This window comes from Epinephelus moara, chromosome 2 (assembly GCF_006386435.1).
Source record: "Epinephelus moara isolate mb chromosome 2, YSFRI_EMoa_1.0, whole genome shotgun sequence".
NCBI classification, from domain to species: Eukaryota; Metazoa; Chordata; class Actinopteri; order Perciformes; family Serranidae; genus Epinephelus; species Epinephelus moara.
Window position 1 is genome coordinate 21,836,655 of NC_065507.1, and position 131,618 is coordinate 21,968,272.

At 41.5% G+C, this 131,618-nt stretch overlaps 7 protein-coding genes across 13 annotated transcripts in view; 2 read left to right on the forward strand and 5 right to left on the reverse strand.

The window, feature by feature from the left end:
* Nucleotides 1-8,121: 8,121 nt before the first annotated feature.
* rhoub (ras homolog family member Ub) lies at nt 8,122-16,575 on the reverse strand. Its single transcript, XM_050062125.1, has 3 exons — nt 16,149-16,575; nt 14,140-14,198; nt 8,122-10,249 (listed from the first exon to the last, which is right to left on the reverse strand). The coding sequence occupies exons 1-3, from the start codon at nt 16,363-16,365 to the stop codon at nt 9,794-9,796; spliced, it is 732 nt and encodes a 243-aa protein (XP_049918082.1). The 5' UTR covers nt 16,366-16,575; the 3' UTR covers nt 8,122-9,793.
* Nucleotides 16,576-19,425: 2,850 nt separating this feature from the next.
* Nucleotides 19,426-34,381, reverse strand: rtn2a (reticulon 2a). 4 transcript variants are annotated; one of them, XM_050062042.1, is made up of 10 exons: nt 34,252-34,381; nt 32,769-32,822; nt 31,723-32,286; nt 30,276-30,479; nt 25,058-25,265; nt 23,675-23,813; nt 21,446-21,515; nt 21,302-21,348; nt 21,155-21,213; nt 19,426-20,221 (listed from the first exon to the last, which is right to left on the reverse strand). In XM_050062042.1, exons 1-10 carry the CDS (start codon nt 34,280-34,282, stop codon nt 20,146-20,148), a joined length of 1,452 nt encoding a protein of 483 aa, XP_049917999.1. In that variant the 5' UTR covers nt 34,283-34,381; the 3' UTR covers nt 19,426-20,145. The 4 variants fall into 4 exon arrangements, with proteins under 4 accessions (XP_049917999.1, XP_049917990.1, XP_049918005.1 ...); XM_050062033.1 differs by having other exon boundaries at nt 30,276-30,482; XM_050062048.1 differs by lacking the exons at nt 30,276-30,479; nt 31,723-32,286; nt 32,769-32,822; nt 34,252-34,381 and adding an exon at nt 28,456-28,557.
* A 4,081-nt stretch (nt 34,382-38,462) lies between these two features.
* Nucleotides 38,463-44,790, forward strand: ppm1na (protein phosphatase, Mg2+/Mn2+ dependent, 1Na (putative)). The gene is made up of 6 exons (XM_050062079.1): nt 38,463-39,150; nt 40,542-41,113; nt 43,524-43,641; nt 43,744-43,858; nt 43,960-44,023; nt 44,563-44,790. The coding sequence occupies exons 1-6, from the start codon at nt 38,745-38,747 to the stop codon at nt 44,593-44,595; spliced, it is 1,308 nt and encodes a 435-aa protein (XP_049918036.1). The 5' UTR covers nt 38,463-38,744; the 3' UTR covers nt 44,596-44,790.
* Nucleotides 44,791-46,928: 2,138 nt separating this feature from the next.
* si:dkey-202g17.3 (4F2 cell-surface antigen heavy chain) lies at nt 46,929-53,527 on the forward strand. Of its 2 annotated transcripts, none has more exons than XM_050062023.1 (10): nt 46,929-47,062; nt 49,461-49,827; nt 50,919-51,083; nt 51,157-51,251; nt 51,348-51,425; nt 51,509-51,564; nt 51,657-51,849; nt 51,926-52,033; nt 52,118-52,180; nt 52,804-53,527. In XM_050062023.1, exons 2-10 carry the CDS (start codon nt 49,470-49,472, stop codon nt 53,194-53,196), a joined length of 1,509 nt encoding a protein of 502 aa, XP_049917980.1. In that variant the 5' UTR covers nt 46,929-47,062; nt 49,461-49,469; the 3' UTR covers nt 53,197-53,527. The 2 variants fall into 2 exon arrangements, with proteins under 2 accessions (XP_049917980.1, XP_049917970.1); XM_050062013.1 differs by lacking the exon at nt 46,929-47,062 and adding an exon at nt 49,191-49,321.
* Nucleotides 53,528-56,454: 2,927 nt separating this feature from the next.
* ptgir (prostaglandin I2 receptor) lies at nt 56,455-89,205 on the reverse strand. Of its 3 annotated transcripts, none has more exons than XM_050062102.1 (3): nt 89,024-89,205; nt 87,831-88,870; nt 56,455-59,028 (listed from the first exon to the last, which is right to left on the reverse strand). In XM_050062102.1, exons 2-3 carry the CDS (start codon nt 88,683-88,685, stop codon nt 58,741-58,743), a joined length of 1,143 nt encoding a protein of 380 aa, XP_049918059.1. In that variant the 5' UTR covers nt 88,686-88,870; nt 89,024-89,205; the 3' UTR covers nt 56,455-58,740. The 3 variants fall into 3 exon arrangements, with proteins under 3 accessions (XP_049918059.1, XP_049918050.1, XP_049918068.1); XM_050062093.1 differs by having other exon boundaries at nt 87,831-88,874; XM_050062111.1 differs by lacking the exon at nt 56,455-59,028 and adding an exon at nt 70,118-70,302 and having other exon boundaries at nt 87,831-88,874.
* A 19,223-nt stretch (nt 89,206-108,428) lies between these two features.
* On the reverse strand, nt 108,429-117,245 carry calm3a (calmodulin 3a (phosphorylase kinase, delta)). Its single transcript, XM_050062162.1, has 6 exons — nt 116,868-117,245; nt 113,026-113,056; nt 112,441-112,584; nt 112,047-112,153; nt 111,803-111,938; nt 108,429-110,126 (listed from the first exon to the last, which is right to left on the reverse strand). The coding sequence occupies exons 1-6, from the start codon at nt 116,868-116,870 to the stop codon at nt 110,098-110,100; spliced, it is 450 nt and encodes a 149-aa protein (XP_049918119.1). The 5' UTR covers nt 116,871-117,245; the 3' UTR covers nt 108,429-110,097.
* An 8,371-nt stretch (nt 117,246-125,616) lies between these two features.
* si:ch211-261a10.5 (potassium channel subfamily K member 13) overlaps nt 125,617-131,618 on the reverse strand; it is an 8,218-nt gene continuing 2,216 nt past the window's right edge. Inside the window, exons 2-3 of the mRNA XM_050062422.1 lie at nt 126,740-127,274; nt 125,617-125,620 (exon numbers count right to left, since the gene is read on the reverse strand). Of these exons, the coding sequence (XP_049918379.1) occupies nt 125,617-125,620; nt 126,740-127,274 (539 nt within the window). The remainder of the gene's footprint in view (nt 125,621-126,739; nt 127,275-131,618) is intronic.

Sequence of the window (131,618 nt, forward strand, 5' to 3'; positions counted from 1 at the left end):
TAACACACATTTAGAGGTCTGTATTGTAAAAGAGCATACGGGACAGCATAAAGAAAGTCCCTAAAGCCAAAGCTAAGGGTGGGAAAATTGGGGACTTCCAAAACTCAAAACGAAAGTGATACACCATTAAAACCAGGCCCGTTCACGATTGGACAAAAAGAAAAAGGTCGCCACCAATAGCTTTGCATTGAAGTGGGATGGATTAGCGAAAGAAGGTGGAGATTTTCTCCAGTCTCCACCAGCATAAAAGCAGACGCACTGAGAGTTGTTTTTCAGTCCAGTCCCGGGGCTTGACTCGATGAGTTGCATGTGTTAAAGCCTGTGAACACATTAAACTCGATTGCATCGGACTCTGCCTGTCTCCAGTGTTTCTTTGAATATTACTTTGTAGAATCCAAGGTACCAGACCAAAATCAGAGGACAACTGGGAAGTTACGTGGAGGACGAGGTCGGGAGCCTACAGGCCCAATTCCAGGCACCGATTTTCACCTCTACACTGGTCATAAACCAAAGTACCTGATAAATCAAAATGTTGCACTGAAAAGTCAGAGGACCACCAAAGTTATTAAAATTTATCTTGAGGGAGACATGATTGTCCTAAATATTTCAGTGTGGGTTTACATGCCGCTAGCATGGCTAAAAATAAGAATGAGAATTAAAATTAGAAGCACGCAGACTGCCCACAACACAAGCAGTGCCCTGGGAAACTAAAGAGTTGGAGACAGAACTACGAGAGGCTGACAGATGATTAAATTGCTTTACAAAGAACCTAAAGGCTAAAACACATTTACATGAATACACTGTACATATGCGAGCACAAAGGTACAAAAAGCAGTTGAAAAAAGACACATGTTCCACAGACCACTGGACAGATGTTGTGGAGGCAGAGATGGGCCTCTTTATAGCAAAACACTGAGCTGTTCAAAGAGGCCCTGCTGACCCCGGGACAGAGCGACTCAATTAGCTTCCCATAATGAGACCACACTGTGGGGGGTGTTTATATAAGCTTATTAAAACATAATCCTGCAAGCAAGGCCATACTGTAGCATGCCAGACAGGCCACTCCTGTAACCGCAGTGTTAGCTAACAGCAGGCTGGTGGCTTTAGTCCTCAGAAGAAATGAAAAGAGGGCTCAGACAAAATATTTGTAGTCATAAATCAACGTCTCAAATCAAACTCCTTTTTTGGGGGGGATAAAACTAAACTCCATTTCTCTCTCCAGTATCTCTGTTTACTTATGTTTGAAATTTTTCAGTATATGTATTTTATCTTAATTACTTGTTTGACCTTCTGTTTTGGTGTGCCTTTTACTGTGCTTTAGTTTATTGGTACAGAAGGTCTGTATCTCCCACAGCTGGTGCAGTGCAATCCAGGTTACAGGACAGTGCAGCACTGCAACACTGCAGCATATACCTGTCTCACACTACTGTTACACAAGACCAGCAAAGACACAGAGACATATTTAAGGGTTAAAAATGATTTATGCCTTGTATAAGTGAAGAGATTCTCTCTCTTTTTGTCTAAATATAATGTGGACGTGACCTTGGCCACTGTCTCCCACACAGCAGAAACTTGGTTTTACATCATGTACTGATGGATGATAAAGTGTCTCAGAGGACAAATTGTGCATGTAATGATCTGATGTTGGATGTAGCTACAAAACGCTCAAAGAAAGCTAAGCATCTGCATTTTAGTTTCATTTTCAGTCCTCTTTGCATTTTGTAATCTGTGTCTCTCTTCATTACTGAGAGCCGTGACAGTGAACCAAAATAATAAAGCAGTGAGCCGTGAAACCATAACAATGAAAGATGCCAAAACGCTTTGTAGAGCTGCAGCAAACCGAGGCCCGGCTCATCTCAAATGAGCCTGTTGTACTAACACTGAAGCTTCCTATATGAAAGGTTGATGAGGGAATGAGATGCACATGAGCAGGGAAGGTCAGGTAACTGCAGGGCTGATGAGGGAAGTGGAAACAGGTGTGTCGATGGGTGGGACAGTCAGGTGATGGTGAAAGGAGGGAAAGTCAGAGTTTTAAATAAGGGCACTTATGTTATCCAATATAATGTAATAAGTATTTATAATAAAAGTCTGTATCAAAATGAGACACTCAACACATGAGAACATGAGCACAGGTCACTTAAGTAACTTGTACAGGAGAGAGACTGAGGTCCTCAACATACTTTGACAATAGTTTTGTGTCAAGAATGTACTCAATCGGTTAAATCTATGTGTGGGTGTCTTTTAATCAGCGCCCCAGACATATTGCATCGCATTACAAGAGCTTGGGCAACAGCTAATCCTAAAGACAATGTACAAAGTGGACCACAGTCTACTGGCTGAATCCCTTCCCACTCCTAAGACCTGATCGACATTGTTAATGTCCCACGATAATCCCGCCCCACGGGCTGAGCTTGAGTCATTATGAGGGCAATTATCTGAGGGGTGCCGGAGAAATCCTTCACCAACTTTAAGACATCAAAACTGATTACAGAGCCGCTCTTTCATGTGGAGTCAGAGTTCACGTCTTACCTAAAAGATTCTCAGAAGTTATGTAAGAAATTGGGTTTACAGGACGGAAAAGTTCAACGGCCAGCTAAACTTTTACAGCTGAAGCAGGTTACAGCTGACTGGGCCACCCATTTAACACTATTATCTCACCCAACATTAATTTAAAAGGGCTATATACAACAGTTTCCACCCAGGGCTGAGGCAACCACTTACAGTTCAGTAACAACTGTGGACATTTAGTGGGGTTGGATGACATGAGGAAGAGTTTACATTCTACAATTAGGCACATATTACACACGCTGGTTTTATTTTAGGCTGACTCTGTATCTCAAAGGAATAGTTGAACATTTAAAAACATACCTTTACTTGCTTTCTTGCCAAGGTAGATAAGAGAGCAGTCTTTTCTACTGGCATCAGTTAGAAATGCCGCCGGTAACAACGTCGCAGCATCACTTTGACACACTGCCGGTAACAACATTACATAATGAGCTGGAAAGTCCCAATAGCGCAGGCAGGAGGCGAGGTGGATGGGTCCAACAAGCCTGGACTTTCAAACTGGAGCCACCTGTTCACTTCCAGTGTGAATGTTGAGCCAAACCATGATGTTTTTTTTCCCTAAAACTAACCACATGCTTTTGTTGCACAATGAAAAAAACGTTGTACGTCTATCTTGAAAAAGATTGTATGCATCTAACAAGCAGAACCATATATGCCATGTGAAACCCACACAATGCATGTAACAATTGTAAATTGACATGGCATCCCAGAACGTCAACAACAGATGCAGGACACCTAGCACATAATATGTAGACGTAAAAGTCCATTGATGAAATGCTGATATTTGACGAGTTGGGATGAGAATGCATTGTTCGGTCCCGGCTGTTTGGTAGCTGCAGAGTGTACACTCCTTAGCTGCTCTCGGGTACAGGCAGCTGTAGACCCAGACCCAAGGTGAGTCTGAGTAAGCTGGAGGCAGCTGCTTGGAGAAAGAGAGGCTTTGTCTGAAAAGGCTTTGAAATAACATTATCTTCTGCCTTCTAGTTAGAAGTCATGATTTTACAGCTCAAAGCGACTTGAAGGTTCAGTGTGTAAGATTTAGGTGCATCTGAATGTAGAAATGGTTTATAATATTCAGAACTACTAACTTTCATCGGTGTATAATCACCTGAAACTAAGAATTATTGTGTTTTTGTTACATTTGAATGAGCTGTGTAAATTTATGTACAGAGGGGGTCATCTGTCACAAGCCCCTTTTACACTGCCAGATTTTCCACGAATGTTGGGCTGTTTTGCCGTCAAGCTGCGAGCGTTTAGACACACAGAGCCGGATTGGCGAGTTGATCCAAGGTGCCCAATTTTCCGCCTCGTAGGGTAGACATATTGGCGGAACCCTTTTAGTTTAAACAGACCGAGGCGCCCTTCCGCAATGGGAGGGGCTGTTGAAGACTTGTGGGAGGAGCTGTTGATGATGCTGCACGTGCGAGCCACTGGCGGTGGATAAACAGGAAACAGCTGATAGCAGGAATTAGTGAGCAGCTAGTAGCAAGAGGGAAACGCAAACCTGACAGACACTGTAAAGATGAGCAACTGGGGAGACAAGGAATTGCGCGCCCTCCTTGCCCTCGCAAACGAAGAGGCCATTAACCGTCAGGTGACGGGAACGGTGAAGGACGGGCCGACTTACGAGAGAATCGCCAAAGGACTGACCAGCCGCGGCTTCCCTCCCACGTCACTGTTTACCTCACCCACTGAGCCACTTGCTCACGCCCCCCCATTGCCCCGAAAAAGATGCATTCTGTATAAACAAAATTTTTTTGATTTTGTTTTTATACTGCCAATTCTGAAAAAAGACTGATTGGGCTTTCCTGCAAATTTGCACAATTCCTATCTAGAAAGGGCTACAGAGTCTGCCATACTGTTCTACAGTAGACCAGAAGGGACAAATCAAACACTGACTTTAGATAGGACCATTTGCATTTTCACGTTGATCACTGTAGTTCTCCTACATGCTTGTGACGTAGGATAAATTTCAGTTCTTCAACCTCACTGCTGGATGCCAGTTAATTCTATTCACTGGACCTTTGATAGGATACAGTGTCTGGCTTTTGTTTGTCTGCAGGGCTAACTTGGTTTGTTTACCGTGTTACGTAAATGTTGCTGTCACCCTTAATGTCCTGCTGAACCTCTCAAACTCTCTGTGGAAAAAGGAATGAATAGTGGAATATTCATATTGAACAACCCAACACAAAATTCTTAATCAGGTACAGCCCTATTACCAGCAAGCCATTTCTCCTAATCTTTATGCTAAGCTAAGCTAACTGGCTGCTGGCTCCAGCTTCATGTTGAATTGCACAGATATGAAAGTGGTATTGATCTAATTCTTGGCTAGAAACTGATTAAGCGTATTTCCCAAAATGTTGTAATATTCCATCAGGATTTGAACAATCACATTCCCCACCATGATATCATTTAGATAATATTGATTAGACAGAGTTTGGTTGGTAGCAACAGGATAGTCAAAAACTTTCTTCAGTGGGTGAGGTTGTGCTTGAGGAATTTGCCCTCATTACCTCAGTATTTCTACAATCCTGCATACAGCCTTGTTCCTAAAAGCAGATATAGTTATCTTTAAACTGACGACAGATACTCCAGCTACACCCTGAGAGAAACCGAGCAGCTCTGTTGGACTAAACCCACAGTGAATACCATCAAATTGAGCCACAAAGTGTTGCCTTTGTGCGCCCGTGACCATGAAATGGCTCCAGTGCAAACAGTCAGATTACCACTGTATGATAATATTTTGTCAGTTCTATAGTCTTCGAGGGTTTGGTGATGTTGGCTCCTTGATGTGTTTTACGTTTACATATGGTTAAATACCCCCACGTATGTTTGCTTAACTGAGCTGTCTTGTTTTATGAAGAAGAGTATTTATTCACTTTTCTACCTCAGGGACTGTTTGGAATTTGGATTAAGAGGAGCAGTCTGAGAGACACCCACACATGGATACACAATCTAACAATTTTACAGTGAAATTTAAGAGACGTGTAGACCTCACCTCTGATGTGTTTCCTGTCTGTTAGTTTCATGATTGACAGCTCAATATTCCCACCACAGACAATAACTTGTACTTCCAGCAGACAGGTAGATATTACCGTCAAACACATAAGCGCCGGTGCTAAATCACAGGACGTTTCGCAAGACGGCAGCCTCGCTAGAACACAACAATTGGGTTTCCTGCTAAAATATTGGTGGAAAGTGGAGCCATCCTGACTATCATAATTAGAGCACTTGGCACCACTTCTACCTCAGTTTCACCCACTGTGAGGCTGGACAACATACTCATCTGCAGTCTGCCAGACGACACAAACTCTCTTTTAGCTGCCTACCCTATCATTAGCGCTTCTAAACAAGTACAAGATACCTACCTCGCTGTCTTTCTCTGCCCATTGTTGTATACTGTGGTGCAGACACATAGCTATGAATAGGAGAAAAGGCCTATTTCAGGCAATTATAATCATCTGATCCTGCATAGTTAGAAGTCTTGGTGCCGACAAAACCTCTGAGGTTAAATCTTTGAAGTCACATTTAACTCTTTCCCAACTTTGGAACTTAGTAGTTTTAAGTTAATTTTAGAGACTGGCTGCGGCTGACATGGTTACTACTCACTATAAAGGAAATTATGCATGTAAGGGACTATGTAGTGAATCACATGGCAAAATTAAAAAATGACTCAGGCCGTCACTCGTCCAGCACTTTTGTTGGTAGTTAGCTCATGGTTAAAGGCCCTCAATTGTACTCCACTTTTTCTGTTGCATTATGAGATAATACAAGTCAACTATATAGGGTATAATAATCAGTAACAGACATTCAGACCGTAAAAATAGCAAATATGTTATATGGGGCTGTACCAAATGTATTTTTTTTTACATTCAAAGCTTCTACTGGGGTATCTGAATTAAGCTTGTAATATGCGTTGTCACCTTTTATGATGTCATCACCCCAAAAAACAAATGAAAAAAATCCTCAATTTGAATGTGATTCACAGGATTAAAAATGTGAAAAGTCTTTTTTCATTAAATCAACTTTCTTTGATGAATAAATGTAATTTATGGTGTTATTAGCACTAGGCTATATCCGGGTCGGGAGCCCTCACTGGTAAGCCCCGCCCTGTCTGTAAATGTGCAGAAATACCTGGTATAAACAGAATCACCAGACCAGATTAAATGTTGATTTAGAATTTGAATGCCAACATTAAAGCTTCAAAGCATTAAACTATTCAGCGCAGCCCTAATGCTATATGAGGACTACATAGTGAATAATTGATCAAGGACCACAGTAGAAAAGTGTGCTGGCCATCCTTGACATTATTGTAGTTGTGTGAGATCTATGTTCTCCCTTCTCATAATATCAAATAAACTAATCTACATTTAATAGTGAATGAATTTCGATGTCAACCTCAGGCTAATAATAGCACAATTTCATTCACAGTGTTTTTCCACTTAAAGGTCCAGTGTGTAGGATTAGTGGCATTTAGCAATGAGGATGCAGAGCTCAAAATTTCTCGTGTGCCAAGCGTGTGTAAGAACTACAGTGGCTGAAGTGAAAGTGTAAATGGCCCTATCTCGAGCCAGTGTTTGATTGGTTGGGGTGTCAATGTGTACATCACAAATTTCTTTACAATACAATATTATATTAATTCTTGGACAATTTGCTGATAGGTCTGCCGTGATGTGATTTTGAAACTCTTTATGAGTTTCTTTTTTTTCCTCAGCAGAATTTTGAGTCATGGGGTGGATAACTGATCACTCTGTCCAATCAGGGCTGATCGGATCAGTGGATGAGAGGAGCAGCTGCTGCAGAGGGAGTGAATGCAAACTTTTAGACCCAGCGCAACAAAGTTTCACATTCACTGTGCCTTGTGTTCTGCTGCTCTGTCTGTGTCCAGAGTATGCTCTGTGCTCTGAGAGGGTGGTGCAAGAAATAACCAAATGGTATATATATATATATATTCCATTAGTCCCCTAATGAACAGTCCAGCCCGCAAAAAAATTAAAAAAAATAAATAAAAACATGGCAGCAGATTTTATCATGGCAGGCCACCACACATAAATGAATGTGTGGAAATCACTTGTAGAACAATATGGCAGACTACGTGGAATATGACTCGTTCCATATGTACCTATAAACAGCTCGTACTCAGGTTACAAAATACAACGATTACTATTATCTATTAAGCTAATGAAAACATAGTTATGAATATTATTTACCTTTACTGCCAGTAGATGACTCTAAATCCTACACGGGATCATTCAAACTTGTAAAATGTTGTAAATTTAGTGATTACAAATTAACCTACATTTTAGTCGGAAATATTTGCATTTAAATCAGATCCCTTTTTCTTTTTGGCAATTTCCTGATGATTTTCCAAATTTCTTACTGGAGCACATGCAAAACAAATGAGATGTGTCTACACTTATAGTTACATACTAACCTTCGACCCCAGAAAGCGAGCGTGTAACAAACCGTGCTCCACTCTTATCATCACATAATTTTCTCTTCAGTGCAACAGTAGAGATAACATATCTCCATGGAAGAGTCGACAGTGAAAGCAGGTTAAATATTTCACATTTTATTTTGTTCCACTCATACAGCTCAACAAACTGCTCTCATGTCAAAAATCAGACACCAACTGAAACACTCATACTGTTAAGTACCATTTAGAGTTGGACAGCACAGACAATGACTGAGTCACCTTACTGTATGTATACACAGATTTATCCTGATGACATTACAAACATCATAAATGAGTACTATGTAACATACATAATGACATACGACATCTCATACATCTGCTCTGTAGTGCTGTCGATCAGTTATTGGCCCAGATGGAACAGATAAATAGACAGAGCTGAATGACAGGCTTCTGAAAAATGAGAAGCAAACATAGAAGCAGTCTCTTTGGTGATTTCACCTCATTCACTGTATAATTTCAGAAGAGGAGAGAGCTCCAATATACTGATCTCCAAAGACCAATAATTATCTGTTTAAGGCCCTGACTGCAATAACAAAGAAAGATCATCCAAACCAGTGGGTAGTGCAGGGAACATGCAGATCAGCTGCGTCTGTTTCAGAGACACTGAGTACATCTCAAGCACCACGGATGCCATTTACCTGCTCCGTATCTAATCCACACCACTGCTCCAAAGGCCATTGCATGGCAAGACTTCAGTGATGTGTTTGGACTGTGTGTGATAAGTGCAATGTACAGTGGCACCACCCAATGTATTGCTGCAACCTTGTAAGTTCGGAAAACTATGACATCAACGGTCGTTCAGTTTACTCTGTTAATGTTTAGTGGCATCAATCTACTGAAGCAGGTGTGTGCTGGTGAGGAGCTTACAGACCTCTAACTGTGTGGTCGATTAACAGTGTGACAGCTGTATCAACACTTCAAAATGTGGCACACACACAAGCTGGTTTAGAGAAATCCCTGCACAAGCTCGCAGTAATACAGAACTGAATGGTTGGACTATAATATTCTCCAAGAACTCATAGATTTAATAAAAAATTATACTCATTTACATTTGATTGTAATCCAAAAGGGAATGAGTTAAAATAAACGTGATCAGTTACACATCTGACTCAGTGGAGTTGCTTCTGATTTAGGAAACAAGGTGCAAGATTGGCTTTGACTGTTAACAGTAGAATTATTGCATCTTTGATTGGAGATTTAAGCTAGTTTATATTAACGCTGCGTTCTGATTTCAGTGAAATAAATCTATCAGAAGTGTTGGGGGCTGAATTACAGTGTAGAGCACATAATATACTTTGTTATAGAAGGCCATCAAATCAGACACATAGGAGGAGTACACTTTTAGTACATTACATCACTGTCTGAACACATCCCCTCCAAATTGGCTCACATTTCCTTTGGACGTGTCCAGTATGATACGCAGTCCACGTGCCATAAAACTTTATTAGCTCCATTATTTTTGGTCGTATGCTGGTCACAGTCATATTTAACAGTTCAGACTGGCTCTGAGGAGCAGACAGTGGTCACAGCTTCATCCTCTCTGAGATGTTTTCTGCAATGACTCTACAGCGCAGGCAGGCACTTGCTGCCACTGTTGAGTTATTGCTCCACTGAATTAATGTCATTCTGGCCACCACACGTGGGGTCGTCCAGGTGAACGTAGAAATAAACCTTACATCAAACTCAGTCCCCTCCAACAAGTCAGCATTTCCAGTTTTATCATCAGTCACAGGAAAATTGTCTCCTCCCTCCCTACTGGACACACACGTACTTCTTCCACCACGACTTTGAGAGCATCTTCATCTTATCGGCTGTGCTGCGGACCTTCCTCTCCCGCCTCACCCTCCTGTCAGACTGCCTCAGCCCAACAGCGATGGCCGCATCAAACACCTCCTTCAGATTCTTTTGCGTCAGCGCCGAGCACTCAATGTACGTCACTGCCCCAATTTTTTCCGCCAGCGCCCTGGCATCTTCCTCCAACACTGGCCTCTCCCTTCGCCTCGCCAGCTCGATCAGCACTTTGACATCCTGCCGCAGGTCGCACTGTGTGCCCACAAGGAGGACGGGTGTGAGGGGGCAGCGCCGGCGGATCTCGGGGACCCACTTTTCCCAGACGTTTTGAAAGGAGGCCGGGCTGACCACGCTGAAGCACAGCAGCAAGGCGTCTGTCCGGCTGTAGCAGAAGTGGCGGAGTTTGTCAAACTCATCCTAGGGGAGACAGAAACAGAAATTACAATTACAATTTGTCCCAAAATCTTTAATTTATGATGAATCATTTCCCTTGAAGGTGCTGTGTGTAACACTGAAGAGAGATAGTTAATTGTTAAGTCTCTTTGCCAGATCATCAGATATCAACGTTTTGGGTTGGTTGTCACACTGAACCACCTTCTATGTTTCCATTAGGTTGTATAATCAACAAATTAAATACAAATTTTCAGCTACGCAGATGACACGCAATTATACATTTCTGTTTAGCCAACACACCCAAATGGTCTATTGTCTCTGACTGCCAGCTTGGCCTCAATAAAACAATAGATGAGTGACAATCTGTTAAAACTTAACAACAATAAAACAGAGATATTGCTCCTTGGGCATAAATGCAAGAACCTGGCTCACCAGAAAAGTGTCTTGGTGTCATTTCGGACTCTAAAGGGTCCTTTTACTCACATACAAAGCTCTCAATGGTATAGCACCTTATTACTATTCTGACTTTTAAGTCCTCATCAACCTACAAGAGCCCTTACGGGGCTTTCACACCGCCATATGGTAACTCATAGTCTTCTTATACTAATGAAGGGAAGGTGGAGAGTTGAAGCAGTTTCAAACACAGAGGTAGAGGTACGAAGTGATTGCTGCCAATGTGAATGCACTCAGATTTCGCTTTGCCACACAGAGTTCATGGTGTTGAACTTCTAGCAGTTGCTACCTGGCTTTGGCCGATCAAATAGTGTGCACTGCGGAGGCAGAAAGAGGACAAGATGGAGGAGCTGATAATGTTGGTGTCTGAATGCCAAGAGTTACGGTGCTAGCAACACTGACAACCAGAAGAAAAACTGGACCTGGGATAACATTTCTACCAAACTACAGCTGCCTGTTACATTGTCCAAATACATAGAAATCTTTGGTAACTTCAGTTATTTCCATTGTCTTGCTGAAGTATGCAGCTACAAGCTAGTTTACACTTTTGCCAGTGTTTACTGAAGCACCTGCCTGTCATGGCGGTTGCCAGGGCGGTTACTGTGTGGCAACGTGAAAGCAGCTTTAGGTCCTCTGATGCTGGTATTTTAACTGCCCCTAAAGTAGTAAACAAAATGAGTGGAGAAACTGCTTTTAGCTACTGTGGCCCAAGACTTTGGAAGGCCCTCTGCAAGCTCTATCTACGTCTTTAAAAATCAATTGAAGACCCAACTGTTCAGGCAGGCTTTTGTTAATGTGGTGTGTGTTTATCTTTTTCGACTACTATTTTTATGAACTTATCTATTTCAGTTTTTTGATTGTTTTTGTTGTTGTTTTTTTTGTTTAACTCCATACTGTAAAGCTGAGCTGCATTTTATGTATGAAAGGTGCTATACAAATAACGATATTATTATTATTTAACTTCTCACCCAGACTGACCACACGTTAATGCACTTTTAGTTAATGCTTCACTGGTAATACAACATATGGGAAGGGAATAATGGGAAGTGTGCCAACAATCTCTCAATAAGAAAACAGTCTAAACAGTGTTTATATTGTGCTAATAAACAGTATAGGTCTACACAAGCCCTGCTCACTCATTTATATCAGCTACAGTAAATTAACACTTTGGAGACACACAGCTTTGACTTTTAAGGACCTCCCACACCCTTGAATACACTGACTAATGTTGCCAGGAACTTTACACACCTCTCCTTCTTTCTTTTAACCCTCTGCTCTCCACTATGCATCTCCTAATCCCTCTTTGCCTACACAATGCTCTGTGCTGGCTCCTCCTGCTTTAAAAACACGACCCAATCTGCACAAACAATCCCTAATTTAAACATTTAACATCTGACGCTCAACAACTGCAGTGGACACTTATCAACATGTGAGTTTCCCATGCAAGTCTTTGGCTGTACTTTGCGATCTGATGACGTAGGTCCATCTGCAGAACACACAGACATCAACATCTCAGCGTAAGGAGCAACTTTGTTTATCAGCTTTGGCGGCAGCTGTTATCATTTTTCTCCAGACCGTTTCTCTCTCTCTGTCTGGGCTCTTACTCACTTTCTACCTCTCTCTTTTCTCTTTTTTTTTTGGCACACCCCAACCTGTTTCTGGCGCTTGCACGCCCCCCTTATGAAATTGCATAAGTGCAGTAAGTGTTTGCCGTCTTTTATCTGCCCATATTTGCCCAAGCTTGTCTGCGTGTGTGTGTCTGTGTGCATATGTGCGTGTGTGCAGCTTGCAACATGCTGTGAGGTTTTACATGTATTAGGAGCTTGTACAAATGCCTCGTTCCACTTTACAGCCAAGTCGTCTTTGATTGTGTTTAGCGCTGGCAGTGCCCTCGCAGCATTTATGAATGTCAAATATGCTGCTCCAGGGCAGGGTTCTTTTGAGTTTGATTATGAAACAACCACCCATGCTTCAGGGAAATAAAAACACTCTTTCACAACCTGTTCCTTCCAAGATTGCTCTTAAGTATCAACATAATAAGAAGTCAATAACTTTTGCCTGGCAAGCACCCTGCACCACCGTGTCCTTAACAACAGGGAGAGAGACGGGAGATAGTTTTCTGTTTTTTTTTTTTTGCATCATCACCTCCAATTTAACCTGCAGGCTTCTGTCTTCTCCCTCAGCACCCTGTCACTGCACCATAAAGCTATACCTACTCTATGGAGCAATGTTATTTCATTCCAGATGAAGACTGACAGCAGAGCCCAGGAATTCTGCCATTTCTATACAGATGAGCTATCTGAAATAACACGCAAGAGGCCAATGTGAAGTAAAAGCAACATGGACAGACCACAAAAACAGTACGCCTAAAAGTATTGGATTTAATCTATCAAATGTCTAAGAAATCATGGAAATGACCCTCAAAACGTCCGAGAACTCAAAGTGACAGCATTACAATTTCAGTATTACTGTGCCAATTAGTCAACTGTTGTCATACGGGGCGCAGCGCTACAGACGATATCCGCCAGCTGAACCCCGAATCAATCATCATCCACCAGGACAAGAACGGTCAGAAATGCGCAGCGCTGTCATCCGATGAATGCGTAAGAAACCACAAATATGCAGCAAAAGGAACACAGAGAGCCTACAGGGATTTACGTGTGAGCAGCCAGGGAACCCACTGTGCCCTCGCTCTGCGTCATGCCTAACAACACACCTTAGCTGTTCTGAAATCAGACTCTCGGAGCTTATTGCTTAATTCTATCAGACCAAAGCTCCCACATTTAAAAGGTGTTTGATTTACAGTGAAGTAAAAACAAGAAAGGCAACAAATCTTCACATGTGAGAAGCTGGAAGGGGTGGATGTTTTACATTTGTGCTTATTTATTGGTTTAAAAATTTCATAAATAGTAATATAACAACAACCAGCCATGCTAGCAGCCTTGTGACGCTGTACTCAGGCATGTCAGCATGCTAATATGCTAATATTCTCACAGTGACTAGGCTTATATGATGATGTTAAGCAGGTATAATATTCACCAGTTTCACAATCAGATTTCAGTGTGTTAACATGCAAGCATTTGCTCATTAGCACTAAAGTACAGCTGAGGCTGATGGACTTTGGCTGATTTGTCCAAAGTAATGGACAGATTAAAATTCTGGTCTAATGATGGCATTAAATAAAAAGTTACAGGATCACGAAAGTCAACTGCATGACGTCATCCTCTGGGGGCCAGGAATATCTGTACAAAATGTCATTGTAACTCATACTATAAGTGAGATATTTCAGTCTGGACCGACCGACCCACTGACATTACCATCCACAGAGTGATGCCACTAGCATGGCTTAAATGTGACATTTATGTATACCAAAAACGGAGAGGTGTGTAGCATGAATGCATGACCTGGACAGTGTGCCAAATGTGTGGTGCAACATGTGTTAGTGTGTGAAGAAAACTCACCTGTCCTGCAGTGTCACACAATTGTAGTCTCACTGGGTTTCCATCCACCTGAACCACAGCTGTGGACACAGAAACAGACAGACAGAGATAATAAGTCACAGCTGTCAACATGGCTTTAAGGCTGTGTGGGATATAAAGCCCCCACCTGACACTTCAGAAGTTAACACACACACAGACACGCACACAGACGTAACTAACCACCAGAATTTTCTCTGAAATAAACAAAAGCCTGCCAGTTGAAAACACAAAGACCCCCTGCTCTGCTCTTCCCGCTCACAGACGGCCTGCTCTGTCTCGCCCACCCACTCTGCCAGTTACTGTCGTACCATAACACTTTACTGTTGCTCGGACCACTCTGTGAGCTTTGTTCTCTGCTGTGTTTTGACAGAGGTCATTCCAAGGCTCTCTAATAGGGGGTTTGTTCAGTGACTCTCTTTCAATAAGCCTCATTTCCAGATTGGAAAAGTGGATGACTCATCTTACAGTTTCATTATAGGGCCGTTTATTCTTTTCAGGAGAGCGAGCACAATGCAGAGCAGCAGGCACATGGAAACATTTACAATACGCCTGGAGTGTGTGGTCGGTCATACCACCTGATCAAAGAGTTTGCTGGAACTACTCATGTAGGACAGGCATCATAGCATTACAAAAGCAAGGAGAAAGAGCGGGAGGAGAGAAAGACAGGAAAGTGAGAGGGGAGCTGCCATTGTGTAATCATTTCTTAATCCCTGACATATGATACTCCTTTGATTTTTCTGGACCAAAACTCCCTCTTATCGTCCCCTCTCCCAGCCTCCCGCTCCTCTGTGTCTCTGCCACCTGTGGCATTGCGTAACTGCTCAGAAGTCAGCTTTCAAGGGGACGCTCTGATTCCAGGGCACCGAGAAATGACATCACTATTAGGGGCTCCAAGTGCACAATCACTCTCTGTCAGGCCGAGGCGAAAGACAATCTCTGCCTCTGAGCCACTGCAACAGATGTGCCCATTCCAGTATAGAGGAGAGGGCTCGCGGGTCAAGGCTGACAACAATAGGCAGAGTTGTGCAATACAAAACCCCTGAACCAGAGACGCTCTGTGCTCTGTACGGGAGGGTTGAGCCAGCGCACGTCTGAGGGCGGTGTGTGTTCTCACAGAGTGTTTTATAGGATGTGTGCTGGCCAAGTTGTTAGTTTTATTGGTCGTCAGTGTAATGTCAGAAAATGGACTAAGATTAATGACAAAAATGTTTAAGTTTACAAATAAATTTACAGCATACAATGTCGTGCATTCATTCCTTAGTTCTAAAAAGGCATAAACATTTGTTTGTGTGATTTTTTTTTAATCAATAACACAAGTTTATACTCTTGCGTCCATCATGGACAATATAATAATACATCTAACAGAGTACGGTTTACACAGTTTTTTGCAACTATCTTAAGACGTGATCATGAAGGTGATCAACAGGTCACAGGTGTATTTTTTCATGCCGACACTGATCACTTTAAAACAGGTTTCACCTTTGAAGGATTGTGTTCTCCCCTCTATTTTGCAGTAAACAAAGCTTGCTGGGACAAGTGAGACAGTATGGAAAGTGGAACCGTGCCAAATGGAAACCTGGCTACATCAGGGAGAATAACTCGTGTGCATTAATACTGATATGGAAGGCAGATTATCGGAAACACATCTATCATAACAATGGAATAAATATAAGGGGAGGGAGGGTGGATGCTGTCAAACAAGAACATGCAAAGTTGAAGAAGAGTTCAGTGAAACTGAGTGGGACAGGCAGGCAGGTGGAATAAATGTTATTAGAGATCTCAACTGGACTTCAGGCTCAAATCTCAACACACTAATTTTCATTGGACTTAGGTTATACAGTCATATATTATCTGTGCTAAACAAGCAGTGTCTGTGCCACCCTCTAATCCAGGAAAATGAGGGGAGGTATCCCATCTATATCATTTCTGTCTTTTGGACCCTTAATGCATTAAATATTCCAAAATAATAAACAGCAGTATTTTGATTTTACCTGAGAAATCATCAAATGCAGTGGGGACGTATTTGGTTGGGTAGCCATTCGTTGTGTAGCTGACCACCAGACTGGTTTTGCCCACCGCTCCGTCGCCGAGCAGTACGCACTTCAGCAGCCGCTCCTGCGCCTGTCCTGGCCGGATTTGTTTGGGATTGTGCGGGGGCACCGGAGGGGCCATGGTCCGTCCGTAATCCATGGTGACTGGAGGTAACATTCAATTGGCCAGCACTTCACCTTGCTCTCCTCGTCGGGCAGATGAGGCACCCACCATGAGAACAGGAATCCTTCTCTACTACGGGTTTGTCAGTTGCTTGTAATCGCGAGCGGGACTCGTGCGTAAAACCTCGCCTCCTGTCTTGCGCGCTGCCAAATCCACTGTGTCAGGTCAGCATCAGGACTACAGCCTGCAGTTTTACAATCCGAGGGCGGGTCTAAGGCATTATATTTTCAGATTGATTTGACTAATCCCACCCACTTCTCCTCCCAGCAGCAGAGAAGGCTGAACAGACAGGTTGAGGTTGAGAAGTCTGAATACAGTTTTCCTATTCTTTGAAAAATGAATCTACCGGAAAAAAGGATTTAATTAAAAAAACACTCCAAATTTACTCTGTTTTATTTTTCTTACTTTAATCAGCTACTCTATATTTCACAGCACAACCAACTCTGTCATTTTCAAGGTCCAACTAACTATGAAGTTGCCATGAACTCACTGAGGTTGAACCTGTGCAGGCATGTTCAGACTTGTCCCCACCAGAAGGCAGAGGCCAACCTTGATGTCCATTTTGAACATGACACATAAAGGTCTGAAATTTCAAACCCACTCAGAGTCACCACCTGACCTACTTTATTCATTTGTAGCCAGTTGAAACTACAGGGAGCAACCAGTGGACTCAGACTGTGGTAACTGCAGAATGCACAACTCAAAGCCAAAATATAGTTCACCCAGGGGATATCTGAAAAAGAAACAGACAAATTAAACGTAAACTCAAGTGATGTCTTGGCTTGTGTCGCCTCCTTGTGGTTGGGTGCAGCAGCAAACAGAAACTGACATGTCTGAATACACACACGGTGAGTGGAGCACATCAAGGTGCTCTCAAGACAGTTTCACAAATTTCACAGGTAAATGCATATGCAGCAAAATCTTAAAGGGACAGTTCACCCTAAAATCAAAACTACATATTTTTCCTCTTACCTGTAGTGCTGTTATCAGCGTAGATGGTTTTGGTGTGAGTTGCAGAGTGTTGGAGATATCAGCTGTAGAGATGTCTGCCTTCTCTTGGATATAAAGGAACTTGATGGTACTCGGGTTGTGGTGCCACAGGGTCTGGATTTCTCCTCACACATTAGTTCAAGGTCCACACAGTTTAATACATTCAGCATCATGTTTGCATTTGGCCATGTTGTCAAGCTAAGTTGCTGTCTCTGTCAAGTAGTTGTCCATTAGTCGCTCACTCTACATCAGGGCACTGCACTTCAAAATAAAAGCTCTGTGCCGAAAAATTCACTGTATTTGAAAATAAAATGTGTTTTTTACAACCTTGACAAGTTTGTGAGTCACTTACAGTCCGTTCACATTGGATTTGCGACCCACTTTTGGACCGCGACCCACCGGTTGGGAACCGCTGATCTAAATTGGCAAATAGCACTATAGGTAAGAGGAAAAATACATTTGTTTTTTTTATTTGGGGTGAACTGTCCCTTTAACTGTACATCAGATATGCCCATGCAGGTATGATAAACATGAATTAAGAAACCCTGGATCAGAAACAAACACGGCACCAAGTTCCAGAAACATCCATAACCTGCATAATTTAGAAATTAGTAACTACGTAATGTACGTTTTCTGGTCTCACTTTTTTTTTAAGACCTGCTGATGTCAAAGTCCCTTTACCTTTAATGCTGGGAATTCAACATTAATACGATAATATCCACTGTTTAGCTAACACAAAGTCTTCGTTTGTGTTGTGTCCAGTCTCTGACATAATACAAAGCTATCTAAAAAAGTCACAGCATACACTTGTGTTTATTTTTCAGAGTGTTTATTTTTCCAATGTTGAAATCTAGTTATTTTCAAGAATACAAAATAATCAGTGTACTACTATAATGCATGTAATGGCTGACTCTGACTTCTTTTTAAATGAACTGAAATTACTGACCTGTTTGTATTTATCCATCATTCATTCACACTATGAAAAGAAAAACCTAAACAACTGGTGGTCTAGACTCAGTGAGACAGTTCTACTAATCTACAAATTATTAGTGAGTTTGACGAGAGTAACATCAGTTTTGTTTTAATATAGTTTGACAAGACAGACCTCAGAGAATTAACCTTTTTTTTGTATATGCCACGATAAGGGAAGTTGTTTCACTGCTATTTCCAACTTTATTTGTATTAGTACAGAGAACTGCTACAGAAGGCCCGTGTGTGTGTGTGTGTGTGCGTGTGTGTGTGTGTGTGTGTGTATGCAACTACTGCAGGTCCAACACTAAGCAGCACATGATACCCAAGGCTAGCAGGCCATCACGTTTGGGTTTAATGGATCATGTATCAACATAACAGCGCTTTCACTGCAGCACACAGGTAAATGATGCAATAATAAGGCAGAGGAACAGACACATCTTGGTGAGAGTCTTGAAAGCAACTGCTAAAGGGAAACGTGGAGCTGCAGCGTATCCTGAATAATTTTATTATTCCTAAAATGGATCTAGTTACAATTCTGTATAAGATACCTTGTCATGGTGCACGTCACACAAGTATTGTACACGTACAAAACACCATTCTCAGGAAGGCAATGGTGAGGTGATGAGAAGTGGTTGGTAATGGGAAGAGAGGTCGCTGGAAGCTGCTGTCAGCGGGTGTAAATACTGTGGATCAGATCATGCACTGTAACCTGCAGTTAGAAAGGCACCTGCTGTATTTCACTCCCACGTTTCTTCACAAGGCTGAAAATAATCACATTCCTCAGGGAGGATATCCATCTGAAATCTTGTATCATCAGTTCAACCAATCCTAACATTAACACTGATACCTTAAGTACTTGTGACGCACTGTCAGTGGGGGACTTCCTGTCGAGTGATTTCACTCTGTTTATGATACAACCTAATTGCTGAACTTAGCAGAAGAATCCATCCCTATCCCTCTGAATATATGTTACAACTTCCCAACTTCCCAGTGCAGTGAGCATGAGAAAACATGACCAGGAAAATAAATAAATAAAATAATAGTGTGAATGAATGTGAATGTTTGTGAGAAGAAACAAAGTTTTGGAAAATAAAGAAGAAACGTGACTTTAATTGCTTGTAGGTAACATTTTCATTTCAGCAAGCTGTATGTCAGGAATTACACGTGCACACACATACACATACACACACGCACAAACACACTCATCCTTGCACACGCACACAGAGAAACAGTCATGAGGATGAATACGCAATCAGAAAAAGTACATGTGCTGACACATGCATCTTTAATTGCCAGTTTGATGCTGCCATGAGTAATGGTGACCCCTGTTTTTACCTCAACAACTGACCTCCCTCTTCTCAGGCGAGTAGCTGTCGGTGTGGGAACTTCCCACTCCTGGTCTTAGTACCTCATTTGGACTACATCTCTCAACAATCTAAGACACTTCTTGAGTCATTGGTACATATTAAAAACAGTGAGTACTTCCAAGGATGGTCACATACGACAAGCTGTGTCACTGAATCTTTCCGCCTCTGACATCAGCAGCAAGAGTCTCATCCAGGATTCATACACCTTGATTTCACCTTAAGTTTTAACCCCATCCCCAACCTCCAATCCCCATAACGTAGATACAGTAAGAGTATAAAGTACCATGCGTGATCCTCGTCATTGTCCGTTTAAGTAACCACCCTTCCCTTCCCCAGTCTCTGGAGCTCCGTTCTCTGGAGCTGTGAGCACAGACTGCTGGGTAAGACATCTGAGTGACAGCCTGCAACTCTGGGAGCTTTTCTTTAAGTCCTTGTCCATCAGTGTTTACTGGGTTTTGGGTTTGGCGCCACCAGGAGTTGGGTCAGGAGGAGGGCCACCACCATGGGCAAGTCTTTGAAAGCTGTGGAAGAGAAATATAACAGAAGGTAAGACTTACACAGGTGAACAAATTTAGGGTCTGTAGTACCTACATTGTGACTCCAAGTACTTATAGCCCTGTTTACACCGAGCAGTATGGTACAGTTCAGTTTGGCACACTTTTTTTCCATTTCCACTTTTAAAAGTTGTGGATGGTACCAATGGAACCGTTCCATACGTCCCCATTTTTGGTCCCCCCTCTGTTGGGGTACCTAGCACACAGATCTGGTACTAAAAGGTGGAGCTGTGAACACTGCAGTCTGTTGATTGGTCAGTAGAAACCCCACCCACATTTAAGGGTACTGTTTGCAGTGGAAATGCTGGGGTCTAGGTACCATGTCTGAAGGGTTACTTTTGGTTCCAAAGGTACTATACTGAAAGTGTTTGGTGGAAACAGGGCTTGTGTGTACATCAATTTCATTAACAGTACACTTAACCCACATGTATCTTAATCCTGGACAGAACCTTAAAGATATATTATGCAGCATTTTCTTAGAAAACAATGTATAGATTAGACTCATACAGTAATTCCTCTCAATCATCACTTATGAACCATCAAAAGTGGGTGGCGGTGTATTTTTCTGCAGAGACTCTGCCCTCTGCCTGTATTTTTTTATTGTCTGTGTTCAGGATGTTTATGGACATGTTCCCCCACAGCACTCAGGTGAGGTTGGGGCTTTATAAAAGACACAGAGATGAAAAAATACAAATATAGTCAGGTAAAACACAGAATGAGAGTGAATCCGGGGTTGCCTTTTTCCTTTCACTTTCACTGGCAAGAGTTTTTATAAACCATAACTGACAATCCTGCATAATAAACCTTTAACATCAGTCAAGCAGTCAAGCAGTAACTGCTTCAGTAGCAAAATACCAGTGTTGATGGCAACATTTTGCCAGAAGGTGGCACCATACTCACGTGTCCTTGACGTTGTCAATGTTGGCCTGGATTTTTGCAATGAACGCTACCACCTGCTCCTGTTAAATAACAGAAACACAGAGAAATGCATGTTTAGATATGAAATAAAGTGACAGACAGTATAAAGAATTAATTAAGTGTTATTACCTGGCGTTGTCTGTAGAAAAGTGGCAGAGAAAAGAGAGCGATCACACCTGGAGAGGGAAGAAGACAAAAGCAGAGTAGTTAACACAGCAGTCATATAGCCTGTTAATAGATTCTAAATTTCAAATGGTGATATCTGTGTCTTACTGATGATGAGCAGAGTAAGGCCATTGCACAGCTCTCCCAGGTACGTCACAAGGTACATCAGAACCAGGAACTACAATCAGGAGAAAGGTAAATTAGTTTAAATCCCATTCATGACAGTAAATCATGCTTCAGTACGGCATAATTCCCTGCAGAAGGATCCATACTGACATCATTTTCTCCCTGATGAAGAAATGAAAGAGCTCCAAGTATGGGACTCCCAATATGGGTCTCTGTGTGTCCCCTTATATCTCACAGTGTCACAGCACTGTGTATGGGATCCAGTGCTGCCCTGATATGGGACACCCCTGTCTCAGATGGAAAGGGAATCCAGCTTAACCCAGGGCGTCTCTGCGTACCTCCTCCTGTGTGTCATGTCACATACCGGCCAGGTCAGGGTTGAGACTGGTAGGTGCAGGGACTTAGGGGGCTCAGTCAGCTCACACTGACTCAACATTTACTGCAAATGTGTAAAGTCTGTCTGGTCACAAACTGCTGCTGTTAATTACTGAAATGACATAATGATGTCGGGGACCATTTCAACTGGTTGCTGACATTTGATGTGCTATAATTTATATGGACATTTCATACTTAACATACTGTAACAATGATGTGCAGTGAATGCTGTGTCAGTAGCACCTGTCCTAATTTGTCACGTCACATTAAGTAATTTGTTATTTTTTAATTTATTATGGAAGGTTTCTTTGCAGGTTTTCCTGTAAGATTTTTACCACTCACACTGTCAACTGAGAAAGTATTTTTTTTTATAATTATCAACAGGAGTAAACCTTCAAATATTTCTATAGTGACTGCAGTGTATGTACTTGGCATCATTGTATACGTTCTATGGGGTTTGCATTTAACGCTTTTGTTCAATTTGACGTTAGGTTTGTTGACTTCAATATGTAGACATGTAGAACCACAGATGGAACAAGCTATACTATGATCACTAGCTGCCGTGCTTTAACTTGAAGGGCCCTGTCTTTACACCAGATGCAAAGTGGTGCACAGTGCAGCACAACTGTCACTGCTAGTTTCAGACTGACACAGTCGTCTCTTTCACAGCCAGCGCCCACGAGTTTAAGTAGCAAATGTACTTGCGCCCATCTGTGTGCCATGGGCATAAGGGCTTAAAGGTCCAATGCGTAGGATCTAGGCGGACAGATTGGTAGGAATGGAATATAATACCCATAATTATGTTTTCATCAGTGTATAATCATGAAGAATCGTGTTTTTGTTACCATAGAATGAGCTGTTTATATCTACATATGGAGTGGGTCCTCCTCCATGGGGTCCGCCATGTTGTTTCTACAGTAGCCCAGAACGGACAAACCAAACACTGGCTCTAGACAGGGCCATTTGCCAATGATTGGCTGAATTCATGTTAAGTTTAAAACACCCCTATGATTAATTAAGGGACTAAATACAACCCCTTTGCCCCTTGTGCCATACTTTGCACCTAAATTATGTGCCATTAAACTAGCAAAAGTGGACGCACAAACTCACTCGCATCATACACTCTAGACCATCTATTATAGATCATTTGAATAGGGCCCTAAGTCATCTAAGCACACTTTAAAGATTTGCAACGAAACAAAGTAAAAAGCCGAGAATGTATAAAGACTGTGGCAACATACTTCAGGTGATGACAAGCGATACTGACAGATTTGTTTACATGTAGAGTTGATAAAGTCAATGCTTTGGCTCTGCCAGCGAGAGAGGCATAGCCTACCCAGAGGCCGTTAAAAAGCACAGATGAGAAAGGCAAGGCAGACTGCTTCTTTTTTATGCTGTTAGTACCAATTCAAATTAATTTAAAAGGATTTTTCCAAAGGGACCGATTGCTTTCCACATGATTACCAAAAATATGTCATTGGGGCTGACAGTTGCCGTCAGTGATATTGCCCTAATTTAGGAGCGGTCTTCAGCTCTGAGCTGGCATAATGAGAGAGACGGTTGGCATGGTAATGCCGTCATCTCCAGTGATGGAGGGTGCTTGGGATGATGAAAAATAATGGAGAAAAAATGAAAGAACGTAGAGTCAGACTGACCTGTCTGGGTTAATGAGGAGGAGAGGTTCAAACAGGGGGAGACATATCTTTGAGGACAGGTTATTAGGAGTTTTAATGAGAGTCTGAACATTCTGCACACACACACACACGCACACACACACACACACACACACACACACACACACACACAAGACTAACTTAATATACCAGCTAAACTCACCTTGATGGACTCAACGAGGTTTCTAACAAAAAAGAGTCCCTTCAGAGAGTCGAGAGCAGACAGAACCATGACGATGGCTTTCTGCATATAACCATCAGCCTCCTCTCCACTGAAACTGATGTCCAGGCCCAGGTATGACCTGAGAGACAATGAGACAACAACAGAAGATATGAGATGCATTATAAAGGAGGCTGAAAATCATTACTGACGTACTGATGACAAACAGAAACATCATCCATCCTGTGCTTCATGTTCTTTGGCTGCAATCCTTCAAGCCCACATATAAATATCCCCCTGTCAAAGCTTTTCAATTTGCTGTGTCACCACTCACCATTGAGCTTTAATAATTAATATAATCTATGCAGCTGTCACATCATACCTAGGAAGGGGTGTCACTGATCCATAATTGGTGAAAGTGCTTATGTTGGCTATTTATCACAGAAAACTATACAGAAAACTGTTATTATTCACCACTTTCCATGCCTATAGAAAAAGATTCTGTTGCACTGGAAATCTCCTAAGCTACAGAACATGTCTTGATGGATGAGTGATGCTCCACTTAAGTCTTGAAAAGATTAAATACACACTTAGGACATCCAGGGATTATTTTACTCCACCTGGAACAGTGTTATGTCTTACCTCAACGAAACTAAAATCCCTTCCTGATGACCTATGAGTGTGAAACGCTCAGTGATGGCATGCGGTGACACACAATCTTGTCATAAATTTTTCACTTATTATCTCTGACACCTAATGCAGGACATAACTCTCCAGCTTTCATGTTCTTTTTGTTAAATTACTTGCTATTTCTATTATCATTATTGTTGTTCTTATTTATCTAATTACATTTATTTTGGTTTGGGATACCCTGGGATTAGGCGGGATGGGATGGATTGTATCTATTGTCTCTGAAAAATTATATATGACTGTCATTTATACTTTAGTTTTGATAAAAAGGTTAAAAATGCAGTAAAACACATATTTGCATAAGAGCACACAATGACACAGCATGTTGCTTTTTACTACAAGCCTGATTTAACTACCTGAACCTGGTATCCCACCATTTAATAACCATAACTGGAGCTACTAAATATTTATTTACTGGGTGTAAGCACAGTATTTTATAGGTGAATTTTAGAATGCAGGAAGTCTGCTTCATCCAAGAAAGAAAATAAAAATTTGAGAGGATAGGCTCGGGGCCAAATCAACTCAGGCGCTTGTTTTGGAAAACACTCATGCACTGTGACTGAATGGGGTTAATCCGCCTCTGTGTGTTGTGTAATTTCTCTTTTCTCTGTCTTGACCACTCTCTTTATTCTTTTTGGAGAAGCTGGATGAAATGTCCACTGACCTTAAAGAATAAATAAAAGCATAGCATCTTACTTGAAGGGGTGCTCTCCGTCACCCCAGTTCAGGATGTAGAGGACTTGGTAGTAGATGCGCACAGAGATGGTGAAGCACATGACAGCCAGTGAGACTGTGGAGATGACGGTGATGATGCTGAGCTGGAACAGGGACAGCAGGCCGACCACTAAGCCCGTTAGGATCATGCCTGTTCGCTCTGTGTCCTTCCAGTAGATCAGGTCCATTACTGAAAAACAAGAGGAGCGGAGGATGTTAAAGGAAGGGGAAGAGAAGAGAAAGGTTATGACAGGAAGGTGAAGAGGGTGATGTGATATAAACAATGTACAGGTAGCTGTTGAGACAGAATACACTGATAGAATAGACTGATTAAATTTATAGAAACATATTTACATGGCTGGTTTGTACAATTCAAACAGATATTTTCTAGCTGCACACAGCTGACATCATTGTGAGTTACTGCTTCCTTCCTGGTTTTAACAGAGCAGCTGACAGCAACATCAATCATCTTCCAGCCCTTAGACATGTTTTCATTTTTCAGGGGCCTACTGAGAGTAAAAGTGTCAGGAAGATGCAATCGTTCTGACACAGGGATAGGAGGGGAGGAAGTGGAAGAGAGGCTAGAGAAGTGGACAGGACGGGGGCCATGAAGCAGAAAAGGATTTCCAGCCTCCAGCATGAGAGGACACACACAGCAGCTTCGAGGACACATCAGGCTCCGGCTCCTGCTCCGGCTAAATTTAGCCCTCAGATGAAAGAGGGAAGCGAGTGCTCGAGGAGAATTTAAATGCAGCCTTTCACAGCACCTGCTGACAGACATCAGGCAGTCAGCAGCCCCCTTGTCCACACCCTGTTGGTGTCCCGCTTTGTCACCCAGCAACAGCTGCCCTGGATACTGTGGCGTCTGTAGAGTCATGACAACTTCAGTATGTACAGTGGAATACGTGATTTCAAACAACACGTTTCTCTTTACATAACTTTACCTTTATGTGTGATGCGTCACAAAAGTGTGTCAGTGATGTGTAATTACAGGGTTGGTGTTATGGTGCAGCAGCGCTGTCAGACAGGCACGACTCTTTGTGCCTGTCATTCAGTGAAACGCTAAGCCTCAGCATTAGAATAAAGGGAAGCCTCTTTGAATAGAGTGCACTGACAGCAGGTGGGTTATTTATAAGCATCACTGCACAATATTAATACCCATGATGCTCCTGGAACACACCTGTCCAACATGTTTGTTTGTGTCGCTGTCATTCTGGGACAGAGCTGCTCAGCACAGACAGTGACTAATTAAATAAGAACAACAGAAAGAAACTCATACCGGAGTACTGAAAGCTTCTGAAGACAATGTCTATAGAAAGCACCTATGCATCCGCACTACAGGAGGCATGACATTCTCATTATGATGGGTTGCCGTTTAACGAGCTGTACATCTACATAGGGAACAGAACCTCGTCCATGTCTGTCATGATGCACTGTCATGTTTCAACAGGAGCCCAGAACAGACAAACCAAACACTGGCTCTAGAAAGGGATATCTGCGGTTTCGCAGTAGTCACTGTAGTTAGCAGCCTCTCTGCAGCATACAGGGTCAGAAAAGAGATTTTTTTAGTGTGAAACTGCTTTATTGGTTTAAATGACTGGGTCAGTTTGTTTTGGAGAGGAGGAAACCTCCTGAACATTTGGATCTTAAGTTATCAGAGAAAAAAGTTAAACACACATTAGCTGGTGCTGGGCTAGCAGCCTGTCTCGGTGAGCCAATGAGCATCAGAGAAAGATTGATTTGTAATGTGAAACTGCTTTATTCCGGATTTTTTTTTTACTGGTTTTAATCACCTGGACCGTTTTTGTTTTGGAGAGGAGAAGAACTCTGTGGATAATTACTTATCTCCTGAAAAGAAACCTCCTGAACAAAGACCACTGAAGGAATCCTAAGCAGAAGTTCGTGCTTGGCACATGGGAGAAGTTTCAGCTGGTTGTAATATATAGTCCTCACCACTAGATGCCAGTAAACTGCTTCTTTAAGGCACATTTATGCTAAACACAGACACAGGACGGAGCCTTTTGTCCTCTGTTACTCAATATTTGTGGATGTCTTCTGAAAGCTAACGTATAGGGACAGAGCGTAGCATGCTTTAGGCAAAACATGACCGAAGGATACAACAAAGATATTTAAAAAGTGGCGGTATGAAACAAATCAGTAATATTTCCGATACAGTGTGTTGCAATATATTTAATGGCCTCAAAGACCACCACCGTCTACAACACATTGATGTTGTTAAAAGGTACATTATTACGACATCCTCCACCATCGCCACGTTTGTTATTGTCAGAAACTTTTGACTCCGCCCTCTAGTGCTATCTAGTGGATGCATCTATGCCAACATAAAGGATGCATGGGTATGTGGGTGGTGACAATCACAAGGTTTGTAACAAATGTATCTTTTTCTGTACATAAAGGGAGTATAAATGAGCCGTTGGGGGGACTTAAAGCTTCCTTATTCTTTATACCGCCACTATTAATTCACCCCAACTAAGCCTGTTGTACCAGCATTAATATACTTCAAGTGGACTTCATGTGCAGCTGTAGAGTCAGCAGCTGCGATGACTCAGTAATCGATGAGTAGTAATTACCTCCAATCAGATGGGACATTATTTGAACCACAATCATGCAACCCAAACCAGCAGAATTTATCTTTGTGTACTTATCCTAAGGGACCCTTATTATATAAATAAGCATAAAAGGAAATCAATCAATTAACCAACTAGAGCAGAAATCACATGGCTCACGTATACTTAATGTCAACGCAGCCTGACGTCATCTCATTTCAACATCCACATCCTTTGTATTTGACCCAGTTCGTGCCACCTAAACCACATGTGTCCAGGAAATCTCACACTGTAGTACTACACACTGAAGTGTCTCTGCTCATGCCAGCTCCTCACCCTAAAGCGGAAACACTAAAATGTAAGAGTACCCAGCTGGCAAATTAACTTATCTGCCAAAAGCATACCACAACAGGACAGTTTACACTAATTTGAATGGTGACTGCTAATTTAAATGACGGCTACTGATATGGAGACTACCCTGCTACATCTGAACAGCTCATCAGTGAAAAGCCAAGCACACCTCCAGAGACTCTGCTTGTAAAATGATCAAAGAGAAGCAAGAAATCCGCTCAAATCCCACCTTCAGTCCCGTGATGGTCCAGCCTCTCACCACTACACCACAGTCACAGACAATCCAATACTAAAGACTAGAAAAGGTTTCTACCCCTTCACAATTGAGACTATTGCTATCCTCTGCCTTCCCTCTGAAAGGAAACACTATCTACAGCAGATACCTGTCAGCTGACACTGTAAGCAAAATCATCATCTAGGATCTCAAATTATCTTCATTTCGCTTCGAGCCTGTGTTCTCACCTTTACTGGCCATGTTGGCTGCCGCTCCAGTGCTTCTCTCACACCCTCTGTCCCTCACTGTGTCCCCCTCGCTCCTCTGAGCTGTTTTTGGCCACCCCCTGCTCGCTCAGCAGTCCAAAGGCCTGGCAGCCCAAAAATAATCTTGTTCACAGCACCGCCCACCTCCCATCAAGACTCCAAGAGCTTCGCACAGAAAGAGATGATTCACGGCAATCACACGATACTCTCAAAATCACTGGATCTTCCTCCTTAGTGCAAAAGTTCACTCTGAAGCAGAAGGAATTTAAGGTATTCACTTGATCCCAGATAAAATTATATCGAGTTGTGTTCATACTCATGTGTCATCTAACACCTGTAACACGAGAACCAGGGTTTATTTTCTGTTATGTCACCAAGCCAGACCTTTCTGTGCCGCCACTATAGATAACAAATAGACGCAATGATTTTCTGGGGATGAATTCACTCCATAGGTGAGAATTGTAAATGTGGTTAAAAACAAATCTTGTTTGATTGTAAAATCTCTGAGGAGAAGGTCAGTATGCCTGGTGACAAACTGCCTGATAATCTGACAGAATTTCACGTCAGTGTGTGATTCATCTATTTGAGATGCGGAGTGATTCAGCAGTCTGATTTGGACAAGACTCATGCTGCGTTCACACGGAATCAGACTGACGGCAATGTCAAACCGGATGTCATTTTAGTGGACAAGAGCAGGATTGTAAAATTGGGGGATGCCAGCAGAGAACACCAGCAACAGTAACAGTGGACGGCATTGTGTTCAACTTTTTGCCGTCGTCAACGACAGAGATTACAACTGAATGTTACATAGCTCCTTCACACAAGGAGAAAACACAGGCAATCTGGACTATTACTGGACAATACCAGAATATTCTCATCACCATCGCAACACATCATCATGCATGTTAAAATGTTTTGAGTGGTTTAGTTATTTTCGATACTTTACACACCTTTTTCACTTAATAAAAGCAGCTTTTCAAATGTTTAATGTTGTCTAAACACAATCAGCTGCACAAGCTCTTCACCTTTATAACAAGGGTCCTGAAATTGGCAGGCTTTTTATATATGACAGTTACTCAGTGCTGGAGAAGGTGCCAAAAAAGCATCCAGGTTTATATGCAGCCCTCAAAGTTATAGTTATAAAACCAAGAGCAATGTGAGGCTTCAATAGATGCACCATGTGTGCTATTTATTCAGGAAACCTTAAACTCTGTCATCAGCCTGACCACACATTCATCAACGGTCTGAGGGTTCACCGCCCCTCCACATCCACTAAAATAAGACTGAGCTCTCCCCTGACTGACTGTCCACTTAAAATACCTCCATGCTGCAGGATAGGACGTTATCTCTTGCTTTCTCTTTCTACCTTTCTCTTTCTCTGTCTCAAACACTCGTAAATAACCAACAGATTCCCATAAATCTGCATATGAAGACACACACCTGATGTTTTTCTGTGTGTGTGTTTGAAACAGTGATACACTCTGACATCAGCAGTGTTGGTGTGCGAGTCCAAAAAGTCAGCCAATGCCAAGAATGCCATCCCCACAATTAGCCAATCATTCCCGCAATACCCAGGAGAGGGTTACTATGGAGACACAATGAACAGGCAGGACTTCCGGGGGAGGGGGTCTATCTTTGTCTGCCTGCTCTCGGAGGTCCAGAGCGAAATCTGAGATTTTCCTTATTTAAAGTATCGACTCAGGAGCTGAGGGAGAGGATCTCGCTCATCATCAAGACAGAGACAGAGAGGTGGGAGGGAGGGAGAGAGGGAGGAAGGACAGACACACATGTGAATCTTGTACCTGCTATGTGAGTGCATACTGTCGGGTCCTCTGATAGGTTAAGTGCTGAAAACCAGTGATCGCTGACCAGCTGTTCCTGAGAGTTTCGACCAATAGCAGCTGGCGACGAGGATGCCGGGCCTCTGGGTCGCACAGATGTAAGGAGCTTGACTGAAATGCTCTCCCTGGTGACGGGAGACTCTGGCTCAGGGGTCGGTGAGGCTGCTGCTGCCAGGAAACAAAAGATGATGTCACTATCATGATGACATCATTGCACATGCTCAGCTTGAGCTAAAACTACCTGACAAAACTACATTTTTAAAACCACAGTGTGCCACAGTATTTGGACGGCAACATTTGTGTTTTGGTTACAGATTTAGGTCAAGACTTTTTCCATATTTACAACTTTTACACAAACTTTTCAGGAAATAGCAATCTGGGAAATAAAATCAAACATTACTGGCAATCTATCATGTCTGTAGCAGGTGTCTGACAGTTTCTGGCTGATTTGATATTGTAAATCTTTTGTTTTGTTTTAAATTTTCACCATTTTAAAGAACTACATATTGCTGTGGAGCAATTTAGACATGAAACTGTCCATAAAATGTCCAGAGTCTGGTGATGCTTCGGTCAGCATTTCTGGCAACACATTAAAAGTGCCTTTTAGGAGTGAAATAATTTGTCCAAATAAATTCTGTCACTCTAAAAAGGCTGGTGATAAATACATTGGGCTTGTTTTATTCTCATTATACAGCTAAAATAACCTAAAATGAAAGCTGTCTGCACCTAATATTGATCAGCGAATCATTTCATGTCAACATGAATGAAGAAAAACTGGACTGAAAAAAAATGTGGCCTTCTTATAAATGTAAACTTTTCCAAAAATCACACGTCATATGCCTGGTGTGACACAGGCTGGTACAGGAAGTGGAAAATATAACCACTCTGATGATATGTGACCTGAATATCTATCACATTCTCACAAAAACATTATAAAATGCCACCTGATCCTCTTCCTAACAGAGGTCACGATTCACTATGCAGTCATGTCTTGTCATAACGTCTGCCTCTGTGCCACATCACATCAAGTCTGCCTCAAGAAAAGACATTTAAATTCTTCAGAGGTCAGACTTTATAATCAGCTTCTGATATTCATTATCGCAGACAGCAGGTTGGAATTAGAAAGAATTAGCAGACGATCACTCTCCCATTATTTGGTGAAGTGAAAACCAGACGTAAATCTGGGAAGCATCCTCTGAAGTACCTGTCAAAGCAACAGATGAGCTGTTGGGTATGTGATGTGGATTGGAGACAGAGAGAGGGGGGTCTCTCTCAATCTGGCTCTGTAACTTTGATTTGAGCTGGGAGATGATGCTGGGCCATCACAAGCATTCAAAGACACTGCATCTTTCAGTCTTCCATTACACAAAATTAAACAACCTCTTCACACATTCCTACTGTTTCTCACCCTGATGTATCGGTGAGGGGCTTTGATGCTGGGAAGACTGGGAGGGATGCTGGGCAATCTGGGTCAGACTGCTCGGAGACTCCTCTCTTTGGATTCCTGCGTCTCTCTCCTGAGTTTCTGGGTCCAGATTTTGGGGAGAGGGCTGAATTGTAATAGTCTCAGTTTGTCTGTGCTGCTCTCTCCTCTCTGCTGCCTCAGCCCTCTCTTGCTCTCTCCTTTCTTCCTCTTCTTCCTCTTGATTGACAAAGGCCTGAGGGTCCCAGTCTACATCGGGGGAGTCCAGCAGCGTTTCCAGGGTGTCCGTGCGGATCAAAGGGGTGCGACTTCCCCGAGATCCGCCCCTGCGTCTGTCACGGATGTGTCTCGAGGCTCCCACCGCTTCGGCCTCAGCGATGGCGATGTAAGAGAAAGTCAGCTCGTAGGAGTGCTGGCGCGGCGTGCCCCAAATGGACGGGGATGAAGCCAGTCCCTCGTCATCATCTGGATCTCCATCTCCCCCCACGTCGTCGTCAGACCACTCCCTGGCTGTTTGCAGCTCGCACATCTCGGACTCCTCGTTTCCGCCTGAATGGAGACAAAAATAAAAAAATGTGGTCACTGTAACACACAGAGAGACTAAATATAGACAAACAATACACACTCTGAGCAGAGCAATTTATAACACTTAGCCGTTTATTAAATTATAGAGACTGCTGCTAAGAGTGTGTATATTAGTGTCAGTCACAGAGAGTGATTTTCTCTTTAATAAATAGCTCTGCCAGATGAAAGCAGCCAGGTGTGTCATTTGATGCCTGGGAGAAAAAGGTGTGACATCTAAAGTGAATGAAACCCTCTTTGATAAGTGCATAAACATCTCTCCTTTCCAAAATGTGGCTGTGATCAAACTGTATCTCTGTGTCTACCCCTGCTGGTGTTTTAGAGGTGAGAGAGATATTCAGATGTTTTCCTCTAATGTTAAGTTCAAAAGAAAAGGATTCAGGAAGGAGGAATCTCTCATTCTTATAAATATTGTGAGACAGAATGTGTGTCAGACGTCTGCTTCATACCATCGGTGCATGGAGGAGTTGAGTCCGGAGTGGATGCCACAGAGCCATATTCCTCTGGAAGAGAACAGACACAATTTTACATAAATCTAAACATGTCGTAGCAAAAGACTGTCAGAAATATAAATGTGTTGTTGCTGTTTTTACATGCTGTTAACCAGAGGTGGGACCATGTCATTGTTTTGCAAGTCTTCGCACTCAAGTCCTAAGCTAAGACAGGTGAGTTCTGAAACAAGTCCCAGGTCCTAAACTTTGAGTTTTGGGTACTAAACAAATCATAATGTGCTCCTCACCAAATGTAATGCTCTTTTAACAACAGAATAACAGTATACTGAATATACAAAAGCTAAGTTGTTTGAAGTTTGTTGGAAGTTGTTGTGTCTGTAATTTCCAACCGGATATTTTGCATACTCTAATTTGTTTTTTGTTGACCACTGTAGTTTTTGCATGTGAACAAAGTTATCTTTGGTATATTTTTTTGCTCCAAATGGTGCTCAGTTATGCAACAGTTCAAACGAAATGGATGTGGCGAATAAAGTATCAACTCACTGGGAATGAATAGTCATAGTTGATTCAAGAAATTAAAGGAAACCAATTAATTTGTGTCACACTATTTAAATAACATACTCAAGGCTCGGGTCCTGGGAAGTCACGAGTCATTGGTGTTTACGTCCAAGTCAAATTGCAACTCGAGTCCATACCTCTGCTTAAACCACCTCACATTCATCTTACCAGTTTACCTCTCCAAACATTCAACACAGGTGTGCATGAACATGAAATGACTAATGCCACAGAAGCCCCGACAAACACTGCAGTGCTTTGAGTCATATTTTAAAGTTTGCACAGTGAACTTTGCTTTATGTGATTCAAAAACACAGACACTCTGCATACTGTAGGTCAGTGAATACAGACTTATGTCCTCACAGAGCTAAACTGGCAGCAGTAAAGGCCTTCACTACACTAGTCAGCCAGCATGACATTAGCTAATAAATCAGTCCAGGCAGAGCAACGAATGCACCACGCTCTCTTCTACGCATGTACGAACATGTGCAAATACTCATACACTACTTTAATTCTATTGTAAGAATATCAGGTGTGGCAGAAAGATAAAATAAAACACAGATATGATAGCTTAGCAGAAGCTTTTAGGGAAGAAATAACTTGGATTCTTGGCATGCCTGCCTGCAAAGCCTCCTCGTACATAACCACATAAACATCTGTAAATCAACTGGAGGCAGCGACAACAGAATAGGTCTCCCTCTGCACCGCATCCGTCCATTCAGCCATGTGTTTATTAAAGGTAGGAGAGAGGAATAGAGAGCAGGCAGGGAGGGGAGAGGGGCTGAGCTAACACATACGATGCTTACAGCAGTTAGCAAAAAAAAGATGCTGAGCTGGAACACAACGATGGCACAGTGAGATAAACATATGAAGACCTCCTGCGAGGAAAACACAGATGGAAACAGCAGAACAAAAGCAGACTCACGGCAGTGGGAGAATCCTAAAACCTGGCCCATACTCCATCAAGGCATCGCTGGGCCCATCCAGTCTGGAAGCCCCCCCCCCTCCTCTGCTGCCGGCACTCACGTCCTGTGGATATACTCTCTCTCCTCCTCCTCCTCCTCCTCCTCCTCCTCCCTCTGGTTCTTGGTCGTCTGCTGAGCAGCTTCCTCACTCTCCTGCCTCCCGCTGCTGTCACTCAGCAGCCCCGCCCTGCCTGCCTCCCTCCACCATGCTCTCTCCTCTCGTCATCTCCTCTTGCATCGCTTTGACTGCAGCTGTAGTGAGGTACGCTAGAGAAGCAGGAGTGTGTCCCTGAGTCAGTCTGAGTCGGCTGTCATCCCCCATTCATAGCTTATCGGTGTGTCTCTCCCTCATCATGTGATTTCATCTCAGGATCTCATAGGGGCAGGCTGCAAGAGAAGGAGTAACAAGTCATTAATAATGTATAACATGAGCATATACATAACCTACACAGAGAAGGATGCATGTGAAACCGGCAGGAAAGGCTGAAGCCACAGTCAGGTTCAAAGCTTACCAGCATGTAAGGTTTATCAGCTTTATTGTGTTTAATTAAGCATCACATTCCAGTTTCACACAGGCTGTAAGAAATTAGTATTTAACTATAAAAACAAACCACAGCTAAATTAATCATAAAAGCTGCAGTATAAATAATGTACAGACTAAAAGCTTCTTTTTTTCTACAATGGGAAGTGAGGCCTGTGCAGCAGTGAAAAGCAGGGGGCAGCAGTGTGTAGCTGTGACGGATGCTGTTTCAAACTGTTTGCATCATGATTAATGGAGAAGGGTTAGAGGAGCAAATGAAGGAACATGTGGCCTTTTCACTTTGACTTATATATAAAAAAACACCAAGAGTTTTTTAAAGAGACAGAATGTAACTTTTGGAGAAAGAAATAAAAGATATAAAGAAATAAAAAGTGAGTTAAAGCTGTAGTTGACTTTTATAAGAAATAACTTTTTTCATATTTTCTGAAAGTGCCACTTAATTCATCCATCCACCCATTTTCATCCACTTATCTAGGGCCGGGTTGTGGGGGCAGCAGGCCAAGCAAAGCACCCCAGACGTCCCTCTCCCCAGCAACACTTTCCAGCTCCTCCTGGGGGACCCTGGGGCGTTCCCAGGCCAGATGAGATATGTAATCCCTTCAGCGTGTTCTGGGTCTGCCCCAAGGCCTCCTACCAGTAAAACATGCCTAAAACACCTCTAACAGGAGGCACCCAGGATGCATCTTGATCAGATGCCTGAACCACCTCAACTGACCCCTTTCGACGCAAAGGAGCAGCGGCTCTACTCCGAGCTCCCTCCAGATGTCTGAGCTCCTTCCCCTATCTCTGAGGCTGAGCCCAGCCACCCCACAGAGGAAACTCATTTCGACCGCTTGTATCTGCGACCTCATTCTTTCGGTCGCTACCCAAACCTCATGACCATAAGTGAGGGTTAGGATGGAGCAGTAAATCGAAAGCTTCGCCTTCTGGCTCAGCTCCCTTTTCACCATGACGCTCAGCCGCAGCACCCGCATCACTGCAGAAGCCGTACCAAACTGCCGATCCATCTCACGCTCCATTCTACTCTTACTCGTGAACAAGACCCCGAGATACTTCAACTCCTTCACTTGAGGCAGTAACTCATTCAAACAACACTAAATGAGACAGATCATCAGTGAAAAAAAAAAAAAATCATATTTCTCTGCCTGGTCTATTCATGGATGTATAAAGAGAACTGGCCACAACATTAGAGGCGGGGCCACGCTTATTACTACAAAAGTTGCTCAGTAGCGCATGAAGTGCATGGAATTACCCAGATCTTCCAAATCGTGGGGTCCACAGTGCAGGCACACTAGAAACTTACATCAGCCGAGCAGCTTATTTTCGATATAGCGCTACACTAACTTGAATGGGGACAAAAATGATTCAATCATGTGGGTCTTTGAGACCTATGAAATGTTATGGGACTGAATTAATCACATCCCAATTGGGAAACAAGTCATTTTGTGGGATTTTGACGCTCAAAAAAATTTATCTGCTGGTTTTCAGACGTCTCTTTCTCAGTGTAAGTCTAAGGGAAAAAGTCTGTTGGGCCCAATGGCCTCACAGACCTGGGCGTTGTAATTACACATTTGGACACTAAGTAAAACTGGCTTCAAAGCCTGGTGCTGCTCCGGGGGGCTTGACTCTAGTGCTTTGTAGTGCTACTTACCTCAGGTTAACGAGAACAACCAATCAGAACAAAACAGTTTAATGAAGCTGTCAATCATGTCAATCATCCTCATGTGTTTTCAGAAACATATTTTAGTGTACTGTTTAGCTGTAAAATAAAAGTTGGTCTGGTCGGTAGGTGGTGCTTGGTACCTCAGTTGACTATTATCCAACATGCAATATCCAAACTTAATTATTTTACAGCTACACAAACAGTACACTAAAATATGTTTCTGAAAACACATGAGGAGAGAAACAGGCAATGCAGCAACAGGATCTTGATTCACATTTGATCAGCGCTGCCTAGTTTGACAGTTTGACCACAGTTCAGGAGCAGTGACTGACATGATTGACAGCTGTGTTAGAGACTCCTCAGCTCTGATTGGTTGTTTTCTGTGAGACGCAGTGGAAGAGGAGGGGGGGGCGGGGATATGATTTTTTTTTTTTTTACAGACTATCTGTCTCATTTACTTCTTTCAGAATACGGTTTCAGCCGAAGCAAATATGTTATTTTCATAAAAGTTACCAACTGTACCTTTAACCAAGTGGGCTTTGCTACCCACACGAGTGATGTGATATAGACAGACACTTAATTTAACAATTCCATATTCGTATTCAAAAGTGGTGTGCGAATCATATTGAGTAAAGACAGTCACAGGGTAATTACATCCTGTGACGTCTAATTTGCTGTGTGCGTGCTCGGTCTTAATAAAGGTAAATAGACACACTGAAACACTGCCAGCAGAGGCCCTGATAAAAGGTTTAGACCTACTTAAAGCTGGACAAGAACAAACTATCACACATATAGTCCTTAACGCTGTTAAACCTCAGGGGTTCCTACATGTAAACCAGGCCAGGAGCTCCAAATACACAGCAGCTAATGAGATTAGGACGCGTGGCTGGGATGCAGAAAGTCACATACAGGGCAGGGTAGGGTTAAAGTGGGTGTGTAAACATATAACACAAATTTAGAAGATTGACATTTAACTAGCAAGACAACTTTTTTTTTTCCTGTCTTTATTCTATTTTATTCCATTTTAGGTTGTTTTATCCTCTATTTTATTCTTTCTGAATTGCATTTAAATGTGTATTTTTAATACTGCCTTCTCTGCCCTACCCTGGATAAAAGCTTTATGACACCGGTGCACAAGATATATTATAGCCGGTAAACCCATGAGAAACCCATTAGAAATTTGAACATGCAAGTTTAAATGACAGCTGGGGCCTGAATCACAAAGCGAGATTAATAAAGTATACCTTCTACCTTCTGAATCTCGCTTTATGATACAGGCTTCAGTTGTCATGTCGTTCAAATTTCCATTTCTTTCTGACCAAATTTAATGACTTCCTGCCCATATTGGTTTAGCAGTTGTCCTTTAAAGTTGATATATTTATTATTTTACCTCGAAACCCCAGTCTGGGTAAAACTGTTCAAACTCTCTCGGGTCATGATGACCATGTGACACGATCAAAAGCTCCAGAGCAGCTAGTAAACACACCTTGACACAAAGTTGTTTTGTAAACTGCTGTTTCCAAGCTGAATAATTTACCCTGAAACTCTATTCTTCATGCATATTTCAATTCAATATACCCTGAGCTCCCCACAGTAAGTCCCATACCTCCTGTATGCAACAGAAGCAGTGTGCAGTGTTGTTCACTCTGCCTATTGTTTGCAATATTGTTTGTCTCAGCCATTAATCCCATGCAGACAGGTGTGACTGACTGGGATCCCTCTGTGTTGTTGTAAAATGTCATGCTCATAATCCATGCTTGTGAGGAGACACGGGTCACCTGGGCTTCCTTGAAGGCCAGGTGATTATCCCGCAGCGTTACACAGACAGAGGGAGGGAGGGAGGCAGTAGGTGGGGCAAAGGGATCAATCAACAGAAATAGATAGGCCAATACAAGTACAGGGTAGATACAGGACAGGTAAAGAATAGACAGAGGGAAGACAGGAACAGTGAGAGGAAGACACCTGATGGTCTAATTGTCAAATTCAAAGGACAGAAGAAGGATTCTCAGACTGTACCCACAGGGATGCAAAAATGGGCCTGATAATTTTAAACAGAAAACCAACTCAGTTTTTCATTTAACAGGATTCTTCTTATCTGAGGTTACTGTTTGTTTACCTGCTTGGGGTGGCACAGCTTAACTGCTGCGCTGGACCTGCTGCGGAAAACACAGGGCCGGAGGAGGGTCACCAGGAGGAGACGGGCTGCTGCCAGGTCGAGCAAGAAGCTTGAAAACAGGCTTCGCGGAGTGATGAAGACGGCCAGGCGTGCCAGCAATGTGGAGGTACCCTCCTTCCTCCGCCAGCTAGTCAAAGAGACGGAGAAGATGGTCACCTTCTTTTTCAAAGGGGGGCCCAGGGAAACTGGATCTGAGGAGGAAGACAGTTTCGACGACGACGACTCGATGCCGAGCCCGTATCTGGATCGGCCCATCTTGGAGAAACATGTGTCAGAGGGGGAATCTCAGTCAGGGATGAACTACGCTGTGGCGAGCATGCAGGGCTGGAGGGCTCAGATGGAGGACGCCCACACCTGCATGCCCCAGCTGACAGGAGACCTGAAGGATTGGGGGTACTTTGCTGTTTTTGATGGACATGCAGGCACCACAGTGGCACAGTACTGCTCCAGAAACCTGCTGGAGCACATCCTGGCAACAGGTACAGAACCATGAGGGGCCGACAGGATGAATCTAATTATTCAAAGTGGTAAAAAATACATATATAACTCCTAGCACTTATACTGCAGCACTACACATGCTTTTAGTTGTGTGTTTGAGAGGAATGCACTTTTCTCTTGCTGTTCATACTGAGTTTAAATGCACTTACTGTATGTTGCTTTTGCAGAATCTGCAAAATAAATAACATGATATAATCAGGGAGAATCAGTTACGTGTAACGTGTTAACAAAATCATCATTTAAACTGAAAACATACAGCACTGGCATTGCAAATAAATAACTTGTTTTGCAAAGAAAACACTCAAATTAAGTACTACTGGTATACTGAGAAACTAACACATTTGCACATTTGATGTCACTGTTTTTAAGCATAGAAATAAACTTGATTTAGGGACATTAAGTCAGTGAAAGTAGCTGATTATGAGCAGATTAATAAAAAGCTAGGTTTAAGGGTGAGATTATCTTGGAAGTCGGACGTGCCATGTATGTGTATACAGTAATGAAAGCTGATAAACACATAAACAACATAATGTGTTGCATATTTTTACATAAGAATGCTGGATATTACTGTTATTGCTGTTACTGTTCACTGGATCATGCAAAGTAGTGCCGAACATTCAGGGATGGAGCCAAACAAAACACAGGTGCTGATATATCACGTGTCAGGTTACCTATTTTTAGAGCTGTAAACTCATTGGTTGGCCATATGAGAAAAGATTAAAATCATAGTTACATGAAAGGCTGTAATCTTTAGTCTGAAACTCTTCTTACTGCTACTTATCACTCTCTGGAAAAAGCCATTTTTATGCTTTCTTGGATAAATGAAGATTTTAGTTCAAACTGTATTTGATAATTAAGAGTAAGAATCTTGTCAGCCATGTTATTGCACAATAACACAGGTGATGTCCTCTCTATGGTGGGTGTCTCAGTACCCTGACGTCCAAGGGTGTAGGTTTTGTTTCAACATTAGGGGGGAACATATGAAACAGGAGTGTCCCCCATGAAATTTGAAGCATCCAACACTTAATTTTGTGCATTCTGGTGAATGTTTATGCACCAATTTATGCTTTTTCTGCATCAATTTAAGATGGAAATGTCTCTAATGTCATCAAAACAAAAGTCCTGTGCAGGGGTGGGCAAAAGTTAAATGTTCTACATATTGAGGCCGATGTGTCCCCTGTGTCCCCCCCAACCCCAACATCCAGAAAATCTACACCTTTGCTGACTTGACTAAATGTTGGAGCCAGGAATTTCACAACTCAAACACAAGATGAACCCCCAGTGTACATGGTACCTTGGTCCATGTGTGTTGGCCTCTAAACAAACAACATCTCAGTCTTTAAACCAAATGTTTGCCCCTCATTTCCCACAGGTGGGGTCACAGCAAACGAGGACCCCGAGCAGGTGAAGGAGGGGATCCGTGAAGGCTTCCTGGACATTGACACCCACATGCACAAACTGGCTCGCCAGGACAACTGGGACCGCAGTGGCTCCACTGCAGCGGCCGTTATGATTTCACCACGCTACATTTACTTTGTCAACTGCGGGGACTCCCGCACCCTGCTCTGCCATAACGGCCAGGTGGTCTTCTACACAGAGGACCACAAGCCGTTCAACCCCAGAGAAAAGGAGCGCATCCAGAATGCTGGGGGCTCGGTGACCCTGCAGAGAGTCAACGGCTCGCTGGCAGTTTCCAGAGCACTGGGGGACTTTGACTTCAAGGAGGTGGACTGGAGGCCGCAGACTGAGCAGCTAGTGTCGCCGGAGCCAGAAGTGTACGAGATGGAGAGGACCCCCGAAGATGAGTTCCTAATTCTAGCATGTGACGGTGTGTGGGACGCCATTGGTAATGAGGAACTGTGTGCCTTTGTGCGAAGTCGTCTGCAGGTGTGCGATGACCTGAGGGAGATTTGCACGCAAGTCATTGACCTGTGTCTCTATAAGGTGAGAAGTCAACATCACAACAGGACACAGACAAGGTGCATTAAACTGTAAGAAAAGAAAACGAAAGGGTTTGATGAAAGATTGTGATACCAACACATACACTTTAACCTTTGTGTGGTTAGGAAATAACCCTTCAGATTCAAACACTGCACCAGGAAGGAAGAATCACTGGAACGGCAAACAGATTGGAATATTTCTCTAAAAGTTAAATGAAAAAATGTGAGGAAGATTTGCCAGAGATACCTCAGCATAAAGGCCTGTGAAACAACTTTGGCATGACCATGACCAGGTATAGGCATTTTTCAGCACAGAATCAAAGAATAAATATGTGATGGTCAGTATCACAGAAGCAGTAAGGTTCCATAGCCATGTCACAGATGGTGGCTGGCTGAATGAAGCCATGCTATAATTTATGTCTCAAACTTCCATGTGAGTTAAACGTTGTGTTCCCACAAATGGTCTTATTTAGAGTTTATCAGAGCTGACGTTCCAGATTCTCTTTTAAGTATTTGCCTCACACATGTTCCCTAAAAGGACAGATTAGACTGCACAGAAATGTAATTGTACATTCTTAATTAATCTACTTAAATACATGCGCAGTAGTAGCATTCCTGTACTCTTAGCTCGGCAGAACACCAATTCCTCCAAACTCAGCTCATTGGATTTTTCTGTGACGCACAGTGTTACAGCAGGTGGATTTATGAATGGGAAGCTTGAGGGCAAGTGTACACTGAGGGCAGGGTCTGAGGTGATGTTGTTATGTAAGCAGACTTCTCCTGCAGGTCTCGTTAATGCTTGTTAGTAACTGCACATCTGAACACTGACGAGGCCTTAGCCTGGCCTATAAATAGCCGTATTACAGCATCATGGGACATGGGATAGGAGGGAAGAAATGCTACACATGGCTCGGATTAGAACTGAATGTGAGTCTCAATGTTACAGCTCAATGCATAAGGGCTCAGAGGCTTTATCCAGGCCGGGATGGGCTGCTATTTATTTCACCTAAAAAGGCTTACTATACTGCTGAAAGACTACATGTTCTAGTGCACCCTCCTCGCCTCGCTGATGTCATAACCAACAGGCTGATATTTCTTAAACTGCAATGTGTGCTTGTAGAAGTGTGGCATTTCTGTACTGACATTGTTTGTAACTTCTTAATTGGATATATCTACAATAAGCTAATATCTAGCTGATTTATCCTTCCAGCGCTACTTCACAGGTGCATTTTTCATTAGCTAAAGTAATGTATTTGCGGATCAGCATTATCATCATCCAGTGTAAGTACTCGACTGTGACATCATAAGAGACTGATAGCTTGTCAAAACAAAAACAGACGTCAGTTGCCTGCTATCAACAGGTCTATTTCAACAGACTTCAACTGATGGAAGACTGTGCTGCATTCAAACTTGTGCAGAAGCATTATCAGTAAAATTGACTTGAAGCATCAAAAGTAAAAGTACTCATTACGTAGGCAGACAACCCTCTGCTAGATTATCCAGGTTTCCAAAACATGTTAATGGACAAAACTTAACTTTTCAAGGACCCATACTAAAATTTAATGAACAGATTTATATAGTTTACTTTCCTAAAATGTTAATTATTGTGTGAATATTAACAGCAACCTTTTCTAGTCTAGTTGGTTATGTTTGCGTCATTATATGTTAAGTTATCCACAGAAAATTACAGTCATGTACCCATGACCTTTCCAAAACTTTCAAATTACCATGACTATTCAAAGTCTGGAAAATTAAATTATTAAATTCCATGACTTTTCCAGGTTTTCCATGACTGAACCTTGATTATCTTACTATTTCATGTTAGTGGGTTGGAAACACTGACTTAACCAGGGTGGCCACAAGACTCTTAAATTTAATGCTTTTAAAGACCCACTCAAGACACTTTTTTTTTTTTTTTTTTTAACAAATCATGTTTTACTTATTTAAACATCGCAGGTAAGTAGTATATATGTGATCTTGTGCAAAGGTAAGTGTGAAATTAAACAACATGTTTGTAGTAAACACCTCACCAATTAAAATGTAAGACTATTTAATGACTTTTAAGGCCTTTAAGACTTTTTAAGGATCTGTAACCACCTGGTTAACACACAAGAAGCACTCTAATTTAACACCCTGTTGAGGTGGTGCTAATCTAAACTGTGTATTTTTTGCACAGTTAAACATACTGAATAACAAAGCCACGTGTAATTCATGTGCTCATTATGGGTTTTTCAAATCTTAATATACAGATTAACTGGTGGTAATAGTAACAATAAGTAACAAAACAAAAAATAACAAAAGTAACACAAGCTGTTGAATACCTCAAAAAATATACAGGAATCAGTTACCTGCCACCACTGTCTACCTGTGCAGTGGTAGTGCTTCCTCTCTAACATGTCTGTCTCCCTCTGCAGGGCAGCTTGGACAACATGAGCATCATCATCGTCTGCTTCCCCGGCGCCCCCCAGGTGTCACAGGAGGCACTGCAGCAGGAGGCAGAGCTGGAGCAACAGATTGACATGAAAGTGGAAGGTGATTTTCTGCTCAAGAGTCACTCTGAGCCCCAACAACAAAATAAACTACTGTCAGCACCCTGATTTATAACGGCATTGATTTGGCTATCACCTGTCACAGATATAATCCAGATGATGAGGTCCAGAGATGAAGACCCTGACCTTTTGTACGTGATCAAATTCCTGGCTGCAGAGGGGATGCCTGGGCTCCCACCAGGAGGAGGCATCACCAGCAAGTAAGACTGATGAATGAAAAAAAAAAAAAACAATAAAATTTTGAGGAACCAAAAAGAAATCCTTCAGACATTATACCACTGTTTCCCTCTTTGAATTGCAGGAGAGACTGTATCATCTCTGCATATCAGAAACACATCATGACTATCAGATCTCAGGAGCCAATGGTGAGACAATTATGTGCCTAAATCTTACACAGTTTTCTAAGGCTGCACCCTTAGAAATATATTGAGGGTAGAGTAGACATTGAACTGTTCGCTGCTGTCATGTGACTAGTACAAAAGAAAAATGGCAATTATTTTTAGCTGTTACAGTGACAACACAGGTCAGTGGGGCCACAAAGTGTGTCACACAATAGTTTGAGAACGTCATTTTGGCTTATTCTTACACTTGTGTTATTTTATCTAACAGTCCAAAACCCAGATAAATAATTTACTGTACTTAATGAGTCAATTTACTGCAAACAAATAATTTACCAATTAATCAATCATGAAAATAACTATTAGGACTAATGAAAATAATGGTAAAAACTAAAGTAGATATCAGGGAATTTCTCTTTAAATGAACACAACCAATAAGTCATGACCTTTGATTTTTATAATGACAGAAAGTACGTTCTGCTGTTTTTTAAGTAGCTCAGAAAAAAGGTTACGTCTACAGTGTCAGTGGTCGGTGTTGATGACATATTTGTGTTATGATGTTTCAGGACATTGAAGGATCGGAGGAGGACTCAAACTAAAGCCGTTACCATGGAAACACAATCTTCACCAGCTGCACCATCTTCATGGAGACCAGCTGAAACAAGACACTTTACAATTTAGATGAGAACTAAATTAACTATTTGTCATGTAATACCTTCTCTTTGACAGTTTGCTTTCCGGTCAGTTTTAATGAAGTTTGAATCAAGTCCCCACTGTGTTGTTTTTTTTGTAATATCGGCACTATATTTTTTGTTGTGTCATATAATAGATACATTATCTGCACATGCCAGAGGCTTAAGGCAGCTCATTTTACATGACTGTGTGGCTGATATTGTATACAAAATGTGTGTGTGGAAAACAAATGATCTGACACTCTTTATTCTGCAGCAACAAATCACACAACAATAAACTAAATAGCATTTCACTCTTCAACGTGTGCTCCGCACGTGGGCTACAAAGTGTGTGAGAGAGTTTCATGATGGAACGCAGTATCTCTCAGTAAATAATTAGTTTGCACAATGCTGTCAGGGAGCAAGGGTGACATGGATCGCAATGACTTGTTATAGCAAGAACATAAACGTATGCCATAAGAGAAGAAAGCCAGAGGGAGAGACACAAAAGGAGAAAGAAAGCAAGAGAGAGAGAGATGGAGGAGGGGGACAGAGAGCATGAGATGTTCCCAGGAATTAGCACACATACCTCATTAAACGTGGACCCCTGTGTCTCTTTAGAGAGGACGTGTGATGTGTGATGTCACCGTGTGATTTAGAAGTTGTTCTCGTGCAGGAAATAGATTTGTACAGAACACACTGGAAATATAGTGCAGGGTAGTCAGCTCTCTTTGCCTGGGGGACACTACAAGAGAACAAGGGCAAATAAACAAACATTATTCATATTTATCAATAAATAATTTGCTTGTTCTCAATATTCTATGTTTGCTTCACTCCAGTACACCAAGAGGTAAATCCAGATGCAGCATCTGGGGCCAGTTGCACAAAGCATCTTAAGTTAAGATGTCCCTTTAAATTAAAAAGTTAAGGCTTCCTTTAAATAAAATAAGTTTCCTTAAGTTTTTCTCCTTATCTTGGTCTTATACTTAAGGAATTGCTTAAAGTTCATTAAACCGTTGCACAGAGGACCTCAGCAACCAAAGCGCGGAAAAAAACACAAGTGACCTCTGACTCCATCTTGACAGCAACATGGCTGAGTTTATGGTGATCAATGAGGAAAATCAAGGCATCCTAAGGAGAACTCGATGAACACCCTTAATGATGAGCAATTGATTTTGCATGAGTTGGACCACTCAACTTTCATTTCTGATTTTTCAATGTCTCCTGGCACCATATTTACATTGAAAAGTACAAAAAACAACTTCCTGTGTGGATCAGTTCATATTTATTGTGAATTAGAAAATGGTTTTTGTACCACACAGCACCCTTAGACGGGGCCGTAAACTGAGTATCACTGGTACAGTGAGTTCAATTATTCTGAATTTAAATGTATAGATAAATACTATAAAATGATAGACGAGGTAAACAGTTTATGTGTTTATGCTGCAAACTGTGTTTTTGACACATTTTTCATTTTACAGTATTATATTTGTGACAGCTACACCCACTTATTTAAAACATACCATTAGTTAAGTTTTATAGTAGTTTGGGATGCAAAATATTATCTAATAATCTGTTGATTAATTTATCAATTAAATTTTTTGTCTAAACAATGTCACAAAACAGTGAAAAATGCCCCAAAGCACAATATGACATTGTCAGATAGTTTGTTTTGTCCAATTAACAGTCAAATCTACAACCATGTTAAGTAATTGAACCACATAAAAGAATAAAACTGCAAATTCTCAAATTTTAGGAAGCTGGAACCAGCAAATATTTGGCATTTTTTGCTTTAAAAATCACTCACATGATTAACCAGGTGTAAAAAAAAAGGGTTATCCATTAATTGCCTATCACACACAAGCACACAAAAAAAGTACAATACTAGAAGATTAGATCCCACATTTTATGGCAAAGTCTTAAAAATCAGGGGCTGGCTTTGAATTTACAACCCTGCATTTCATTCAAACACTCAAACCCAAATAAAAGTTTGTGGGACATTCTTAACACAGACGGAAAACTATATAGCAAATATATAAATCACATCACTATCTACAATCTATCTACAATGTTATACTATCAATAATAAATGCACCATAGCTTAAGTTAAAAGTGAAAACTACCTCTTGAGGGACTTTAGGGAGCTCTCTATGGCAGTCATGGGTTCTTCAGAATGTGTTGCGAGGGTGTGGCGAGGCTCAGCACCTCTGTATGAAGTGACTGAGCAGGGCATTTATTAGACACTGTGTGCTTCTCACCTCCTCACTCCTGACCAGTCAGATCACTCAATATTTAACTCAAGACGGCACAGCTCAGCTGGGAACACTGGTGGACAAAGATAAAGAAGAGTAAGAGGTGATAAAGAAGAAAGGACCTGAAACCTCAGACAGAAAATGTGAGTAATGACTGTGACTGTATTTGGGTGATATTTAGATAAGTAACATGGAGACAAAGTGGTCCTGGGTTTGAGCCTGACGTGCTCAACTAGAGCCTCTCTATGGTCCCAAGACATACTGGGGAGCTAAGCAGCTGTTTACAGTATGATGGCCACCAGAGGGCCCCTTAACCAATAACTGCTTTCAGCTAAAGCTTCTATCTATAGACATTTTATAGGAACTGACAGAAATGTCAATGAATTTTTTGAGTTTTCAGAGGGTTTTATGAGCCAAATGGATTTTAAATGGTCTCAGTCCAAACTTTAAGACCACATCGCTAACATTAAAGGTCCAGTGTGCAGGATTTAGAGGCATATATTGGCAGAAATGGTATATTACATTCATAACTATGTTTTCATTAGTCAGTCATGTTAGTCTACAGTGGCCCAGAACGGACAAATAAACACTGGCGATAGATAGGGCCATTCATGTTTTCGCATCAGCCCCCACTAAATCCTATACACTGGACCTTTAAAATAAAAGAGTAAATATGCAATAAATATGAGGACATTGGGTTTATTTTTAATTTTTTATATACTTTATTAATCTCTGAGGGGAAATTCATTTTTTTTCACTCTGTTGTCAATTACACACAGGTCCAAACACACACATGCACAAACAGGACCTATACATGCACTAAGTGGAGAGATGTCAGAGTGAGGCTGCCCATGACAGGCGCTCCGAGCGGTTGGGGGGTTCGGTGTGAAATGAATACAGTGTGTGATGAAGAATAAAACTGTTTATTTAAATGTCTGGATGTTGTTCTGCAAAAAATAAATTACAAATAATGAAACGTTGTTCATTTAGAAACTCTGCACCAATTTTCCTCTTTCCTCCTCCTTTTGACTTACGAGACAGTCTGACCATAATGAAGTCCCAACATCCCCAAACGAGACAACAATAACGACCCAATGTCCTCAGACGAGTACTTCCTAATTAACAGCGTCTTATCTTGTACCTGTTGCTAAAATTGGTCAAATTAGTTGGCATATCAAACTACAAACATTATTAATCGTAAGTAAACAAGTTTGAGCCTTAAAATGTGATCAGGTTTTGGACCTTGTCCTCTTTAGTGTCGGGATCGGCTGCAGTCTGACTTGGCAGACATGGCTGCCATCTTGTTTTTACATGGATTAGTGTATTGCAGTCTTACTATCACTAGATGGCACAATATATATATCCTTTATTTAACCAGGTAAAAGCCTTATCGAGATTAAAAATGAATCAAATGAATGAATGAAAATGAATAAAAACCACAGTATGCAATTAACATGAAATACAAGGTCCAGGACAAGAACAAATATGGTATGAGTACAATTTTAAAATTAATTAGGAACAGTCCCATTGACTAAAAGAGCTAATTTCCCGATCCTTTAAAATCGACTTAAATTTCCCCACAGTGATCAGCTCTGCCAGTTTCAGATCCTTCTGTAAATTATTCCAGGACGAAAAAGGGCAGCATATTTAAAAGCCTTTTTGCCGAGTTCTGTTCTCACCCTTGGAACCAGCATTTGAAGAATATTACGAGAGCAAAGGCCATATTGATTTTGGCTCCTGCACATGTAGAAAGATAAGAGGGAACCACAAAAAGTGTCCACAAACAAGGACAAGAGGCAGCATACCCAGAATGTGATGTCCTCATATGAGGACGCAGGGTCTCAGGAGTCTCCGGGTCTCTTTTGTTTAATGTTTTGTTTTGTGCAGTGTCATGATAGTTAAGTAGTGAGGTAATTTATTGTCTTTAAATATTGTCCTTAAGTTATTTATGTGTGCATTCGCTTAGGTGTATTTTGAATTGCCCATGTGTGAAAGAGTTTTTGTGACCCGTCATAGACTTGCAATGCAGGTGAATGGAGGACTAATTTAACAGTTCATGTTCTGTGTAAAATACATTCTATAGTTTGGTTTAAGATAATAGCCTATAAGATTATACTAAATGAAGACAGTCTTACTTAGATTTAGTGGGCATCTTTCAAAGTTACAGTCTTTTTACTGGCCAATCAGATGCCTGTGTGTCACCTGACCTGTGGCATGTCAAAGCAGTTGATTCAGTTAATTAAAACACCTGTGTAAAACAGGTAGCAGGGGAAAGGTGGGTGCAGGTCGGGGCAGAGCTGCATGCTGAGTGTGTCGTTGACTCCTGCAGCTCCTGTGTTGTTTCCATCTGTAGTCCCCCTGAGGTTAACATGGAGCCAGCTGAGAAAGAGGCCGCTGATGAGGTATGGATAGACCAAACTGACAGGGCCAAACAAAACAAAACAGTTGCATAACATCTGTCTGCTGCTGCTTGAGTGTCTGCATGCTTCTTCTAAATGGAATCAAACCCCCTTAATCTAAGTGTATGTCACCCACCTGCAGCCGGGCAGGATGCCTCTGAACGCAGGAGCAGACACCGGCTACGGCAGCGTGGCAGGCTCCGGGCTGTCGGGTAGTGTGGCCGGCCTGGAATCGGCCCCTCTTCTCATCCCGGAGCCTGAACCGGAGAGATTCAAGCAGTGGCAGCCGCTGACCAAGCAGGAGCTGGAGGCCGCGGCGGGGGGTCCGGGGTGGAGGAAGGTGCGGTGTTACCTGGTGCTCATGTTCTGGCTGGCCTGGGTGGCCATGCTCGCCATCTCCATCGCCATCATAGTGATGAGCCCCAGGCCGGTTGTGACGCCGCTCAAGTGGTGGCAGAAGGCTGTGTTCTACCAGCTGCAGCCCGCCGAGAGGTCAGGGGGCATCAATGGTGAGGAAATACACATATATCCAGGGGCGGAACAGCGGGGTGGAATCTTTTGTCTTTTGGGTCCTGCACTAATGTGTTCTCAAGAGCCCCAAATGTTTCAGTTTTTCTATAAATACATCCAAATTTGTGACATTGTGTTCTGGTTTTAGAATGATGAAGATGCCTGAAAAATGATAAAACAGGATGTAGGCTCTACAGGATTTTTTTCCGTTGTGCAACTCATGTTTTTCCCAAATGGGAAATGGGTTCTTCCCACTCTCTGTGCAATGCATACAGTTTATCTATGCTAGAATACTAACTTGTACCAGATTTGCTGTGTGGTTATTTGATTAAATGCCATAATTCAAGAATGTGCAAGATACAAAACTGAAATAATGGTTTTGAAAATTGATTTTGACACAGCGGCCTTTAGAGCCATTAACATGTTAGATGAACTATGGCTTTAATTGTGCATATTCCCAAACAAATTTCCAATTTAATCAGCACAAACCAGTTGACATGGCGTGAGCTTGGAACTGTCCAGGCTCCAGAGAAGCTTTCAGGTTTTTTGCAAGGTAGTCTTGCTCAGCCATTGCGTATTGGTGGAGTTTCCAGTTTCTTCAGTGAGCTCCAGCTGGCTGATATTAATCCGTTATGTTCACTCTGCATGAGGACGTTCAGCCAAAGACATTTTATCAACCTTTGACAATCCCAGAGAGGCTCCCTGATTACTGAGAATGCGTGTTGGAGGCTAAAGTTTGTCAAACTTCACACGAAAGGTTTGCAGATAGCTCTTTCTTCAGGGTGGGCTGGTATTTTATTGTTTCGTAATATGAGAAATGTTTTTGATCCAACACAGGCAAATTTAATGACTAAAAAAGTTCAAGAACAGTTGTGTAATGCACAATAATAACCGAAAAAAACAATACTACACATATGATGAGCATCTGTCAAAGGCAACATGAAGCATGAAAAACAACAAAAAAGTATAAATAAAACAAATAGTATCTACAAAATGTATGGAGACAAAAACAGAGTAAGGAGATGAGGAAGTTGAACAGAATGACTTTCCTTTGAAATCCTACTAACTGTAATGTTGAATCTCTCTCAAGCGCTGTGTGAGCAGCTTCCCTACCTCAGGTCCCTGGGCATAGGAGCTCTAATCCTCCAGGGTCTGTTTGACAAGAAGGTGTCTCCTTTAAAACACAATGCGACTGGTCAAAGGGTTGGGACTTTGCCTCAGATCCAGCATCTGCTCGCTGAAAGCAACAAAGCAGGTGAGTGAAGCACCTCTTTTTGTCGAACAGCCTGCACAGGTAGATCTTAATGAGCTCTTCGTTGGTCCTGCAGATCTCAAAGTGGTGTTAGACGTCTGTGAACTGGATCTGTCGGGACCTCGGGAGGTTGCAGGAAACGCAAATGAGACAGCAAACCTCTCAGCCACAGTACTTATAAAACCTACTCTCTGGTCATGCTATTTAATCCTGTTAAATTCTCAGAGATGCTGGATTTTCTAAAACACGGCGATACTTTTTCCACAGCATGCACTCCGGTTCTGGCTGGAGCAGGGTGCGGCAGGCTTTGTGATCTGTGACACTGATGCAGCATATTCAGAAAAGGTAAAATGATGCCCATGCACATGTTTTGTATTCTGACAGGCAGTTTTCACAAACTCACATCCAATAAAATATTTACATTTCAGACTCTGCTGGAGTGGAAAGATGTCTTCAAAGAATTCAGTGGTGAAGAGGAGGAAAGGTATCGTTATACATACAGTGGAAAGATTTTCATTTCAACAGTCCATTCTAAAATGAAGCTTGAAAAGAGTGCCCATCTGTGTGTATCTTCAGGATCGTGGTGGTAAAACAGACGACAGACGTCCTGCCGCCTCTGAAAAACAGCCAGAAAAACGTTACACTGGTGGATGTGGTCATGAAGTCAATTCTGCCACCTTCACAACACCCTCAGTCTGCTGTGGAGGTCGCTGAAGCCATAGAGACACACCTGCAAAGAAAAGACGAAGACATATGGACCGGCTGGACAGTAAGACATATGCATGTCAGCTGACGATTAATCTGATTGATAATGCACCAACTGAATGATATACTATTTTCTGCAGGTTGGAGGTAATCCATCCCGTGACTTGAAGAACTTACTCCTGGTGTTAACAATGACTCTGCCAGGATCACCTGCAGTGCAGTATGATGAAGACATCGACCAAACACAGGTGGAGTCCCGCTCGAGACTTTGAGTCCATAAATGATCGGTTTTAAAAGTTCACATTACCAAATAAAACTTTTCTCTCTCACAGAATGCATCTCTGAAAATCAGCTCTCCACACGAAAACAAGGACGAAACACCAGACAACCATAAAGTGAGTAACAGAGCCAGATGTCCCTCTAGAAATACCTGAACGAGACTATTTAAAGGAACAGTGTGCAAGATTTAGGGGGATTTAGTGGCATCTAGTGGTGAGATTGCAGATTGCAACCAACTGAAACTTTCCCGGTTAGAATTCCTTCAGTGTTACATCGCTCAGGAGGTGTTTACTGGGAGCTGAATCATCCATAGAGGTCTTCTCCTCTCCACAACAAAGAGACCTGGTGATTGAAAGCATTAAAAACACTGAATAGAGCAGTTTGTTAAAAAACAACAACAAAAAAAACCCTGTCATGCAGCAGCTTCTAACTACGGTGGCTGATGGAAAAAAGCAACCAGCCCTGTCTAGAGCCAGTGTTTGAACTGTCAGTTTTTGGCTACTGTATAAATATGGTTGGTGCAACATGGCGGACTCTATGGATGAGGACTTGCTCCCTATGTAGATATAAACGGCTCATTCTAAGGTAACACACTAAATAAAATGCTTATTTTTCATATGTGTCCCCTTAAATTCGACACACTGGACCTTTTTAATTCATGTAAAGCTGCAGATAAAGACACAGAGCATCAGTTGGGTAGGTTTTATTTACAGTAACTGTCTCTGCATCCCTCCCTCAGGACAAGGAGAAGAAGAAGCGTTCAGCTGTCACTCTCTTCACCTCCCTCAGTCACTCCAGAGCCAAAGAAGAAGCTCTCCTGTTCGGCAGCTTCACTTTCCTCCCCTTCAATTCTTCCACCAACTCCTCCTCCTCCGCCAACTCCACTCTCCCTTCTCCACCGATCCTCGCCTTCTTGCGCTCATGGGGTTGTGTCCACTTCCTCATTCTGCTCAACGTCGGGCCTGAGCCTCATGTCCTGGATCCCGCCTGGGCCCCGAGCCTGCCCAAAGCTGGAGTGTTCGTGAGCAGCACAGGAATGGACCGTTTGGGGTCGACGAATCTGGATACGCTGGAGCTGCGGCCCCACGAAGCCATCCTCATCAAACTGTTTGAGGCAGGAAGCTACTCATAGAGCTTCTCTGGAGTCAGTTGCGAGGACATAGAGTTATTTCAGTCTTCCTCTCAAAGAATGACAGGTGTCTTGACACGAATGTTTTTAATATTGTGATGGTATGTGCTCACAGGTCACTGAAAATAAAATAATGGTTCTGTGTTCTTTGGGGCATCTTTTGTTGTCAGGATTGGAGGCTGTCTATTGATCAATGAATAGTTTCGTTATTGTAACAAAGTTAGTTTGCTGAGAAAACCAGTTGAAACTGCTGATGAGGGGGTTTTAAAAATATTTTTAGTGATTTACAAGCATACGTAAACCTATCTTGCATGTAAAGGGCACAAAAGCAAGTTGGGATCTATTCATCCATCCATTTTTCATCTGCTTATCTGGGGCTGGGTCGTAGGGGGAGCAAGCTGACGTCCCTTCCATGCAACGCTTCCCAGCTCCTGGGGGATCCTGGGGCACCCCCAGACAAGATGAGATATATAATCCCTCCTGCATGTTCTGGGTCTGCCCCGAGCCTCCCGCAAGTTGGACGTAGCCAAAACAATGGGAGGTGTCTGGGAGGTATTCCGATCACATGTCCAAACCACCTCAACACCTTTCAGCACAAAGGAGCAGCGGCTCTACTCCGAGCTCCCTCCAGAGCTCCTCACCCTATCTCTAAGGTTGAGCCCAGCCACCCTACGGAGCAAACAACCCAAAGCTCATGACCATAATAAACGCTGAAACAATATTTTCTACAGCCTTAAAGTGCTCAATAATACTTGAGGCATTATCAAGATTTGTACATTTTGACGGCTATCTGCATCATTTTTCGTGTGTTTTGGGTTCCTGGCAGCTTTGAAATAGCAAAATGGTGACTCATACCTGCATTTGGACTGAACAAAAGGATGCTGCATGTGAGTTAAGGACGGTTTGAAAGGTGCTAAACAAAGATAAAATGCCTGTGCAGACTGTCTGGACTCCTGAGGTTAAAGGAAAGCTTCACCCCCAACTGATCACTGGTATCAATTACTCACCCTGTGTTAATGTTGAGTTCGGTAAGAAAACGTTTTCTCACATGCCTCTGGTAAACGAAGAATCCAAAAACATTTTTGATCAGTCAAAGTCAAAGGGGACCACTTTTAACAACAGCACAAGTATACCAAATCATCCTTTTAATAATTCTCACACAGCTCATGCCGTATAATCCAAGACTCATTTATCCAGTTGTATGCTCAGCGCTTACCAAACACATGTATTTTAGATAAAACCATTAGATTAAAACACTTGGGCATAAACAACACAGGTGAACTTTTAGTCTCTGCATGACGCTGTTTAGGTGGAAGTGTTTTATATGTGACAGTTTTAGTGTAACGGCACATTTAAGAAGCACATGTGGTCACCTTTACATCAGTTCATCATAATGTTAGCCTTTGTTCACCAGAGGCATTTCTTTTTTTCTCATTTCTCATCATGGGGTGAGTAATACACGCACAAATGTTCATGGGGGGGCGAAGTATTCCTAGAAGTATTCTCCTTGATTTCAAAACAGACATAGGAAACATAATCAAAGATGAAAACACATCAAAGAGACAATTCAAAATGTTTGATTTATGTCTAAGGAGTAATTTGCTTAACATGTGGCTGGTGGTTTGAACAACTCCCTGCTGCACTGGTGTTGCAATAAATCAACCACATCCTAATTACTGTAGTATGTGAATTCTTGTTATCTCAAACTCTGTGGGCGTTTTTTGTTGAGTAACTCATGTCCAGGAAGCAAATGACATTTTGCAACTGCTTTGATTTACATTACATTAAGTTAATCCTTTTTGCAACCATGCTCACACTGACATGTATTTGCCTGAGGAAAACTGTGACTTAGAAATACACTTCCAGTTGTAGGAGTGTGCTTTAACCACAGAGTGGTGCTACAGTACCAGCCACTGCTCTGCTGCTCTTCCAACTCTAACTTTTACATGAGACTTTGAGGTCAATGTGTCCCTACATCAGGAGATTCTAATACATAAAATGAGACAGTTTACATAATAAGCTGTCATCATGCAGCTCTCACAGTATTGTTAATGTTCCCTGTCATTTTAATATGAACTAGCCCACCTCATTTCTGCAGCTCCAAATGTAAATATTTATCTGTCGGTATTAACACTTTCTGTTATCTGAATTACACATCTGTGAGGATCTGTAAACACATCACATTTCAGAAACGTATCACCCCTTTCACTTCCAAAGAACCTCAAAGAAATGATGTGTCATTTCACAGTTTCGAGCGATGCAAACAACCAGTGTGCTTTGCTCTGGCTGCGTCATGACTTCAGTTAATTTATTCATGACACAAATATACCTCACCCACAAAACCAAGATCTATCACAATACATTTACTCCATAATGAAAAACATAAATAAAAACAGTTCAACAGGAATCTGAATGTCACAATCCATCCATCCATCTTCTAACCGCTTCATCCTCTTTAGGGTTGCGGGGGGGGGGGGCGGACCCTGGACAGGTCACCAGACTATCACAGGGCTGACACATAGAGACAGACAACCATTCACGCTCACATTCACACCTACGGACAATTTAGAGTCACCAATTAACCTGCATGTCTTTGGACTGTGGGATGAAGCCGGAGTACCCGGAGAGAACCAACGCTGACACAGGGAGAACATGCAAACTCCGCACAGAAGGGCTCCCACACCCGGGATTGAACCGGGAACCCTCTTGCTGTGAGGCGACAGTGCTAACCACCACACCACCGTGCCGCCCAATGTCACAGTCACATTTATCTATTTCCAAAGTCAACAATCAATCACAAGAACCACTGACTTACATTCTGACAACTTCTACTTCCACCTAAATCTTGATATACTGGAACATATTTTGGTAGTCTTATAAATTAATGCTTCATTTTTAATTGTTTTACACAGTAAAAGACGCTTTGGACATCTCCAGATGGTTACAGTCTTACAAACGGAGCACTGCATGTCAAATAAATGTTTCTACTGTAGTCATGGTTGATGTTAGGGGTTGTAACCAGACAAAGACAAATGACTGCCTACACTTAAACACAACCGTCTTCTGTTTATCTCGTCACTGCTTACATTTCATATACACAGCAAACATGCTCAGGTCTCATGACAGCTAAGAACTATATATGAACTGAGTTGGAGAGCAGTGTGTGCGTTTCTTTAAACATGTAGGGCTGTTAAACATCACGAAATCAGCATAAACATTTCTCCTTGGGAACATACACAGACAACTTGTTTTTTTCTTACGTCAATATTTTATTTCACATGAACAAAATGTGTACCATATCATGTATACAATTTTCTGTTTCTAAAATTGTATTCTTTCATTCATTTTAATAGACTTAAATACCCTCAAAGACCACATGTGCAAGTGGTTATGTGTCTGACTAATCTTGGGTCATGCATGACTGAGCACCGAAGCAAAAAAGTGAATGTGCATCACAGCCAAAAAAACTCATCACCCTATCTGTCATCCCTATACCGCTGCATGCCAAACCAGCACAAGGATACACAACATTATAGCACAGTTAAAAGGCATAAATACACATTTAAATGCAATTTACTGTAAGTCACAACAACAACAACAAAAATTCTCACAGTGCATTTTGCAGCAGCAGACTTCAACATTCACAAGCAATCATCATAGGTAGCTTAGAAAACAGTGAGATTGAGAAGAAGGAGTAGAGCTAAACGTTCATGCAATACGAAGACAATATCGGCAGGACAGGAACAGGAATTAAACCTAGAGCTGGACTAAAGTGGCCTTTAAACCGAATCAACTCTCAAGTGTTTTCCCTTATTAGAGAAATTAGTAAGTTTAAGTGGGTTTTTATTCTTTTTGTAATCATTAAATTATAGTGTTGCCTTTTCTAATGTATATGTCTTTGTTGTTTTGGTTATTGACTCAACTTCATTGCCAATGAGGGCCGCCCCTCAAGTATCTCTGGAGAATAAATAAAGGTTGAATGAATGCATGAATGAATTGTTTAGTCTAGAAGATTAGAGTCAAACATCCACAGAGGTGGGTTAAGTTCAGATCAACTTTAGCTTCAATTGAAACTGACTATTTTTGCTTTTAATTTCTTGCATTTTAAGACTACTAGAGTGCTTCTATAATTTTTACAGCAGGTTATTTCTTTTTGGACAGATCACAACAACTGAAAAGAGGAGATTTCAGTCTATTAATGCTAATACATCACATGCAGTCTGTGCAGGTGGAACAGTGCTGCACTGTGGGAAAGACAAGTACTCTCTGAAAGGAGCAAAACCCATTTTTCAAGACCATTTTCACAGGTACAGTGTAAATGTAACTACTTGACAGACAGCCATCAAATCTTCTCAAAGCAGACGATCATTTTCCTGAGAAGATGAAGCTCGGTGACTGTTGGTAGTCCCCTGATTTTTTTTTTTACCTGAATGCCACCCTGACACTGAGATGCTTGCCATATTTGGCACAGTTAACTATGGTGCTAAGATTATGAGATTACTTCTTAACTTTTCATTTAGCATCATCATCAGGTCAAAGTTTTAATCTGTTCAGTACTCTGGTTCATGACAAAATACCTGCTAAACTGATGACATTCCTATCAGTCAAATGTTAGTGAAGAAAAAGGCCTTTCAGACCAAATGCAGATTAAGCTGCTCACATCATGCTGTAAATGTTTTGCTCAACACTGTGAAACGACGTCTAGGCATGTCACAAGCCACTGGAAAGGGGTTTAAGAGTGCAGTGGTGCCGTTGTCATATTTAGTTTAAAAAGGCCCAAAATGTGTTACACTAAGATGGTGAACACTGTAACTGCTAAAATTAGCATGCTAGCATGCTGGAATTAGTGCTCAGCTCAAAGCACTTCAATGGGCCGCTAGCATGGCTGTTAACTTTTAGTTTTATGATAAAATTAACTATGCTTAATTACAGCCTGCTAATGGTTTATGTTTGGTGAAAACTTTTGATGATGGATACATTATAATTGTGATCACAGAAAATTAATTTAACATCGACCCCAGGGATGACCAAAAAATAATGTCACTGAGTGTGACCTGCATCTCATGTCATACTGTAGATGAGGATAATCCATTAGTAGAGTTACCTGGCTGTGTCTTAAAAAAAAGGCGGAGAGAAAAGAAGACAGAATACATTCATGCATTTTGTACCCATATAGTTTTTACCCGAGTACATATATTCTGATTTTACAGTATAATGTTTATAGGCATGATATGGTTTGATGTGTTCCTTAGTGCTAAGTTACAGTGCTGTTTGTTTTATGGCACAACCCTCTTTGCAACTTTGAAACAGCCTCCATCAGTCAATGAAAATTCAAGACCTAGTGCAATCGTTTTTTCCAAAGTTCATGAAGATCTCCACCGTGGCATCTACTTCTTTGTCAAAGTCTGTGTGCCTTAAAATGGTGAGCGCAGGAATCCTGTTTGCAAACGTTTAGGTTTCATGTCATAGATTTGCTCCAATGTTTTATCAGATATGATAGCCTCCCAGCCTCCAGTCCCCCCCACGCAGCTGAGGGCTCCTGTTGGGTCACAGAGGTAAACTGGAGTACGCGTTCGTCTGTGGAACTGTCACGTCTGAGGGGTTGCGCTGTATGTGATTGTCAAGGGGTAAAGACAAAGCGCACTGTGCTGTCGTCTTCACAGCTCTCCTGCTGAAGCGGCAGCTCAACAGAGAGCAAAGGTGGTGAAATACAGACTTGCGGCAGATGATGAAGACCCAAGGGTCCACGATGGGGTTGAGGGCGTAGAAGCGGAAGGCTGTCAGGTTCTCCGAGTCGCCACAGAACGGATGAATCGCGTTGATAAAGCCTGCAATCTGTAAACAGAGAGAGTCGAGGTTAGGCACAGTCTTTACTTTTTGTAGGTTACAAATGTAAAGCCTAGAATATACAAGAGAGTTGTGTCTTCTGTAAGACCTCAGTCGCAGAGTCCTGCTGGTTTTCTGTCCCTGATTAGATAACCAGAATGAGAACCAGCAGGACTGTCTGTCAGTCATGTTGCAGCGACATTCTGGCGCTGCAGAGCTTTAACCTTTGCTTATCCAGAGCAGGTCTTTTTTCCACAATCACCCCATGGAGGCTACTCAGTATGCAGTTTTATCTTTAGCCTTGTCCCAACATTCTTGCTTTCTTCTCACTATCTGTCCTCAGCCCTTACACCCCATCGAGAATGGTGCCACCATGTCTTCAACTCCGCTACTCACAGCCACCTGCTTTCTTTAAAAAAAAAACTTCTCACCTTTCTGCATTGCTCTCAAAAATCCCTTTTGTGTTCTCTCCTTTGCTTAGATTTTGCCGGTGTTCACAGAATACCATCTGGACACTAGCTCTGACACTTTTGCTTTTTGATACTGGTCATTTTGGTGATGTACTGTATTACTAGTAATAGGAAGCTGTGTAAAGCACTCAGTATAATGGTATATAAAAGGGTCTTTGGGCAAGATTTAGGGGGATATATTGGCAGAAATGGAATCTAATATAATACGTATGTTTTCTTTAGTGTATAACCATCTGAAAATAAGAATTAATTGTGTTTTCATTACCTTAGAATAAGCCGTTTATATTTACATAGGAAGTGGGTCCATGTCAACACGCACAAACCAAACACTGGCTCTAGATAGGGCCATTCACGTTCTTGGTTTTCCCATCAACCACCATAGTTAGCAGATCCAGTGCAACTAGAGCATCACAAAACTCATATTTTCTAAAGTAAAACTGCTTAATTTACTGATTTTACACTGGGTCTGTTTGTTTTGGAGAGGAAGAGACCTCTGCCAAATTTATAAGAAAAAAAAAGGTCAGCACAGATTAGTTGGAGATAGGCTGGCGGCCCAACCCTGACATGCTGAACGGCATCAGAGAAACTGATTTGAAATGCGAAACTGCTGTAAGCACACATTAAGTTATAAGAGACAAAAGGTGAGCATGCATTTGCAGGCACTGGACAAGCAGGCCAGCTACGGCATGTCAAAAAGCTTTGGAAAAACACTGGTTTTAATCACCTGGTCCGTTTGCTTTAGAGAGGAAGAGACCTCTGCGGACAGTTCAGCTCCCGGTAAAAACCTCCTGAACAATTAACACTTAAGAAATTCTAACCAGGAAAAGTTGAAGTTGGTTGCAATTTGCAATCTTCATGCTAGATGCCAATAAATCCCCCTAAATCTTACACACTGGACCTTTAAATATTACAGGACAAGATGGGCATTGTAACTCGGTGTCATCACACTCAGAGCTCATTTTCCTTGGTGTTTTGTTAGTGTTTTGTTTATGCCGCCCAATTATGAGCAAACCAGGATGATATACACGTGAACTTACAAGAAATGTTCTGTCAATTAATCTACTGAATGACAATTGATCATCATATATCTACATTAGTTTTGTCATTTCAGTGACCAAACGATTAACTGTTCAATCAATGGATTGATGGATTAATCAAGAATATTCAATGTTTAACTTTTTCACTCAACAGTTTTGGTAACCTATCATACCACAAGTGTAAACATTTTGTCTGCAGGATGGAGCCAAATCGAACTTGATTCAAGCCTCTGTAACAGCGGAACATGATGGAGCTGTCGGCACTTTGGTGTTGAAACCAGATGAGAGCACATGACTGTGTGTTTAGTGTCAGTGTCAGTTGAGACTGTGGCTCATCTTGTCATGTGAGGCTGTAACAAACCTCAACAACAGATGAACAAAGTGTCCTAAATACAGTTGCAGACAATGCTACGACAAAACCACAACTTTTTCCTTGTATTGACCTTTAAGGTATGACTGCTGAGAGGCATCCCAGACAGCAGCAGCTGGCTGCTTATTCATCCTGAGCAGAGCGAGAGGCAGCAGCTGGTCCAGGAAGCATCTTTGTCACCTCGCTTGTCTTCTCTATCAACAATTCTCCATTTCCTCCATGAAATTTCCAACAAACAGTGGCCTAATTAATGGCTTGTGCTGATTGAGTGCTTTTATGTATTGGTGTAAATGTTTGCCTGTTGCTAGGGCCTGGACTGAACACTAATAAGCTTACAGACAGAGTGAGTGGGGCCAGAGGGAGCAAGTCCGGAGCCAGGCCAAACCAGACTACCACAGGGACCAGACACAGGGCTGACGATGTCCTCTCCACGCTCATTAACTGCCTAAACTCACGCGGATGTGGTCGCTCACATATTGATCAACAGATACACCCACGAGAAAGACAGAGAGGGAAAGAGGAAGAGGCCGACTGTGTGTGAGAAGCCAACAAAAACAGCAATTATTTTGGGCCATTTCTAAAAAACATGTTGAGCCCAATGGCATAAAAACTTCACACCAACACCCTGGAACAGTGTCGTCATCTGAGATCTGTCAGAAATGGTAACACTCCGAAGTGGAACAAAAACAACGGCCAGATGTTCTTGACTTTTTAGGAAGTATTTGAGGTTTGAGGTTGTTCAAGGCTCTGTGAAATTTCTTGAATTGCACAACCGATATAGTCAGGATTACTGATGGATTCTCACCGACTGCACAGGCTTCATACATGACGGACAAAGTTGAAGTATTTATGGATCATAATAATGCTTACATGGGCACACATACAGTCAGAATTGACATGTACCCATATCAAGATGGTGTGACCTCAGTTTCTTCTCAAAGGGAAACATGTTTCCTCTTTAAACCTGCTGACTGTGGGAACATTCGCAAGAGACCGACAAAACATTTCACAATGTGACCTGATGCCACCTCTTTGTCAAACAATCAGTCTATTTTTCTTCATCGATTGGGTGTTAAGTTCTTGGTAACTCTTTGCTATTTTAAAGCTAATGACGAGCACAACGCAGGAGTCAGTGGATACAAATATGTTTTAAAAACCTCAGAACCTAGAAGGTGCACTTAGTAGAGTGAAGATCTCCACCAGGCAGCCGTCCGGTTTGACCATGGCCACTTTAGATAATTGTTGTAGTTCCAGCAGATGTGCCGCAGCATGTTTCAGAAGCTTCCCAGAAGCTAATAAAAATACTTTTTGACAGAGTCACAGCAAATTGCACAATGCAGAACAATTTCTCCTGCTACCAGTTACTGTAGTGAAATACAGATACAATATGAGGATGAATGTATTTCTAATGACTAAAACACAGGCAGTAATCTTTGATCCATGTCATTAATAACTGGACTTTTAACGGTATGAACTTTGTCTGCACAACATAGTAGGAAAAAACAACAATAAATGACTGAAATAGACAAATAAAAAAAGAAATAATTAACCACACAGCCTGCCTAGTTACTTATAGTTGAAATACAAATATCGAGGAAAAGTGACCAAAACAACAAAATCTGCTTCGCAAACGTTCCCAGTGTGCTATGATGCTGTACGGCAGACAGAGCAAAACCCTGTCACAGCTGGGCCCCATAGAATTGTCCCTCCCGGCTCCCTTACAGTCAAGATGGCGGTGAAGATAACATAAACAGGGACTTATTCGTCTCATACGGTGTTTTACTTAAGTAGATCATATCATATCGGGTGTGGAATTAATCTGCAGATGCTCCAGTGTCCAAAGTTTTCTGTGGCTTTCAGTTTTTTGAGACAAGACAAAGGCCAAATTGTGGTCTGCAACCGACTACGTAAGGCTTGATGTGAGTGAGGAGTCAGCACTTCATGACAATATACAATGGTCAGTAAAACAGGTTTATCAACATATGTGAATCACTGCAACCAGAAGAGATCCTTGAGCATACAGTCATACCTGTGCACACAAAATATGAGGCTGATTGGTCCAGTAGTTTGTGAGATTAGCTCAAACTGACTCACACTAACACACACACGACCAAACGCATTTTGTAAAATATGTCCTTATTTGACCTTATTCTCTTTTACAACAAGAATCACACCACCATTAACAGCCTTGTCTTGTGACCAAGAAACAGACCTAATGCTGTCAACAATTTGTTGCTTGAATTAATACTTGAAGTAAAAATGAATCTGAGGCCTACTGGCATAAAAGGCACTAACAAACACGAAGACGAATGTGTCTCGCGCTCAACGCGCAGTTATCGTGCACTTCATTCATCATGCGGTGTTGCCAGAAACATTTCAAACAGACAAGCATCCTCAAACAATCTGCCATCAACCTTGCCTTTGTTGTCTCGCTCCACATTACCACCCTCACCCTTTGCTTCTGTTGCTGCATGCCACCCTGCCTCTTATGGTGCTCTCGACAGACCTCAAGCCCCGCAGAGAGGGCCACAAATCATGCGCTGTCCTCTCCAAGCACTGCAGGCTGTGGGGCCAAAACCGATGAGATGTCATGCTCTCCTTAATGTATCAGTCTGTGGTTATGGAGCAGCACACAAGCAGTACACAGCAGCCGAAAATCAGGGTGATTATTTAGGGAGAACAGAGAGCTGTGCCGACACTGGAAGCTTTGAAGGATCATTCCTTGAGTGTGCTCATAGGCATAATAGATCCAGCAAAAGCAAATGTGTTCACACATGTCCTGTATGTGCAAACACATTAATATATCCCCATCCACTGACCTGCAACCTGTAACTTATATCCACTATGTCAAAGGGAACTGGAATCCTTTTTCAGTCATGAAGATATTGACTAAGTACTCGGATATCCTGATGAATGAAAATCTTCCAGTACCTGGACTCAGTTGGTGTAAATGGGTACATCCTGGCAGAAACAAAACAGATGCTATTTGGGGCTGATGATTGCTGTGCCTTTCAGGAAACAGACCACGTAATGGATGTCTACACTCTACGAGCCATTATTTTCCATCTCGTGGTCCTGGAGGACTCTTCCCAGCTCCCTCTTCCTGATCCTGTTTCACTGCAGGATCATTACACAGGGATGAGAGGAGGTAGCGCAGAGATTACAGGCCTTTCAGAGACGACTGTTTACAGCGTCAAGCCAGCAGGGTGAGAGAGAGATGCTGCAGTGCTACACAAGTCTTTAAGGGAGTAGTTCAGCATTTTGGAAAATATGTATTATTGTTATGCTTCCGAGAGAAAGATAGATATTAATGTAATATGTTTGTTAAACATGCATGAGTTTGAGTTTAAAGCTATAGTGCGTAACTTCTACATGTAAATGTCCGTTTCACCCGATATAGGTCATTTCATATCCTGATAACGATACCTATCCCGATATAGCACATTTTAATCCAATGAATAAAAAGTTGTCCTCGTATCAACCTCACTGCTGCCATCTAAATCTTTTTGACTGGCTCTGATGTATATAAGAAATAAAACTATGGACAAGTGTTTTTTTTTATTATTAAACTTTAAACCCAGCCCTTTTGTTTTCACTCCCATTTTTCACAGGTTTAGTTAAGATTTAAGATATTTTTATGCACTCAAATTTTGCTCACAATTTTGTTAAAATCTGTACTTGTTCTCCTTTTTCAAGATAATTCATCCACTTGACAGGTGTGGCACATTAAGATGCTGATTAGACAGCATCATTTCTACACAGGTGTGCCTTGGGATGGTTACAACAAAAGAAAAGGCCACTCCAAATTGTGCAGTTTGTTCACAACACAATGCCACACATGTCCCAAATTTTGAGGGAGCGTGCCATTGGTATGCTGAGTGCAGGAATGTCCACCACAGCTGTGGTGTAATAAGCCGTCTCCAATGTCGATTACTTTGCAGCGCATCAAACCACACAAGCGCACAAGCGAAGCCCACATCAAACCACTCCAGCACAGGACATCCGCATCCAGCATCTTAACCTGTAAGATCATCTGAGAGCAGCCAACCAAACAGCTGATGCAACAACTGGTTTGCACAACCAAAGAATTTCTGCACAAAAACCATCACACACTGTCTCAATGAAGTTTATCTGCATGCTCATCATCGCCACGGTTGTGAGGCCGGTTGGATGTACTGCCAAATTCATAGAAGCAACATTGAAGACAACTTATGGTGAAGAAATGAACATTCAGTTCATGCGCAACAACTCTGGTGGACATTCTTATAATCAGCATGTCAATGACACACTTCCTCAAAACTTGGACATCTGTGGCATTGGCTGCGTTCCAAATCATATATCTTTTTCCTTTTACTTTTAATAGGCACTGCAGCTTGCCTTTACAAAGTACACACTGTTGCATGCAGTATGCACACAACTGGGACATACTTCTTCCTCATAATGTTATACCCTGAACTTTGACCCTCTTACTCATATATATTCTGCAAAGTCCGACTGTTTGTAGTAGAACATCCTGGTATTTTTGGCTTACCGCATTTGACATACTAACACATCACTAACACAGATTTTAACACATTTTTAACCAAAAATTGAGGGAAATATATCTGCGTTAAAATTTTTGTTCAGTGTATTTTATGCCAATATTGGTTCTCATGCAGACAGTACCATGATGTGCACACTATGCAACAGGAAATTCTAAAAAAAAAAAGACTTTTTAAATAAATTTTTAATATCACAATAGATGATCACATAAGGGGCGGGGCCTGCCTGGACTGTGCCCCCCCCCCTGCCTCATTTTTATTGTTTCAGGTTGATTCATTCACTAGATTTTCTGTCTTTGGGGTAGTATCTATCAAGGGAATTATAAGTTATGATAGGGTTAGCACATTAATCATGCAGGGAATTATATTGCTTTTTTCCCCTGGCTTCACTGTGTTCCCCTCCACTTCTGGAGCCAAAATCAACGCCCTTCAAGAACGAGACTGCAAGAGGCTGCGTTCATTCACTGCAACTGGCCGGGGGAAAGAGTTACAGCGTGTAACTTGTCCTAATACCAGAAAATGCCATTCTAACATTTCTGTTTTAAGTACACGTTGAACAAAACAAGGTGCAGCATGTTCATTACAAAGCTTGAAAATGTGTTGATAGGCTTGTTTTTCTGAGGCTCACATACCCTGACTACCTGTTCTCAAGGTAAAGGCCTGACATTGATATCAATGTTGTCTCAGTCTTCAAAAAAAAAAAAGAAAAAAAAAAAGCAAATAAGTATGACACAGCAGCACAGTTTACCAAAGGTGTGGAAATCTCACCTAACTCAGTAGCCTGACGAGTTAAATGGGTGAGGTGACAGACGGAGTTCTCACTTCTCATTTAAACTTCAACCGTCAGCGAAGTTTACTCAGTAATTTCCACTTCATCTCTGCCTTATCTTTCACACCTAAGTCACTTTATGTCCTTCATGGTTTGTAATGCCGCCTGAAGGTTCAGTCCAGACAAGTTCCAAAGAAACCCAAAAATCTTTACGTACACTGTGTGTGATGTCTGTCGGGCATGTTGTGTGGAAGCTGTCTAATAAAGTGCATTGATCCAGGACACACAAGAACATTGGAGTTCATTGGCTTTTCACCCAATGCTTTCAACCCTAACAGATGACTACAGTATTCAATACCTGCTGTTTTCTACGTCAAACACCCCGAGGTCCTCCAGCCAGAGCAGCAAGAGGCTCCAAGTCAGTCAAAGAATCAAATATAGATGTTTGCCCCCAGGTTGTCTGACCACGCTGACCTCTAACCCTGATTTACTTCCTGATGATACGCTAGTAGTGAGTCACACAGTGCAGACATGTCATGCAACGCTTAGTGTTTCCACACTGAAGGGGGATTTCACAGCTCCACAATCTGCAGTTATGAAGTTAGTGAGGAGGAGTGACGTTTGTATCATCTGAGATACAGAAAAAAAAAAGAAAAAAAAGGGAAAGATACAAAGAGGAAAAAGGAGTGGGCGTGTGTTGCTGAAAACATTTACACTCATCTAGTGCATGTAATCAATTTGTGTGTTATGTCAATTTCTCTTCAGGCTTTGAATTTAACAACACAGACAACAAATCTCTGGCTTCCTGAACATAATACGTTTATCATTATTGAGCTGTTCACTTGGGAAGCATCACAGGAGTCATATAAATGTAAATGTGTTCTGCTTCAGGAGCAGGAAAACAAATGTTAATAATGAGCAGCAGCAACATGAGGCAGCAAAGTCAACCTGTGTTTGTCTTCAGACAAGTTTCATTAGGGGAATTACGCTGTCTGAAAGTCCATTAGTGACTTTCCTCTTTAAGAGCTGCCCGAGGCTGCAGTGAGGTACCTGGAGCCATTGCACCATTTACTAGCTTTGTGAAAATTGGACAGAGAACAGGAGTGACTTCGACACTCAGTCCAGTCAACTATCGGGGAGATAAGTGAGCACAGTGCAAGATAACAAAACCTTTTACACGCACACATACAACTGTCCTCTGCTAACAAATCATGCATGTTTTTTATGTATCGTTATCATCCTTAGTGAAAAAACAAGATGCAGCCTTTACGTCTCCACAATCTATAATAATCACCTTTTTTTCTCCTGAGTAATACAAGGTGAAAAGGAAACTGTCATACATGTGTGGGGTGAGGAGCTGTAGGAGTTGCTGTATCGCCTGACAACTGAAAAAAAGAAACTGCTGACAAAACAACAAGCACAGTGGCAACACCAAAGAGGAAGTGGCAGCAGTTTTGAAAGGGTGAAAACCCAACTTGAAAATAGAGTGAAATATGGCAAAAAAAAAAAAAGGGCTGATGATATCTGTCAGTGTGCGATAATAGCTTGACGCGAATCATGATGCAAAACTTTGTCACTGTTGCAACAGACGAGACTCGACAGATCATCACCACAATTCTTTCTAAACAGAGATAAAACTGCTTTTTTATTAAATCAACTCCCTTTGCCTGTGTTTGTGTGCAGCAAGCAGCACAGCAAACTGCTTTCTGGCCAAAGTAAAATGTTTGAAGCAAAATATTTCAGTAGATAAAACATGTAACTTTTTGTCATTGATTAAATCTTTTTTGTAACACATTTTGACTTCTGGACAACTCTCTGGAGTTATTAGAAATATTAGGATCCCACTGGCTAGAAAAAATCCCACGAAGCTTCCACTGGAATCTAATTCTTCAAATAGAATATAAATAATATTAGTGTCGCCTTATCTGCAACTGTGCTTAAACCGAATAACTAAACATGCAACGCAAATGCTCGGCAGTATTACAATGTTGATTCTGAATTTCAAATGTCAACATTATGAATGAAGCTTCAAAGCTTTCAACCATTCAGTGCAGCCCTAGTATAATTTCATGATTAGATCATGCACACCATTCATCACTTTATTTGCCAACTAAGCCTTATAAATCGTGTCTTATATTTTCATTGGCAATGAACAACATTCACTTGAAATGCTTTTGTTTTTAAGCCTAGGTTCCATTTTTGTAGCTGTATCTATCATTTAGATTAGCTCTGACAGCAACGTCCTTACTGAGTTCTGGGGATGTGATAACATCTGTGATAACATTATTAGTTAGCCAAGTGGATGAAGGGGTCAGACGACCAGGCAGCTGTAAATTCCTGCTTTAACTATTTATTCCTTTAAACCGCACTGAAAGTGGAAACTTTGGAGACTGAACTTAATGTGTAGTTTTATAAATCTGGGTTCAGGAACAAAGACCATGCCTCAAACACATCCCATTTCCAACCAAAAGTATTTACGCACACCTGATCCATACTCTCTCTCTCTTCGATGCATTTCTCACATCCCACCCTCCCAATCCCTTTTTTGCCTCTTACATCTTTTTCTGTGCTCCTCTCTGCGTACAGGAACCACCGAGGGCTTTATCTGAAGCCAAGTTTAAGAAGAGACAACTCCCCCCTCAGTCTCAACTCCCTGGATCCCTCCAGAGTTCCTGCCTTCAAGCAATACATCCGTATTCACACTCGCCCACGACCCAGACACTCAGCCTTCATCCCCTCATCCCGTAACCCTCTATCTTTCATCCCCTCATTCCTTCATTCCTCACTTTTCATCCCTTGACCCTCATTCTTTCATCTCTAACCCTTCAACCCACATCTCTTCATCCCCCAACCCTTCGACCCTCATCCCTCAACCCTTTGAGCCTAAACCCTTCATCCCTCAACCCTTTGAACCACATCCCTTCATCCCTCAAGCCTTCGACCCCCATCCCTTCATCCCTCAACCCTTTGACCCTAAACTCTTCATCCCTCAACCCTTCAACCCCTTATCCCTCAACCTTTTGATTCTCATCCCTTTCTCCATTTCTCCCTCATTCCTTCAACCCTCATCCCTTCATCCCTCAACCCTTCAACCTCATCCCTTCAGCCCACAACCCTTCGACCCTCATCCCTCAACCCTTTGAGCCTAAACCCTTCATCCCTCAACCCTTTGAACCACATCCCTTCATCCCTCAAGCCTTCGACCCCCATCCCTTCATCCCTCAACCCTTTGACCCTAAACTCTTCATCCCTCAACCCTTAGACCTTCATCCCTTTACCCCTCAACACTTTGACCCAGATCCCTGCATCCCTCAACCGTTGGACCCTCAACCCTTCAACCCTCATCCTCTCAACCCTTCATCCCTCAACCCTTTGATCTTCATCCCTTTATCCCTGAACCCTTCATCCCTCATTCCTTCATCCCCCATCCCTTAACCCTTCATCCCTCTACCCTTTGACCCTTAACCCTTCATCCCTCAACCCTTCAACCCTCATCCCTCAATCCTCATTCCTTCTACCCAAATCCCGTCATTCTCTAATCCCCTGATCTTCATCCCTTCATGCTTTCCTCCAAACTCTTAATCCATTATATTTAATAAACCAGTCTAAATCTTTCTCTTCTTGGTGCGGTCTTTGTTAGTGAAATGTCCAGTACATTTGTCCACTGCTAAGAAAAACTGTGTTCAAGTATTTTGTTGGTCAAGAGTTATTTTATCATAACATAGTAATGATGGCCATAATCTTTATTACCAGGTGATCCATTTGCATGGAATAAACAAAGTATGCAATTTACTCACATTTAGTGACATAATATTCTGGATATGATGCGCACAGTCATTTGTAACTCCACTTTGTACAACACAAAAAACTCCACACTGCACCACTTACAGTGATGCACACCTCTTTTCTTAGACGTGGGTTAAACAACTACAACTCATTCTGCCACACGCTGTCACGTCATCCATCTCATTGTTTTTCAGGATTTCCCTCTTCTGATTGATTTGAGCTGAGGGTCTCTCTGAGATGAGCCTGCTGCACCCAAAATCCAGTCCAAACTTTCATTTTTAATAGCCAACACAGCCTCCGTACTCCTCGCCTGGGAAAGAGGCAGAAAAGAGGCATGGAGAAAAAATAACTCCTATAAATGACTTCAAATCACTAAGATGTCGATTCGCATGAATGTTATATGACTTTTGTGCTTGTTGAAATATGGTAGGTACTTTGCTGTGGAATTTCTACTAACAAATTACAGACATGGCAGATTTGAATGAGATTAAGATCACAAACAACCTCCGCTATTATTACAAATTACCAGATGTCCCTACGTAACATTAGTCCTGTGTGAATAGGGTTTTTTTCCCCTGTAATTGCCTTCCAGTCAGTATTCAGGGTATAACAAGAGGTTAGATGTGCGCTTTGAGCACTTAAAGCCAAAGCATGTAGCTTTTGGGGTTTAAATATGGCAACTTCACGTCATCTCAGAGGTGGATTATTATTAGAAGTTAAGGTTCTTTTATTGTTGCTCTACTTGGCATTTATGTGCTGCTATTCAGTGTTGCTGCTCTCGTAAGCAGCTCGTTACCTTTACAACAATGTCTGTTCAAATTACCCCTGCAGCTTTTAAATTGCAAGGTGTGCGTCACTCTGAGATGCTTCAGTGTGTAATTTCACCTCTTAAGCAAATGATAAATGAGACATTATTTATAGACATTATGTGGTTAGTTAAGAATGTTTTGATTTATCTAGTGAACTAGTGCACACAAGAATGATGTGGGAAAGTAACACAATGGATACATGATGTTTATTGTAGTAAAACATTATTTAACTACTTTCACTGCCATGTGGGGAGTTAATGTGCAGAAGGTTATTTTATCTGATAATCACAGCATTCAGATTTGTGGCATGCCAGTTAATTTTATTTGGCATTTAAGCAAAGTTAACTGGTTGCAGACTGAAACAGGACAAACAAACTTTATACTCTGAAAAGAATCTCAAGTCCTGACACGCACTGCCAGCCTGCAGTTTTACGACTTTCCCAAGACTGACTCTGACATCAAACCAGAGCCAGCTCAATCTGTCATGTGTCACACACAATGTGTAGGTGTTGTTTTGTTTTGGGACTTTAAAAAACAAACATGACACAGTAAGCTTCATTAAACTAATATGACATGACATGAAGGCAACACTACACCATTGTTTTTGGTTAAACACAGGACGATTGCATCCTAGACCACATGCTGACTTACGTGTGTGCTGCAGTAATAAGCCAACGCTTTGGTAACACCACCCGCCACGTACCGTGACTATGTACAACTAACAAAAATTGTTTGTTCTGCAGTTTCCTCTTTATGCTGATATGAATTAATGACGACCACAGAGCTTCAATTATGACAAATGTGTGTCAATGAACGCTGATGAGTGAAGTGAGCGCACATGCGGACGTGCATGTATTATCCTGGGAAAGTTTGCAAGCTCGTTTTATTTGTTTTCTTTGGTTTGGTTTTTTGTCCTAAATAAGTTCTCTGTCAGTAGAGTCGGTATCCGGCATTCCTCCCCGTCAACATCCAACTGTGAGTTTTTCCCTGTGGACTGCTGGGACCATAAATCTGTGTGCTGGGTGGGTGGGTGTCAGCAGCAGAGGGCCAACACACAGTATATAGAAACAGAGATGGACACTTATTATGGTAATCATCAGTGGACATCAGACTCCCTACACAGACAGGTTGACACCTCAAATAGATTGTAAAGCCATCTGAAGAGAATTTGGGCTTTATAAATTAAGGACGAATTAATACTGGCGCTATTTGGTCTGCTTTAAACGAACCCTGGTCCGCTTCCAGTGATTGTTCAGTTCATTTGGAGTGGTGTGAACGCTCGTTCAAACTCTGGTGCGGATCAAACGAGTGAACCCTGGTCCGCTTGAAAACTGGGGGTCTCAGTTCACTTGCAAGTGAACCCTGGTGTGGTTCGCTTACGGTGGGAAATGCAAATGGTCTATCCAGCAGACCAAAGAGAAGAAGTGTCGTAGAGCGCAGTGCATTTTGGGTAGAAAAAAAACAAAGCCAACAGCACAAACCGGGAGAAGAAGAGGTAAAAAAAGAAAAAGTTGGAAAATGCCTCATGGGCAGACGTGGAGTAGTGAGGAGGTGCAGGCACTTATTGATATATGGTCAGAGGACTATGTATCACAGTTGCTTGTGGCTACCCACAATGGATTTCCATTTTCGGTCCTTGCCAATCGATGAGCCAGGTTTTCTTCTTCCTCATGCTTTATTCTTCCTGGTCAGTGGTCGTTTTGGGCAGTACCACCCCCAAACCAGCAGCTGTTGTAACTGCGTGATGTTGTCCAGGTGGTTCATCCCTCAACCCTTCAAACCACATCCCTTCATCCCTCAACCCTTAAAAAGTGCAGTGTGAAAGTGAATCAAACCAAATGAAGGTGTGAAATTTTTCGGCATTCTCAGCCCAATCGAACTGAGTCCCCCGGAATATGTTGGTGTGAATGCACCCTAAAAGTAGTTTATCTTATTTCCCTGCAGCTCCAGACATTTAACCCTTCCCACATCAGATTACCAAAATGCTGACCAATCATATGTAAACGGCGGAACACATTGGCCATAATGCATCCTTGGACCCCATTGGCTATCGTCTCATGACAAAATAGCTTTGTATTAGCTTTTTAAAAATGTATGCATTCATATGCAGATATCTATAGAGACGAGGAAGTCTCGGCGTGGATATCCGCTACCTACACCATATTTGCCCAAAATATTGGCCCTCACCTCCAAGGCTTTATCATCATCAGACGACAGCAGATGGATTCAGAGATTGTTATATTACTGTACAAAAACTAGGCCTGCTGCCAGTAAAAATGACAATAGAAAACAAATGTATCCACTGATTCGGTCCAGTTTAACATTAAGTCCTTCAAATTACACAGTAAACAAGTGTTCTTTACATTCAGCAAACATTGTTTGTCTTTCTGAATACTGACCATTATTGACTATCAAAAACATACCTTACCAAGCCCAAAGTGGACACTTGTCTTCATCACCAATTAGTTTGTTCATTCCAAACATATAATGCCAGTCATCAAGACTCTGAAGGTACTTTTGGACAGTGAAGGATTCTCTGGAAGCAGACATGAGGAGGGCTCACTTACTCCTACTTATCCCTTACTTGTAAACAACAGCTAGAGTTCAATCTTCACTTGGCCCTAAAATCCCAAACCACACAATTCTACACTGGATGCCTGGCTGCAATTATCTTATTGAATTTGTTTAGTCCCAGTTGTCAAAGAGCTACGATGCTCTTTGAAGGCAGAACTCATTTTATACACAACAGAAAAACATTTTTGGAAAGACCGCAATGAAGAGTTAATGTCGTTTGTTCCCAAACTTGAAAAAAAAAATAAAAACAACAAATAAAATTGAAACGGATTGATTATTTACAGAAGAAGGGAACACCCACCAGCGGCCACAGAACAGCATGACTGCTCCTCTCACGATGTTTTTAAAGGCAAATGCCATGAATCACAACCTATCTGATGCAAGCTGCAGTCAACTTCATGGAACAGGAAAGGAAACATTTACGAATATTTATGACGACAAACCCTGATGACAGCCTTACTTACTTTCCACAGTGATTCTGTTACGCTAAAATTTAAGTTGTATGCATGAAATCCCAGACTGAATTCTTATTTTACTACTTTTTTCTCCTCATGAAGAAAGATTTGTGATCAACTGACATGAGTCTAAACAACCCGTAAATGAGTTAACATCTTAGCACTTGGGTTTGTCTTTTAGTTAGTAAATGTCTGTGGTTAACACGAGCTTAAGAGATGTTCACGTTTTGTTCTACAACACAAAATACGTCAGTAAATACACCCGATCGTAAATTAGTCAGTGGCTAAAAGAGACTACAGAACGTCATCACGCCAAACACAGCTTCACAGGCTCGTTGTGAGATGTTAGGTCATGCAACTGAGCCTATTGTTAGCTTTTTACTTCTGATGACTGCATTTACAATTTAACAACAACAACAACAAAGTGGCGATGCTGGTCTGGTCTCTGTGTATCATATGATACTAGTCATGTGTTTCAATGGTCAGCACAGCAAGCACTAGATTCTCAAGTAGTAATACTAGGAACATATTTCGTATAATGTTTTGGGATTTTAATGAGATCATCATATTCAGCTTCATTAAGTCTACGGTCACACTTCAAGCTTTAGTGCTCAATTTGGATTTATTGCTCAGGTCTGATATTTTTTTGGCTGTTCACCTTATTTTTTAAATGGCCCAAATATCAGAGACCCGTGTGAAGTGGTCACAGTCCTGAACTGACACACTTGGGCAAATGAACAATAACAAAGACATGACACGCAGCACGCTTTCATACAGAGGTAAACACGAGGGTCATTTAAGTCAGCTGTTACGGTTTCATTTTACGTTCATGTGCAGTGGAAGCCAGTGAATTTGTGAGCTGATAATGACCTAGGAGGAGGATGAGCAGAGAGAGATCTTTTTGTGGAGCAATGGGTGCTACATCTGCACGGAGGTGTGTGTGGATGTGGAGTTGGAGCCAGGAGTGATGGGATGGCTTCCATGAAACAGATTTCATTCATACATTTCAGGATGCCAAAAGCTACTTTTAACTACATCTGTCAGCACCTCTCCACAACACTCTCACGGCAAGACACGTCAGGTTTCCTATCTCCCTAAGACAGTGTGTAGGTGTTGGGTTGTATCAGCTGGAGAGGGGCACGTTACTGCAGGTTTTCTAGAGTGATGTTAAGTCAAATGAATTCCAATATGGCTGTTCAGACTAAGGTTGCATTGCAAAAACTCAGACCTGTACTGACTGTGACATCACCCAAGAGGTTTCTGTTTTTTTTGGTAACCATATTTGGATGAGAGGTGCTGTAAAGTCTTAACATGGGTGTCCATGGAGATTGACTTGCTTTTGAACTGAGCCTCAAGTGGCCATTAGAGGAACTGCACTTTTTGGCACTTCATCATTGGCTTTATTTTTCAGCCCTGCAGGTTGATTCTTGAATTCATACTGTTTACACTGTTATGAAAAACATTTGATATGGCCAACTCTTGCCTGCAGTGTGAACGTGACCTCAGGGTTTGTTTGATATGAGGGTGTATTTCACCGCAGCTCAACCTAATTTTATTAGGCAATACATCTCCTGGGACTGTTGGCAAGGTGGAGTATGAAACAAGACTCCTATTGTTCTCTCTGTACCAGCATTTCCCGGAAGATATAATCATTAAGAAGATGTAATTCAACACCAGGGGTGGTTTGGATGGCCGTTTCCATTTTGTATCTGGTTACCGGTTGGCAATTGAAAAGATACCGCAGGCTGAGATTGTTTGTGAGTGAAAAGACACATCACTCTATAACACAACTGTACAACCATGAGTGGACTTTTCTTTTGGAGTTTAATAGGGACCAACAGAGCAGTGACTCTCCTAGAGAAATCATCTAGCTGACCACCTCACGTCAACCTTAACCTCCCCTATGAAGTTATGGTGTGAAATTTTAGTATAGAATTCCTTTGTATTTTGTTTTCAAAGGCATGAATGGAGCACGAAACATATTTTAAATCACATCAAATGACCCAACAAGGGGCTCCAACTCTAAGGCTGAGAAACTTTACACTTGGGTGTGGTGCACATTGCTCGCAATGCCGTGTGAACAAAGAAGGTGCTGATGGATGGACAAATAACTGTGGACACACATGGCAAGAACCCAAAAAGACAAATATGGACAGCACACTGAACAATGTGTCTGTACATACAGTAAACGGCTGCTTGTGAAAGATTGTTTGAACTGATATTTCCAGTATGTCTCTGCAACAACCGTGAATATTTCAGCCTGCCTCTCTGATTAAATCTATTCAGACAAATGCACACAACCTACTGATAAGTTTGCATACCCGTGCATCAAAGGTAAATCATCCTTCTTGAAGGTTCTCTTGCACACACATCGATACAAATACAGATCAGTGGGAAAAGATTTCAGCTCAGTGTTCTTTCTCAGCCAAGTGAAGGATCCATAATCACAGAAAATACAAGATGGAAGAAGAAGGAGCTGATCTGGGACGCTAATGAAAGGATCTAAGCTGCTAGTTTTAATGGTACACACACCAATCAACCAAAACATTAAAACCACTGTGGGCTGAGTGAATAACATTGCTCATCTTGTTACGATGCAATGTTTTGTTGGGAAACCTTGAGTCCTGGCATTCATGAGCACCCACCGAAACACAGCTGCAGACCAAGTACAACCCCTCATGGCAATGGTACCCCCTGTTGGCAGTGACCCCCCAGCAGGACAACAAGCCATGACACACTGCAAAAACTGCTCAGGAATGACCGGAGGGATTGGAAAAAGAACTCAAGGTGTCAACCTGGCCTCCAAATTCCCCACATCTCAATCTAATCGAGCATCCACAGGACGTGCCAATACCCCACCCTTACGGTACAACCAACAGGACTCAAAGGATCCTCTGCCAACACCCTGGTGCCATACATCACAGGACACCCCAAGAGGTCCTGTGCCCATGCCTTGACAGGTCAGAGCCAAGTCCAATCTAAGGAGGCCCCACCATGGATTCAGGCCACCTCTGGGGTACCTGCATGTCCCATGCACCCTCAAGCAGATTGGGATCTGGGGAATTCGGTGTCCAGGTCAATGTTTTGAGCTCTCTGTCACATTCCTGAACAGCTTTGTGGTGTGGCATGGTGCATTTTCCTGCTGGGGTGGCAACTGTCATTGGGGAGTGCTGTGGCCATGAGGGGTGTACTTGGTCTGCAACGCTGTTTGAGTGGGTGGAGTGTGATAGATGGCATATACATGAATTTCAGGATAGTGACAAGATGATCAATGTTATTTACTTCACCTGTCAGCTGTTTTAATGTTTTGGCTGACCGATGTATATTGCATATAAATGTGCACTTAATAATAATATGAATGATGATGATGATGATGGCGATGAAGAAAAAGAACACTAACAGACCATAAGTAAAATGTAACTGCAGAAAAATGATCAAGTTCCTCCAAAAAAATAAAAATCCATTCAGCTTCTCTGTGTTTGTCGTCTCGATCATGTGTATGGCCCACATTCCTGGACTGCAATTAATGATTTTATTTCTAATATACTAATCAGTTTATTGATTGGTCATTTCATCTATAAAATGTCAATGTAAGGTCCTCTTCAGATGGTTTGTACAACAAGCACCCTAACAGATAATCAATTTGAAATGACGTGAAAGCAAAAGACGAAAAGAAGCAGTAAATTTTAAGAAGCTGAAATCACTTGTTACATTACTTTAAACAGCTATTACATTTTTGTGTTGAATCTGACAGTCAAACAATTAATTGACTGATTGGATTGAATGTTTATGTCCCAGAAAGCAGTTAGCAAGAGAAAAATAATCTCCCAGGTTGTTTTCACACAAGTAATGACGGATCCACAGTGCTCATGTGCACGTTGTCTACAGTGTACATTCTCACTTTCTGCAAACAAGGCCCTTTCATCCATCTTCATGTTGTTTGTCTCACTGTTTCCTCACCATTTTTACTCTGTGATACTGGCAGCAATCATCAACCACGTCGCCCGACTGTTACAATTTCAGAAAATCAGGTCATGACATTGAAAACCAGAGAAAACACTCAGAGTGATAGGCACGTGTCATATCAGAGTGAAAAAAGGCTGTCCTGAACGCAGCCGAAGTCACTGTACTCAAGACAGTTTGTTTTTTCTCTCAAGCTTACACACTGAGACAAATAAATGCCAGCCTGAAATGTGGAACAAAAATAATCTTAGGTGATAAAAGAAAAGCTGAGACTGGGTCAAGCAAATGTTTGAAACAGCAGCATATAAACAAGAGCTGCTGACTTGAGTAACATGAGTAACTAAACAAATGAGTCTGGAGGCAGCTATCGATTGCAGAGGACAGATTTATTCTGGGCTCTCCACTCTAAATCTCCTGCAGAAGCAAAATAAGCCCACAACTAATAACATTTCCCAAGATCAATAAGATTTTATTATTTGGTCAATGTAACACCAATTAGATGTGGGCCTTAAAACTACTGGAGGAGTATAATAATGTGTGCACATGTGCGTCATGCTCCAACAAAAACTTTGATTACCTATTGCTCCGACCTGACATACATCTTTAACAGGGACAAAAAGCCTCGAAAAACACCTCACAAAATGTACAATAAACAAGACAAACAATCAATGATACGTGCCCAACGTCATTGGCCAAAACTAAAGCTAACAATCAAATTATATTGCACTGACGCACACTGCTCAGTATAACTGTTTTGCACTGTTGCTTTGACAGAACACCGCAAGATCTTTCAGTGTTACTTAACTGTAACTGTGTCCATATTGACACTGTGTCAGTGAAGCATGGGAATTTAAATTACAAGCCAAGCCGCTGGCTCCTGTTAAAAAATACAAACATCGTTTCAGTGGCAGCCCACTGTTGGACAAAGTCCATTAATGATGCAGACATGACTGGTGAAAATGGGTTTTTACTGATATACACTCTTAACCAGGACTTAATGTGTGCAGGATGCTGCTGAAACAGATCTGGGACCTCTTGGTTTTTCACTGCTTGTGTTCTGGTACCAAGTTGTTCCAATCTGGTACCTCTTTCATCACTATAAAAATCTCTAAATAAATGTTTTCTGTTTCATCTGATTTAATTTTAAATCTGATTTTCAAAAAGAGAGATGGTCTTGCAGTAAGTGTGAATGCCTGAAGTGTGTGACTTTTGTGCACATGAATGTTACTGCAATTTGAATTAGGACACCCTTAACAACAAATAAAACGTCTGAAAGAAAATCAGCGGATCAACAGGGTGGCGATAATGGTAGCAGCATTGCTAGTGGCAGCAATGCTAGCACAGTGAGCTCTCTGGATGTGTTGAGGTTCTGGCCGGTGGGCGATGCTTGGGGCTTAACTTGACTGTCTCCAACATAGTGGATGGGTCATGAACTTTCTCAGTTTACAGCTAAACTTTCACTAAAATATGTTTCTGAAAGCATCCGAGGCGAGAATTAAATAATGCGCTAACAGAATCTTGACTCATATTTGATCAGTGCTGCCTACTTTGACTGCAGTACTCGAGCAGTAACTGACATGATTGACAGCTGCATTAGGGACTCCTTGGCTCTGACAGGTTGTCTTTTGTTGCAACGCAGTGGATTCTGGCAAATGACTTTAGAGGCTGTAGGAGTAAGGATGTGACTTTTTTTCACAGATTATCTGTCTCATATAATACTGTGTGTGTATGTCGTGACAGTTTCAGTAAATATGACAAAAAGTAGCTTTAAGCCAAAGGTCTGAACACCAGCACAAATGAAAAAAATGTTTCCACATCTCATCCGGTGCAAACTGCACATCTGTTGCCAACACTGCTGGGTTTTTGTTCAAAGATGATTGTCAAAGTGTGAAAGCACATTCAACAAATATTTGGACAAACTATGTGGGGAGGGGGTGTTTTCATTTTTTATCTTTTATTCATGAATTGCTCAAAAAATCCACCCACATGCAATATGTCCAATAATAAAAATGTAAATTACTCCTAAAAAACCGCGTGGACCAATCAATGACACCTTTTAAAAGAATGTTAATAACAGTGTCTATTTCACAATCAATTATTTTCAGCAATTGTGTGCCTGCAATTTAAAGGGCTACTGAGAGTTCAGCAGTTTTGGGGGAAGAAATGCATCTGATGGTATTTCTCGCTCTAGTACCACCAAAGTAATGTTTTCAAGATGTCGCTGCAGAGGAACTATGTTGCAAGCAGTCTGACTGGAAGAAGACAGAGATTATTCAAAGGACAGAGACTAAGAGTGAATTATACATGAACACATGAAAACCCAAACAGGATATTGTTCATTGTTACAGTGTCAGTGTTCATTTAACATTGTATTGATTTATAGTGAAGCTGTGACGCATTATGACTAATCCATGAAAAACACTAATTCACTGGTTTTGACTTCACGAGAAAAATATGGCAACTCAAGTAATAACAAAATGTAAGATGACTGAGAGGACAAGGAGGCAAGTATTGACACTTTAGAGTGCTTATAATCAGTATTTTAGTGTATCATAAATCAAATGACCACGTGTATGTGAAAGAGGTTACTCGTAGTGACAAACCCACAGATAAAGGTCACCCGACTCAGCTCATGGGTTTGCTGTATTCTCTTGTTCATTTGTTTGTGGCGGCTCACCATGATTAAAACATCTGCCGCCACAAATAGGTTTTCTATTTTTGGAGCTGGACCATCCATTAGGAGCACTTTGGAATATATATACATTTGGTTATTTATAGCACCACACTGTCAGAGCGCAGAGTGCACCCAGGGCAGAGACAGAGCAACAGAACGTCAGGTGCATTAAAAGTGAAACATAACTATTTATTCTCCTGGGTCTAAAAGTTTGCATTCACTTGCAGCAGCTGCTCCTCTCTGATCTGATCAGCTTTGAATGGCTTGACAGATCATTTATCAACCTCACGAGTCACAAACTGCTGCTAAAGAAAAAAAGGACTCATGGTGAGCTTCGCCGGCTCTGCCTTCACAAACCTCCCAATTTAAAGAGGGGACACAGAATGATACAAAGAGACAGAAAGGCATTTAAAAGAAAAGAAGGAACTTTTAGTTTTTTTCAGCCCGCAATGTTGTTGTCAGCATTGTTTCCAGCTGAAAGTCAAAGTTAGCAACTAGCTCCTGAAGTAGAGCATTTAACTGCTAAAGAGACAGATAATTCCCTCAGGAGTCGGTGGAGACCAAAAACAGAGCAAAAATAGAGTGAACATTGTACTTACACTCATCAGCTGGCCACAAACACAACTACTAACGAATGGAAATATTGCTCCATAACTGCTGAAAGTGTAAATACGCAACTGTTGTCAAACGAGTTTGCTATATCAACTTAAAAGTGCAGTATATGTCAGTACATAGAGCTTTGTTTCACTGCCTGGAAAGTGGTGAAAAAAATCCCTTAATATAGGTTTCATTTAAAATCTTCATTAAAGATACCAAAGTTAACATGTGATAAGACAGCACATACCTGGGCCAGTGACTCGTGAATATTTTTTCAGTGGCATAACCAAACACACACCACAGAACAATGAGCTCTGCTGCTCCGTCTTCTATCTCTGATCTCATTCTGTGCCTCAGCCATTACAAATCTCCTCAGCACCTGCTGCTCCACCTCTTATTGTCTGACTAAAGCCTTAGGCCATATTCTCCAGCGACCACACACTTCAACAAGATATATTAAGAGGTACAATATCTACACCTCATTACCTTCATTTGTTGTCCACTTTCTCCTGTGTGGCTCAATCCGAGGTAAACATGACAACAAACCAGGATACAACTAGTAATGATGGGCAGGATTAGCAAGCCTACTGTAATAGGAGTAAATGTGTGCATATATGAAGTGTGTGTTTGTTGTGTACATGTTGAATGTAGGATTAAGCGTCCATCCACTAACAAAGGGAATCCTCATTGTTCAGTCCACAAAAGCCAGCTGCTGATTGCGGAGCATCGTCTTTCCTTATAGATCCCTGGATAAAGCTCACAATGATATTTATCTCCCAGCAGCACCTGGAGCACCTCGACCGCAGTACCAGTTTGGAAAACAAAGCATGTGTGTGGCTGTACCACTCCCATGTCACCAACTCAAGCAAAGGTCATGGTCTTAATCCATTATTTCCACATTTTGTGTTGTTGCTCAAGCAGACTCATCTGATACCACCTCTGGAAGGCATTAGAATGATTTCAGGTTTGAGTCATCTTGGATGTGTCTGGATTTCGGGACTTCCCCTCTTTGTCCACGCTGATTTACCAAATCTAGATCCAGCTGGATGCGAGGAGTCAATATGCATACTTTAAGTAACATTAGAGTCTGAGCGTTGACTGGGCCTGTCGAGGGACTTAAGAGCTCTGGGCTGTTTTCAAACTATCCTAAAGTTGATTTAGCTGTATGCTTTAGGTTAAAGGCCTGAGGGGAAATAAACTGTTACATTCTAGTTAATGTTTTAGTGGTTTTAAAGCTCTTATCTATTAGTCTTCATGTGTCAACAGAATCTTTCACCTCATACTGTTTCTTTTTTTTTTTTTTTTTACTTTTCCTTCTGCCTTGTCTATCAGACAGATTTATGGGGTGCTGCACTGACTCCTGGAGGCATGATGCACTATGACTGTAAATGTGTCAGAGCTGTTGTTTATAGCCTTCCTGACAATCATCCCTCCTGCCCAGTTTGCTCAGAGCTATTGGAAGTGCTTTGGTGTTCCCATTTTTTCATTTTCTGAATCACAGAACGCACTGTGCTCTCGTGAACCTCCAAGACTCTTTTTCTTTTGCATTTCAAAAAAGCACTGGGAGGGACGACGTGATAAAATCATCAGACTTGATGTCAAAGTCATTCATGAAGTATTCCACTGCTGGAAAGATGGTCTTTTCATAAAACTAGGCCATCTATGCAGAACAAATATAACATATAAAAATACATAACATATAAAAATGTGGAAGTTACAATCTGCAGTTCGAGCAACAGCCCTAGAGCCAGTGAGAATCTGCCATGTTTGCATCATCTGCCTGATTGGAGCTGAGAGATGAGCAGGGAGAACTGGGTGCTGGTAGGATGGAAGAATGTTTACCACAGTTTATTTACACGTACTATCCACGTTGTTGTGATACAAAGCTGGTTGAAAATCAGAAAAGTATCCCTTTAACCCAGTGGCGACTAGTAGTTAATAAATGAAAAACAGTCAATGAAAAAGTCCATTTAATTTTGACTGTTTCAAAGGTACCCTGTAGAATTATTCACTAACAGTAGTGCTATAATGCAATGGATTTTTTTAGAGTGAGTCCACATTTTATTACTATCACGTGCACTACGATGCCTGTGCATGCACACACGGTGATGCAGTAAATCATCCTGCCAATGGTTTCAGGCCATCTGACTGATCCACAGGTGTGTGTGTGTAGGAGAGGGGGGGGGGTTACATAGATGTAACCAATGTGGGTTTTAAATTATTCCAAAAATAGGTTCCTTAAATGTTTAAAGAGGAAGCAGACCTCAGTGATACACACCACTTGTTTTAGAAACACTGAATGTAGACAACAACAGGGTATCCCTGATTCTTAATTTCAGTTCCATCTTCCTGACCTCTAGTCGACCGTTTTGCATTTTTACGTTAATGATCACAAGACACTCAGTGTAAATCAGCCCAGTATAACTGCTGTTTTGATAAAACTTTTAACAAAAGCAACGAGGTACAATTTAGTTCAGGGATCTTTGTTGCACTCCCTGTCTTCTGACCTCACGTACACAAGTCAATACCAGCCTGCTGACTAAGACTCTGACATTGCAGCTACACTAATGGAAGCATATTATCATTAAGACAAAGCATCAGCAATACAAATCTGTCTAATGGTGCTTTTTTGGATTAAAGTTCCTACACAGAAACAAAACGAGCCCTGGGGCTATTTAAAAATATATATCAGCCTGAACTGTTGAATAATATGATTAAGGCTGAAACACTTACAGTGGTCTGAATAGCCTGTAATATGAGTGCAGCACTTTATTGATCCAAGTATTGACCAGCAACATATGGACCCCAGGCATGCTCTGTGGTTCCCATGGGAACAGCAGGGAGGGGTGGTATTGCTGATAATCAAGCAAGCTATCAGTCCGTACCTGTCCCCCGCAGGAGGCAGCTTTGATCATTTATAAACTTAGGATGACAGGACAAAGAGAAGGGAAGAAAGGCCTAATGGAGGAGAGATGATTTCCCTTTCAGGGGAAAACCTTGTGTCAAGACATGTGAATTACTGACCCTAAATACTCAGTGAATCACATATATCAACAAAAGGCCCTATCTTGAGCCAGTGTTTGGTTTGTTTGTTCTGGGCTGTGAGGACTCTAAAACTTCACCTGGGCCTCCCTCGGCATATGGGTGAGTAGATAATGGCTGAATTTTCATTTTTGGGTGCACTATCCTTTTAAAATCTGGATTTTTTTTAGGCATTCCACCAGCCTACCAAAGAGGCAGCCCACTGGGATTTTTTTCAGTATGCCTGACAACCAGTACACCACTGGTTTAAACACTTTTTCTGATTATGTGACCACTGTTTTAGTCTATATAATGTATGAAAATGGAGAAAAACTCCATCACAACCTCTCAGAGCCAGATGTGCCATCTTCAAATTGCTTGTTTTGTCCAACCAACAGTCCAAAACTGAAAGATATCTAATGCACAATAATGAGCAGCAGATTCTCACATTCGAGAAGCTGAAATCAGCAAATGTTTGGCATTTGTGTTTCTGATTTTAATGATTTTACTGTCTTTGAATTGACTTTCTCTCTCTTTTTTTGCAGATCTGTGAACACAGAAGTGTTCATGGGCTTTTTCTCCTCTGCAGTAGTTTGTTAAGTTAAAGTAGCAAAGTGGAGACTGATGAGTTTGTGGTCTATTAGAGCTGATCAGATGAGATCGACAGATTACAGTAAGCAGGCCGGGAAAAAACGATGGCCAAAACCTAAATGAAAGCGCTGTTCTTAGAAATAGAGCGCTATATTTCTATATGAATTAATGAACACCGAAGTTTCACTTTCACTGCGCCTAACACTCTGCTTATCTGTCAGCGTACGCTCTGTGGTCCGAGAGTTTCGTCCTCTGAATAACTGAACGGTATATACTAGCCTATATATATTCTAACAGCACTCCAAATAAACTCTAAAAATAGAAAATCAATATGTGGCGGCAAATGCTGATATCATGTTGGGCCACCACAAATAAATGAATGTGTGTGAAACCCTGCAAACTGTGTCATATTGTTGCTTTAATGTATTTTTAATGCACTTGTGTTTGACTGCAATCCCATCCTACAGCTGGGGATAGATCTCTGTAACTGTATTTTGTGTTTAACAAGCAGTGGCCATATATTCCATATGGCTCAACATGACATTAACAGTGTGTCACGTGTCAACAACGTGCCTCAGGTTTTACGCTACATCAAACAAATAAAACGTTCTTTCACAGACCATCTGCGGTGATAACATTCATCACATCAGGTTCTGTTGGTTAATGGCACCTTATCTTCCTCAGCTACTGTAATTGCACAGTGTGTACTGTAGGTTTAAGGTGATGTATAACATACAGCTAGGCCAGGGCTCTTAGTGACAGGCCTGGGAAGCTGGTGTGATCCAGGGAACAGGGAACAGGGAACAGGACAAATGTTCACAGAAATGGATTACTCTTTAAAAACTTACGTCAGCCCACCACACACCCACACAGCAGCTCCCTAAAAACAAAGCTCGTTCTGAGGAATTCCCACACATCTGATCATCTTACCACTTCCGTGATCGCAACCACAACATATGAGCTTTCAGCTTCTGAATAATGAACATCAAAGATGAGTCTGAAGAAACAGTCACCTCAGACAGATGTACAGATCAAACACTGCCTCATCTGTTTTTGTTCAAAGGACACTCAGCAAACACAAGATCTCCCAATTTGATCTGTAAGAACAGAGTCTGCAACATTATTCATACCCGTGAGGCGAAGAACACTGAAAATAATAAATGTTTTCTGACATTAGTAAGAGGAAGCATTCATTTTCCAGCACCTGTTTTCCATCTCACCCACATGTACCAGCATGCAGTCCCTGCTGATGAGGACAAGCTGCAGACAGAGCCCGATCTTCAGAGCTTGAAAGCATCATTCTCTGAGGTATATTCAGTTACATGAAAGTGCTTTCAGTAAATTAAGACTAACCGGAAACATAAGAAACACATGCTGATTGCAGCTCGAATACTTAAGGGAACACACTTCTGAAGTGTGCCAGCACTGCGAGCAAAGTCAAATAAATATGCGCTTAATTTTCATTTCAATAACAATAAAAATTTTCGCCAACATCTGTTGTGCTTCAGGAAAACTGGTATTAACCCATTGTGTGTATCTATCTGGGAACATGTTAAGTCTGCAGAGATGCGCCTGCACACTTCATCATCAAAGTCTCAGCTGATTTGGTTTCAACCACAGGGATATAAATGCATATGAGCAAACGAGCACCAATAAACACCCGCACACAGGCCTGCTGAGGTGACGCATGACTCACTAATTACTTAATAACAGGGTCTTCAACTATTCAGAATGACATGCTACTGACCGGGCCTGTAAGTCTAGGATGTTTGGTAGAGATGATACACTTATGAATATTGATGGGTAAAAATAAAACAGGGTTATAAAGTGATCAAATCTAGAGGACAAAGACTTATTCTAGAGGACAAAAGTGGAAGTTCCAAAACTAAAAATGGCCACTGAGGTAACACTAGTCTTGGTGAACCTGCAAGTTTTCTAAATTTATTCTGAATGTGAAGCATAAATAACCTACAGTACTGTACCACTAGAACACAGATATAGCGGTGCAGTTGGGGTTTCTGTTTCCTGAAGTCTGACTCAGGCAGTAAAATGTTGACAAGCGTGTACCGTCATCACTGTTCCTACCCCAGGGTCCTCTCTGCCACAGCTCTGGGCGATACTGCTGCATGCACCGAACATTAGTCAAACCTTTCAGGTTGAGGTTACCACAAAGCCTCCAGATGCAGACAGTGAGTAGTTGGTGAAGTGTAAGAACATGAACAGCACTTTTTACTGCTTCCTGTAAACTACCTGATCATCAGACCACCGTTGTTTACAGTGCCAACATAAATATATGAAAGCAGGGATGCCTTTAAAATACAACTCACATTAATCATATCCTCCAGCTGGTTTTTATTTCCTGAACTTCACTTTCATCAGAACCTCTGGCTAATGTTTATGGACACAGATGGGAGGCTGGGTAACCTCGGACTCCTCCCAGAGGAGCTTTGCCCTCTGGGAAAGGCAGGGCTGGACCAGTCCTCCAGGGTTGTCAGGTTTGGCACACTCCTCTTAAACGGGGACAGATATGGAGCTGAGCAGACTCGCACACACGCACAGTGAGAGCATGCCTTGTGTGGCAAATGCTGCACTCTCTGGCACACCTTTTATTAGTGGAGCCAGCCAGCAGAGCAAAGCACAAACGTTAGGGAGACTCCAGCAGGGCACGCAAACACATACCACAGCAACAAAAACATCAACGGTCGCCCTGCCAGCGGAGTTTTATAAGTATGTAATGATTACAGAATGATGGGAAGGAATTCATTTAAAGAGGAGAAATTCTTTAACACCAAAATGAACCTACCCCATGCTGGAAATTACCCTCTGCTGCCATTGTGCAGACAGACAACTAAAACCACTTTAAAAATCTAATTTTCTGTCCCCCTTTCAGTTCAAACTTTCTCTGACTTCTACTGATTTTGCTGTAATGCTTGGTTCATGTTTTGACAAATGAATAAATGACACATCAGGGTGTCAGCTTTTTCTTCCTTTTCCACTGTAAAATGTAATATTTGCTCAACATGCTGACACATCGTGATTCAGAGGTCTAATCTGCCAAAAATGCTAAGGTTGAACCATAAATTAAAAGTTACAGAGAGTGAGAGGGAGTGTAAAAATTACAAAAATGGATATTAAAGGTCAAATGTGAACTCACAGTGAGTGGCAGGGAGCAGACCACAAAGATGACGGTGATGAGCGCCAGCAGCACCAAGTGGTCCACCTCTTCTTCCCCCTGTGCGAACCAGGCCAGGCTCAGCCTCTTCCTTCTCCCCGTTGACCCGACGGAGCCGCGCCGCATCATCTGGCTCCGGTGCATCTGGCACAGGCTGACAATCACTGAACCGTTGCACACAAACACTGCAAAGATCAGCAGTGCCATGAGGGACGAGTAGGACAGGGAGAAGGCCAGTACCAAGCTGGCCTTCTCATCCCCTGTCGCATCCATGTCAATGAAGCACCACGTCCCGGGACAATACTGTCTGAATTTGCCATAGCCGCTGTATGGCAGGAGGCAGAAGGCCAAAGAGAAGATATAAATAAATAAAAGAGTGAATTTGGCAAAGCTTCTGCGGATGTGTACAGAGTAAAAGTAAGGATGGCTGATGGCCAGGCATCTCTCCACAGCCATGGCGCACAGGATGAGCGTGGGCGCCAGGCCGAAGAAACTCATGGCAAAGCCAAAGAGGTTGCACAGGCCTGCACCTCCCAGACTTATCAGGGACATGTTGCGGGCGTAGCAGATGAACACAGGTGGGCTGAGGAGGCAGGTGCCCAGCAGGTCGGTGAGGGCCAGGCCGGTCACCAGGATGCAGAAGACAGAAGACCTGGAGCGATGCTCCTTCTGGTGCACCCCGAGGATGAAGAGAGCCAGGAGGTTCCCCACCACAGCAGCCATGAACATGATGATGCTTGTTGCTGGCTTGCCAGTCCCATTAACGATGAGAGTTTCATTACAGGTGGTGTGATGGCATGATTCGTTTGACACCATGCTTTTGTTCATGTTCAACATACTGCAAAGAAATGTGCCTGCTCAGTGTGAAACTAGTAAGGAAATCCCACTCAACAAAAGGAGAACCTGACTTCTTGATACCATCATTTGGCAACTCAGAAGGCAGGGCTGTATGGGCAGACCCATAATGCTGCGCTGACTCAACGTGGTTCTCTGTTTGCCTCTCTCATGCACAGTTTTGAAATCTTCCTGTGAGACAAATAACACAAGAAAAACACAAAATAAAACCTTTAATCCAGCAGTGTGGCATCATGTTAAAATTTTCTCCTCAGTACATTAATGTATTTATTCTACAGCTGAATCACACATTCTTCTTAAAGTGACTAACAATCACTCACCTTTCACTTCACTGGATCTGTCGGAGAAAAGCAACTGAAACTATTTAAAAGTAACTCCTTCTTCTTCTGCTCGTCTTTATTTTCCCGTAGATTCAGGCTCCGAGGTCGTTAAATAATAGTTTGAAACCGGTGCTGCCGGTAAGGTGTCGGCAGATACACAGTGAACTCACGGGACTCTGAGAAAGACTGAACACGCTCCACTTTGCTCCGCTTACTTTCTCCGCCTGTCTCTGTGCGCCTCCCAGTTTCGGATTGATGTGTAGTCCCACCCACTGTACCGCTGCTCTGACAGACGCTGACAGATAACTGACTATTGAAACGGCCATTTAAGCCAAATAACAGCGTACACATTAAAGAGAATCTACTTGTCTCTGCTTGTATGTGTCCAGAAATAGAAGCACTATGAGAACACTGGTTATAAATGCCTCACCCCTCAATCAGATTTGTTCTCAAGTTGAGATAAAAGCTGTAACTTATGGTGTGATCCTTCTTGTGTTGTACTATAGACTGTCAGAAACAACAAAACAAAGACAACAGGGTGAAATGATTAAGTTTCAGGGGCCCCAGCTACATACACACGCACACACACACTTTGGTCAGTATTGGCTTGTTCCCTGTGTGAGCTCAGAAAAAAATGTAATCCAATTAGTCTTTTGTGTAAGTATTTGGTTTGGCAGTGTCTCCTCTTGGTTTTTAAAAAGGTGTTTTGAATAGCCTTAATCTCGGCTAGTTTACATTTCACGCAGCCTTTGCCGCAACTTGACTGTGAACCAGTGCTTTGGCTGAATTCAAATGCCATGAAAGCAAGTTTCCCCCGCTTGTTTTTGCTGGTGCATTTTTCATTTCTGGATGCTTTACTTTGTGTTGTTTTTCTGCAGTCTACAGTAAAATACCTGTGTGGGGAGAGAGGTAAATCCCCTAGGAGTGTGTGTGTGTGTATGCTCTTGAAGAGAGTGCATGCTTTGATCTAGCCCTCAGGGTTAAGATGAATATGCTGACAAATATTTGACAACTTGAAGAGAGTGTGACAAAACAGGAGGAAAAACAGAAAAAAAGCTGTTCAGAAAACACAGTTTATGGGGCAAGGGTGCGTTTGGGAAAGATGTGAGATCATTTAGTGATTTAACAGTACTATACAATAATTTAAAATTACAGATAAACCTTTAGCATATAAAATTATCACCAACTAAATATGCAGCTTGGAAAATGGGTGGGTGGTGCTGAGTTTTCGGCTTGACTGTTTCCAACACAGAGGCTGGGTCACAAACTCTCCCCGCGCTCCAAATCCAAATCATACTTTCTCTTTTTACTTTTAGTAGGCACTGCAGCTGCCCTACAGAGTATGTACTGTTGCATGCAGTATGTAATCAATCTGGACACACTACTTCATTACATTGAGCCCTGAACTTTGACCCTTTAGCTAATCTATCCATTCTCTACTTTGGAGACAAAACAAAATGTCATTCGCCGAGCTCGCCAGAGGTCAAGCTCTGCTGTTGTTTACTTTGCAATGTATGTAGTTTTTACTATTAAAGGATTAACAGAGAGTTACTGCCTCTAGCAAAGGAGTTCAAGTATCTCGCGGTCTTGTTCACAAGTTAGGGTAAAATTGAGTGTGAGATGCAGTGATGCGGGTGCTTTCGATTTACTGGTCCATCTTCGTCCCAACCCTCACCTATGGTCATGAGCTCTGGGTAGTGACCGAAAGAATGAGATCGTGGATACTAGCCACTGAAATGAGTTTTCTCAGAAGGATGGCTGGGCTCAGCCTTAGAGGTTGAAGAGCTTGAACATCCAGAGGGAGCTTGGAGTAGAGCCGCTGCTCCTTCACATCGAAAAGGGGTCAGTTGAGGTGGTTCGGGCATCTGATCAGGATGCATCCTGGCGCATCCAGCTGGAGATGTTCCGGGCACGTCCCACTGGTAGGAGGCCCCGGGGCAGACCCAGACCACGCTGGAGGGATTACATATCTCATCTGGCCTGGGAACATCTCGAGGTCCCCCAGGAGGAGCTGGAAAGCGTTGCTGGGGAGAGGAACGTCTGGGGTGCTTTGCTCAGCCTGCTGCCCCTATGACCCGGCCCCGGATAAGCAGATGAAAATGGATGGATGGATGGACCAAAGGTAGTGTTTATTGGTCCAGTGCAGCAGAGTGCATTCTGGTTTTCTACCTCTTAAGCAAAGAGAAACGAAAATGGATGGATGGATGTAATAACTGCATACACTGTAGTTTCGAACATATTGTATTCAGTACAGTAAATTACATCTACATTTCTCTGTCACTGTTATTTTCATTTTTTATTGTTGATTATCTTTATGATTATTTTGTTAGTATTCCTATTAGAACTATGCAAGTGGTGATCAGTCGCTTGAATGTGCTGTCATTCATCATCGCGACTTGTTACAGCTGTCAACCTTGTCAACCTCAACAAGCTGTCAAGCTGTCTGTGGCTTAGTTGACAAATCGTCTGCTTCACAGAGAATTGTGGGTCAGAGTAGTTAGAAAACATGCTGGCTTACATTCTGCGCAATCCAACTAGAATATCCTGGTATTTTTGGCACACTACATTTGACATACTATGTACTGGGACATACCAAATCTTTTTTTTCTGGCTTACTAAATAATATGCTAGTACAGGTATTGGAATGCACAGTTTTTCATTTTACAGCTAAACAGTAAAATATATTTCCGAAAACATCTGAGGTGAGTAAAGGGCAATGCAGTTACAGAGCCTTGATTTATATTTGAACAGCACTGCCTAGTTCACAAGCAGTGATTGACATGATTGACAGATGCCTTAGAGACTCCTCGGCTCTGATTGGTTGTTTTCATTCATGTATGGTAATACCCTTAGAGGCGTTACAAGGCAATAAAGTAGGCAGAGGAATATGATTTTATTCACATAATATCTGTCTCACGTAGATAGTGACAGTTTCAGCACTTATGGCAAAACCTTTTAATCAAAGTAACCAATGACGTTCATTTCTGCTGTGATCCAAATCACACTCCTTTTATTTTTACTTCAAATTTAATGCTACAGACTGCGACAGATATATAAGTAAGAGAGTAACTTGTTAATGATCTGGGTAAAATGCTACAGCCTACAGTTGCTTTGTAGTTTGGTCTTGATGTTGACTGTATTTGTTTCACATCATGCTCATTGCGATAAATCCTACCTGGAGGCAGTGGTGCATTCCGCAGCCATGGTACACCTACACAGGTGTTTTCACTTCATGCGCCTGATTAGAGCTCTTCTCTGGACTGTGTTGCTGTGAGCAGGCTGTGGGGGATTTCTCTCACACTCTGTTTTGTTTTGCCAGTTACAACTTTTCCCTTTCTAATTATTGTCATCCTTTGTTCACACTTTGATTATTGGTACATGTAGTTTAATGTTACACATGATTTCCAGCATATATTTTTCTCAGTTTTAACCTGAGCAGAGGCCTAGTCAGATAGAGTGAAGGGAAACACCAGTGTGTGTGTGTGTGTGTGTGTGTGTGTGTGTGTGTGTGTGAGTGTGTGCGAGGCCTTTAAAGAAAGCAAACTGAATCATCTGTAGGTAGAACTGTTAGAAAATACAGGAACAAATCAACAGCTGGAGCCAGCTGCTGTGATGATGTGTTGGCTGATGGATGTAAAATGACACATAATGAACACATCACCATTTCCGCAGACACAGGATGTAATAATGAAAGGCCCGAGGAGCCATTGCTGTTCTCCTTAATGGTTCCTTTCCATGACACCTAAAATTAGATGTAGCACCAATAAAATCACCACAGCCAAGAAAATGGGCGTGAATACAAACTGCTTCGTAGTAATTTCATTGCTTGCTCAGGTTCCACTGTCAGTAACTGTACTTGCTTAATGTTACTGTTTGTGTAATTTCCAGAACATAATGACAACAGCGTAGTGCCAATGTTCAGTTCTGGATGGAGTAATGGAGATCAGGTGTCTCTGTGTTTTACACTCTGTAAATGAAAGTGTTGATGCACAGTTACACAGCTGGTAGTGGGTGGTAGCCTGCTGGCACAGTCCACTGTGATATTGTTAAACAAAGACAGGCAGATATTTGTTTTTAATCCTTGTTTTTAATACTCCTCCAGTTTCGGTTCATCTCCACAGCAACAAAGCTCTAATTTACTTTGAACTACCACGAGGCACCTTAAGGCGTGGATGGCACGCGGGGTGTTTACAGTTACGCTGCCGATAAAACAAACCAGGCTGCCACCTTTAAATAAACAGCAGACATACACACTTAAAATAGACAGACTTGCAAACTTTCCCCAAACCAGCAGGCCAGTTTGTGAACATACCGACTGAGACAGTGAGAACATAACACTTGGTAAATTTACACAAGTTCTTATTATGATACATAAGCAGTTTACAATAAGTGCAGCGAAGCATCAGTTTGCAACAGAAGCTGCTGGTTTTTGGTTGTGTGTTGTTAATTGAAGGGTAAATATGTGCGCTGACTCAAACCTGAAGTTTGGATGGATGGGAGGATGAATGGATGTATTAAAACTGGACATTGTAACTTCCTCTGTGTGCCAAGGGTGCCTGAGAACTATGGTGGCCGACACAAAAACACAAAAGACCCCATCTAGAGCCAGTGTTTGGTTTTTCCCTTCTGGGCTACTGTAGCAACAACATGGCGGAATCCATGGAAGACAATCAGCTCCGTATGTAGATATAAACGGCTCAATCTGGGGGAAAGTAAAGACAACAATTTTTATTTTCAGGTGAATATACACTAGTGGAAACATAGGGAAATATTATACTTATTATGAATGCTATATTTAATTTCTGCCAATCTATCCCCGTAATTCCTACACACTAGTGCTTTAAGTACTAAAAGTACTTAATGTCGAAAAAAATTAAACCAAATGATAATTAAAAAACAATTAAATAATTCAAAGGAAACATAGTTAATCATCACATTTGAGAAGCTGGATTTTTTTTAAATTTAATTTAATATAAATTTAATTTAATTTAATTTAATTTAACCTTTCTTTCATTAAAAAACAACTTAAAGAATTATCAAAATGTTTCTGTAATCAAGTGAGTAATTGTTTCAGCTACACTTATATATTTTCATATGGTTTGTGTGCAAAAATCTTAATTTGAAAAGTAACCAGTAACTAAAGTTATCAAATAATTGTAGTTTAGTAAAAAGCACAATATTTCCCTCTGAAGCGTTGTGGAATGGAAATATAAAGTGGCATGAAATTAAAATACTCACGTATAAGTGCCTGACATCTTTACTTAAGTACAGTGCAGTAATTAATGTACTGTAATGTTACATTTCAAAGCTGCAAGTCTCTCAATGCAGTCTACAGAATGCCTTTATCAGACATTAACAACACATGTTATGACATGTTCTTTCATCTGAGTGAAAACACATTACATAACAATGGAAACACTTCAGCCTGTCTTAGATCTGTCAGCACGCTGTCCTGGAAGACAGATCAGAAAATACAAACTCCAGATGAATTCAGTTTGAATTAATTATATTTTCCGTTTTTTGCTTATGTGTGACAGTCAGAGATGTGGTTATCTTAGATCAGGGATACACAACTGGCTTTGCCCAGGGTACCGTTCTTACAAAATAAAAGGTGGCAAGGGGCCAGTAGCAAAAGCCCCGCACAGGTGAGGTGTATGCAGGAGTGTTTCCCCGCTAGTTGTGAATCACTTAGTAGTAACAGTACAAACTCAAGATGCAGCTGCTTTCAGGTACATTTAAGAACGGACTGAACATGAATAGAAAACAGAATGTAATTATTTGTGAAATTCATATATAGAAAGCGCAGAAGCATTACCAGTACCATGATGTGCAGACTATTGAATGTGTGTGTGTTTTGTCTGAGGCTGAACCATCATAAAATGGATATGCTTGGTCTGGTAACCAAATGATATTTACCAGACCGAGCTCATCCGTCCTCCTCCAATTGAATCCCAGACAAAACCAGGCTCCAATCCATGCGCTAATAAATGACTGAGGTGTCACATGTCAACCTCTGGCTTGTCTCCTGTTCTTTAAAGCACCGGCATCCGCTTGCTGGTGTGAACGTGGACAACACATGTTACAATTTCCCAGAAGAGAAGCAGTGTTGGTAAAATGCATTTATGATAACTCATAAATCACTGGAAAAGAGTGGGATTATCCCATGAGACTGTTCTGACCAGAATTGCAAAACATATGGAGCCCAGAGAGATACGGGTTTGTCTGTTTTTATCTGACTCTTTCATCTGTAATTGCAAGCAGAATGTAAGTGGTGACAGAGACCTGAATTTAAAGTCAAAACTTAGATCTGTTGAGAATTGAGAATATGTCATGCAGCCCACACTGTTACAGGTCCAACTCCATGATGAAACTCAAAAAGGCAGGATGTGTGTAGAGAGAGAGAAAAAAGGTTTTCCTGTCTTTGCATATTTTTTCTACTTTTACGCAATCTGATTGCCATATTTGTCGAGCATTTCCTTTGTAATTACTACGGTGTGTTTTCATTGATTGATAAGCATCAAGTCTGTAGGTCATGGAAATTTGAATCACCTAATTATTTGTTAGCCAGCAGCAGATGTGTTCAGCTGTGCATGCCACGATGTCTGAGAGCTTTTGCCTTCCAGGACATCAATTCCTTCTTTGTGTTTGTTTTTACATTCAGAAAACCAGTGACACAAAACAGGTTTTAACATCTATAATTGTAAACATGTGAGCCGGAGCTGACGCTGAGTGTGAGGACTCGAGCTGGAGGTGGTGATGGAGATGCCGCTGATGTCAACAGTGAGACCGCACACACGGCTGACATACTTTGGGTGTGTTTGAGTTGCTGATATGCACCAGATCATTACGTAATTGTGGCGTCATATTTACATATTTACATGAAGATTAACAACTTAAAATGTCACAGTATGGGTCTGTTTTTTATGAACACTTAATCCTCCAATAGATGTGTAATATCCTACAGCTTAATCACTCAAGTAAGACACCAACTGGTTGATGTTGTCAGCATATGTGCTTTTTAATAAAGCACTAATCAAGAGTTCATCAGTATTCAGGAGCTTGCTAGATTCACGATTCAAGGGTTTGTTTCATGCAACAGAAAAATACAATAGCACAAAGGAATTCTTGGCCTGCTGTGCTCTCTGATGCCCAGATAAATACTGAAAAGTTAAAAAAATAAAGTTAAAACAGGAGAAGACAATCAGGAGGGAGGCCAGAAAAAGTGTACGTCTGTGTAGCAGTGGTGCAACAGTACTATGTTTAGATGTGAATGACAAACAGTGGTTGTGATGTAAAATGAGGTGAAGTTCTAGTCCTGTAGTCGAGGACTTTATGCAGTGGCTCTCCCAACCTTTCAAAAGAAACTCCACTGTGATGTGTTTGCACCATTCTGTTATTGGTTTTGTCTACATCTGTGTCTTTGTCAGTAACATAATAAAATATATACATCTTAAAAAATATAAGACATTAAAGCAACACGATAAACTGTTTTTCTTCAGTTATTTGTCCCACAATACACATATCAAAGCTTTAAATTCTGTACACTGAATTCTGAGGTTTGATTGTAACAAACCAGCCAAGACTCATTTACAATATAATAATTTCAAATTATAGTACGACAGCTTCTCAGTTTATCTATTACTTGCATTTTCTGTGCTATTCAAAGGAGTACATTGCTTAGTAGTGAGCTATTTACTCAGAAATGGTAAAATAAAGAGTGTTGAAAGACATCTGACAGGCTTTACAGTAAGTCACACGCCCACGGATATGGTACAGTGGAAATCTACCCAGAGACAGACAGGGCTTTCCCAATCCTGCAGACAATGCACAGGCACCTATAATACAGAGCTAATGAGCCAGACCTGCGTTGCTTACCTTGTTTGTTGTAATTGAAACCATAATGGAATTTGAAAATGTTTTCTCTGCTAACAGAGCTTGTTCTTTCAGGAGCTTCACTTGCTGTAGCCTCTGTTCAAACAGGTCTCAGCTGGCTACATCAGACTACGCTTTTCACATACCATATGAAAAGTATGAGGTCAAACTCAGAAACATACACAGTAATGTTCAAATTGTAAGTGCTTCTCTGTTTACAGTACACGCCCATGAATAGATCACTGAAGGGACCTTCTGGGCACAGGCCCAGGAGCTGAAACTGTCATGAGGCCCCCCTGCCCTTTACTTGCAAAATGTCACTCAAATTAACATGTAACAACCAGTGAGAGACTCAAACAAATAACTCCAAATAGTGGCAAAACAACCACAGAGACACACAGGGACCTTAAAGAGACACAAAACCAAAAATAAAAATGCACAACAACTAAAAAGACACACACAACAACCACAAAGTCTGTTTCTTGTTCCTGTGTAGGCAAAGTGGTGGAACCTATTTTGTGTATCTGTGCCCAGGGGACAATTTTCTTACAACCAACCCATGCATAGGCCCAAACACAGCATGTATTTCAGGGATGTTCGAATAAAAACCTAATTTGCATCTAACTGTTTCTACAACACTCTGATACCTGACAAGCACATCCACTTGCAGCAACTGGTCAGGTGTGTAGAGATATGAAAGCAGGCAGAGTTTGATTCTCCTCTATTCTTCACACAACCACTTTCATCACTTTTCATGTATACAAACAAACGCAACACAGTGCATGCTTTGGGGGAGAGGGTGCTAAAGTGTTCACTGTTTCCCCTGTATCCCTGCAACATATCAAGACTACAAAGGTACACACACCAATTTTTTTGGATAATGGAGGCAGTGGGATGCAGCCAGGAAGAGGCTGTGAGGCTGTGAGGGCAAGTTTCACACATTGATGCCTACTGAGGCCTTTACAAGTATGCTCATCTATGCATGGTGCACTCTAGACATACGAAAGTTTTTCTCCATTCATTCTTCTCAATATCATCATTCACAAAGTTTTCCCACCACTCGCTTGTCCTCCCAGGTCTTGTCCAACAGGCGCCTTTTGGCTTCCCCTCCCCCTGCCGCTGTCGTGTAAACGATCAGCCAAAACGCAACAAAAGTTGACTGTTTTTGGTTGAAATCGTTGACGTATAAACAGAGCCTGAGAGGTAAAACATGAAACACCAGACGTATTACAAAGAAAAATCCAGACTTCTGCTGAACTCTTACACAAATTTACATTATATTCCATAAAGTGAAAGAGAGAACACTCAACCAAAGTGAAATATCACTTGAGCCCTACGCCTTCTCTGCAAGACAGGAAGAAGAAATGACACACTGTGGTTCCCCTTTCTGGGATTGTTGAAAGTTTTCACTTCTCTTTCCATTCTCTTTCGCTGCATCTTACAGTAACAGACAGCTTTGAAGTTCAGGAGCTTAGCAGGAGGCCCCCGTCATACTCTCTGTATAATAGACAGTGGGCAGTAAAGTGGGATGTCAGAAGTACCGATCATCATCATTCTTTTTAACACTGCCTGGTGTAAAGTTCATTTTCACATCAATAAAAGGTGGCGTATTGTTAGCAGAAAACTGTACATGCCATGGACATTACTTTTTTTTATTGTGCTGTGGATTGTTTGAGGGCACTGTATAATGGATACATTTACACACTCAGAATTCTGACACTCAAACAAAATAGCAGTAAATGTATTGTTCTGTAAAGTAAACTGGGATTTCTGATTCAGAAATTGTGCCATTCTGTTATGTCTCGCTCCAGTCTTGTGATTAACACAAAAATATGGACTACAAAAAGGTTTCCATCAGATATTGTCTTTTAACACCAACATTTTACCTATGTATTTTAAATCCAAATTTTTACAAGACTAACCTGTGGCAAAACTTCCTACAGGAGACACATGCAGTCACCAAGGGCGCCACCTTAAGGGGAACCTTGCCTAGGCTGGCACCGAGATTACCTTTAAATTATGTGATATTACACACATATTTAGGACTCATTGTCAGAAAACTGTTGGTTTTATTCAACTTCAGTTCAATCTGGACCTTAGAAACAGCTGCTGACAAAACAATCTCAACTCAAGATCAATGTACTTGCCTCTTTTGGAGCGTTATGCTGGAGAGCTTTTGGAAGTCCTTGTCCATGTTGGCTTACAGTCGAGCTTGATGTCTCTTAATGCTGACAAGACAGAGATATTGGTCATAGGACATGAAAGTGAAAACATTCAAATATCAGACAGTCTTGGTTCTCTGTCCCACTCAGTAACTCCACATTGCAGAAATCTTGGTGTCATTTTTGATCAAACCTTCAGTTTAGACAAACACGTAAATTCAGTAGTCCAATCCGACTTCCACCATCTCAGAAATATCTCCAGGATCATATCATTCCTTTCTAACAAACATCTGCAAACTGTTATTTATGCATTCATAACCAGTCGATTGGATTATTGCAATTCCTTGCTCTTATAGGTATCAGTAAAAAATCTCTGTCCCACCTCCAGCTCATCCAAAACTCTGCTAGAGAAAACATGACCACATCACACCAATCCTGCAACCCCTACACTGGTCACCTGTTGCTTTTAGAATTGATTCTAAGGTATATTGATTACTTACAAAGCCTTGAGAGGCCTTGCTCTAAGTTATATGACAGATCTTTTCTTGGCCTGTGTTTGTCCTCACACCCTGAGATCTTCAGATGCATCTTTTCTTGTTGTACCGAGGTCTAGATTCATTCACAAAGGTGACGGAGCCTTTGCAGTCAGAGCTCCACGACTTTGGAGTGACCTGTCTGAGGAGATCAGGGCTGCAAACTCTGTCTCATCTTTTAAATCATTTTGAAAACCTACTTGTTTTGAACTGCTTTATTACTATTATTACTATTATTATTATCATTGTTATTGTTGTTATTATTATTATTATCAAGGACTAAACCTCACCTACTGATAAAGACTGTTGTGGTCGATAGTCTTCTGCCTTCTGTTTCCTTCTGCTTTGGTGCTGAACACAAAAGAAACTAATAAAAGAAAACTACAGTTTAGCAGCTGTTAGCATGTGTTTAGTTTCTCAAAATATTCATGAGTCATTACAGTATTTTGGACTGGGTTTGAAGGTTACTGGACTCTCATCGCAGCTCAATACAGTCAGCCAGAAGACAAAACGAATTAGAAAGCCATTGTGGTCTGTAATAAGAAAAGGGTCATGGTGGGAACTTCCTATTTAAAACCACTTCACTGATGTATTGATGAGTAATAACATTCTGAGAACCAACCATTTAAGGCCACAGGAGGATTTTCTCAAAACTAATAGTTTTTTTATTTGAGCGTCTCACATCAATTTCTTTTATTGATTCTTTTCCAGTGATGACTCATTCGTAATCTCATTTGAAATGCCATCATCATTCTCTAAACAGTGGCTATCATCACACTGTGTTTTGTTAACGTTGGGTTTTAATAAACCAAAGCAATTTTAATTTTGAAGACTGATAGAGTAACATGTTTATCAGATTAATGTTCATTAAGATGTTCTTTACGCATTTGTCTGTGCCACAGTGAGCTACAGTCATCATGCAGTATAATCAGGCAGTGATAGCACACAATGACTGAAATGTTGTACTAGAGACAGTCTAGACATTATATAAGCATGTACATGTATGGTGAATCTTGTCTTCAGTTGTTACTGGAATTCTGTAATCGTCATGTCCTTCTCAAGAATCAACATTTCTTATCACGTGTTCTGCAGAGGGTTTTTACGTGATGTCCTTTGGTATGAAAATGGCTACGCCTCACACATTTTAGCTGGAAGTTCTTATTTTTTGTGAAACTGGAAAGGTAGAATTTGCTTGAACCATGAAGTGGAAAAATGCATAACAAGACAAGTTCATATGCTTTTGAGATTTTGCACATACATTTTAGAGAATACAACCGAACGTGTTTTAAATATCAACAACAGTCGAAGCTCTACTATGGAGCTTATCGGGGTGTGAAAACTGTACAATAGGCACAAAAGGAAGTGTGATCACAGCTTTTTTCCCCCTGACTGCTGAGGCAATATCTTTGAAACTATAAACTATTTTTGCACACTAACCACAAAACCTTACACCAAACCAGCAAAACACCATACACCTCTTGCAAAAGCAATTCATTTTTGCAAAACTAGTTTTTGCAAAAACAACAATGCACAAAAACCGTCACTTGAATAAGCACACAGGGCACCAACAACGCACTAATAGTATACATGAAACTTGTGGCTTTTGCTTTTTCTGAGTTCAGATCAGGGCAAGTTGCCATACATCTGGTAAACACACACACAGGTGTTTTTTTTTTTAATTTTTTTTATTTCTTAAAATGTTCTAACACTTCTCAAACAACAAGAGCACAGCAGAAAAAAATGGCTAAATGTTGTCTTCTTTGTGAGTCTTAGGAGAAAAGGCCCCAGGTGGCTATTGATGCATTTTGCAATGACAACTACAATCCCCCTAAACCTACCACATGGCCCTATACAGTGCACCACTGCTGCCCCAAAAACACACTAACTGAGGCTCCTTCTAGCTACCATATGACAGTTGGTTGTTCAGATACTCAGATGTAGGCTGGGGTTGGGCCCTCTGGAGCAGTGGTTCCCACCTGGTGGGTTGTGGTCAAAAACTGGGTTGCAGGTTCATTCTGAATGGACAGAATGTGTCAAGTTTGTAAAACCACTTTTTATTTAGAAGTACAGTGAATTTCCAGCACAGGGCCTTTATTCTGAAGAGCTGTTTCCTGCTGTAGAGTGAGTGAATCACAAACAGCTTCTTAACAGAGACAGCAAACTAGCTCAACGCCATGGCCAAACGAAAGTATGATGCAGAATGTGTTAAACTGTGTGGACCTTGAACTGATGACTAAGGAGAAATCTTGACCTCATGGCTGGGCCAGTTGGGAACCACTGTCCTAGAGTGTAGGGTCGCTACTGGCTAAGCAGTACTACTACTTTATCTGCTAATGGATCAATCACATATTTGTATTTAGCAAATGTCTCTGGTAAATGTATTGCATGAACATCTGGTTTCCATGTTGTGGATATGATGTATTAATGTTGATGCATGTGTTCTTTTTTATGAAATTTCTAGAAAATACTACAATATGGGCGTCCCGGTGGGTGAGTGGTGAAGTTTGATACCACATAACCGCAGCTATGTTGCATGTCATACCCCTGTCTCTCTCCACCCTATCAGCTGTCCAACACAGATGGGAATAGGAAAAATCCCAACACTTTAAAAATCATGAAATTTCCAGAAAATACTAAAAAAGGAGCGTCCCAGTGGGTGAGCAGTGAAGTTGGATACCACATAACTGCAGCTATGTTGAATGTCATACCCCTGTCTCTCTCCAACCTATCAGCTGTCTAATACAGATGGGAATGGCAAGAAAAGAAGATAAGATTAGGTTCCCACAATGTAATGGATATGTTGGTTTTCACCTCTGACGCATTCATTAAACGTGAATGAACAAACTGTATCTCTAAAGCAAAACATTGTACACATAGGAAAGATTATTTATCAGCTAATTAGCCTCCTACTCCCCGCAGTGTTAGTTAGCAGAGTCAATAACACAACTGAAGTAGATGGCAGTCTGGACAAAAGGTCTTGTAGAGCTTTGGTTCCTGAACCAGAGGTCAGTAGCCTATAACTGGATGAGCTGTGAGATGACTGAAGTAGTAGTCCACTGTTAGAAAGATGGTCTTTTCATAAAACTGGACTGTCTATACAGTATAAAGATGCAAATACTTTTTAAATTGGTGCTACATGATTAGAGAAAACAGAGAAAAAGTGCTGAAAACCAGAATATACTGTGCTACACTGGACCAATAAAAACTACCGTTGGTCCATCCATCCATTTTCATCAACTTATCCGGGGCCGAGTCGTGGGGGCAGCAGGCCAAGCAAAGCACCCCAGATGCCCCTCTCCCCAGCAATGCTTTCCAGCTCCTCCTGGGGGACCCTGAGGTGTTCCCAGGCCCATTGAGATATGAAATCCCTCCAGAGTGTTCTGGGTCTGCCCTGGGACCTCCTAACAGTTGGATATGTCCAGAACACCTCCAACAGGAGGCGCCCAGGATGCATCCTGATCAGATGCCTGAACCACCTCAACTGACCCCTTTCGAGGTGAAGGAGCAGCGGCTCTACTCCGAGCTCCCTCCGGATGTCCGAGCTCCTTTCCCGTATCTCTACGGCTGAGCCCAGCCACCCTACAGAGGAAACTCATTTTGGCTACTTGTATCTGCAATCTCAACCTTTCGGTCACTACCCAGAGCTCATGACCATAGGCGAGGGTTGGGACGTTTACCACAACAGTCCGGCGCAGTGCCCGCATCACTGCAGAGGCCACACCAAACCACCAATCCATCTCACGCTCCATTCTATCCTCACTCGTGAACAAGACCCAGAGATACTTGAACTCCCTCACTTTAGGCAGTAACTCTCTCCCAACCTGGAGGGTGAAATCCACCAGTTTCCGGCAGAGAACCATGGCCTCAGATTTGGAGGTGCTGACTCACATCCTCACCACTTCACACTCGGCTGCAAACCGCCCCAGTGAATGCTGGAGGTCACGGTGTGATGATGCCAACAGAACCACATCATCTGCAAAAAGCAGAGATGCAATTCTGAGGTCTCCAAACAGGATTTCTTCCTCCCCCCAACTGTGCCTCCAGATCCTGTCCAAGAATATCATAAACAGGATTGGTGACAAGGGACAACCCTGGCGGAGGCCACTTGATGTAATCAGAGTGGTCCATTTTGACAGAGGAAACAATATGTGGGCTGGCTGGTAACAAACAATCTTGAAAAACAGTGAAAGGTGAGCTTAAATGTGTTTCGGAAAACATTTTAGCCAAGAAATAGGCAATACAGTGATAGAGTTTTGGTTTATATGTGATCAACACTGCTTAGTTTTACGGTTTGATTGGAGTTAGGTCTGAATTTGAGAAAGAGTTAGATAGGTACTCCTTGTGTCCGTGGTGGTGGCCATATGAAAATGCAGAAGTACAATCTGTAGTTAGAGCAACAGCCCTAGAGCCAGGGAAAAATGACCAAGCTTTACGTCATCTGGCAAATTTTAGCTAGGAAATGATCAAGGAGATCTGGGTGCTGGCAAGATAAAGGGAAGTTTGCCATAGTTCATTAACACATACTACCACACTGTTATGCTACAAAGCTGCTTGAAAATCAGAAAAGTTTCCCTTTAAGAGGATAGGAAGGCAGAAAAAAAAATTCTGCTGGACAGCTTTGTTTTAAGAAGTCACAGCCAAAACAAGATGTGAACCACCGTTGCAGAGGACATAATTTTCAACAACAGCTCAGTTTTGGTTAAGTTGTATGTAGCATGCTGCGTGGGCAGATAACCCAGCTGGAGATGTGAGAGGGGATCAAGTATAACCAGAGACACTGCATCTGTGACCAAGAACCAGCACTGAAATCAGGCATCCCCACACCCTATAAACTACTCATCTGCGTTTGTTTTAGTAGAGGCTGGTGATTAATTCATTTGATGAGCCAACAATGGTACCAAGGTATCTGTGGGATGTCATGTGTGTTTGACAAGACGAGAAGGAAGTTAACACTGTGTGCATCAGAAAGCAAACGTGTTAACAATATTGGTTTGGCCTCACACAAAGTGAGAGACGGTGGCAATGACAGTGAATCATGTAGAACAGCAGATGTAGGACGACGACAAACAGGGAGATTCTATATGTACTTGGAAGGGGAGGGATTGTGCGTTTACATTAAATGAGCCGTACAAACATATTATTCCAAAAATAGTTATATTGTTTAGGAGTCTGCATGTAAAGAGGAGTTTACATAATACACCACACCCCCTCCCCCAGGGATAACAAGAATGAAAAGGATCGTATTTCTCAAGCTAAGAGGTGGTAAGGTTACATTGCAAAGTGTACATAATTATGGGTAGTGGGTGTGGTGCACTCAAGTAAACACAATACAGTTCACACACACACACACACACACACACACACACACACACACACACACACACACACACACACACACACCTTATATCTACATTTTAAGAAGAACCGGCTGGCTCAAAACAAGTTGCATTCAATTCATCGAAAACTGAACTGGTTTCAAAGTTATTTGTACATCCAGCTGTTTTCAGATATAGTGGCGTTTCCTTCCTGTCTCAGCCTCACTGTGTGTGTGGCACTTGTCCCAAATCAGCCACTGGCACTTGAATAAGAGGATGTTGAAACAACACCATCTAGTGTTGAAGTTATGCTCAGATCCTTTGCTACCACAGTAGACCATGTTCGAAGACCTTTCTCACAGCAGACATTTTGACCTGTCATTGTAGGAAAAGCATAGGTCACAGCTAATGAGACTGGCGATGGCTCTGTTCTGTAACAGTCCCACTGAGAGTGACAGTGAGCACGCATGCACAATAGCAGGATCCTGAAATCAAAGCAGCTAAATGGAATTGAGCCATCGTTAATTTCATTATTCACACCTTTGCTTTCCCTACTGTGACATGTCAAAATGTCTTCAGTGAAAAAGGCCTGTTTAATTTTTATGGGCCACAGTGTGTCTGGTGTCTGGAGCTTGACTAATGTGACCATTAATCATGAAATATGTCAAAGATATTTGATTAAAGGTAAGAGTGTAGGTCAGAGCAGAGGCTTGGTCAAAAAATTGAAAAAAGTGAAAGTCACACAAAGGTTTTTGGCTGCAGGTTTGACATTTGCAGATAGGAGGCCAAGATGGTTTTGTAGAATAGTGATGGATTTTGGAGGACTGAAGAGGATCATTTCTGATTTACTGTCATTTAACTGGTTTTGGGACATCCAGCACTCTATGTCAGACAGACAGGATAAAAGATTATTAAAATTGCCTTCTTCACTGGATTTTAACGGAACATGTATTGAGTTGTTGTCTGCATAACAATGGTACTGGATATTGTATTTGTTTATGATGTGACCAAGCGGAAGCATGTATATGCAGAACAACAAGGGGCTAAGGATGGCGCCTTGGGGAATCCCAAAGGTTTGAATTATCAAAGTAAAAGTTTTTAATTAGACAGAATGCTGCCTTTTATTATAATATAACTAGATCATTATGACTGTTGCATTAACATTTAAGTGGTACATTAATTGGTTGGAGGTGGAGCTAATTTAAACAGCCATGTATGTTAGGAAGTTTAATTTATAATACTGTATCCAATTTTATAAAGCCATCTTATATTTTGTATGTACGTTTGTATAACTACAGCTATCAAATAGTAGGGGAGTTTAAATAAAAATATGTCCCTCTGAAACAGTATAAAATAGCTCAAAATTTAAATACTGTAAAACTTCAATTAAAAGCCTAGTACCAATAAGTTGCCCAGTCCCATTTACTAGTCTGGTGTGGCTACACATTTTGACAAATAAACGCGTGTCTAAACTAGACGCCTGGTCTGGTTGCCGAGCAATTAATCCATTACCTCCACTACCCTGCAAGTTATTCATATTGCTTTAGTCCATAAAGGTCCTCAGATCTGGATTTTAATAAAAATTAATCCAAGTTCTGAGTATTGTTTTAACAGGATAAAGTGGTGTTGTGTCAGTATGTCAGGTGCCGTAATCCTCGAGTGCCGTAACTCTCTATCTCTGATAGGCTGTCTGTCAGAGACAGATCAAATGAATGATTCATAACTGATATATCATCTGAAGTAATATTCAGACTGGTTTCAATAAACAGTTTGATTGTATTTCCCACCGCTGAGCAACCTTTTTGTGTGAAAGGAATTAAAGGCCTGTCCCATATAGACGCCTATTTTAAATATAGGCCTGTTGAGGTGACTTTAAGCAAATAATGGCCAGGCTATTAATTTAAGTTTTACAGTACTCAAAGTACAAATACCTAAAACATGTACCTCGTTGCTCTCCACCACTGGAGATAACATTGTAGATTTGAGGCTTTCTGTGTAAAAAAAGAACACCTGAAAACTGGACGCTCCCTACATTTGATTTAAACTCAAAGTGAATCTGATAAAACCAGCGTGACATTTAAAAACATATCTGTAATTATCTCTGTGAGAAATACATTACTGCAGCACACAGTGGGAGCCACACTACGGAGCATCACCAGCCTGCCATCATACAACCAGAGAGGGATAATCACACCTGCCTGTGCCTGTGATGCTGCAGCTCTTATTGTCCTGCTGAGTTGTTTCCTAATTCATTTTCCTTATCTACTTAACCAAACGATTAGCATGCGGGCGCGCGTCCAATCACATCTACCTGCCCCAGATAACGCCTCGTCCCATTGGCTGTTGATGTTGCCTGTCAGCAAGAGGGCGACTGCTCCTTGTTTGAATTTAGTGTGTGCGGGTGAGGGGTCATGACCCCAAGTGACCTGGATTACCACAGGCTCCTGTAGCAATCTCATGAGCCACTAAATATAGCCTGTGCCTGGGATAGTGTCTCCAGTGAAGGGCTAGTGTGACTCGCCCTGACCCAATCGCAGACTGTCTGGATGGGATTAGTGCTCCTTTCTGGCACAGGACAGCAGTGCAGGACATAGTGCAGTATTGAAGAGTGCCGTTTGCAGGTTCCCACACATTTTTACCACAGAAATTTCAAGACCTTTCCATCTTTGACCCCATTTCTACGAGTTTATTTAAGTAATTTAAAATGGGAGGGCCTATATAAACAGCCATACATTACTACAAATGTGTTTCTCAGGCATTAGTGGAGAAGAAAACTGCTAGGGCTTCTTAACTCTACTCACTTGTTAGACATTCCCACTGGCAACTAGCTACAAACACCAATAGACCAGACTGGGACACATGGGTACTTCAAAGAAAGGTGAAGGTCAGGTGCTTTTTTGGGGGAGAGAAAATCAAAGTTCCCGTAGACGTCAATGCAATTTGACTTGCATTTGGACTATAATTTTGACAAGTTTGTAGGCATTTCTTGTTACACAAATATTTCTAATGTAGACTTATCTAATGGTTGCTTCGTGACCTTGCTTGAACCTGAGTGTTGGCGATACCTTAATAAATTAAGGTTTATCGCAGCAATGGGCCGTCGGTCATCCTGGTCCAAGTGGATCAGGAACCCAATGGGGGCACGGTCTTGGTGTTAATGCTGACATGATGCGGGTCTGGTCTACGTGTCACATGATGCTAGTGGCATTTCAACTGCTTCAACAGTCACACAGCTCAGCAAGCACTAGATTTTAAATTAGAAATAATACAAAGGCATTTCGTGTGATGTTTGGGGATTTTTATGAACATACTTTAAATAATAGCCACAACAATGTATACTCAAAACTTTACCAAATCATTCTGTTAATTCCAAACCACTTCTAGGTCTGGAACAGAGTTTTCATAATTTCAAAACTTGTCCAGGAATTCCATGACCGTGGGACCACACTGGCTTCAAACCAACAGAGACAGGTTGCATGTAAAATAGAGATGTGTTAGATTAAACATGACAGTGAGATGCAGGTGAAGTAAAGCTCAGTCAATTTATTGATTTATGGAAAATATATCACATCTTTACATTTCTGAGATACCTCCAGAAATTAACAGTCCATTTACCATTTACTTCCCAACATCCGAATCAAAGGTAACCAATTAAAACGCCTCAAGCAGAGCAGTATTGAAGTTTCGTGCTTTGAGGAAATCATAAGATACCTCAGCTAACTCGCTTCTTAAATTTAGCCAACTGTTCGAAAACCTAAACAATCTAAAGCTGAATTCTTTGCTACAACCTCATTTCATCCCTAGCTGAAAGTCCCATTCGAATTTCCCACACTAAACACATCGACCTCTCCACCAGTAGTTTTTGTGAATATACAGTATATGTATTCTGTTCAATAAAACAGCAAGCAGATTGAAGATTGAATCACCGGACTACAAATCGAAGATCAGACACCAACAAGGACGAGAAATGAGTGTAACATATGAGTTGTTATAGCAGCAGCAACAGTGACATTTGGTTTCTTTTTCTTCTTTTACACAAAACCTTTTTAATATCCACATGATTTATACCAAAGTGCAAATATGTTCAACTGCATGTATTTTTATACGTTATTATATTAAGTAGAGTTATTATATTCTAATGAACTACGAGTCTTGCAAGAAGGTTGAGGCGTTTTAGAGTATTATGGCACATTTCAAAACCAAAGAGAAAACATGTCACAGGTCATTTACTACAACAATAGGCAATGCAAACTTTACGATACACTAATATATATAGATATATTTGGTGACCAAAGTTTGTCATCAATACATTAATATTTGAGAACACAATTATAAAGCATTACATCAATATTGTATCATCAGGATATCTGATTGCAGAACAAATATATTAACTGCAGTCCTCAAGTGTTGTTTTCACAATAATCCTCCCGAAGCATTACACCATACTACCGTCTCCAATCAGTGCTGCAGGCAATGTAAAGCCCACGACTCAAAACAAGACAATATAACATCCCCGAAAGGAAGAAAAAACGTCAGCACTTTTCAGTCTCTCGTTCTTGTCCGAACTCTTCAAGGTATAAGGATGCTCTTCTGCAACCGAGCACCAATGAACACCCTACATCGCAACTATTTGCTCTTGCAATAATCAAAAGTGACACAAATTTTACAGATATATAGCTATATAGTAATGTATATACCTCCAGTGTGTACACAGTCTGACCACTACCTCTGATGGGATCAGAGCCTCCTTGTTGTGACAAGAGATCGCCACAGAAAGGGTGCATGCAAGAAGAGTACTCAATTCAGTATTTAGAGTTCTTTGTTGAATATGGGAAAGAATTTAATAGCCAACTTCTCTATTCCAACTGTGGCATGGGTTCCTATCCCTCTGCCTTTTCAGTGTTGCTCTTCCCTCTAAATTAATCAGGAGCTGGGTGACTCAGCAGAATCTTGGTCTGAAGTCGGGGCTTCGCCCTCTTAAAGCTTGGTCCATTAACTTCTCTAGGGTTTATTCTGTTGGTGTTCGCTAAACAGATACCTTAGAAGTATTTGGATGTACTGAAGCACAAATTGTTAAATTCTACATATAAGTGAATTTGGGGGGCAGGTTTGTTTATCATTTGTAATTGTTCCTTTTTTTGGTTCTTAAAGACAGTGATCAAGCAACGCTGAGAGAAATGTCAGTGTTCTCTTCACTTGGCAGTCATCATCTGGACAAACTCTGTGGAGAGAAGAGGAAACAAAAATGCTTAAATGTCAGATGCAAAAAGTGAAATTTTGGCAGCTGTTAGTACAAGAAATTGTCAAAATTATGTGACAGCCTTTTACAGAGGTGATGTTGAAACTGAATTTTTTCCTGATTTCTCTCTTCAGGCCCAGATACAACCAACATCAAAAAACTAGTGGTGACAAAGGCAGACTGCAGCATTACCTCACGTTTTCTGCCTCTGCCAAAAAGTACGCACATTCAGTGTATGCTCAAGAGGATGAAACTGTCCATACCTGCAGGCGGCGATTGTCTGTAAGCATTATTCAAAAAGGGAAACCGGAAGACTAACAGGACAGATTTAAGAAGCTAGCTTGCCAGTTAGCACATTAACAACACAACCCAATGTCTAAAGAAAAAATGGTATTTATTGTGCGCTAGCAAACGATAACAGAGCTTAATGGTTAAAGAAAAAACCGGACCTAATATAACAAGTTTGTTTTGATTTCTTGCCCTCTTGACCTCAGTCATTTGTTTGCTTTCCTCACTTACATTTCTCATTTCTCATGATTTCACTGACAGACTCCCCCCGTCTTTGACGCTGATTCAACATGCTGAATCAGCCGAAATAAAGCTAAGAAGTGCTGTCAAGGGCTGACTACTGCCAACGGTGTGGGACACACCAAAAAAAAAAAAAAAAAGGCGACAGATGCTCACCAACAGCCCAACACTGACCACTAGCCGATCACTGGCTTGGTGAGTCTGGGCCCTTGGTAACATAACTACATGTATGTTGATTGTTCTAATAAGACTGTAGTAAAAACTAGAAGGGGGGGGACACACCAGAGGCTTCATGATACGATAATATCACGATATTTAAAGGGATAGTGCACCCAAAAATGAAAATTCAGCCATTATCTACTCACCCATATGCCGAGCAAGGCTCTGGTGAAGTTTTAGAGTCCTCATATCACTTGCGGAGATCCGAGGGGGAAGTGGGTAGCAGCACACCTAATGGCCGACGGCAACCCAGATTAAAACGTCCAAGCCCCGACATAAAAAGTTGTTTGGAAAAACATCATTTATTTAAATTTAGTATGGAGATATTTTGTGGTTTTAATTCTGTGTTCTTGGACGTTTTAATCTGGGTCGACGTCAGCCATTAGGTGTGCAGTTGTACTGCTACCCACTTCCTCCTTGGATCTCCGTAAGTGTTGTGAGGACTCTAAAACTTCACCAGAGCCTTCCTCGGCATATGGGTGAGTAGATAATGGCTGAATTTTCTTTTTTGGGTGCACTATCCCTTTAAGTCACTATACAATATTTGTGTGACTTCAAACATTTTTTAATATGCTGAGGATAGCGATAACATATACTGTGATATTTTGTGATTCATAACTTTTTATCAGCTGCAAATTATGTCTCAAAGGAAAACTTTGTTAACACCTGTTTTATCAATATGATGAAGGTTTCAGTCTGTTTATCTCACTACAATCTTTTTGATTGCAGCAAAATTCCTCTGGTGGACTAAAAAAGCAACTTTAATCATTCTAGGAGGCTACCAAAAGCAAGTCAAGTGGCACAGAGAAGAAACACACAAGTAGCTGCAGGGCTGTAATTAGTGTTAATATTATAATATGCACACTTTAAAAAAAAAAGGTATAAGAAAACACATAAAAAGAACATCTCACCCTCATAGTTGACCTGACCGTCACCATCAATGTCAGCCTCGCGGATCATTTCGTCCACCTCCTCATCAGTGAGCTTCTCCCCTAAGTTGGTCATGACGTGCCGTAGCTCTGCTGCACTGATGTAGCCATTACCATCCTGCAGATGGCCAACAGAGGAACTATTATCACTGCGTACCATTTACCGTCTTACATAGAAGCTAAGGGCTGCTTGTTAATATTCTCGGTCTACTTGGTTCTAATGTACCTTGTCAAAGACTCTGAAGGCTTCTCTGATCTCCTCCTCACTGTCTGTGTCTTTCATCTTCCGGGCCATCATGGTCAGAAACTCGGGAAAGTCAATTGTACCATTACCTACGCAGTCATAGAAACAGAGAGGGGTAAGGGTAATTGTGTTACTAGGTCAACGTATAATTACACTCAATAATACACTCAAAAATAAATGTCATGATTCTAATTTAAAGCCAAGTGCTTTTGCTGATGCCTTAAATATTTTCACATGGCATATACTGGTGAAAATTCCCAGTAGTATTATATACAGCAAGAGGAACATCTGACATGAAGATCCCCCCTAAAATTGTGGTAATTATAACTTTCGAAAAGTTTCATTTTCATTGTGCGTTTGTGCTTTTCCTCCTCACCATCAGCATCCACCTCATTGATCATGTCCTGCAGCTCAGCCTCAGTGGGGTTCTGTCCCAGAGAGCGCATCACAGTCCCGAGCTCTTTGGTAGTGATAGTGCCATCGCCATCTTTGTCAAACAGCGAGAACGCCTCCTTGAACTCTGTGCATTTACAGAAATAAGACTATTAGCATTGCAACGAGCATTCACGTCGATACAGACATTTCAGTTTCAACCTTTAGGCAGTCTGAATAGAAAAAACATGCTGAGCAATAGCAGGGTCTTTGCACAACTGATTCAATGCTGGGAAAGAACAAAATGTGGGGCGCGGGACTGATGACCCCTGAATAAAAGCACTGGTGCATCTTTTGCAAGTTTCCTAACATGAATACGCATGTGAGCTTTTCATATTGAGGTTTCATCCTGAAACTCAAAACTCTGCAGATTTTTATTATGGCCACATCAACCACTAGCTTATATCCTCACACACTTCTTGCTACTTAAGGCTAAATCTCTCAGACATTGTAGTTTCTCAGCTTTGGTGGAGAATTAAGGAGCTGCTAAACCTTAAACAAACCAAACATGGTTAAGGTATGCACTCACCAGCAATCTGCTCCTCAGTCAGCTGATCAGCCTGTTAAGAGAGAAGAAGACATTGATCAAACACTGATAGTCCAGCCTGAAAATAACAGTTAGATAGCCCTGTTAAGGACAGTTATTTTACAGAATAACGTATTTAGTTCTGTAGACCTTACAAAGCAAGTGAATATTAAAAAAAGTTAAGTGGAAATTTAGGGGATCTTAGACTACTAAATATCTAGAAAAAAACAGATCTTAGTGTCTTTGCTGATGGTGTCTATGGTTGGAGTTGCTGGAGACCCTTAAGTCTGACTGTTGGCTACCTCCACTGACAAAGCATTACAGAGCATTTAGCTATGATTTCAACGTGTTTTCTCTCTAGTGTTCTGTCATGATTGGAGGCAAAATCCTAAATAACAACCTCATTAACAACATAAATGTTGGTATCATAGGTTACTGCAAACTGTATGTTACATTAGTGCGTTATGATTTAGCGGATACGTTGAAATTTTTCATTTTGATAATACTGTGAGTGATGTGTGGTCATGTTTAATCACAAAAACAGCTGATTATGGTTAGGAGAAAATCATGTTTTGGGGGCACAATCCCTGCAGGAAAAGCAGCAATGTCTCGGTAAAAAACAAACGCTTTTTTTGCCACTCTTCCCACCGACAGATCGCTACAAAACACCCACGTTTGGAGCCTACAAACACTGAAAACACAGCAATGACTTGCTAAAACATTTTTGTGGTTTGTTGGTCTCAAACAGTGGTCTGCAGTTTGGCAACCGCCTCATTTAGGTGAGGTGCCATCCACCATCTCCTCCAAACCCAAAGGAGTCAGCTCATATATTAGGTCACTTTAGAAATGTTGACATATGTATAAAATATTCAAACGTTACGTATTTACGCAGAAATTTGCAATGCCAACATTTTCTTCTAAAGACTGGAGTGTAAATAAATGACTCAACTTGTTCCAAAAGCTAAAGATAAAGCTACAGGACTAAATTAAGTATCTGTGAGTGATTTCTTTTTTTTTTTGTTACGAATGCAAACTCACCTCAACATAACACTGCTGCCACAGCTGCTGTTCTTTGTGAAGAAGGAAACTACAGACTTTTAAGAGTCACCTTTCCAACCTTCAGTGGGTGAGTGTTTGATACTCAAAGATTCATTTTGGGTGGATGGGACTTTAAAATCTTCAGTACAATGATTATGGAGATGAAAGCCTTGGGTAGGCCTAATGAAAAGCACCTGCAGCAGACTCCACTGTGTAATCAACATACACAGATCTATGCCAATGCAAATGCACTCTAAACAAACTAATTCAAAACAGGCTGTGATATCATCTGACAGCTGGGCCCAGTTTATGACCTAGCTAAAGACTATCCTTACAGACGCAAGGCGATAAAGACAACTAAGATATTGTTTAACCTCACTGTCCTTTTTTAGGAAATTAAATGCTAGGCCTTATACTCATATAAAGATGGTATTTTATACAATAGAAGATTTGGCCACTTGTTTTCTATTTAATCTGAAATCTAAGTGATAGAAAAGCTTGCTGACCTTATACATTTTAGTTTATCAGTCTATTTTTATTAAGAGAGACACACATAACCATTTGACACAAACCCACAATCCTAAGATCACCGTGCCAATGTTATCCAAACTTGCTGCTCCTTAGATGGGTTTTACTTTTATACTTTTCCACTCTTACACCCAACTGATTTTTCAACTTTAACTGATACGTCATTCTGCCATGAGGTCTTACCAGGCCTGTCTAAGTCAGTCAACATGCCCACTTCAGGCTGAGAAAGTGTGATGAGGGACGGGTATAAATACTCCAAAGCCCGAAATACACACGCCTGCTATAATTAGTGAGACACGAACAGGGTCGCCAATGTAGCACACGGAATATCGCCGCAACTAACCACCTCTTTGTGTCTTTTTTACTGAACAGATGTGAGGCTCTGTTTATCATCATAGACTCACCCCTGTGCCAACTGTTGCTTGACAGTGCTTGGCACTTTCTGTCTGTGTGTGGCCCTTCATATTGTCGGGAAATTATTCTCACATGACTGGGAAACAACTGGCATGAGCGGGCACAACAGGAACTGCTGCATGGAATAAAACCTACAAGCCTACAATAATGACTAAGGATTCATCTATTTGAGAACATTCAACAGTTATAATTAGGCAATTAAATGAATTAAACTATAGTTACACAAAGAATCATGTTTCCATTATGTTCATGTGCTCTTACGCCACAGACTCGAGCAGGAAAGAGTTTCTAACATCCCCTCTCCTTTTCAAAAATAGAGATTAAAGCTAACATTTCTGTAGCTGGAGGTGGTGGTAACGCCATGTGTTCTTCGAGTCAATTTCAATGAGTCACCGTGGTGGTTGGGAGGGGGGGTAAAAAAGAAGGGAGCAAGACAGACTGCAGAGTATTCACTCTGTCCACTGCCAACCGATTCGGTGGTGCTGAAGCAAGCAGTGTCTGGATCAGAGCATGGCACAGTTGAGTGTTAGAGGATTTATACAGCTGCTGTGAGAAGTGCTCGGCAGAACAGTATTACTGCTTTTTTAAATCATCAGTAAACAAGGGATCATATCACATTTTCTCATGTCAAGTGCAGGAAACTACAAGGGCTGCAGGTGATTTTTTTCTGTGCAGCATGTGATTGAATAGGACATTGTAGTTTCCTTAACATCTATCACACACCATGTGTCTGTTCTTGCACAATACAGAGAACAACTGTAGTGAGGGATTGAAGATGAAACACAAAGACAGGGAGTCGTTTATAGTGCCACAACAGGGCTTTATAGGTGTGTATATGAGGTCGCAATTTGGAGGGTGCACTGCGGGTCCTGAAAGCCTACTGCACCAAGCATGCGGGGGGAAGGGAGGCGCGGAAGGAGGGGTGGCAAAGAGGATCGTTCAGCAGGAGCAGAATGCGGTTTTAACGTTATGGCGCAATACGTAACGGAGGAGATGCTGTCATGGTGGAGTTGCAAGAACACACAGCCCCAAGATGTTGCAACATAACCCGCATTGTCACCGTGTGATATCACACACAATTGTTGCTAACATCTGCACACTACTACCTGTGAGCTGTGCTCTTATGTAATCGCAATTGGTGGCGATTACAACCTTTTCCTCGCTTGTTGCGCATGTCACACCAACGTTATATTCACAGCACCCTGCTGCTGATGTGCACTGCGAGGAGCAACCCGCTGCCCGTGTTGCAGCAACTTGTTATGTGCAGTGTCAAAATGGTAGTTAGCACGGCACTTAGCCACAGTTTTTGATATCTGTCTTGCAAGATTAACGAGATGGGGTCCAAGATCACGTTAACGGGCTATTTTTACACAGCACCTCCTTCAGCAGCACCACGCCCACTCTCGAGTCAAAGCTAACGATGAAAAAACAAACCTTGATGCGAGCGTGGAGGTTAAACCACAGTATTTACACATAGATAATGAAAACGTTACATGATTGATATAACGTTAACAGCACGACGTGTAGTCTATGCTGCGCAGATGACATAGTAACAGACATTTGTTTCTTTCATCGCCTCCTGATTAGCATTACTAACACACATAAACCACTGGCCAACACTGCGCTAAATTAACAATGTGATTATTAGTAACGTTAAGTGCCCATCCACCGCGTTGTTTACAGCAATTTTCTAGCTTATAAATACCATTAAAGAGATGTCGTTAGCTCAGGTGGAGGTTAAAGTTGGATTACTGTATGGCTAGTAGAGGATATCCTTTAATGCAATAACGATTACTCGGCTGTCATTTCCCAACCGTCGCAAATGGATGTTAACGATCTAGCTAACGAAGCTAGCATGTACTCACCATTGCCCCGTTGACGTTTAAAGCTCCGTGAAGATGACAAAACGCAATGTAAGGTTTTCTAACGACCTTACTCAGAAGTCAGATGCTCCAACGAAGAACTTAAACGATATCAAACTGTGTTATGATATATGTTTCGAGGAAAATCTGTGGAGACTGTATCCTTGTGTTGCACCAGAGTAGCCCTATCTAACGGGTGTGCCTTAGTTTGAGTGATGTATCCCTCCGCCGGTACATCTGTAGTCCCTCTCCCACTCAGCGCGTTGCCAAAATGCCGAACACTGCACGTGTGAAAGTGTTTTAATTGCAATACACATTCACTATTCACTATCGTATGTCAATTTGACACGTAATAAAGCGCAAAACCAAAATTCCTGTTGCTCTATATAAACGGAGCGCGCAAAGATACCACCCCCGCCACCTTGTACCGAGAAGGGACAGTGTATGGAGGATTAACAGTGTCTAACACAGTTGGTTCCGGAAGTGTTCTCCTGTTTGTATTGCCATTTCCATTTTTCATGTTGTGCTTTTTGTCATGTTTCAGTGTTACTAATGTAATGAAGTAATTCTGCTAAACAAATACTGTATTTTTTCCCTGTCTGAAATCCAGGTGCATTGGTGTTTCTCAAAGTCAAGGATCCTGCCTTGGTGGGATGGGTCCCAAGACTAAGGGGGTTTCAGGTTACTGTGATAGTTTTGGCACTCTCTAATGTTGTTGTACAATTAAACAGCACAGTGTTGTAGTGGTTAGCACTGTCACCTCACAGTAAGAGGGTTCCTGGTTCGAGCCCTTCTGTGTGGCATGTTCTCCCAGTGTCAGCATCGGTTTTCTCCGGGTACTCAGGCTTCCTCCCACAGTCCAAAGACATGCAGGTTAATTAGTGACTCTACATTGGCCGTAGGTGTGAATGTGAGTGTGAATGGTTGTCTGTCTCTATGTGGCAGCACTGTAATAGTCTGGCGATCTGTCCAGGGTGTAGGCTACCCTGCCTCTTGCCCAGTGTCAGCTGTGATAGACTCCTGNCCCCCCCCCCCAAAAGGATAACAACCAGATACGGAAAATTAATTAATGAATAAATGTAGCAGTAGTTTCACAGTCACGAGACCTTTAGGGAGAAAATATTTCTGAATTATACTTTAAAAAAACAGGTAGGTTAAATTAAACTTTTGTAAAAAGTAGTTTAATTTTTTTTTATTAATTCTGCTACAATGTGTAAAAAACTGACCTTAACCATCACTGCTGTAAATGACTATTTTGTTTAAGAGGACTTTATTTTAAGAAACTCATTATCTGGCAGTGGACAAATTGTAAAGTGTATATTATAAGGTTGTTGTCAATATTGTTTTCATGCTTGTAGCCTATGCTAAAAACTCACTCAACACCTCCCATGTTGGGCTGTGGAAGTCTGCACACCATCTGAAGCTGGACAAGAGGAGCTGCTCTTCCTTACTGACAGGTCATTCCTGGCCATTCCTCAGTCAAACCTTAAAACCTAAAACAAAAAAACAAAAACAAAAAAACTTTTAAAAACTCATTATTTATCACTTGCTTTTAATCGACTTATTGTTGTCTTATTATCATTTGTTGTATTTATCGTAATATTTTATAAACTACTGGTTTCTTGTCTTTTTAGTTATATGTAAAGCACTTTGTAACCTGTTTTGAAAGGCATTTTATGAATAAAGGAATTATTATTATTATTATCATCATTATTCCATTTATGTAGCCTACTGTAATCTCCATCACCATTGACAACTATCTGTGGTGTCCCCAGCTTGGACTGGGTGTGACACAGGACGACCAGCTGTGAGAACCCGCTCCAGATTCATTTTCCACAACATCCAGAGGATACATCCATTCCATAGCCAGGCAGCAGCACATGCTGTGCTCCAGGCTCTTGTCATCTTGCCTAGACTACTACAACTAGCATGTGGATGATCTGCCTGCATGTGCCATCCGACCTCTGCAACCTGCACTGGCTGGGCTGTTTAAATTTGATTTAAGAAATAGGTACTTGCCTACCATGCTGTGAATGGCTCAGGCCCACCCTACATGCAGGACATGGTCAAACTGTACACCCCAGCCCGTCCACTACGCTCTTCTACTGCCAATCAGCTTTCTACTTCCTCACCTCAAGGAGAGGGTGCAGCTACTGCTCTACAAAATCACCACTGTTTGCTGTCCTGGCTCCATGTCTTTAATTGTTCATAAATGAAGCACTTGAAGCAGTTCTGTATATTTGATGAAAATGATGTACTTGCATGATTCTTGCAATATCTGGGTTGTGTATCCACATGTTTGAACACACTTATTGTTAGTGTAAGTGTAAGCTAAATACATGTAATGTAATGTAAATATAATATAATGTAATGTAAAAAGCATATAAGTTCACATCATGGCTGCCTTTGCTGTGGAGAAGAAGCCAGTCAGATACTGTACACAAATCAGAACGGAAGCAAATTCAAAACACCTCGTCGTTGCAGTTCATGAATTGCAGGCCATGGCTGCTGAATTCAACCACAGGTGACCCAGATATCAAACCCATTTAAGATGCAGATTGTCTTTTTTTTTTTAGAGCGCTGAAATCTTAAGCTCTTGCAGACATTTTTATGAGCACAACTTATACCGTTGACCTTATATTTTTTTCAACAAAAGGTACATTTTAATGCATTTGCTTGATAATAGATTCAGAAAGAGCGGATATTTTTTTAGAGTTGTTAGCAAAATAATTGAGCTTTTTATGGAAAAACCATATCAGACTGAATATTTTTATGTTTGTAAAAACATGTCTGGAGAGAGTCTTTGAGATTATGTGAAATTTAACCTCATTTACAGCTGAGGTCTCAGCATGGTTAGATTATGGGACAATGTGCCACTGGGCACAGATGCACAACCCCCATATTTTGAGTGAGTCCTTTCATATTGAATGTAACTATTGGGCCCAATTTTCGTATAAAAATAGTGATTAATCGAGATTTATGGCACTGTTACATTGCAGATCATAGTTTCTTATCACAAAAAAAATCCATTTGGAGTACCAAGTGGCTCTGCTCTGGGGCCACTACTTTTCAGCCTTCATTTGTTGACCTCTAGTGGTCAGCACAGTATCACACTTCCATTTGTCACTCACTAGCTGTTGATCTCAGATCTCACTCAACATCACAGCCTGAAAACTTCATTTTTGACAATTTATGGAAATCCAAATATTTCCCAAATCCAGTTCATTTTGAAAGAAGCTATATCCTAGTTGACAGTACAAAAAAGCAAAGACAAAAACAGTGCCCACCATTAATAATAATTAGGATGCTGTCATTGACTCTGATCTAACTTTCCCACTGCATATGAGCAACATAACAGGGTTCTATCATTTAAAGAGTATCGCCAAAGCTAGGCCTTTTCTTTGTCCCAGAGATACAGAGAAGCTTGTGCATCCTTCAGTTGGAAAGTTCAATTCGAAAGTACACTCAACTACTGCAGTGCATTGTCACAGGTCAGTTGCAGCTCATGCAGAATGCCACTGCCAGTAAATAACTGGAAAACAGAATGTTAACATTGTAGTTCTTACCTATAACGGTATTAATGAGCTTGTCCCTGATTATTTAATTTAAAAAATATAATTTATTTTGCAAGCGTTGCTGGTTGATTCCTCAGATCCACAGATTCTCTACTGCTAACTGTAACGAAAACTTAGACAAAGACCTTTGGCGAAGCTGATATCTGCAGTTAGTTCGTTTATTAGTCCCTAACCCGAACTGTGGCATTCATGCCTCTGGATCTAAGGGCAGCAATGTCAATTATCACTTTAATATACCTACTGAAAATGTACCTTTTTTCCATTATAATTGCATCATAATCTGCTTTTACTACTCCATTGACCCTGTTAAATGATATATGTCTCTGTACAGCTTTTCAGCATTACAATGATGATGATGATGATGATGATAATTATTTTATTGTCTCCACTCAATCTGCACTGGCAACCAGCAATGCAGCATCTTGTAATACCATGCTTTTAAATTAAGGTCATACTAAGATCTGATAATCTGTTGGACCAGCATAAATCTTCTTTAAAAACATGCATGTATTGCCATGATGACAGTCTGATGAGTTGATAAGCAAAGGCTCATGCATTCATGCAACACGATATTTATTTGTGCAGATACACTGTACTTCACTTCAGTGACTTGTTTCCTCATGCGAGTTACAAAGTACCCCAGCAGAGGGAGACATTGCTCCAGTATTGCTTATCTAACAGCCCAAGCCAGTCAGCCAGAGTGTTACACAGTTTCACAAGATTGCATCAGAAAGGTGAGAGACTGTCGAGGGACAGGAACAAATTGATGAGTGAATGAATGCAGCGTGTAGAATCCCACTCATGACAGACAACAAACAACACTCAGCTTTTTGTGTACATCTCCAGCCCAGGGTTAATTTTTAGATAGACAGGATTTCCCAGAGACAGTTACATCCACAGAGGATAAGCATAAACATTTTAGTGGCAGCTCTACAGACATCAGTCCACAGCAGAGATGGAGGACTGACTCAAATCAGACACAAGTGGCAAATTTGAGGACTTGAGACTTGCTTGACTAACATTAATGAAAGACTCAACTTAACTATGACTTAGCATTTAGGACTTGAAAGTTAGACACAAACAACATTGCATTCCTCAGACATTGAGAAGCTATGTTTGTTTTTGAAATATGATTGGGTGATTTCTAGTGCGATTTGCGCCAACCTGCTGACTTACTGGACACAGCAAACCAGCAGAGGCCAATGCATGAAGCAGCTACGGAGGGGACTTGTCTAAAAATAATAAAATTTGGATTCAAGGATTGTGTTGCTGATGGAGGTTATAAGGAGGAAACTGTTGGTCTGCAGCTCAAAAGTCAGTAATATGGCAACAAATTACCTCATTCTTCGTTACAAAACCTACAAAGAAGCCACGTAAATGTGTTATTTTAGTTGATTTACTTGCATATTTGCTCATGGGTGTAGTTTATTTGGGTGGGAATATGTCCATACTACTTTTCCGACACCTAAAATTGTCCCCACCACTACCTTAATATCAAGCACTGATGCGTTTACATAAAATGTGATTTCTATCGGCTCTACAAAAAATTAAAGGCAGCTTTATTATGTCTGGGGACTGTGTAAAAAATTCCAGGACACTTCCCATGGATAAACAGAGCGAAACGTCTGGGAGCTGTACTTGCAGAGACAGAGAAATTAACCACAGTAACTCTGTTTTCACTTTAGAGTCTTTTAAAGTCACAGGGGTTTGTTATTATTTTAGAGCCCCACTCTCCATTGCTGTTCATTTATGTAGGAGGCTTGTAAGTGATTGCCGCAAAATGTCAAATATTAGTCAGATTTTTTTTTAGGTGTAAGCAGGCTTCGAAATGTTGCAAATAAAACTCAACTTTTCATGACTATGGTCTGTTTAAATAGGGTGACCATATTTTGATTTCCAAAAAAGAGGACATTCGGCCGGCCACGACATAGCCTACTTAAATGATACTCGCAGTTTACTCAAAGATGCCTTATCATTTTAATATATTTAAAATTTATATGTATGGATAGAAAATTCAGTTATATTACAAAATAATATCTCTCAAAGACAGAAATTCAGATAGGCTCCAATAGGGGACACATACACACACTAGAGTGTGCTTTGGTCATTAAATAATGTCGGGCTCGGTTCGGGTTTGGACATAAATATGCGGCCCGTGCCGCACTCTAACACACACACACACAAACACACGGAAAACCGGACATTATCATCAGTTTATAAAAACCCCCCGGACGCCCCGGACGGGACGTGAAAAGTGGACATGTCCGGGCAAAAGAGGACGTTTGGTCAGCCTAGGTTAAATGACTGAAATGTGGAAACTGGGGCAGATCATCAGAACTTCATATGACTTGGCTTGTGACTTGCTTGACCCGAGCAATTGACTTGTCTTGTTTGACTTATAGCAGGGACTTGACTCAACTTGCTTGCAGGAGTTTACTTGTGTGATTGTCACCACAGTAACTTGGGACTTGCTTGAGACTTGAAGGTTAAGACTTGAAACTTGCTTGTGATGTGCACGTTTGAATTACCCCCACCTCCAGTGTACAGTTTAGATATTTTTAGGGCTTGTTATTTTTTCCACATAATTGCAGACTGTGGAGATCTTGCCTAACCCATGCAGATTACAATCATAAGAATCCCAAGCAGGATGTATTTGTACAATGTTATCTTAGCAATCCACGAGATTTTACATCATTCACTTTCAAATGTTTGTTTATCATAAAACTTCCGATGGACCACGGGATCAGGAATGCAATGACGTTTTTATTATAGTCAGCGTCTTTCACCAAAGCGCTGCTTGATCAGACAACAGCTCTCAAGGTCTCAATATCTAGTGCGGGGGTGTTTGTTGGAAATAAACAAAGGAATTACAACACACTTCTAGCACTAACTTTATATAGCATCATATCAAGCCCAGGCATTACTGAACATGGCAAATATGTGGCTCATCATATCCGGCGCAGCAGAGTGGAATAAGTGAACAAGCTAAAAAAAACCCTGTGGGAGTTTTGTTAACTGGTTTGATGTGTGTGTCAAAGACCGATGAGATGTTTATTGATGTTTTGAGGAGGCCCTGCCCTTCTGCTCCTTGTGTGATCAAGGGGGAGCCAGTGGCAGCAGTGCAAATATTTGGGCGCTGTCTGAGATGACAAGTTGAATTTAGATGTGAACACTGACATCATCTGTAAGAAGGCAAACCAACTCCTACTCTTTTTAAGGAAGCCGAAGGGCTTTGATGTAGAAAGACAATCATGAAAATGTTCTATTCTGCTTTTTTCGAGTCCGGTCTTTCTTTTAACATTGTCTGATGGTTTGGCAATCTGAGCCTTAAAAACAAGAACAAGTTGGTAAATGTGGTGACGCTGTGCTGTAAGATCAGTGGTGTTACCTTTAATAACCTACAGCATCTGTAAGAAGAGAAGGTCACCACTATTGTCTCAGACTCTCAACATCCCCCTCATGATGAGTTTCAGATGCTTTCATCAGAGCGGAGGTTTTGCTTCTCTAAATGTAGCACTAAGCATTACAGATCGTTCTTTTTCCCATCTGCTATCATTTATCTTAACCAGCAGTGACCACTACTTGTCCATGACTAACCCTGACAGTGTGTAATACTGGATTCTGTGTTATGTACTGTCTGTTTTGTTGTACTCATGACTACTGTCTGTATCTCAAATTGCCCCTCAGGAACATTAAAGTATACCTTATCTTACCACATTTATGCCGGCAGTGGAGGTAGGAACAACACTAAAATCAATGTCTGTGCAAAAGGAACAGCCGGCAGGATGGGTGTGACATATGGACGATGCTAGGAGATTTAAAAAGCAGCTAGCATTAGTTAGCATATTAACTCAAAGAACAGAAAATGTCAGCAGATTGAGAAAACAGTGAAATGAAATCTAATTTTAATGTATATTAAAATGTCATGGGTTGGATTGTGAATTCCTTGACAAACGGTTTCCCATTTTGACAGCATTATCCTTGGTGTATCTTCCACATTATACCACCACATTCCCCAGGGTTGTGTCATTGCTAATCTTTGTATCTTCCAGCCCACGTAAATAATTGAGATTACAATGACGGCATGTTTTTGAAATTTGCTGATGACTCATGTTGGCCAGTTGTTGGTATAGTTGTGTCTTGTGATTATTTTATTTTATCAGTGTTTCATTGAATCTGCCCTGTCTGGTCTGGGAAAGAGAAACAGGCTGGCTGAGCTAGTCAAGGTCTCCTTAAATGTGTAGTGAAGGGGTTATCATCATCATATTCGTACGATCGTGATAAATGTCCCCTTGGCACCTTGAAATGAAATAAACCTATACGCTTAAATTGTGAAGAAAAGCAGAGTGCACAAACATATTAACAGAACAAAAGTATTTACAAAACAAAAAAAGAGAGACATTATGACACAAACAACACAAAACAAACTTCAGCTGTCATATTGGTATTGGGAGCATGAAGTGAGCAAGGTCAGGTTAGCTTTTACGGTTGCTATCCGGTCCGTCAACTGATTTAGCCATTGGTTTATTGATAATTTGTTTTTGTCTGTCTAGTCAAATCACCCACTCAATTCTGAGTATAGGCTCCTTCCATCTGGCCTTCGCGTGTGTGTCCCATGGGCCACTAAAAACAGGTACAAATACTCCTGTATTCCTGTCTCATTCCAAGCATTGAATGCTGCTGAGGGAAGGAAGTAATGCCGTTCATAGCTGTGGCTGCTGGTTGTCTTAAATAACTCATTGTTGTTTGTTTTTGTTATCATTGTTTATGCTATGTATTTACTGGCACTTTTTCTTAATTGCTCCTTTGAGAGATTGCACTTTACCAGACACTGTGTGTCATATTGGCACTCTGTGCACTTTCCTGGTCACTGTCCAGAACTCGTATCATATTTATTATTTTTAGCTTATTCTAGCTTATTTAGTATAATTATTAATGGGAGTCAGCTGGCAGTCTTGTTGACTTGGTGTGTGCTAGCATACTGCTCGGTAACTGCTGCATGTTACTTGTATTGTCTCCATGTTATGTACTGTCTTACCATGTTTTTATGTGTGTGTTTTTGTGCCTCTGTGCCGCTGCAACCTAATTTGCCCTTTGGGACATTAACAATAAAACTGAACTGAACTGAACTGAATATGGTAGTCTTGAGATGTTGTGGGATTACGAGTGAGGAGAGATCACCTAGATGGAGGGGGAGAGAGGGATGCTAAGGTTGCAAAGTGCATCTTGTAGCCCAATCATCTGAGAACATTCACAACGTATTAACCTTTTGAAGACTGAAGAAAACTACGACTACACTACTATTGCTGTGTTTACTGGCAATATTTTCAGGAATATTTTAATTTGGCCCAGCTGCAAGAAATAAATGTTGGCATTGTATTTTACGCAAACCACGATAGTTACTTCATATGTATCATATCAGTGTTTCTGAGGTGATGTAGTATGTGAGCTGACTTTGTCATCTTGAGGTGGAGGGGATGGTGGATGATGTGACTCCTGCCGAGCTGCAGACTCCTGTTTGAGACCAGCAAAAAACAAAATCGTGATTTCACCAGTCACTGCTATGTTCCCAGCAGTTTTTTAGGCATCATCCATTTAGTGACCTGTCACTGTTTTTCCAGCAACTTTTTAAGTACCAAATTTGGCTATTTTATAGAAACTCATTGCTGCGTTTCCAGGAGTTTTTTAGGCATGAAAAGCAATTGGTTTTTGCAGAGCCATTGCTGGTTTTCCTACCAGGATAGTGGCACAAAAAACAACTGATTTTGCAGAGACATTGCTGCTTTTCCCTGCAACACTGTGCCAAACCAAAACATGACCATTTCCTCACCATAACCAAGTGGTTTTTGTGCCTAAACCTAACCTAATGTTAACCACAGCATTGTTGAATCATAAGTGTCAACGCACTACGTCCACTATCTAATAATACGCAAATGTAATGTATCTGTGTTTTTTAAATTTTTTTGTTGTGATTGGGTTGTTTAATTCAGTCAAGTAGGCAGTGGTCTAGCATAGATTATATTACTTTCATATAAACAATTATCCTGTTCTTGTTTTGCAGAAATTCCTCTGTCTATCTCTCTGCAGCACACTGTTTCCACTTGAGCCTCATCACAAAGGCATTTAGCATTGGGAACACAGGTGTGCCACAGCATGCCGTGGCCTAAACTTGAAGCTGCTTGCACCTGCTGTCTATGCAGAGTGTCATCCTCATAACAACATATAGGTGGCTCAGAGTCAGAAAAACAGAGTTTGAACAGAGGTCTGAACTGCAGCCTATAGTGGCAGATACTGCTATACATCCAGGCCAGTGTCGTAAGCATCCAGTTCAGTCCCTGTTTGATGATAACAGAGATGGTGTTGAAGAGGGAATAAGTGCAGCACACCCCCAAGAGCATCAGGAGACAGTTTGCAACCTGGTACGCCCAGGTGTCCTCATGGTGCTCTCTCTGTCCACTAACAAAGTCCCCGAAGCCCACTGTGCTGAACGCCACGAAGCAGAAGTAGAGGGACTCCATGTAAGTCCAGCCCTCCATGGTTGAATAGAGAAAGGCAGCCCCGCATGCAACCAACAGGACGGCAAAAAAGAGGATGAGTGTGACTTGATACACAGATGGTTTCCACTCTTCATTTCTGTTTTCTTCACCGGTTCGGCCCTCCAATCCGCTGTGTCCAGGTCTCCCTCTGTGGCACCAGAATATCAGGAAGCTCAGTAATGTTATGACTCTCTCCAGAAAGAGGTTAAAGAAGAGTATGGTCGCAGAGCAGCCCAGCAACCCATAGAAAACAAGTAAGACCTTCCCAGTCACAGTGGATGGGGCCGTCACTCCAAACCCTAGGAGAAACACACAAGGTTAAAGGTCACATCTTTGATTACAGACACTATCATAACATTAGTTGCACAGAGAATTGTATTGCTACCACTGTAAAAATTTGCTGTGTTACAGAATTGCTTAGAGAGTATGTCAAGTGAACATAATTTTTGTATGTTTAAAGGAGCAGTGTATGATTTAGGGAGATTTAGTGGCGTCCAGTGGAAAGGATTGCAGATTTTGACCAGCTAAAACTTCTCCCGGTTAGAATTCCTTTAGTATTCATTGTTTAGGAGGTTTTTACAGGAAGGCAAATCATCTTCAGGGCCATCTTTGTCTCCAAAACAAAAAGACCAAATGATTAAGACTGGGGAAAATACTTTATAAAGCAGTTTTGCATCGTGCTTCTCCAACATTGGCATTTTGAAGACAGGCTTTAGGGTGTTAAAGCAACTCTTACCTTTTGTTGCATTTCACACAGCACTTTTTCACAAATTTTAACATCCACAACTCCTGCCTCCCTCCAAAGTCCCCCTCCTCCTGCAACTCCACCTCCCTCCAAAGGTCTATTCCCCCCTCCTCCATTACATGCTCATTACGTCTATGATAGACGTAGGCGTTGGCAAGGTAACGTTAGATACACGGAAGAGGAGAGCGAGTGTAACGTTACAACCAAGTCAGTCAAAAACAACCCCAGAGTTTGAAAACTCAACTGGAGTCAGTGATGACTGATGAGTTTAGAATAAGGTTTACAGTGCTAACGTTAGATAGTAGCATTAACGTTACTAGTAAGTGGAAACGCACAAGGAAGACAATGTTAATGTTTCAGAGGCTACGCTACATTAGGCTAACCTTAGCCATTAGCAACTGGATGCTGTGTTGTCGTATATCATGTTATAGCCTATGTTACATTAAAGGCAAACTAAAAATACCTGCCCAGCAGAAACTCTGCGACCATCTCCTCCCATTTTAGCTTAGGGTGAAGCTTCATCAGTCTTCCAAAGCAGAGCCAATGTTGACCCGAGTTTTGGCTCTTGCAGCATCGAGTTCTCTCTTAGTGTTAGCTTTTTCTGCAGTATTCTTTCTTTTGCCAACTGATTTCCCCGTTGGAGCGGCTGGAGGTGGAAGCGGTGTTCCGCATTTGTCTGCCATTGTTATGGAGAAAAGTTTATATCCACAAGCATCCCTGTTACTAGCCTATTTGTGGTCTCACAGACTTCCAGAAGATTAAGTGTTGCTTTAATGTGTGCTCAGCTTTTTTCTCTGATGTCTTAAGATCCGGATTATTCTGCAAAGTAGCAGAGGTTGTGGCGGAGGTTGTGGCTTCCCTCCTTCCCTTGGTTTGCTTTTGACCACAGTAATGACCGGATTACATTGAAATTTTCCCAGAAGATGGAAATGTATTAGTGTTGGTGACGCTGTGACCTTTATCCCAGTAAAATCCTCAGCAGCTGCAACATCTACCACCTACACAATCTATTTAAAAAATGTTGTCTGTTAAAGTAATTTTGAGCCTTGACCTTGTACCTCTTGTTCAGTCTTGTTCAGCGCCATTTCCTCACTGCAGGTAATTCATCATTCACAGTTACTGAACATTAATTCACACACTAAAAACTAACATCCTCGTCGTGAATAAAAGAATCACCAGTGTTACTCATTTCCTTGATCAAGTGCATTTTTTCCTGTCCTGTGTTGCATGACCATGCATCCTCTGTCATCTTCCTGTTGTTACAGCATCCTCTCTCAAAACTTGTGAGAGCATGTCTGGCATGAGACAAATGAGGCTTTATTGTCATGAGGCTCACGAGGTTCGCTTGATGTCATTGTTTACATATTGGTGGTAATATCAATATGGCTCTTACATTTCCAGCCCCTAATTGCTTATGCTAGATGCAGAACAATTATCAAAAATTATCAAACATGAGAGCCATGTAACATTCAACAAAATAACTACAATATTGCTACATGTACATCATAATACACAAAGATAAAACTTTATACATGAACTCTTAATGATGTTCTCAGATTGCTCACGTTGCATGTTTCAGCAGGCACAGTTTATTTATAGGTCTGTCCAGTAGGTTAGTCTTAGTCTGCACGCTGACTCGCCTCACTGTACCACTGGAGTCTGGTAATGTCTTTATTACTCTGCCCATATTCCAGGAGTTGCGAGAGACAGATTAATCCATTATCAGTACAATATCTCCTGGTGAGAAGTTTCTCTGTGGTGTGAGCCACCTTTGTCTCTCCTGAAGGAGTGGCAAATACTCTCTTGTCCATCTAGTCCAAAACAGATCGGCTATGTATTGTATTTGTTTCCATCGTCGTCGTGCATACTTATCGTTGTTTTTTTTTTTGAATGCACACTTGTAATGAAGTGTGTACTGTCAGCAACAGCACTGTGTACTATAATGGTACAGATAATTGATTCCACGACAAATTTCCACTACGGGGACAATAAAGTATATGAAATTAAATGAAAGGAAATGAAAAAGTTTTGGTCAAAGATTCCTGGTGGAATGTTGGGTTGTTTTTTCACAAGTGACAGGTGATTAGGCGTCAAGGCCTCAACGTCATTAGGATCATCTGATGCATGTGTTATCGGTCTGTTACTGATGATAGCCTCGACTTCACACATGACAGTTTGGAGTCCTTCATCATCTAGTGACTGTTGCTGTAACACAGGGTTCAGGACTTTTCTTACAGTACGGATTTGACTTTCCCATATGCCGCCTTGGTGGAAGGCTGCTGGGGTGTTGAAAATCCACTTTATGCCTTTTCCTGTCATGGTGTTCTGTATCTTGGTCTGATTCAGGTTTTCCAATGCTTTGCGCAGTTCTTTTTCTGCTGCAACAAAATTAGTTCCATTGTCTGAGCGTAAAATTTTGAATGAATGAATGAATGAAGTATGACACTGAATATATTAAGCTGTGTGGACCTTGAAGTAATGACCAAGGAGAAATCTGAACCATGTGGCTGGACCAGCTTGGAGCCACTGCATTAAACTAAGAAGGAGAACATGATAAACATTATGCTTGCTAAACATGTTAGCATCCTTATTGTGAGCTGGTATTTAGCTTAATAGCTGCTGTCCCTCAGTATAACCTCACAGAGACACTTTTTTATTTTTTTTTCTGTACTTTTGCCTTAAGCAGTTAAGACTAAGTTAAATGGCATCTGTTGTAACCGCTTGTCTCCAGCTGTAGACTCTTGGTCTTGTTTTAATACAGCTTTAATCAGTACCAGACGAGGACAGTATTGAAATAAAAAACGTCCATATGTAAGTGACTATCACAGAGTTTTAGACAAATGTTTCAGAGACAAATGACTGATGAGATAAATCAGTGTTATGGCTCCATTTCTTTAATCAAGGATGGCAGAAATTATCACCCCTTTAGACCTATACTTGAATGAAGTGAACATCACCTAAAAAGGACATCAGTGTCAGCCAACTGCCTGCTGACATCAGCCAGGACAGCATCATATTCTTTGCTCCATGCCAGCCCCAAGTCAGAATATAAATAAATATGTTTTTGGAGAGTGTGCTGAAAGGAAAGAAGGAAGGAAAGGCAACACATTAGTGAATGAAAATAGACGTGGGGCCGTAGCCATGAGTAATATGAAATGTCAAATGTCTGAACTAACTGCGGAAAGTCTCTTCCAGCTTCACAAATGATGTGTATCCACATCATGAACTGATTGCAGTCAGTAAATAAGGAAGTTGTTGCAAAAAGGAAATTGATTAGGGCTCAGTGCCATCTGTCCCTCAGTTTCCACAGTGCCAGAGAGTGCCTGAAGATACTGTATAACTGGAAGGCTGTAAATTGATTCTCAGAAATGAGGCTGGTTTTATTTTTATCTTGGAGACACATTTGTCCTCTTAAGATCCAGGTGAAAAATGGATTTCGATGGATTGTAGTTGAGTTTGTAACAACTCACATCTGTGGGCCTCCCCGAATAAATATGGTTTTATATGTCCTGTCTAATTTGGTTCATAGGATTAGTTAAATTGTGTGTAATGGTTATAGATTTGTGTGATTTTGTGACATGGACATAGTATTGATTGGTCGTCAAGGGATCCTCTTCATCAGCACAAGTTGAACAATTGACCCTCATTTGTGTTACATAACATTTTGGCTGCAGTACTCAGAATGATAAAGCCTTCGCTGGGTAATGGACTGCTGGGAAGTAACTTGTTACATGTAATAAAGTTACTTAAAGGGCCAGTGTGTAATATTTGGCATGGTTTATTGTCAAATCTGAATCTGAATCTGAATATTCTACCCATTAATATGTTTATATAAGTGTATAATTGCTATAAAATAAAATTTGTTTGGTTTTTGTAGCCTTATAATTATGCTTTTTTA

Coding starts and splice junctions, on each gene's coding strand:
- rhoub (XM_050062125.1), bottom strand. CDS start 16,365: ATGTTACCTCCAGTCACCATGGATTACGGACGGACCATGGCCCCTCCG. Junction 14,199..16,148: donor TGCATTTGATGATTTCTCAG/GTAAAATCAAAA, acceptor CTGTGTCCACAG/CTGTGGTTCAGGTGGATGGA. Junction 10,250..14,139: donor TGTGTGACACTGCAGGACAG/GTGAGTTTTCTT, acceptor TGTCTCCCCTAG/GATGAGTTTGACAAACTCCG.
- rtn2a (XM_050062033.1), bottom strand. CDS start 34,282: ATGGGCCAGGTTTTAGGATTCTCCCACTGCC. Junction 32,823..34,251: donor TTTAGGATTCTCCCACTGCC/GTGAGTCTGCTT, acceptor GTTCTCTTCCAG/AGGAATATGGCTCTGTGGCA. Junction 20,222..21,154: donor ATTGACAACGTCAAGGACAC/GTGAGTATGGTG, acceptor TCTCTTCCACAG/CTTTCAAAGACTTGCCCATG.
- ppm1na (XM_050062079.1), top strand. CDS start 38,745: ATGAAGACGGCCAGGCGTGCCAGCAATGTGGAGGTACCCTCCTTCCTC. Junction 39,151..40,541: donor GGAGCACATCCTGGCAACAG/GTACAGAACCAT, acceptor CATTTCCCACAG/GTGGGGTCACAGCAAACGAG. Junction 43,642..43,743: donor GATTGACATGAAAGTGGAAG/GTGATTTTCTGC, acceptor CACCTGTCACAG/ATATAATCCAGATGATGAGG.
- si:dkey-202g17.3 (XM_050062013.1), top strand. CDS start 49,289: ATGGAGCCAGCTGAGAAAGAGGCCGCTGATGAG. Junction 49,322..49,460: donor AGAAAGAGGCCGCTGATGAG/GTATGGATAGAC, acceptor ACCCACCTGCAG/CCGGGCAGGATGCCTCTGAA. Junction 52,034..52,117: donor AAGACATCGACCAAACACAG/GTGGAGTCCCGC, acceptor TCTCTCTCACAG/AATGCATCTCTGAAAATCAG.
- ptgir (XM_050062102.1), bottom strand. CDS start 88,685: ATGTTGAACATGAACAAAAGCATGGTGTCAAACGAATCATGCCATCAC. Junction 59,029..87,830: donor TCTGCTCCCTGCCACTCACT/GTGAGTTCACAT, acceptor CTCTGTTTACAG/ATTGCAGGCTTTATCAACGC.
- calm3a (XM_050062162.1), bottom strand. Junction 112,154..112,440: donor CAATGAGGTGGATGCTGATG/GTGAGGAGGAAA, acceptor ATGACTGCGTAG/GTAATGGTACAATTGACTTT. Junction 110,127..111,802: donor CGGTCAGGTCAACTATGAGG/GTGAGATGTTCT, acceptor TTCTCTCCACAG/AGTTTGTCCAGATGATGACT.